The sequence below is a fragment of the Vipera ursinii genome (genome assembly GCF_947247035.1).
Source record: "Vipera ursinii genome assembly, chromosome: 11".
In the NCBI taxonomy this organism is placed as follows: domain Eukaryota; kingdom Metazoa; phylum Chordata; class Lepidosauria; order Squamata; family Viperidae; genus Vipera; species Vipera ursinii.
This window is the reverse complement of record NC_139524.1, coordinates 17,413,465-17,543,072: the sequence shown is the minus strand read 5'-3', so window position 1 is coordinate 17,543,072 and position 129,608 is coordinate 17,413,465. Positions and strand designations below refer to the sequence as shown.

The 129,608-nt window shown below is 46.4% G+C and overlaps 9 protein-coding genes across 12 annotated transcripts in view; 4 read left to right on the top strand and 5 right to left on the bottom strand.

The window, feature by feature from the left end:
- Window positions 1-4,274, top strand: part of CSK (C-terminal Src kinase) — a gene marked incomplete at its 5' end in the record, with an annotated part of 25,999 nt that extends 21,725 nt beyond the window's left edge. Inside the window, 4 exons of the mRNA XM_083371747.1 lie at window positions 819-973; window positions 1,176-1,371; window positions 2,358-2,444; window positions 2,667-4,274. Coding sequence (XP_083227873.1) covers window positions 819-973; window positions 1,176-1,371; window positions 2,358-2,444; window positions 2,667-2,849 — 621 coding nt within the window. The 3' untranslated portion in view covers window positions 2,850-4,274. The remainder of the gene's footprint in view (window positions 1-818; window positions 974-1,175; window positions 1,372-2,357; window positions 2,445-2,666) is intronic.
- Window positions 4,275-18,987: 14,713 nt separating this feature from the next.
- On the top strand, window positions 18,988-29,124 carry CPLX3 (complexin 3; the record flags this gene model as incomplete). Its single annotated transcript, XM_083371266.1, has 3 exons — window positions 18,988-19,148; window positions 24,739-24,826; window positions 28,900-29,124. 3 exons carry the CDS (start codon window positions 18,988-18,990, stop codon window positions 29,122-29,124), a joined length of 474 nt encoding a protein of 157 aa, XP_083227392.1.
- A 10,341-nt stretch (window positions 29,125-39,465) lies between these two features.
- Window positions 39,466-54,352, bottom strand: ULK3 (unc-51 like kinase 3). 3 transcript variants are annotated; one of them, XM_083371108.1, is made up of 16 exons: window positions 54,200-54,352; window positions 52,889-53,029; window positions 52,445-52,565; window positions 52,043-52,150; window positions 51,616-51,759; window positions 49,779-49,861; window positions 49,322-49,477; window positions 48,595-48,700; window positions 47,368-47,408; window positions 46,390-46,492; window positions 45,033-45,097; window positions 43,503-43,581; window positions 42,764-42,804; window positions 41,337-41,384; window positions 40,697-40,763; window positions 39,466-40,092 (listed from the first exon to the last, which is right to left on the bottom strand). In XM_083371108.1, the coding sequence occupies exons 1-16, from the start codon at window positions 54,299-54,301 to the stop codon at window positions 40,076-40,078; spliced, it is 1,422 nt and encodes a 473-aa protein (XP_083227234.1). In that variant the 5' UTR covers window positions 54,302-54,352; the 3' UTR covers window positions 39,466-40,075. The 3 variants fall into 3 exon arrangements, 2 of the variants coding, with proteins under 2 accessions (XP_083227234.1, XP_083227235.1); XM_083371109.1 differs by having other exon boundaries at window positions 39,468-40,092; window positions 52,043-52,147; XR_014493489.1 differs by lacking the exon at window positions 39,466-40,092 and adding an exon at window positions 42,985-43,037 and having other exon boundaries at window positions 43,454-43,581.
- Window positions 54,353-56,175: 1,823 nt separating this feature from the next.
- On the bottom strand, window positions 56,176-75,104 carry SCAMP2 (secretory carrier membrane protein 2). Of its 2 annotated transcripts, XM_083371690.1 has the most exons (10): window positions 74,894-75,104; window positions 67,664-67,744; window positions 66,698-66,787; window positions 64,693-64,806; window positions 63,758-63,875; window positions 63,041-63,169; window positions 61,808-61,970; window positions 61,015-61,116; window positions 59,234-59,348; window positions 56,176-58,072 (listed from the first exon to the last, which is right to left on the bottom strand). In XM_083371690.1, exons 1-10 carry the CDS (start codon window positions 74,948-74,950, stop codon window positions 57,926-57,928), a joined length of 1,116 nt encoding a protein of 371 aa, XP_083227816.1. In that variant the 5' UTR covers window positions 74,951-75,104; the 3' UTR covers window positions 56,176-57,925. The 2 variants fall into 2 exon arrangements, with proteins under 2 accessions (XP_083227816.1, XP_083227815.1); XM_083371689.1 differs by lacking the exon at window positions 64,693-64,806 and having other exon boundaries at window positions 74,894-75,103.
- Window positions 75,105-77,001: 1,897 nt separating this feature from the next.
- MPI (mannose phosphate isomerase) lies at window positions 77,002-88,296 on the top strand. The gene is made up of 8 exons (XM_083371435.1): window positions 77,002-77,302; window positions 80,689-80,816; window positions 81,653-81,853; window positions 83,003-83,144; window positions 84,045-84,227; window positions 84,748-84,921; window positions 85,130-85,338; window positions 87,003-88,296. The coding sequence occupies exons 1-8, from the start codon at window positions 77,284-77,286 to the stop codon at window positions 87,219-87,221; spliced, it is 1,275 nt and encodes a 424-aa protein (XP_083227561.1). The 5' UTR covers window positions 77,002-77,283; the 3' UTR covers window positions 87,222-88,296.
- Window positions 83,078-94,812, bottom strand: FAM219B (family with sequence similarity 219 member B). The gene is made up of 7 exons (XM_083371436.1): window positions 94,699-94,812; window positions 93,669-93,765; window positions 93,260-93,350; window positions 92,652-92,729; window positions 92,348-92,393; window positions 88,306-91,662; window positions 83,078-83,150 (listed from the first exon to the last, which is right to left on the bottom strand). Exons 1-6 carry the CDS (start codon window positions 94,777-94,779, stop codon window positions 91,507-91,509), a joined length of 549 nt encoding a protein of 182 aa, XP_083227562.1. The 5' UTR covers window positions 94,780-94,812; the 3' UTR covers window positions 83,078-83,150; window positions 88,306-91,506.
- A 1,037-nt stretch (window positions 94,813-95,849) lies between these two features.
- Window positions 95,850-103,817, bottom strand: COX5A (cytochrome c oxidase subunit 5A). The gene is made up of 5 exons (XM_083371654.1): window positions 103,535-103,817; window positions 100,112-100,225; window positions 98,961-99,082; window positions 97,608-97,729; window positions 95,850-96,007 (listed from the first exon to the last, which is right to left on the bottom strand). The coding sequence occupies exons 1-4, from the start codon at window positions 103,617-103,619 to the stop codon at window positions 97,616-97,618; spliced, it is 435 nt and encodes a 144-aa protein (XP_083227780.1). The 5' UTR covers window positions 103,620-103,817; the 3' UTR covers window positions 95,850-96,007; window positions 97,608-97,615.
- A 7,062-nt stretch (window positions 103,818-110,879) lies between these two features.
- RPP25 (ribonuclease P/MRP subunit p25) lies at window positions 110,880-111,524 on the bottom strand (the record flags this gene model as incomplete). The annotated part of the gene is made up of 1 exon (XM_083371144.1): window positions 110,880-111,524. The coding sequence occupies one exon, from the start codon at window positions 111,522-111,524 to the stop codon at window positions 110,880-110,882; it is 645 nt and encodes a 214-aa protein (XP_083227270.1).
- A 10,841-nt stretch (window positions 111,525-122,365) lies between these two features.
- SCAMP5 (secretory carrier membrane protein 5) lies at window positions 122,366-127,012 on the top strand. The gene is made up of 6 exons (XM_083371718.1): window positions 122,366-122,437; window positions 123,378-123,506; window positions 124,681-124,837; window positions 125,487-125,588; window positions 126,232-126,349; window positions 126,601-127,012. Exons 1-6 carry the CDS (start codon window positions 122,431-122,433, stop codon window positions 126,793-126,795), a joined length of 708 nt encoding a protein of 235 aa, XP_083227844.1. The 5' UTR covers window positions 122,366-122,430; the 3' UTR covers window positions 126,796-127,012.
- Window positions 127,013-129,608: the final 2,596 nt, after the last annotated feature.

The following is a 129,608-nucleotide window of genomic DNA, read 5'->3' as shown; positions in this document are numbered from 1 at the left end:
TGTGGATGGGTGTGCAATCTCTTTGTGTGTGTGTGTGTGTGTGTGTGTGTGTGTGTGTGTGTGTGTGCACTCTTGCTTCCTATACCGAGAGTGCCATCTACTGGGAAGTGCCACTACTGCACTCCTGTTCAACCACTCCTTTTTACCCATTTTGCCCATATAAATAGGGTTGCACAGTAGTCAGGGGATGAGTTTAATTCCAGATATGATGGGATTTGAAATCAGATGGTTTTCTTGGATTGCCTTAGATAATTTTGGAGGAAATCTTTGAACTGAGTTCAGGGTATGCTTCCATGTATGTATGTATTTCTATCTATCTATCTGTCTGTCTGTCTGTCTGTCTGTCTGTCTCTCTGTCTGTCTGTCTGTCTGTCTATCTATCTATCTATCTATCTATCTATCTATCTATCTATCTATCTATCTATCATCTATCTATATCTATCTATATCTATCTATCTATCTATCTATCTATCTATCTATCTATCTATCTATCTATCTATCTAAAGCTATCTGTCTGTATCTATCGCTGTCTGTCTGTCTATCTACCTACCTACCTACCTATCATCTATTTAGTTTCTACACCGTCCATCCCACCTAACTGACTCTGGGCAGTTTACAACAACATAATAAAACACTCTGAACACATGACTAAAAGCACAGTTTAAAACAGAATTAAGAACATGGTTAACATTTACAGGTTCAAAAGGAAAGTCAAAGTTAAAAAAAATTCAAAAGAGCGAAAAAGCTAACATACTATTAAAAATAGAGTGTGTGTATGTGGGGGGAACCACTTTTCCATATTGCTTTCTAGATTCTAGGAGATTAATTCCTTTGGGTTTCAGACTGGCCGTCTTGTCACTCTTTGCAGTCTTAATCCTTTCTCTCAATCCTTCTGGCAGGGAAGCTTAGTCGATTATCTTCGCTCGCGAGGAAGGTCTGTGCTGGGGGGCGAATGCTTGCTGAAGTTTTCCTTGTAAGTATATCCTTCCCTTGCCTTTCCATGAAGACAATGCTTGGGTGTGTGTGGGGTGTGTGTGTGTGAGCTGTTCCTAGAAAAAAAGGATTGTTGAAGCTCATGATTGAAAGGGGGCGGTTTCTTAGGGGCCTTGTGGTGTGGCAGCGGCGTTCCCCCCCCATTTCTTGACCCTGACTCCTCGCTTGCTCTTTCCCCTTAGAGATGTCTGCGAAGCCATGGCGTACTTGGAAGCCAACAATTTTGTCCACCGGGACTTGGCGGCGAGGAACGTGTTGGTCTCGGAGGACAATATTGCCAAAGTCAGTGACTTTGGACTGACAAAGGAAGCTTCGTCCACCCAAGACACCGGCAAGCTCCCAGTGAAATGGACATCACCAGAAGCACTTAGAGAAAAGGTGAGGGGGGAACCTGGGAATGGGTGGTGACTAACCCATGGCTGAGCCAGGTAGGACTGGATAAGGTCTACAAGGACACGGTGTTGGGTTCTTCCTTTAAAGCTGAAGTCCTTTTCCTCCTGCAACTTGGTCAGGTTTAGTGTCTTAAGGCCGTAGAGCAGGGGTGTCAAACTGCCGGCCCGCGGGCCAGACGCGTCACCCGGAAGCCGTGCCCACCCCATTGCCGGCAATGGCAAAACTGTCCCAATATGTTGTGTGACATCACGTGAGGTCGCAAGTTTGACATGTCTGCCGTAGAGTCCCAGATTGGATGTAACCATCTCATATAGCCCAATATAGGCCACCCTGTAGCGAAGGTAGAGTCCTTTCCCATAGGGCGAGGAATGGGGCTGGAGGCCCAAGTGCTAGTGGCTTTGGTGGCTGTAAGCCCAAGCAAAGATCAAGCTCAAGCTTTAAGCCCAAGCCAAGGGGATCAGGGATCTGGGGTCTAAATCGTATGATGTACTGCTAAGGGAAGTAGGATTAGGGGAGACACGATAGCTGTCTTCCAAGACTTGAGGGGCTGTCACAGGGAAGATGGATGGGCTTATTCTCCGAAGCATTTGAGGGTAGGACAAGAGGCGATGGGTGGAGGCGCCTCCGAAGGAGATCCAGTCTGGAACTAAGGAGGAATTTCCTGGCAGTGAGAATGATTAACCAATTGGAACAGCCTTCCTCCCATCACTGGAGGTCTTCAAGAAGAGATTGGATGACCATTTATCCAGGATGGTATAAGAACTTCTGCCTTAGGCAGGGGGCTGAACTAGAAGACCACCCCCTCAAGGTCCCTTCCAGCCCTAGGATTCTATGATTTGACAATCGGTTCTCTACAGAGGAGGCTAAAAGCTGAACAGTGCCTCTTAACTCTGGTGGTGGAACATCTGACCAGCTCGATCCAGGTCTTTTGACAATGTCTATTTGTGCGTCTCTTCTTCTAACCTTGGCAGAAATTTTCAACCAAATCCGATGTGTGGAGTTTTGGAATTCTTCTCTGGGAAATCTATTCCTTTGGGCGAGTGCCTTATCCGAGAATTGTAAGTGAAAGTCTGGGGTGGGGTGGGGGTGGGGGTGTCCCGCAGTTTTTTTGACCCTGACTACGAGCTTATCTGGTAGTTCCCATGCAAAAGCTGCTAGTCTCGGGAGATTCCTGCATTATAGGCGGAAAACAATGAAGTAGTCAGCTTAAACCTTGCCTGTGTGGGTCGACGCTGTCCTTAAAAGCATTGCTTCCCCCCCTTTCCCCTCCTCCCCTGCAGCCTCTGAAGGACGTGGTCCCTCGTGTGGAAAAGGGGTACAAGATGGACTCTCCAGATGGTTGCCCCCAGATTGTCTACGAGGTGATGAAAAAATGCTGGACTTTGGATCCCGTCCACCGGCCGTCCTTCCACCAATTACGGGAACAGCTAGAGCATATCAAAGCCAACGAGCTTTACCTGTGAAGCCGACTGGAGGGCGGGGCTTCTCTTTGGACACACCCTCCCTGCCTTCTCCCCTGGGCACAGACCTGAGGGGTGAGGCTGGGTGAAGAAACCTCCCCCCACACACACACTCACACACACCCCGAGCGAAGCAGGTTGTTTGTTTTTTCCAGGAATCCAAATTTCTCCACTGTGCTTAGAGAAACGTACGGACGTTGGACCTCTCTCCAGAGGCCCGGTGGGTAGGCGGGGAGCCTGGCTCCCTTCTCCCAAGTCTCTTTCTCAGCTGAATCACCCGAAGATGCCCGTGTGGGAATGATCATGGGAGATGCTCACTTCCCTTTCCTGTCCTTTAGAAAAAAAAAATCCGTTTCACCGCTAAGGGTACAATCATACCATGTTTTAGTTGCATGTTCTTCAACGTTTTCGAGTCCTCCTTTCTTCTCGTGGATTCCCCCCCCATTTCCTTTAATTCATCTCCGCCTCTCTCCTTCCCCTCCTCCCCACCTTTTTCAGCCTCCCTCTGGAACCAAACACACGTGTTCTCGTTTCGTAGGGAAACCTAAGAAGGGCGGACCATGCCAAAAATTGGGGGAAAAAACACACACTAGAAAAACAAACAGTGGTAGGGACAGCTACTAAAGGCGCAAATTTTCTCGGAGGGGGGGAAAAGAGAGTGACTTTTCTTAACTTTCTCAAAAAGACCCCCCCCCCCGAGTGCTGGAATTCACGATCCAGTGTCTTCTTCCTTCTGAAGACCAACTTTTCCCCCCACTTTTTTAAAAATAAAAGATCATTGGTTTTTGTTCCTTTTTTTTTAAAAAAAAATTCTTTTTTTTTAAAAAAGAAAAAAAAAACTATTAACGATTTCAAACTGCACCAGAAATCCGCTGTTTGGCTGAGTTTTAAACTCAAGTTACGAGTCTTTTTATTTTTTCACGTAAGGAATAAAATGGGTTTGGTTTTTGTTTTTTTTTTTAAAGAAGAAACATCTGCGTGCAACGGGGATATATCTGCCTTACCTGAATCAGGTCCTGACCAAACCAAGGCGGAGTTTTGTTCTCCAGGAACAACCCAGGAACGGGGTTTTGGATGAGTTTTGTTTAGTTCTTGCTTACAACAGGGATTGCATGCTGCCTCCAGAATCCCTTCCCAGTCGTGTCTTTATGCTCATATTATGCTGCCAACTGTGAGATTAAGCTGCATTAAAAGAAAAGGAAAAACAAAAAAACCACACGACACTCCATAATGAAGATGTAACTTCGTCGTCTCGGCTCTCGATTTTATTTTTTTGGGGGGTTGGGTTTGTGAAAAGCACGGAGGCTTTTTTACAAGAAAGTCCTCGACTTAACAAGAGTTCCATTTACTGACCAAAGTTACAAGGGCACTGTAAAACTGACTGACGGATCACTTTTCACGCTTAACAACCTTTGCAGCCTCCCTGGGGTCAAAAGTCAGCCGCCTTGGCAACTGACTCATGACGGTCACCATGTCCTGGGGTCACGTGATCTGCTTTTGCGACCTTCTGACAAGCAAAGTCAAATTGGGGGGGGGAATACAGATTCGCTTAATGACTGTGTTACTAACGTAATAACTGCAGTGATTCACTTTTTTTTAATTTTAAAAATTCCATTTATATCCCGCCCTTCTCCGAAGACTCAGGGCGGCTTACAAGCTTAGCAGTAGCCTTCATTCTATGTATATGCCTGCTTGTTAGGGCTTTCACACACACACCCAAGCGGCATTATTACAAAGTCAGCTTAATTGCCCCCAACAATCTGGGTCCTCATTTTACCTACCTCGGAAGGATGGAAGGCTGAGTCACAAGAAAGATCATAGAATGGGGCAAAACTCACACCTGTCTTGCTTAGCAGCAGAACATTTGGACTCAGTCATGGTAGGTTGAGGACCACCTATAGTTTTGATTTTATTTGAGCCACAGCTTAGGAGGTACGTGTGGAAATGGGAGGGATGAAATCCGGTCCTAAGGAAGGCTGTTGTGTATTTCTGCGCATCATCTTCATTTTCTATTCATCAAACTGTGTCCATGACCCTCCTCTTCGTCCCGTTTCAGCAAAGTCTTGGCAGTTAGAACAGGAGCTCCCGTAAAGTTTGGCAATCGGGAATAAAACGAAATGATCTTTGTGACCCAACAAAGCTTTTTAATAAAAATCTGCTAGTTGGGGAAAAAGGCAAATTCACTGCCTGTAATTCATCTTCGTGCCACTAGATGGCTCTCTGCCCCCAGATTGCTACTAGACCTGCTGTTTTCATTCTGGATCCTTTTTTTTAAAAGCAATTTTTATTAATTGGGTTTAATTGGGAGTGGGATTACAATTCACATAAATCCCAACCAATCTGCTGGAAATGGTTCGTGGTTCTATGCCCAACACATCCAGAGAGTGGCTAGTAAGGAAAGGCTTGAGATATGGCTAGACCAGGGGTCCCCAACCTGTGGACCGTGGACCACTACCGGGCTGCGTGAGTGGCAGGCCAGCGCACGTGCATCCCCCCCTTGTATAAGTGGTGCCTCAAAGCTTCTCTGTTGTGTGAGTGGAGTGGAGCATGCAGGTTTCCTGGCCCGCCACTTATGGGGCCCAGTTCCCCTCTACCCACCCACCCCACAGCCGGGCCACCAAGCTGCAAAGGTTGGGGACTGCTGGGTTAGACTGATCAATTGTTAGATTTGGTATAAGAATTTGGGAAAAATTTCATAAAAGTAAACGCTTCTATGTCTTGCAAAAGATTGCAAACCCACATCCAGCCATCTCTAGATACAAAGGGTCAAGCCTCTGATATTGGGGTGGGGGGGAAAGCTTAATATTTCTGTCTGAAGCCCTACAGAGGTTCTGCCCTTCAAGTAGGTAAGGCTGACATTTAAACTTTTCAAAAAACTTGTAACAAAGGTAAAATAAAAAGGAATACACGTTTCTTAAGCACTTTAGATACCTGGGGTATAAATGGGGTGCATTAATTTACATTGGCCAGCCTACGCATCAGCATTTGGAATGCCCTGGGTTCAAAAAAGGCTTTTGAGATGATTGAATGGTCAACCTTAATGTTTTATATTTAGCTTGGTTCAGCTGAGCACCAAAGCTCCACTTTTCCCAAGGATAATGTGGAAGGAAAATTTAGGGTCTTCGTAAATACTTGCATGGAATAGTTAAGATGGCAGTTGCAATTATGCATTGGAGACCCAGTCTTGTCAACACGTCAACGTAGATCAAACTATGTTTATTCTCAAGTAAAACTGAATACGCTCGCCCCCTCTCCTTTTATCTTCAAGGAAAACCAAGGAGGGTTTCTTGAGAGAATTTCTCAAAATTCCATTTCTGGAACCAGATTCAGATTTCTTTTATCTGACTTATCCCAGTTTTGTCTCTTCCTCCTGTGCTTTAAGGTTATCCTTACACAGCCTATGACACACCATGCATTCAAAAATCGTGGGCGCTCCATCGCTGGAGATTTTTAAGAAGAGACTAGACCAGGGGTAGGCAAACTTGGCTCTTAAATGACTGGTGGACTTCAACTCCCAGAATTCCTGAGCCAGCCATGCTGAGGGGAAATGGAGAGGTTTCCAAGCTGAGCCATGCTGGCTCAGGAATTCTGGGAGGTGAAGTCCACGAGTCATGAAGGGGGCCATAGTTCTCCCATGCTGGCTGAGGAATTCTGGGAGTTGAAGTCCACCAGTCATAAAAGAGCCAAGGTTGCCTACCCCTGGACTAGACAGTCACTTGTCTGAGACAATATAGGTTCTCCTGCTTGAGCAGGGGGCTGGACTAGAAGATCTCCAAGGTCCCTTCCAGATTCTATTCTATTCTATTCTATTCTATTCTATTCTATTCTATTCTATTCTATTCTATTCTATTCTATTCTATTCTATTCTATTCTATTCTATTCCATTCCTTCCCTCTACTGTATTGTTCTATTCTATTCTATTCTATTCTATTCTATTCTATTCTATTCTATTCTATTCTATTCTATTCTATTCTATTCTATTCTATTCTATTCTATTCTATTCTATTCTATTCTATTCTATTCTATTCCAATATGGAAGTTTTGCACACATACAAAGGGCTTTAATCAAACAATTGTGATGGTCATCTTGGGGGGCAGGGGTTGGGCTCTCTCTCCCATCTCAAAACAGCTCCTTTTAAAGGATCTCAAGTATCATTTTACAAGACAAATCACCTGCCAGGAGCTTTGCTTATCAAAACAGCTCACAAATCAGCCTCCCATCTCCTGCCCCTCAGGAAAAAAAACCCACAAAATTAATAGTCTGCAATATGGACGTCTTTATTAACTCCCCAGGAACTGAGCTCAGCATGAGGGAGCTGCCCTTATTTATTTATTAGTACTAATATTTTATGCGTTGTCATTAGGTAGCGCAATACTTCACCACTCTTTGTCCCCAACGGCTGAGGTAGATCATCATCAGGCAAAGCCACAGAACTAAATCAACTTTTGTTCCCCATAGTGTGTACTGTATTTATTAAAAAAGAAAGAAAGAAAGAAAGAAAGAAAGAAAGAAAGAAAGAAAGAAAGAAAGAAGAAATAAAAAGGGCGAAAGGGAAGTTCAGACTTTCTCTCGTGATGTTCAGTAAAATGAAAGACAGTTTTGCCACAAATGAACAGCTCCCACAGACTGACAACCTTCCTCGGAGAGTTGGAAAAGAGGCTGGGGGTGAAATCTTTGCTCCTTGCAATTTTATACAGCAACGAGAAAGAGGGACCATCTGACTGCCCAAGAAATACCTGGGATAGGAGGTGTGCTGGGTATCCTCCAGGTGACCAGTATAGGTAGCCCTTGAGTGACGAATCACAATTGCACCTAAAACGCCTGTTGCTAAGTGAGACATTTGTGAAGTGAATTTTGCCTCACTTTACCTCCCTACCTGCCATAGTTGTTCAGCAAAACTTTGCAGTTGTTAAGTTAGTAACGTGGCTTCCCCATTGACTTGGCTTGTCGCAAGTTTGCGGGACGCTTAAAAGACAACTTCAAGATGTGTGGACTACAACTCTCTAGAGTTCCCCAGCCAGCATTGTTGACTGAGGAATTCTGGGAGTTGAAGTCCACCCGCTCCTAAAGCTCGATAGCATGCTGGTTGTGGAATCAGGGGAGCTGAAGTTCCATAGGGGAATCCTGGGAAGGGAAGTCCACAAGTCTTACCATTCAGTGGCGGGCAAGCTGGGGGATTCTGGGAATTGCAGCCCACACATCTTAACATTTGCCGAGGTTGGAAGAGACTCCTCTAGGGCAAGCCATTTCAGGGCTGCAGACTCAAGCAGCTGGTTGGGCTGACAGAAAGAGAAGGGCAGAACTGAGAGGCTGAATGTCAGCCAGCATCGGCTGCGTTTTTTCTCAAGATATACCTCAATTTGCCTCTCGCAAGCCGCCAGAGAAGATGAAAATAGCTCCTTTTCCACTGGAGAGAATTATTCAGCGCAAATCAAATAGTCAGTGACCTAAAGCTCTTCTCTCTCTCTCTCTCTCTCTCTCTCTCTCTCTCTCTCTCTCTCTCTCTCTCTCTCTCTCTCTCTCTCTCTCTCTCTCTCTCTCTCTCTCTCTCTCATCCACACATGAGTTTGTGACAACCCTCCATGGCCAACTCACCGCAGGACAACTCGCCACGGGACAAGGGTTACCCTAATATATCAAAGAAATGGTGGAATAGAATCATTCAAGAAAGGATAGCCAAAGGAGGAACAGAATGAAGTGGCAAGGAGAAAAATTAAAATCACGTTTGAATGATTTTAAATAATGAAAATTGAATGGTTGAATTGTCCCCCAACGAATTGTCCCACAGCGAGCTGGCCGTGGAGGGTTGTCGCACGCCATCCACGCATTTTGGAGGGGCAAAAGGTCAACCATCCCGTGCTTAGCTTCTCCCAAGAGGAGAGCCAGAGGACTAGAGTCAGGTCACGGAGCCGAAGGGGCCACGGCTTCTTGGGAAGGAAGCCTGTTCCAGCGACCCATAAATCTCCACCATTCCCGTCTCTTGGATGAGTTTCTGGCTCAGTGTGTGCGGGCTGATCCCAGAAAACAGGGATAATTGAGCGGACTGTTGCTCCCTTAATGGCGAGCAAGCAAGCAGTCATGTGAACACAGCCCAGGGAAAGAGCGCAGTCTTCCTCTGAAAGTTTCCCTCATTGAAAATAAGCCCGTTTAAATCCAAAGAAATGTACAGCTAGTTCCCAACATACAGCAGTTCATTTAGTGACCATTCGGAGTTACAAGGGCACCGAAAGAAGCGATTTATGACTTGTTTTCCCCCCATACTTACGAGCCTTGCAGCATCCCCACGGTCACGCGATTTACATTTGGGATGCTTGGCAACAGGTTCATATTTATGACGGTTGCAGCATCGCCCCGGGTCACGTGATCCCCTTTTGCGCCCATCTGCCCGGCCGAGTCAATGGGGGGTGGGGGGTGGGGGAAGAAAGCCAGATTCACTTAACGGCCGGGTGACTAACTTAACCCTGGCCGCGATTCGCTTAAACGACTGCGGCAAGAAAAGTCGTAAAACGGGGCAAGACTCCCTCAGCCGACTTCCCACTTAGCCTAAGAGAAAGGATCAGCTATGCTGTAGGATAGCTACTCCAGTTTGGGGCAGTGGCTAAGGCGGGTGGTACGGATGCCCTGGACGGTTTCTGTCCAGCAAAGGGAAAGTGCTTTGAAAGCATCGCGCAGACAGGACCTCAATCTTCCAATAATGGAAGATGGAAGGACGGTTTATGTATATGGAGAAGAGTTGCAGGATTTGGGTTTGGCTGGTCTGGTGAAAAGAGGCACTGGAGGGGGCGCGGACAGGATAGCAGTGTTCCAGTATTTGAGGCGCTGCCACCAAGAAGAAGAGGGGGTCGACTTATTTTACAAAGCCCCGGAAGGCAAGACAAGAAACAATGGGTGGAAACTGATCAAGGAGAGAAACAACCTAGAACTAAGGAGAAACTTCCTAACATTGAGAACAATTAACCAGTGGAACGACCTGCCTCCAGAAGCTGTGGATGCTCCAGCACTGGAGGTTTTTAAGAGATTGGAGAACCATTTGTCTGAAACGGTATAGGGTCTCTTGCTTGAGCAGGGGGTTGGTCTAGAGGACCTCCAAGGCCCCTTCCAGCTCTATTCTGACACCAGGACAACTTGTATGTTTAACGCAAGACTAGAATTCCCCAGCTCCTAGTGATTGTGTCCAGGGCCTTCAGGAATCCCATTTAAACACTTCCCCCCTGTAATTCTTTTTTGTTTTTGCTCAGAAAAGGGTTAGCTGCCTTCTTTTAAGTTTAGCGGCTTAGGAAGATTTTTCAAAATTGCACTCAGTGGCACACAAGCGAAGATTTAAATGTTTAAGATGCAAAATATCTGACTGGCATTTTGTTCGGGAGGGGGAGGATTTAAAAAAAAGACAAGCAGCTTTCTTGGTTTCCCCCACCCCCCACCCCACCACCCCCAGGCTTCTCCACTGCTGTCTTAATTTATTTTCCTGACGTACCTCCAATGCCTTTTGCATCTGCTTTAATTTGTGCTAATTACCTCCTTTACTGGAAGTAACATTTGGAACGTCTTTCAAAAGCTGGAGAAGATCCGTATCTATGCTCAAGGATTAAAGTAGGTCACTTCTTGGTACATTTCCTGGGCTGCCTCGTCAGTATTTGGAATCTATCACAACCTCAAGAAAGTTGGACCTGTTGGACCATGGAAGAAAGCTAAAGAACGGGGAATTCTGGGAAGTCCACACATTGCTAGGGGTTGAGAAGTTGGAACCACCGTTCTGGCCAAGGGTTAAGCCACACCATTCTGCAGCTCCTCATTGGGTTCTCCAACACCAACCGTGCCCCCCAGCCACCATTAGAATTTTTGGAAGCTTCAACTCTTTGGGCTTCAAGATATAACAAAATTAATAATATCAAAAGAAGAGAATATTTGTAGCTCAGGGGTTGAACTCTGGGGTCCTTAGTGCATTCTGAGCTTGGTTGTTCACTTGCAGACATTTCATTACCCAACAAGGTAACATCATCAATAATAGAAGTGGGTGGGGTTCGCTCTCTGTTTATATTCAGTGGCTTGCCCTGTTGGTATGGGTGGGAGCGGTCTCGCTGGTGCCTTGGTTAGGTTGTTGTGTATAATGAGACCTTGGTGCTCTCTGAGCTTGGTTGTTTTCTTGCAGACGTTTCATGACCCAACTAGGTAACATCATCAGGGTTGGAAGGGAGGGCTTTGTGGAGAGGAGGAGGAGGAGGAGGAGGAGGAGGAGGAGGAGGAGGAGGAGGAGGAGGAGGAAGAGGAGGAGATTAAGTGCGGATGATGTTACCTAGGTGGATAAGAAAACAGCCAAACTCAGAGAGCAAGGACCACACAAAATCAATAGTAACACTACAGCTTGGTGTAAGGTAGGCGTCTCTCCTTCTTTCCTCTCTCAAGCTGCTGGAGCCCACAATTCAAGGACTGCCAAAACTGTTTCATGGATTCATAAACATGTGATACCCTGAATGTTCAAGTGACCTTCAGCTTCAGGAACAGCAGAAATGGAAGAAAAAGCAGCTGTGAGACAAATGCATTAAAAACAGACCAGCCTCACTCTTCTTCTGATTGGTCAACCTTTGTTCTTTCATGGTTTCTTGGAAGGGAGGGGAGCGTGGAAGCAGATCAAGGCATAGATCAACACCGACTCAATGTGCCAAACATTCACTCAAGACAACCAAGAAATTTGCATATATCCAGACCAGGCACTTGTATCTTGCCTGGGGCCTACCCTTGAAGACATTTTGGAAGTTGTTGTTCCAAAGATGGATGGATGATGGATGAAGAAGGTCTAGATGGTTAATGGAGCAAGTCAGTTGAGGCATATTGTAGAAGGGTCTGGAGCAGGGGTCTCCAAACTTGGCAACTTTAAGATCTGGGGACTTCAACTCCCAGAATTCTGGCTGAGGAGTTCTAGAAGTTGAAGTCCACAAGTCTTAAAGTCCATCACTTGTCCACAGGTGAGGCCCACAAGTCTTAAACTCCACAACTTTTCTACAAGTGAAGTCCGTATGTCTTAAAGTCCACAACCTATGGACTTCAACTCCCAGAATTCCGTGACAAATACAATTCCCCAAGGTATAGAGTAGTAGGTTCTTCCTGGATCTCAGCCTGGTTCCTTTAGGGCGCATAGCTGGCTGAGGAATTCTGGGAGTCAAAGTCCACAAGTTATGGACTTTAGGGCTTGTGGACTTCAACTCCTAGCATTCTGGGAGTTGAAGTCCACACGTCTTTAAAGTTGCCAAGTTTGGAACGCTGGCCTTGAGGAACACAAGCTAGGCATGTAGTCAAGAGCCCGTTTTGCAGAGGGCTCCGTGATCCTCCCATAAAAATGGCTTCTGAAGGACAGCGGTGACATTTCTTAGGAATGAACATTGCCTCTCCATGCATTTGCTGCATCTCCCCCACCACACCTGCTCCACCTGGATATTTTATAAATAAACTCCTGTAATCCTGACTGAAAACAGCCACCACAAACAGCAGGCTTTTCTCTTTCTCCTGTTTGTAAATGCATCGTTTGTCTGGCAGAAGAGGAGTAGAAAAATGGAGCCGGGGGTGGGCTGGTTTCCCCCCCACCCCCACCCCAGCCTCCTTCAAAATCCTGTATGCCTCTTCAGCCAAAATGCAAGGCTGTATTTAGAGCAATCAGATCCATGTCTTCCCCAACATCCGTTCCCTTTACAGAAATTCTCCCTCCTATTTTTTTTCTTTTCTTTTAAATCTCTCTCTTTTCTCCTTTCTCTTTTGCCTGCCCTTGGGCTGTGTGCGTCGTCCCTGTCTCAGTTTATGACCTCAGAGAGAGGAAGCAATGATCACAGAGGACACCGCAGGGAGAAAAAAAAAAAAAAAGAGAGAGAGAGAGAGAGAGAGAGAGAGAGAGAGAGAGAGAGAGAGAGAGAGAGAGAGAGAGAGAGAGAGAGAGAGAGAGAGAGAGACTGGCTCAAAGTCACCAAGGTGGCTTTCATACCTAAGGTGGAACTAGAGCTCTCCATCTCCTGGTGATTGGCCCAAAGTCACCTAGCTGGCATCCATGTGTAAGGCAGGACTAGAACTCACAATCTCCTGGCGATTGGCCCAAAGTCTCCTAGCTAGCTTTCATACCTAAGGTGGAACTAGAACTCGCTGTCTCCTGGTGATTGGCCCAAAGTAACCTAGCTGGTATCCATGTGTAAGGTGGGACTAGAACTCACTGTTTCCTGGTGATTAGCCCAAAGTCACCCAGCCAGCTTTCATACCTAAGGTGAAACTAGAACTCACCGTCTCCCAGTCTCCTGCCCAGCACTTTCACCATTACGACGAACTTTTTCATTCAAATAGGTGTGGCCCTTTTACAAGAGAAGCCCCAGGGCAGAGGACAGGACAGTGGTGAGGAAAACAACAACTTGGTTTTAAGATCTTTGGTGGAAGGTAAGGATTTAAATGCAAACAGGAAACACCGTTGTCAGCGGGGATGATCTAAAATAAGACACAGGCAGGTTGCACCCAAGCCTTGGGCTAAGATAACAAAAACTCTATAAAAATAACCGGCACTGCGTTCTTGGTCCCTGCCTGGGTGGCAAAAGCTATATTAATTCTCCCGAGACTGGCAAAGTCAGGAGGATTGTGTGTCAAAGAGGAAATGGGAATTTAATCCTCAGTGAAGGGTGAGGGGAAATTGAGTTCCCGGAACAGATTTAGCTGAGCCAGGACATTGACCTCCCTGTTGCTCAGCCTGATTGATCTGCTGCCTCACTGTTTGTGAAGTGATGGGGCTGCCTGCTTAGGAGGAGAAAGACTCTGGGGTCCTTGCTGCTCTCTGAGCTTGGTGGTTTTTCTTGCAGACGTTTCATGACCCAACTAGGTAGCATCATCAGTGCTAGAAGGGAGCTGGGTTTTGTGGAGTGAAGAAAAAGAGAGGAGGAGGAGGAGGAGGAGGAGGAGGAGGAGGAGGAGGAGGAGGAGGAGGAGGAGGAGGAGAATTGTGGGATCCTTAATGTTCTCTGAGCTTGGTGGTTTTCTTGCAGATGTTTCATGACCCAACTAGGTAGCATCATCAGTGCTAGAAGTGAGAGGGGTTTGTGGAGAGGAAGAGGAGGAGGACTGTGAGGTCCTTGTTGCTCTCTGAGCTTGGTTTTCTTGCAGATGTTTCATCATCCAAACTAGGAAACATCATCAGTGCTAGAAGGGAGTGGAGTTTGCTTTCATTCACACTTCTTCTTGTACTGATGATGTTACCTAGTTTGGTCATGAAATGTCTGCAAAAAACCTTTCCACGCTCAGAGAGTACCAAGGACACCACAGCCCTCCTCCTCCTCCTCCTCCTCCTCCTCCTCCTCTCCATAAAACCCATTCCCTCCTAGCACTGATGGTGTTACCTGGCTTGGATAAGGAAATGTCTGCAAGAAAACTAAGCAAGCTCAGAGAGTACCAAGGACCCTTCATTTCAACCTGGAGCTACAAATATTCTCCTTTATTGGCACCGAGACCTCCTCGGCTTGAGAACTGGAGGTGACGGAGTGTGTGTGTGGGGGGGAAGCAATGAAAAGTTTGCTTCTGGTTCCCTGAAAAGCTGCCACTCAAGCCCATCTCAAGTGCCCCCTTGGAGGCCATCCTAGTCAAGTAAACTTCTTTTACTCAATTGGGTGTAATCTGTCCAGATTTGGGCTGCCTGGCTCTAAGGCTACGTCTGAGCATTCCTGCCTCCTTCTGCTGCTTTTTGGTGACCCAGCGATGGGCAGAGCTGTCAACCTCCTCTTTTCACCTGCTTTTCCTAAATTTCTAGGAATGTAAATCCCGAAAAACCCTCTGAAGCGGGAGGAGGAGGAAACGTACACAGAAGGCTTGGTGAGTTTTGTTTACACACAGAGGCCTGCTTCTGAGTTGTTCCCGGCCCAGGGGCAACGGAAAGCACATGCCTTGTCCATGTGCTGATTACCAAGTCTCGTTCTGCAGCGCTGTGGGTCTGTCCATGCGTGTTTGTGTCACGGAAGGGACCTGCATTTCCCCTCTCTGCTCCATGTGTCGGGGGGATGAAGCGTGCGCATTCCTCAGCTTATGACAAGAGGCGGCCGGGATTTTATCCATGCCTGCTTAGAGGGATTTATGTTTGACTCTCTCGCTGCTGATTCAACCCCATGACAGCTTGTCCAGTGCGCTTGGGAAGATCCCCTGGGGCTGAGTGTTCACAGAGAGGCAAGCCAGGCGCATGGCAAGTAGCCACCGGGAGCAGAAGAGTCCTCTCCGAGCATAATTAGCTGCTCCGATTAACAGTTTGCTTCTTCAGGAAGGGCGAAAAGGACCCCTGTATGGGGTTAGCCGGGGATCAGGGCAGCTGAGTGGGAAGGAAACTTCTCTATGCAGAAATGGTGTGTGTGTGTGTGTGTGAAAGGGTGAATCGGGTTAACTAATCGGGTGATTAGAAAAATCAGTGGATTTTGAATCCGTGGATTGAAATAGCTTAATTAATCGGTGGAAAGACTTGCCTCCAGAAGTTATGTGGATGCTCCAACACTGGAGGTCTCGAATGGTATATGGGGCTTCCTGCCTGAGCAGGGGGCTGGACTAGAAGACCTCCAAGGTCCCTTCCAACTCTGTAGGTAGAAGAGGATGTCCCAAAGGGGCTTTTTTTTTTACAAAAGGCAACTGGACTTCCTTGGTTTTTTTCTCTGAAAACGCTTCTCATTCATGAAGTTTCTTCAGCCAAGCTTCTTGGATGAGAAGCAAAAAGATTTCAAAGAAAAACAACACCAAGAAGAAAGTCTGGTTGTTTCCCCCCCAAAAAAAATGCACCTTTGGGACAGCCATAGCCTGGATGATTGAGAAACTGCACAGACATATAGAAGAGGATGCCACACCATGGAAAGGATGAGATACATCAGTCCAGGGACTTAGTTCTGGAATGTTCCTAGTCTAAAACCCCAACCAGTTTTATGTAAGTCGAAGCAGGGATTGCATGAAGACCAAGCTAAAAGGTAGTGCTTATTATCCCCTAGTCAATCAAACCTATCACTCAAAAATAATCATCTCAACAAGACTGCATCCAATCATGGCAAAAGCACACAGACTGGAGAAGTTGAGATATTGGATTAAACCAGGTTTGCTTCAATTTCTGGCTTAGTGCAACCACGAAGCCTATCTTCCTATTTTGGAGAAGGAAGCAAAATTGTAATAAGGTGACAAAAGGTAAACAATGATTGTGGGGTATATTACCAAGGGTTAGGGATGTCCTTAGAAGACACAACCAAGCCAGTTGTCAGCCACAGCCCGTGTATGCAAAGCCCCATCTTTGTTTACTACATATATACACGTGTTGCAATCGAACAATGGGAACCTCCATCTTGAATTTTTTTAAAATTAATCTCTACAGATTAATTTCTCTCTGGCAAAATAAAACCTGCAGTTCTGGCCTTCTGAAGCACACTAAATTTGAGGACCTGGAAGGTACTTGATGGAGTGTGAGAAAAGTGAAGAAATGGTAGTGCTGAATAGTGCTAAAATTCACGAGAAGTCTTTATTTGTAGGAAAATTCAGGCCGCTTCAGCAAAAAGACATCCTGTTTGAAAGGAATCCCCATTTCTGAAGCACACCGATTCGTCCTGTTGATCCGAAAAGCAGTTTCCTGTTGTTACAGGTTCAAACCACAATGGTTTTGTGTGCTAAGCTGTGCTTCGGTTCTATAGATTTTTTTATCTCTTTGAGGTTTTATGATCTTGGGGGGAAAAACAAAACAGGTAGAAACGGATTCCTCCCCATCACTGTTATAAAAAAATATTGACTGGAAGGCAGCCAGAAGGACGAAAGGTATGAAAGACAATGTCCACCAGGCACCAAAGCACCTGAAGGCAGGATGAGAAGCGATGGGTGGAAAATAATCAAGCAGAGAACCAAGCTAGAAATGAAGGAGGAATTTCCTGACAGTGAGAACCATCAACCAGTGGAACGACTTGCCTCCAGAGGTTGTGGGTGCTCCATCACCGGAAGCTGTCAAGAAGAGGCTAGACAGCCATTTGTACAGAGGAGGCAGGATATTGGGTTCCCACAAGATGGCATTGTTTGATGGAAGACACCTGGAGCGTGCCCTCCCAACTTGACCCAAAACGGTGGGAAGACAGGCAGTCCCACAAATAGCCCTATTTTTAGTAAATGTGCTCCAGTTGGCAAGCTAAGCCAAAAAAAAGGATGGCTAGATTCCCCCAATGGGCTCCACCACCAATTACTCAACTTTGTTTCAACTTGACCTAATAAATTTTGTGAACGTAAGCAACGGGTCCCACTAGAATTTAAAGCACTTGCTGTGGTCTCAGTTAGGTGGCCAGCAGAAACAATTTCGGTTAACCTCTGCACAAAAAAAGCAGCATCCGGGTTATTTACGTGCAAAAATAGGAGGAGGGTTTTTTTTTAAATCCATTTGTTCATTTGTAATAGCAATATCTATTATACTACATTTCCTACTTTAGGAGCTTAGCTGCTCCTAATGTGGCATTATCCATTCAAACCAGAAGCTTTGTAGCTGAGCTGTTCCTATGCTCTTTCATTCTCTTTTAAATTTTCCCATTCCCCCCATTGCAATTTCTAGGGAATCCATTTGCCTCCTTCCTCTTTCCCTTTTCTCCTCTTTTCCCTTCCTTCCTTCCTTCCTCCCTCCCTCTATTCCTTCCTTCCTTCCCTCTATTCCTTCCTTCCCTCCCTCCTTCCTTCATTCCTTCCTTTCTTTCCTCTCTCTATTCTTTCCTTCCCTCCCTCCCTCCTTCCTTCCCTCCCTCCTTCCTTCCCTTCCCTTATGCCAGAACTTAAAATCCCTAATGTTCCAGCCATTATTACCAAGGTCTAAAATAGCCTTGCAATCACAAACTTGCTAATGCTATGGTGTTTGATTTTAATTGCTCTACAAGTCACTTTTCGGAGTGAAAAGCGGGAGGGTAAATAAAGAACTAGATCCAGTGAGACTCGATTTTGATGGGTGGGTGTGTTTGCATCAGCTGTGAATTTCAAAACGATCAGCTAGACTTTGCCCAGCCAAGTTGTGCAAACACAACTGTGAGATTAGTTTACGGACTCCTGCTCAGGCAGATCCGGAAATTTGGATTGAGTAAACACGCAGTTCAAAGACAGCTATAAAATGGAAGCTTATAGCTCATTAAACCAGCTTTTAAGAGACTAGAAACCTCTTTATGGGGCGTGTAGAAATTTAATAACTCTAGAAGATAAATATAGATTTTTTTAATAGGCAAAGAACAAAAGGAAAAGCATGCCAGTCTAAAGAGGTAAAAATCCATCTTTTGACCTAGTTTTCCAGAAAAGTCTTCCCACTGTACTGCCCATCACATCTGTATTTGTGTGCAGACAACAGTCTTCTTCACTTGGAAGTCCTCCAGATGTGTTGGACACAATTCCCCTAACTCTGACCCAAGGGAACGATAGGATTTGCCCTCCGGCCCATCCGGTGCCAAAGCTGGAGAACACACCGGGGGGGCCCTTACTCCCAACTCTCCTCCTATCGGATGGATTCAGACGCTGCCATCCAGAATAGCTGCTTGAGTGACAGACGTATCTCTCCCGCACGTCCATTTTCTTTCCTTTTTTTCCTTTCTTTTTTTTTAAAAAAAATGATCAAAGTAAAGAGGAAGGTGGGGCTGGGAAGCCAGAAGGGAGGGCTCAGGGGGCGGAGTAAACTTGTCACGCGTGGAGAGTCGAGGTTAGACCAACTTAAGAGGGCTGGGGCTCCGAAGGACGGCCCTCCGCGGCGGGAGGGGAGTCTTTCTCCCGGATCAGCCCCGTCGGCACGTCGGCTCCGCAAACGCCCATCGACGGCAGTCGCTGTCCGAGCGCCGTGGTGCTGAAACGAGCGCGCCAGCCCGCGATTCTGTGAGAATCGGACCGGGGGCGCGCTGCTTCGGAGCTGTCCGCGGACACCAGGTGCTGAACTTTCGCTTGGACTCGGGTCTACTCTTCCCCTCCTGAGCCTCAATGGGAAACAACAAGGGGACGCTTCCTCCACAAGAGACAAGATGCTGATCTAAACCCGAGTCGGCAGCTGAGCTTTAAGAAGCCAGCCTACTCCACGACCCAGCTGAGCTTCTTCGGGCCATCTCCAGGGACTGCTAACTCCGCTAACTCCACTCCTGTGTCTGCTGCCGCTGCTCTTCATTCTGCCTAACTATGGCTTTCATGGTGAAGTCTATGGTCGGTGGCCAACTGAAGAATCTCACTGGCGGGTTGGGAGGAGAAGACAAAGGAGAAGGGGACAAATCCCCAGCAGAAGCCCAAGGAATGACCAGGGAAGAATATGAAGAGTATCAGAAGCAGCTGGTGGAAGAAAAGTAAGTGTCTGATATTGCATGAGACGGTGTATAAATGTAATTAATAAATAAATACTGGAAGGGAGACCTCTTTCCCTACCTCTTCCTTCGTCTTTGCTTTTCAACATGTCTTATGATAAATACAGTCCTTGTGGTGTGTCATCAGGCTAGACTTTCCCAGCTTGCTGCTGTTCAGGTGTTCTGATTTACAATGGCGTCATAGGCTGGCTGAGAATGATGACATCATAGTTCAGAACACCTGACAGGCCATCCCGATGTAGTTTAGCAATCCAGGTCATCAGGAGACTCTCTGGAGGAATGTAGCCATGTTATATACCTGAGACAGAAATGGGGGCCTGCTTGAAAAAAACCTTGATGAACTTGAGTCAAGTTTCTCCATTAATTTTTGCCCTCACTGCCGATACCTCCAGATACTCACTTGCTGTGTAGTCTTCTTGAAGTTCAATTCATCTTCTTGAAGTTCCAAAAATAATCTGGTAACAGATTTTCGCCTTTTGCAACTAAGAGTACAGCCCGTATTAACAATAGTAATGTCATAAACATCAATTGCTCAGAAATGTATCTTGCACGTTGAGGAACAATAATAGTGCCGCAAAATATCAACTGCTCAAAGCTGTACTTTGCTGATGATGGAGGATAAAAATTGGATTCCAATACATCTCATGAGGAACAGTCTAGAAAAGTTTAGCAGTTGGTTGACAAGTACACGGTAGCCTGAGCATTATTAGATAAGAGTCCACTTCATTAATTGAACTAGACATGTCTTATTACTGTTCGTCTTCTGAATGCCTCCTCCACAGGCCTATGCTTGAGTGCCTCTCTGGAAGATTAATAGGAAGGAGCCAGAGGACCACAACCCTTCACTCCTTTTAAATCAGAATAATCAAATAAGATGTGATGATTTTGATTTACTTAATACGAACGATAGTTCATTGTATAACAGCTCCGATCATTCAGCCCTCCATCAGGTGGTTGAGGTACATGACATTTATCGTCTAAACGAACATGCCAGGAAAGGAAGCAACTGCTCAGTCTGAACATAGATAGGGCTGTTGGCTCAAGTCTAACATGACTTATTGGTTTAGAGTGACTGAATCAATGGGAAGACAAGTACATGCACACAGAGTGAAGATTTCTCCCCTGTGATGTCCTAGGCTGAATAAAATCTTGAACTTGTTCATCCAATCAGAAATACATTCTGAGATCCATACCTTCAAAGCTAAATAAAATAAGTAGGAATTCCGAAAAAAAAAAGCTATTTGGAAGCTCCAGATCAGGATGTTTTTAGATGGATTCTGGCAAAACATTGGAAGGGGCTGAGCTTACACCATAAAAATAGAGCAAATTTGTGAGCTAAATTAAAAATAGCTCTCAGGAATATCTGCGCAGAAATAAATCCTTTGCTCTAAGCAGTTTTTATGCAAAGTTTGACCTCAAACCCTTCGCTCTCTAAATGCAAATGCAGGAATTCAGGGCTGTAGAACGCAGATTGTAGAAGCTGATCTTTCATTTAAGCGGTGACTGAATTAACAGGATCCTGCACCTGTTTCAGTTTTTCCTAATATGCAGAGGAGGAAACTCAGAAAGGGAACCAGGATATTCCATTTGTTACAGAGAGCAGGGAATGTCAGTAATGTATTTTCATGAAACCCTAATCTTTTAATCCTCTTTTGCTTTCAAGAGATGGGATTGTTTTCCCAGGAAGAGAAAAAAAAACCCACTATGTCTCATTACAGATGTATTTATATTCTGAATTATTTCTAATTTGGGGAAGAAGGAATAGACACATTATTTAAAGCTGCTTTTAGTACATAATACATTGTTCTTCTTTGGAATTACTCACTTTCTGCACTCAGCGCTCAGAGTTTTATAATACCTTAGCTACTCACTCTCACACCCCATCCCTCCCAAGCTTGATCATGAGTAAGCACCTCTGCCTGACTTTTATTATCTTTGCAGAAAGCACGGAGGAGCTACAGTCTGTATCAAAAAGATAGTCACTTAAAGCTTAAAGGTAGATTAAGGATTTGGGATAGATTTCCACCTGATTTTTATTATTATTATTATGACACTGTGTTGCAGAGAGGAGCACTGGTTCCTGAAGAGTTTTGCATAGAAATAATTTTGATAACAACTTTTCCAGACAAATAGAAGAACATCAGTGGCATGGGGAGTAAGCTCAGAAACATAAATGATGGAATTGCTTAGAGATGGCCCTTAATCTTAGCTTTTTAGCTGAAGAACTAAGGCAGCCAAAATCCTATTTCTTATCTTTGACCTATAAAAAGAATTTAATTTAATAGACCAGTTCCTGGTTTACCTGACGGTACTTAATTTTCCTCGCCCCCGAAATCTGTCAAGGCTATCCTAACCCTCACGCTCATTTAAACTCCATCACAGAATTGTAGAATTACACCACTGAAAGGTAAATTCATCTTGCCGGACGCAAAAACTGCAAAATTGCCTCAACTTTGAAAGGCGGTGTGAGAGCTAGATCCAACAAGATTAGGAACAATCAGCTTAGACTAAACTAATCCGTTACAGTCACGAGACCCATGTATCAATGGCTCCGTGCACCGAGAACTCTTTCGTAGACCTACACAAACGGGGGAAAAAAAGAGCAGAAGAATTAAGCCTAGTTATATGACATTATAAGTAGAGTTTGGGTTTTGCACATAGTAGTGGCTGGAATTTTTTTCCCCCTTAGTAGTTTTCTCAATTTTTGCAACCTGCATACCAAGTGTCCTCAGCTTACAGCCTCAAATGAGCCCGACGTTTCTGTTTCTAAGCGAGGCATTTGTTCGGTGAATTTTGCCACATCTTACGTCCTTTCTTGCCACGGTTTGCTAAACGAATCACTGCAGCTGTTAAGAGGGTCACACGGCTGCTCGGCTTCCCCACTGATTTGGCTGGTCAGAAGGTTCACAGAAGGGGATTCACGTGATCCCCCCGGCAGGCTGCGACCGTCATAAATACGAGTCAGTTGCCCAGCGTCCGAATTGCTATCGCATGACCCTGAAGATAGTGCGACAGTCGTAATTGGGAAAATTTTAATTTATTGCACAGATGACTTTAATTTTAATTTTATCTTAATTTCTGTACTTACTATATGTTATTGTTGTTAGCCACCCTGAGTCCTTCGGGAGATAGGGCGGGATATAAGTCCCATTAATAAATAAATAAAATAAATAAAAACAGTCATAAGTCACCTTTTTTCAGTGATGTTGTAACTTTGAACGGTCGCTAAACGAAGCCCAGGACTACCTGTACTTATCAGAGGGTGGGTGTCCTTGATTCACCACCTGGGATGCATTTAGTTGTAGTCCTGGCTGGAGGAAGCCTGACAGATGGCTCTCCAGCCTCTGCTTAAATACCCAGCATTTAAGGACTCTGTATTTCTTTCGTCAGTCCTGCAGTCTAACAGCTTGTGTCCCCAGCAGCTTTTGTTTAAATGTTTCCAGGACGGAGAATTAATTGAGCCACAGGACTTGGAATAAGAGTTACTTAGTTGGTTATACCGCTGAAAGGAGATATAATGGAGCCAATTAAGATGACTCTGACGTTGGGGCAAGGAGAGAATATAAGAAATTAAAGTTTTTTCTCCCCTTGTCTTATACACCACTGGAGAACAAGAATAGTATCCTAACTCCCGATCCTGGATGGCTGTGTTCACCTAACAGGATAATTTTGTGTACTAAATGAAGCCATTTTCAGGATAATATTTGCCTAGCAAATTCATCACCTTAACTGTGGGGGTAAAGGCAGACACCCACTCAGTTAATCAAGGTCATGAAGTTGTACGGTATGACTGCAACCATTGGATTTTTTAGCCTTGAGAAAGTTGTGTGAACCAAGCCTTTGTTTTTCCTAACCGCTTGGATCAAAGCCATCTTAGTCCAAGCAGATTAAGGGAAGTTACAAGGATTCATTCAGATATTATAGGATATCAACGACTAACCCTGGGTTATTCTAGGATGGCAAAAAAAAAAACAACAACCCAGGAATTTGGGAAACCTTTTTCACTAAGTTTATTAAAATTTCACTTAAGGTTTCACATCTACTAAAGTCTTGCCTCTTTATTTCTTCATGGTTCCGTTCTACAAATGTGGGATTTTGCTCTCCATTTCTATGAAGGTTTGTTAGGGATGTGATCGTTATACCATGTAAAAGCCCAGAGTGATGAATGAACCTCATGTGAGGTTAGATTTTCTGGATTACATAATACACAAACTGGGATTCCGTCCTGTGCATTGATAATAAGAACTGATCCTTACAATATCAGCCGAGTGGAGATTATGTAAAAATGATAGCAATAAGCTCTTTTTACAAGCAAGGTTGGATCATACCCACATGCACGCACATTTTGACATATGTATGCAATGTGCAACACACCCATTTTCCTCCAACAATTATTGGATATAGGTAGAGAAAGAGCAGAGGCAATTATTTCACAGTAACCAAGCCAGGTTTTGTTGCTTAATTAATGTGACTTGGTCTGTATCTTTTGATTAACTTCGCACTGGCCTGGATAACCGTCTCCTTTGGGAAATCTTCTGTTCCCATGTTGTCATCCTCTGGCAATTTCGGCTTAGCTTGCCAATTGGAGCACATTTACTAATAATAGGGCCAACCTATTTGTGGGACTGCCTGTCGCCCCATCATTTTACCTTGCCCCTCCAGATCAAGCAGGGAGGGCACGCTGCAGGTGTCTTCCATTAAGCAATGCCATCGCATTGGAACCCAATATCCTGCCTCCTCTGGTCCAACTGTCCAGGCAGCAGGATGGCTCTGACCCTATTAGTCTCCCATAAGGCTTTAGAGACCATAGAACAGAGCAGAATAACAGAGTTGGAAGAGACCTCAGAGGTCATCTAGTCCAACCTTCTGCTCAGGCAGGAAAACTTATACCATTTCAGACAAATGGCTGTCTAGTCTCTTCTTCAAAGCCTCCAATGATGGGGCACCCACAACGTCTGAAGGCAAGCCGTTCCACTGATTAATTGTTCTGCCTGTCTCAGTCGTTCTAATTTCTCCTTATTTCTAGGTTGAATCTCTCCTTGATCATTTTCCATCCATTAGTTCTTGTCTGGCCTCATGGTGCTTTGGAGAAGAGCTTGACTGCCTCTTCATTGTGGCAGCCCCTGAGATATTGGAAGACTGCTCTCATGCCATCCCTAGTCTTTCTTTGAATTAAACTAGACATAGCCAATTCCTGCAACCGTCCTTCATATATTTTTGCCTCCAGTCTCCTAATCATCTTTGTTGCTCTTCTCTGCACTCTTTCTAGAATCTCCATATCTTTTTTATATCGTGGTGGCCAAAACCTGATGCAGTATTCCAAGTGTGGCCTTACTGTTTAGACCTGACGGTTCCTCTCGGCTTTGAGGCGATGTGTTTAGGTGAGGTTAATATGCCAGTTAATAGGCTGAGGTTATTCTTCAGCTGAATCCTGTTGATGGCCTTGGCAATTGGGTTCTATGAAGCTTGTCTCGTAGTGTTAACCCTTCTAGGCTGCCTAGAGTCAGTTTGGACAGATGAGCAGACCTATTCATGGTTGAAATCAATTTCTTTCTCCTTATGACTTTGGCAGGATGGAGCGTGATGCCCAGTTTGCCCAGAAGAAGGCTGAACGTGCTACACTGCGGACTCACTTCCGAGACAAATACAAGCTGCCCAAGGTATGGAGTGGGGCCTTCATAGAACTCAGTCTGGTTTCTTTAGGGAATTTCTCTACCTCAGGGGCCTCCAACCTTGGGAATGTTAAGGCTTGTTGCCTTCAACTCCCAGAATTGGGAGAAATTCTAGAAACCGAAGTCCACAAGTCTTAAAGTTCCCAAAGTTGGAGATCCCTGCTCTACACAACTCTATTCTAGTGAAGCTTCACAATCAAAGTGAAGAAAGCTACTTTATGCTACAGGAGAATAGATTTCCAGCAGGTAAACAGAGTTCATCATTCCCTCCCCTCATCCTGCTCCCTCCCTCCCCATCTTTTAGTTAGGGTTGGATATTTGGGATTTCTACAGTATAGCATTTATACTGTCTGCAGATTTTGTATAGTTTTATCTTTTTAATATTGTAAGCCGCCCAGAGTTACCCCATGGTAAGATGGGCAGCCAATAAATAATAATAATAATAATAATAATAATAATAATAATAATAATAATAATAATAATAATAATAATAACAACAACAACAACAACAACAACAACAACTGGAAAAGATAACAACATACAAAGACCTACAAATAGAAATAGAAAGACTGTGGCAAAGGCAAGCAAGGGTAGTACCAATAGTAATAGGCGCCTTGGGTGCAATCCCAAAACAACTAGAGCACCACTTGAACCCCATCATCAGCATTGACAAATTCGCCATCAGTCAATTGCAAAAGGCAGCCATACTAGGAACTGCTTCCATCCTGCGACGATATCTGTAATACCATCAAACATCCACATCTGCCTATCCCAGGTCCTTGTTAAGGACTCGATAGGTAGACAAAAATGCCAAATCTAGTCTAAACATCTGGCTGACTGTGCGATGATCAATAATAACAATAATAATGCCCAAAATTGTTTATGGAGAACACTGACTCCAAGTTAGACCCTGCAGAAACTTCCAATTAATGCCATCCCCATCTTTTTTGTTTAAAGTTTAGACCAGTTTTTCAACCTTGGCAATTTTAAGATGTGTGGACTTCAACTCCCAGAATTTTCCAGCTATCCGGTCACCCTAAACGAATGGCTTTAAGTCAAGTATTGGGACTGATTCAAAGACACTTGATCCTATTCAATAATTTGAACTGAAGGACTAATTCAGCCCAACTGCTATTGAATAGAATCATCAACCTGGCGCATTCATGGATCTCCTTTTAGAAGTTTCCCACCATTACACTTCCCTCTCTGGTTTCTTTTGATTTAATTCTGCTGGGACCCTTCAGTGGCATTTTTGCTGCTTGACTTTGATTTGGATATTAGGTGGTTTTAATTTACACTGCAGAACACCAGAAGAAAGTCATGTTGCATGGTTTTAATTTGTCCCACAGAGCACCAAAAACGTCCTTCTTAAGTACTCTGCAAATATTGGAAATAAGTAAACAGAAATAAACACAACTTCCCAGTTCCCCAAAGCAAGTTGAAGTGGGCGTCCTCTACTGTCAGTTGAAGACAGAAAGAGGACAAGATCTTTATGAATCCCTACGCCTTACGAAGACGTCAACCAGCCAGCCACTTGCAAGAGGAATACCTTTTTTTTTACAAAGACAGTAGCACAAGTCTCTGCAAGGGGACAAGAGGGTGGGTGCACCAACACCCATCAACACCCTGTCCCTTTGAAAACTGTAGGTCTTGGACGTGGTCCGAAGCCTCCAAAGAGATAAGAGCTTTACTGTGTAGAGATAGCCCAATGCCCCTGAACCAATAGCGTCTATTCAATAGGTTGGGTGTTGCTTGGGAATTCTGGGAAAAGCACTAGGGAAATGTTTCTCCAACTTGGCCATTTGAAGACCGGTGGACTTCAACTCCCAGAAGTCCCCAGTCATTTAAGGTCATAGAGTTACCAAGTTTGAGAAACACAGTCTTGAGAACGTCTATGGAGATTCTCAGTCATCCAGGTCATAGCTGTCTCAAAAGTGTTTTTTTTTTTAAATTTAAAATAAAAGGCAAGTGGATTGTTTTTTTGAGGAGGAAGAAGAAGAAGAATGTTGGGACTGGATGTTGGGGAGATGGAAGGATGGATATCCTTCCATCTCCCCACCATTCAGCCCCAACTGATGCAGCTTCTTGGATAAGAAGCGAAACGTATCTTAGGGAATCCTTCCGGCTGAACTGACCTGGTGATTTCTTCCAGTTGAAACCAGTTACGTTTCTGAGGCTGCCCAATGAGTGAGAAACAGAAGTTGAGCATAGTTGGGCCATCCAGAGATTAGCCATGAGCTACGACGTATTCAATTGTCTCCGCTGGAATCCTTTCTAGTTGAATCCGAGACCCAATATTCTGCCCGTTTGCAGACTTTTTAAGGCCAGGCATAATTAGGACAAACCAATTATGTTCAGAATTCTCTTCCTAACTGGTCCTCTTCAAATCAATGAAGCTTATGATGAATGCAGTTTGGTTCCACTCTACTTGTTTCCACTGGGATGTGGCTAACAGTATTTATTGGGTTTTTGCCCCAAGGCCGAAATCTGACAAAATGCCCTATTTTTATACCTGGCATTTAGTCATTCATCTGCAACCCTACATCTGACATTTGCAAGCGTCTCTTATATCATTTTCTAGGATGGCAGCAAGCTTAACCAGATCCTGGAAGTGTCCCACGTCCGAATTTGCCCAGGGGCACTAAGCCACAGAGAAGATGAAGCCTAACCAACTTGGCTGGTTGCGTGAATGCGGTCATTAAAACTTTAGCCCACTTGGTTAGCACGGCTGCGTGAATGCAGCTAATATGATTATCAATAGACCATCCAGATCCCAAAATCTGAATAATCTGAATAAGAAGAGACTGGATCGCCACCTGTCTGAAATGGTAGATAGGCTCTCCTCCTGAAGCAGGAAGTTGGACTAGAACAGAGGTCCCCAAACTTTTGGGCACCGGGGACTGGTTCCGTGGAGAGAGGTTTTTCCATGAACCAGAGGGGGCATGGTTTTATGTGCTGCCTGCATCCCACAGATGGGGCTTTGCTTGTTTGTGTGGACCAGTTGCTGGCATGCCGCGGCCTGGTACTGGTCCACGGACCGGTGGTTGGGAACCCCTGGACTAGAAGACCTCCAAGGTCCCTTCCAATTCCGATATTTGACGTTCTATGTTCTAAATCTCATTCTGAACCTCACGTTCCTCCTTCAAGGCTGCTTTCAAATTCCCACTTATTTGTAAGTGGAGGTAAATCTGCTCTCAGGCTAAGGTTAATTCTTGGGGAATTCATGGACCCAACCATGTATTTTTCTTGGCAATCCTAGAGAAGTAGTTCTTCTCATTATTGAGGTTTTGCGGAGGAAATTTCCTTATCTAAGCTATTGTTCAAACATTCCCTGGTGGCACAACAAAGACCAGCCCTGCCCCCCTTAGCTTTTGAATCCAAATCTACTCATAAAACTACAGGTAGGCCTCAGGTAGACCCTAATCCTAACCATTCGGTTAGTGACCATTCCAAGTTATGATAAGTGACTTAAAACTAGCCCTTGCCCTTATGACCATTGCAACATCTCTGCGGTCACGTGATCAGAATTTGGGTGGCAGGTATGGGTGATGGTTGCAGCATCCCGGGATCAGCTGATTGACACTTGCAAAGTTCCCAGTCAGCTGCTGACAAGCAAAGTCAACGAGGGGATCTGGATTCACTTCATGACCACAGTGATCTGCTTAATGATCCTGGCAGAAAAGGTCATCAGGCGTGACTCACATAGTGACAGATGTTTTTCGTCTTGGTTATGGCCCTAAGTCAAGACCTACCAGTATTGCCTCTTGTTTGCCGCCACTGAAATCAATGGGATATGTCCCAAAGGTTCTTTTTCAGGAGGCAACTGGACTTCCTTTGTTCTTCTTTGGAGACGTTTTGCTTCTCCTCCAAGAAGCTTCTTCAGCTCTGACTGGATGGTGGGGAGAAGAAGCGAAACGTCTTCAAAGAAGAACAAGAAAGCCCAGTTGCCTCCTGAAAAAGCACCTTTGGGACAACCAGGACCTGGATGAGGAAGAATCTCCACAGTCAATGGGATTTGCTTCTCTTAAGTCAGACCAATCGATTAACCTTCTTCTCTTTAGAATGAAACTGATGACAGCCAGATCCAACTAGCCGGGGGTGATGTGGAACTGCCTAAGGAGCTGGCCAAGATGATAGAGCAAGACAATGAGGAGGAAGAGGAAAAGGACTCTGTAATTGGACAGCTGACCAACATCCAGAACATAGACCTAGATTCCTTGAAGGACAAAGCCCAAGCCACCATAGATGATCTGAAGCAGTCTGCTGAGAAATGCACCATCATGTGACTCCATGTGCCTCTTGACCGGCACCAGATCCCAGTGGTCAATTTGGGACCCGTGTGAGTGGAGTGGGGTGGGGTGTCTGTGAGAGTGCAAGCCTGACCCTAGTTGATGAGAAGGACCCAACAGACGCCTGATGAGTTTGTCTTCCTTGTTTGTGTGTGTGTGAGCTGAGTATTTTTTTTTTGAAGCCCAAGTCCCCTCTCTTGTAAGGTATCTTCCTTCTTCTGGCCCTCTTCAGTGGACATGAGATGTGCGTACCTGTCTCAGGTTAGAACCATCAATTGTTTGACACAAACACCCCTTCCCTCACCGTGATCCACCTTGAAGTTCTACCTCTCTTCAACCTTCTCCCTTTCCTTATATATCTAGACAAACTATCTTCCATCCACCGCTTGGTGGAGAAGGATAAGAGCCATTTACTATCCCAGGAGTCATCCTGGCTGTGTAGTGAAATGAACGTACATCACACAAACACACACACACACACGCACACGCACACCTACACACAACCCTCTTTACAGAAACACAATTTGAAGAGGGGACTTCTTGTAGAAAAAATGCAAAGGGTATCGTTGCCAAGAGAAGTTCCGAGCCTTGTCAAATTAGGTGGTTCGGCCACTTGTATGTCTTCCAGTTCAAGGCTTGGGGGCAAGAGGAGACTTCCCCCTCCACCTCTGCCCTAGTTCCCTACTATTAAACAGAACTTCCAGAACCTCAGAAAGCCCAAAGGCATCATCCCCATATTACAGGTCGAGAAAGCACAGCGTGGCCCCTCGTTCTATCCCCGAAGCCATACAAGGATGAAAGTCTCTCTGGTTGGTGCTTAATCAACCATAATCCCGTAGGCGTTTTGTGCTCTGTTTCAATGTGTAACAATACATCCTGGGACCTCTCACTGTCATGTTTTGAACAAGTAGCGGGAAGGGTATAATTACCTGTGTAACAAACGTGGCAATCTTTATGTTGTAATGTGACTATGCAGTATTCTTTCACCCTCGACCTTCAATGCTCCCCTTCTTTTTTTTTCTTTCCATGGTACTGTTCAATTTGGTGGAATAAAGACCAAGCTTCTATGCATTCCTTTGTCCTGTTATTCTCTTTCAGAAAAGATCTGTTGCGTATCTGGTGTCTAAACACAGGCTGTTTCTTCTCTTAGTGACAGGGCACTACACTTGATTCCTCACTATTGACTGATGAAATTACGGTGGAATCCTATAGGCAGAAAATCTTCCCTCTGTCTCCATGTCATCAAGTGTCAGGCAGGCACAACCAGACCGTAGGTCTAGAGTTCAAACTACCTACTTTATTGTTTTCTGCCTATAATACAGGAATCTCCCCAGACTGGCAGCTTTTGTCTGGGAAAGATCAGCTAAGGCTCCAAGACGTTCAAGGTCGGGTCAGACCTTGCCTCTTGTGTTTATGGCATGAGTCCAGACTAATTCCCTACTTGACCCCTTCTCCCAACTGGGATGGCTGCTCTCCAACATCAAGTTATTGGCTATATACACCTTGCAGTAAAGAACACTGTCTTGCCGCTGAAGATCCTAGCAGAGCATAATGGGAGATATTGTGGAAAGTTTTGATATCTAGACGTCGACTCTGCATCATGAGCTTCTTGAATCTTCTCAAGCTACGCAGGGTCCAAAAATCTGGCTTCTTGCTCTTCCTCGGTGCTAACGAGTTGGTTGCCAACAGATGCTCATTTCACTGTCCTCTGAGAATGCCTTTCTTGCTTAGTGCACTAAACATAGAAATCAAATCCAGATGATGTCCTGAAAGCAACTATTAAGTTGATGGAAGGTTTATAAAACAGCTGCAAGCCTTCCCATGCAAGATGATTAATAACCCAAAGGGGAAAAGATGAAAGTCGAGTGGAAAAAAACCAAGGGGATGTGTAAAATCAGGCCTATATTGGCTTATTATAGAGAGCCAGCTTGTGGTAGTGGTGAAGGCGCCAGGCTACAAACTGGGAGACCGTGAGTTCTAGTCCTGCCTTAGGCACTAAGTCAGCTGGGCCAGTCACTCTTTCTCAGCCCCAAAAAGGAGGCAAGGCCAAACCTAAAAAAAAAAAAATCCACAAAGTCAAACTCAATTGAACAGAAGAAAAAAAACACCCCAGGTTATAGTCTTAGATGCATCTCAAAGTTAGCAGATTCCCCAGATGAAAATAATCTAAACATTAGCAGCTGTCTTTGATATTCCCAAAGATTGGGGAAAATCTGTTTTTTTTTCTACTTTTCCTAGCAAGGACTGGAAAAATTCTTGACCCACCCCAGCACCCTTAAACACTCCTGTTTGCAAGGATGTTAAATCTTGTAATGCATTATTTAAGATTAATCTGGCCCCAGTAGGGGTTTTTTTAAGCAACCATATGCCTCCCCCCCCCCGCAACCCTGTTCCTGGATTTACAACAATCTTGCTCAATGAAATATTTCCAAGATTGCAGAGATTCTGTAAACCTGGATTTGACCTAATAAAAGTAGTACCTCGAGACAGATCTGGTGATTTTTTTTCTTTTTAATTTGTGTGTGTGTGTGTGTGTGTGTGTGTCTTTGTCATGATCAAGGCAGCTGCTTTGGCTCTGCGTTTTGTACAAGCCGTGCAAAGGACCTGAGGGATGCTGAGAATTCGTCTGCTCTAAAAATAAAAGTGCTACCACTTCCTGATATGAATCACTCCCAGAGCAAGTGACGGAACAAACTTGATCTGTTTTTCCTTGATCTTCCCCCCCCCACACACACCAGGCCAGATAAGGAACTCTGAGCCTCTTTTAAGATCATTCCTCCCTCCCACGAAATTGCTTTTATACATCAACCTCATGGAAACAATTCTGGTGGAAATGCAAAATCTAAAGCAAAACGATCCAGGATTGGGAACTAGCAGGATCATACTAAAGGGACAATTCATTATTACTGTTATTATTTTTGGAAGAAAGTGATACGAGTCTCCTTTTAGAAATCTTAATTTGACTTATTACTTTTTGCAGAAGGCCGCCCCGTAACTCTGCTTGTCAGTGCTAGCAAAACAAGCTGGCAGAGTTTTTAAATTAATTGGGGTTGGGTTTTTTTCCTTTTTTCGAAACGAGTGAAAAAAAAGTAGCTGAAAATACTCCGGGCACCCTCTTCTAGTGCTGACATATATTTTTGATTGGTCGGTTTTTAAGATCATTCTCAGATGGGGTCTGCGGGGCAAAGGATCTCATGGCAAGAAGGCTTGATGGGTGATAAGAGAACTTTCAAGGGAAAAGCTTAGAATGGCAAATCGGAAGGAATGGAAAGAAGTCTTTTCCAAAGCCATAACCAGAAAAAGAAAAAATGATCTGGTTTGATAGCTGGTGGCTAGGTTTGCGTGACATAAAGGACCCAATCATCTACGGCCCCATTTGTTTTTTTAATCAACCAGAATAGAGTTGGAGGGGAACTTGGAGGTCTTCTAGACCAGCCCCCTGCTCAGGCAGGAAACCCTATACCATTTCAGACAAATGGCTGTCCAGTCTCTTCTTAAAAAACTCCAGTGGTGGAGCAGCCACAATTTCTGGAGGCAAGCTGAATTCCACTGATTAATTGTTCTCACTGTCAGGAAATTTCTCCTTGGTTCTAGGCTGGTTTTTCTCCTTGATTAGTTTTCATCCGTTGTTTCTAATCTTGCCTTCTGGTGCTTTGGAAAATAGGTTGACCCCCCTCCTCTTTGTGTCAGCCCCTCAAATACTGCAATACTGCTATATGCTACTTAATCATATCAATCCTGCCTTTGTCTCTATCTCAGAAGCATGAAGAGCTTATTAAGTTCTAGCAAGCATTCACACAACCTGGGCAACAGGAGAAAGCTCAAGTCCACTTCCCCGGAGTTAACTCTTGCCATTAAATTAACAAGAGTTAGGAAGCTTGCATGATACAACCATCCAATCATTGGCCCATTGAAGTGTCTTCTTATGAATTGTGCACCACCGCTAAGCTAAAGGCATCTTTTACAAACCTTTTACCCGGCTTGATACGCCAGCCAGGTCAGGCCAAACGCAAAGAAAACACACCTGACGGCGAGATATTTTTACAAACCGAACTCCTAACTTGGCATCCCTGCTGAAAAGTGAGGCAGTTATATATAAGGCAGGTGGTTCTCGGCTTACGGCCACAGCTGAGCCCAAAATTTCTGTTGCTAAGCAAGACATGGGTTGAGTGAGTTTTGCCCCATTTTAATGACCTTTCTTGTCAGTTGTTGTTAAGTGAATCGCTGCAGGTTTTAAGTTAGTAACACGGTCGTTAAGTGACTCTGGCTTTCCCCACTGACTTTGCTTGTCAGAAGGACACAAAAGGGGATCAGGTGACACCGCCCCCCAGGGACGCTGCAACGGTCATAAATATGCTTCAGCTGCCAAGTTGCAACTGTCCTAAGGGTGAAAAATGGTCATATTTTTTCAATCACATCATAACTTCGAAAGGTCAATATACTGTTACATATGTTGAAGAGTACTTGTATTATATATGATGGTGATGACCTATAAAGCCCTAAATGGCATGGGTCCGGGTTATTTACGGGAGTACCTTTTGCCGGCGTTAACTTCCCATCGTCCTGTGCGCTCCCACAGAGAGGGCCTCCTCAGGGTGCCGTCGGTCAGGGAATGTCGACTGGCGGCCCCCAGGGGGAGAGCATTCTCTGTGGGCGCACCTGCCCTCTGGAATCAGCTCCCTGTTGAGTTCCGGATGGCTCCCGACCTTTGCTCCTTTCGCCGCGACCTGAAGACTTGGCTATTTTAACTTGCCGGCCTGGACTGAGGGACTGGGATTTTAGATTTTAAATTTTACATTTTACATTTTAGAACGTGTTTTATTGTTTAGGGCTACTTGGTTTAATTTATTTTAATTTTTGTATATTATGTGTTGTATATAGTGTTTTAATTGCCCTGTACACCGCCCCGAGTCCTTCGGGAGAGGGGCAGTATATAAATCCAAATAATAAATAAATAAATATATGATATAGTGGAATTTTCCTACAATGGGATTTCCCCATGTATTTTACCAGGAAAGATAGATAGGGCAGGCTAGAAAAGTCAGTGCCCTCCTAACCAAACCCATGCACTCTGAGTTTGTTGGCGATGTCCATTTTCCTGTATGGGTCCATGGTGACCTAACCCTAACCCTAACTGGAATTTTCCTCCAATGGGATTTTCCCATGTATTTTACCAGGAAAGATAGATAGGGCAGGCTAGAAAAGTCAGTGCCCTCCTATCCATACCCAAGCACTCCGAGTTTGTTGCCGATGTCCATTTTGCTCTCCGAGTTCATGGTGACAGAACACTAACGCAATACATTATATTTTTCCTACTCCAGGCCAGAATCTGCCCAGACGTATGTATGAAGTCATTACTTAAACCACACTGTTGGTTTTAGTGCTATAGATTTTGTAGTGTTTTTAACTGATCCCCACCAAGAGTCATGACTGATTGGGCAGGTGGGGTGGCCATATAAATTGAAACCAAACAAATAATGATAATGTTTTCAGCACAGTCTGAGAATGGCCAACTTCTCACCCTTAAATGATTGGTATATTTAACTGGGCAATCAACAAATTGTGAACTTGTCCAACCGTTCTGCCAAAAGCCTCTATTGTTCGAAAGAATAGCAAAGACAAATACATTAATAACAAAATCTACATAAAAACCGGAAGGACAGGAAAGCATTTTAATGAGCTCTAATAAAGTTTCGACTTTTTTTAAAACTTTTTTTTTTTTACTCCCCCACCCTTTCTTCATTTCCTTTATTTGGCGTCCAAGTGCTCATTTAAAAACCAGATGCTTTATTCATAAAACAGGATTCCTAATAACTTGGACAAAGCTGATCCCGTTCATTAGTGGCCTATTCTTGAGAAGTTGGTGAACCAGCTGTTTGGCACGGGGGACGAGGAGGGTGGCTGGGTACGGCAGCCTCGCCGGTGCCAAAAATGGACTTGGGAATCCAATTATGAAAGGACTCAAGCCCTCGCTTTGAACACGTCGATTGTTTGGCCTTCCTCGTCCGTGATGCTCCTAAATTGGTAGGTTTCTAATTCCCCCTCCTGCTTTCTCCCCCTGATGGTTTGCAACTCCTGTGGAGTCTTTTTTTTTTTTTAGTTATTTAGGCTCTTCTCTTCCCGAGCATCTTTTCCCCCCCCCCCCCGCCGTTTCTGTTCGCTCCCTCCCTTTTGACAACCTTGCTGCAGAGATCATGTGATGTTCCCCTGGTTTATTTTAGGAGCCAACATGACCTCAGGTTGTAAGGAAAGGAAGGCTGCACATGTTCTTCGGTCTGGAAAGATAATCTGCCCCATGGAGGCTCTCTTGCCAGCCGGGTGGCATGATCAGATGAGGCCAGCTGCAAAGGAAGCGCGCGCCTCCCCTGTCACAGCCTGCGTTTTCATGCAAGAGCTGGCAGAGAAAAACGGAGGAGACAGGCCACCAAATAGGCCAGGATCATCCCAGTTCTGCCAGGCCAGAGTGGATGTGTTGCCTCTAACCGTGATTTGAAGACAGCAGGGACCAAGACCCGGGGGGACCCCACTCCAGTCAAGGTGAACTTCACCGAAATGAAAAGAAGCATGGAATTTGGGGATTTCTCCCCTCTCGTTCTGCCTCATTCACGTTGGCGAATGGGTGACGGTTCACAGAGTCAGCAGGTCGACACTTGCAACGTGGGCTCTTAAATCTGAAGTTGGGCATCTCTGATCGAAGCCCCACCAAGCAGACTGAACTACAGCATCTTAAGAACTTGGTTTGCTGGTAGAGGTTAAGATGCTGGCCTGGAAACGAAGAGATGGTGAATTCTAGTCCCGTCTTAGACATGAAAGCCAGCCGGGTGACGGAGCTGATCGCTAGGAGATGGAGAGTTCTAGTCTCGCCTTAGGCATGAAAGCCAGCTGGGTGACTTTGGGCCAATCACCGGGAGACGGAGAATTCTATTCCCGCCTTAAACATGAAAGCTGGGGTGACTTTGGGCCAATCAGGAGGAGATGGTGAGTTCTAGTCCCTAGTTCTGTCAATTTCATCAACCGTTCCTCCGTGTTGGGGAATACCAAATTTTCCCACTTTTGCGCATTTTCCATTTGGATTTTTAATTAATTGCTTTTTTCTTCTCTCCTTATTTTGCTCTCCCATTCCCATTTTAGAACCAGGAGATAAATGTTAACATTCCTGGATACCAGTCCACCCTAATGTTCCTTTTCCAGCTGCTCCATTCATTCTTAGGATTTTACGGGATTAGTAAGTGTTGGTGATCTTCAGAAAATGAATAAGAGCTGTGGTGGCACAGTGGTTAGAGTACAGTACTGCAGGCTACTTCTGCTGGCTGCCAGCAGTTCGGCAGTTCGATCCTGACCGGTTCAAGGTCGACTCAGCCTTCTATCCTTCCAAGGTCGGTAAAATGAGGACCCAGATTGTTGGGGGCAAATATGCTGACTCTGTAAACCGCTTAGAGAGGGCTGTGAAGAACGATGAAGCGGTCTATAAGTCTAAGTGCTCTTGCTGTTGCTATTTCAGCTTTGCCAAAATGAGCCGGACTTTCTGACGACACGGCAAGTGACTTTATTTATTTATTTATTTATTTATTTATTTATTTATTTATTAATTATGGGACTTATATGCCACCCTATCTCCCAGAGGACTCAGGGCGGCTAACAGCAATAAAAAACAACAGTACAAAAGTTAAGAAAAAATTAAATAACAGCCCCAAATATTGATTACACAGTTAAAAATTAAAACTTTTAAAAACCCATCATCAATCCAGGTCAGCCTGATGGAACGTTTTGAGGTTGCGGCGAAAGGACCGGAGGTCCGGGGCCATCCAAAGCTCAAGGGGGAGTTGATTCCAAAGGGCTGGTGCTCCCACAGAGAAGGCCCCCCCCTGGGGGTCGCCAACTGACATTGTCTGGCCGACGGCACCCTGAGGAGGCCTTCTCTGTGTGAGCGCACTGGGCGATGGGAAGTTGTCCCCGGCAGCAGACAGTCCTGCAGATATCCCGGGCCTAAGCCATGTAGGGCTTTAAAGGTAAGTACCAGCACCTTAAATCTTGCTGAGCACGTGCGGGGATGACCTTAATTGATGGTGAACATGGCCCTTTTTGCACACTGCCTAGCCTCGTGTCACACAATCCCTTGTTCAAAGACCTGGGTGAATCCCGGAATAAAGAACGGACATGGGAAAATAAGGTAAGACTGTGACTGGTGTTGTTACCTAGTTTGGGTAATGAAATGTCTACAAGAAAACAACCAAACTCAGAGAGCACCAAGGATCTACCTCAAAGGTAGATTTGGGATGCAGGAGGAAACAACCTGACCCTCTGAGAATCACACCACCGTAGTCTCTCTCACACACACAAAGGGTGACTGCCCTTGGAAGACAATTCTGCAACCTGGCGCTTTTTTCCCGGTGGATGGGGGAAAAAAAAAAATCAAACCTTAATAGTTTCTCAGGTCACGAATCTGAGAAACTGAAGTCCAGTCTCTTCGTTCGTCTGCTGCTTCCTGCGTTTTTTCAGACTACTGATTGCAGGAAGAGGGCAAACATTAGGCCCAGCTGTCCGTTCCAACAACCACCAACGCGGGCGAGCTATTCTTTTCCCTAACATTCAGACAATCAAGGAAGGTGACAGTCAAATGGCCTCTGAAAAGTTCAGCTCCGATTGTAACCGGGGAAGGAACGTGATGCGAAAGATTCCGTTTCAGCCCCTTGTCCCAAAAGAAGGAAGACTTAATTTCACCTTGTCCGTTTTATTATCCTTCATTCAGTTATGTAACTGGAACAAACACACATTATAATTCCAAGAGATTACAGATAGGAGAGAGAGAGAAAGAAAAAGAGAGATGGAGAGAGAGAGAGAGAAAGAGAAAAAGATGGAGAGAGAGAGAGAGAGAGAAAAAGAAAGAGAGATGGAGAGAGAGAGAGAGAGAGAGAGAGAGAGAGAGAGAGAGAGAGAGAGAGAGAGAGAGAGAGAGAGAGAGAGATCGTTTTGTACAATTTAGGGATGGTATAATCCTATTTCCTTTGTTTTTTCCACTGATTGGCAGGTTAGAAGGCAGATCAGAGTAGCTATCTTGCCTTTTTTGACTTCTCTGCCCTCATCCCTTAAAGGGCCACTGGATCACGGAAGGAAACGGAGGAAACCAAAGGCATAGTTGTCTTGAAAGTGCTTTAAGAGAAAGAAGCTTTTAAATGCTCAGTATCTGGCTATAAGATACATACATTCTTTTATATACAAAAAATAAAAACAACTGTGGCCAAATCAGCCTCCTGCCTGGCCCCACCATAAGCTGCCTAAATGAAGATTCTGAGTTTGCAGGCTCTCTGCGTTGGGGAAAAAAAAATGATTTCAAGTCCTTAACTTGCTGCTTGAAGATACGGTGATTGGTTTGCTTTGGTTCATAAGTTGCGCTAAGGCTGTGGCGTGAACCAGGCTAGATTGTAAACCCTGGTTAATGGCCATGGTGCCCTATGGCTCCAGAAAACTATGATTTAAATCATAAACAAAAACCCAATCAGGTCTTGATGCAGTGATTCTCAAACTTGGCAACTGTTAAGATGGCTGGACTTCGACTCCCAGAATTCCCCAACCAGTTTTGCACCTGGCCGGCCTTGGACACCCCCTAGCTGGTGACCCCTGCCTGATTGGGGCCTTTCCCAGTAGTGAAAAGGGGGGGAGGGCTGTGCCAGCCCCCACTTCCAATGCCAATCAGATGCCCACCGTTGTATTGAATGGCACTCCTAACACACTCCCTGAGCTAACGTAGGCTGCTTGAGCCTTTGCTTCAAACCTTGGTTTATGGAGGAACGCCACGGAGAGCATCGCTGATGGCGGAGAAGAGAGGGAGGACCACACATTGTCTCACCGTCACAGCTGAGACCGCAAGAACTTTGCAAAATAAAACTGGGGTGGCTCAGGAATAGGGGACAAACTCTTTGTCTTACTGTGGTTGAACGGGACAGGACAGAGTGGAGCATAATTGGGGGAGGGGGGGAATCCAGGTAGTTTTTGCATTAGTGGAACATAACCCATCTTCGGTTTGTTCCTCTACTTGGTCTAAATCAGTTTAAACATCCGAATTCAAATTTTTCCGACAGTGGGAACCAAGGGAACAGCTTGGCTCCTGGGTGCTCCATTGCTGGAGGTTTTCAAGAAAAAACAATTGGACAGCCATTATTATAGTCCAGGATATGATAAGGTCTCCTGCCTTGGTCAAAGGTTTGGACTAGACCAGGGGTAGGCAACCTTGGCTCTTTTATGACTCGTGGACTTCAACTCCCAGCATTCCTGAGCCAGCATCCACGAGTCATAAAAGAGCCAAGGTTGCCTACCCCTGCCCTAGACCTTTGAGAAGGTCCCTTCAATCCGTAGGATTCTCTGAACTGGTTCAAACCTTCAGGTTGCTTTCCAAATGGATTCAAAATTTCAAACGGAATTGCTTTCCAAAACCAGTGATATGGGTTCGTTTCCGCCCCCCCGCCCCCAATGATAAATAAAAGGAACAGAATAAACACGAACACTCTTGTAGGTGTTAGAAAATAAGTTTATGAAGACATCTCCCTATAAGTTTCTCCATCTTTCCTCAGTCGGGCTAATACCCAGGAGATTCGTCCTGGCATCACCCACTTGTAAACATCTCGGATTGTGTACTACTGTACACAACATACCTTCAGCAAAAGTACCCTGAGCTTATTCCCTGCCCATTAAAATGCCTGGTAGCCTCTAAGGTTACTCACTTAAATTCAAGTTTTGCCAACTGGAAAAATAAATCACGCCAGGCCAAGATTGACAGCCTACAAAACCTCATGTTCCCTAGAGCATCTGCCCGTCTCAATCTGCAGCGGGACACAGCTTTATATCGGCAACAATTAGTCCCAGTTACAAAAACAACGGGGTGTAAATTCGGATTGTCCACGGCTCGCTGGTGGAGGTATGGAAAGGCCCCAGGCTGCCTCCTGGCAACGGGTCACTGTAAAGTACAGGCTGAAAAAGGGGAGAATGGGAAGAAAGCAATTTAGATTAAGCCTGAAATGAATCCATTAAAAAAAAGGAGAGAGAGAGAGAGAGAGAGAGAGAGAGAGAGAGAGAGAGAGAGAGAGAGAGAGAGAGAGAGAGAGAGAGAGAAAGCAATTTGGATTAAGCCTAAAATGAAATCATTAAAAAAAAACCAACAATGCTATTTTCAAATTAGTCTTAGCAAAGTTTAAACCTGACGTTCTAAATAGCTGGCTCAAAATCGATCTCTTGGAATCAATTTTTTCTCTCCTGGCAACAGCCTGGATCAGTTGCTAGGTTTTCTTGGCAAGGTCATTTGGAAGCGGCTTGCCTTCTTCACTGTAAGGCAGCGAGAGGGGCTGGCCCGAGGTCGCCCAGGGGCTTCGTGCTTAAGGAGGGGCTAGAAGCCACGATCTCCCGATTCCTAGCCTGGTGCCTTCACTGCTACACCAACCTGGTTCTCTACGTCAACACTTATCCAATGTAGGGCACGGTATGGAAGGAAGGAAGGAAGGAAGGAAGGAAGGAAGGAAGGAAGGAAGGAAGGAAGGAAGGAAGGAAGGAAGGAAGGAAGGGAAGGGACCAGACTTACAGTTTTTTACAGAATCCGAAAGGCCCTCATTTCCGATGGACTCAGCTTCCCACTGGGATTCCTTGATCTACAAGGAAAAGAGCCGGGCGTTTCCTAAGATTCCTGGCAGCTACAATCTGCCCTCCCGGGGCCTCCCCTAGTCCTCAATGCCCTCACGACAGCTCGGCTAGCCCCACGGAAAGCTCCTCCTGGCAGAGCAGATGAAATTCCGGGCATCCCCAGAAAGAAGCCACAAAGGCAACGGAGCAGCCTCCGACGTCCTGACGTCCCTTTCGGGTACCAACATTCACACGCGCACCCTTAGCCAAGCACGGGAGATAGCTAGGATTTGAATCCAGAAGCCAAAGGGAGGTGCAAGGGCCATTTCCCAGAATGCAAACGGAGGCAAGGGATTTAACCTCAAAGGGGCAAGGGGGGGGGAGAAATTCCTTAGACAGGAGAATTTACTTAGGAGCTGAGTTCAGGCCTTCCCATGTTTAAGCTCCCACACTCTTCCTTAGGCTTAGACTCCCGTGTACCACCGCACCTATTCCCACAATCGCCTCTGCTCAATGTTTGGAGGCATCTCTTACTTCGCAGGTCGACAGAAGCCAGCTCTCTTCCCCCTCCTCGTTCTCCCCCCCCCCCCAACCTCTCCTACCTTGATCTGTCCTTTCAGATACTCTGCTCGGGCCATCAGTGTCTGGATCTGCCAAGACAAACACAATCTCAGGTTTTGCAATTTCCGTTTTCATGGAGTGCAAATCCTTTGGGACAGCAGGAAGGGTCCTTGAATGGTCGTCCATTCATCAGTCCTAATAGGACGCCAGAAGAATCTTGTGGGACCAACCTCTGGGTCCATCAAGACAGCCCTGTCCATCTCTCAATGGCCAAGGAGCACTTGGGAAGCCCATCGGCCTGGCGTGGATGCGATTTGAGACACTTCCATTGCTAAACACATACACAAGACACGATGTCTGCGGTATCGATCATCCAGGTCATGGTTGCCCCAAATGTGCTTTTTCCAAAAGGTTTTTCACTTTGAAAACATGTCGCTGCTCGTCTAAGCTTCTTCAGTTCTAACTAACCGGTGGGGAATGGAAGGATTTATATTCTTTGCAGTCAGCCATCATTAGCACCTTAATGACCAATTATAACGACCTGCTGACTGGAAAGAATATAAATCAGAATAACACAATTGGAAGGGACCTTGGAGGTCTTCTAGTCCAACCCCCTGCTCAAGCAGGAAGCCCTACACCCATGATGGCGAACCTGTGGCACGCGTGCCAGAGGTGGCATGCAGAGCCTTTCCGTGGGCATGCGCACCATCGCCCCAGTCCTAGGCCTTCAGCTGGGTTTTATAAAACCTTTTCGCTTTAGGCCTCCGCCGCCGTGTGCAAAAAAAAAATCAATTAATCAATGTCAAGTTTTCACAGGAAAAAAAATCTCGCAAAGTTGGAATTGATTGATTGAACTTTTTAGTCCCACCCAGTCTGCTGTTACCACTGCAGCCACGCCCACCCAGCACCTGACAGTACATAATGGGTTTTGGGTTGCAGTTTGGGCACTCGGTCTCCAAAAGGTTCGCCATCACTACCCTACACCATTTCAGACAAGTCCAGTCTCTTCTTAAAAACCTCCTGTGTTGGAGCATCCACCACTTCTGGAGGCAAGGAGTTCCACTGGTTAATTGTTCTAACTGTCAGGAAGTTTCTCCTTAGTTCTAGGTTGTTTCTCTCCTTGATTAGTTTTCATCCATCACTCCCAATTCTCCCTTTAGGCCTTCCCATTCCTCACCAGTTAATTGGAACCGAAGAAGCTTCTTGGATGACAAGCAAAATGTTTTCAAAGAAAAAATAAATCCAGCTGCCTTTTGACAAAAGCAACTTCGCTACATGCAAGGTTTCCTTCATTCTATGGTGCGCATTCAGACGTTTGACGCCTCCCTGTTCAACCAACGATAGCAAAAGCCAGGTTTGTGCTCTTGGAAGTGTGGTTCTCCTGACTCAGAAGTTTTCCCTCGGAGGAAACAGCCCTTCCTGTTCTCTGGGACCCAGATTCCACTCCAAGGAGAGAGCCATACTCTACCTCAGTGTGTAGCAATTCCCGTCTTCTTCCGGCAGGTTCCGCTGAATTTAGGGTGTGGGGGGGGGGGAAAGAGAATAAAGAGTATTTGATTGCTTAAGAAATAAAAAAAAAATGAGTCGTAAAAGAGCTGAGGTTGCCTACCCCTGTCCTAGACCATTTCAGACAAACAGCCATTGGTCTGAAATGGTAGTCCTATGCGCTAAGATCAAGTCTGACCTCACCGCTAAGCCGATGTGCAGCAGAAGGGACGGCTGGCCACCTTCAACCCTTTTCTGGGTCCGGGATATCTGAGGGAACACCTGCTGCTGGCATCAAATGCCCTTCGCCCAGTGCGCTCCCACAGGGAGGGTCTGCTCAGGGTCCCGCCGGTAAGAGATTGCCGGCGGGTGACACCCAGGGATAGGGCCTTCTCAGTGGGGGCGCCTGCCCTCTGGAACCAGCTGCCAGTGGAGCTGAGGACTGCCCCCGACCTCCGATCGTTCCTGAAGACCTGGCTCTTTGAGCTTTCGGGCCCAGGCTGAGGAGAAAATTTTTAATTGGGGTTTTTAAGAGTACAGGGTCAATTCAATATTTTTTAATTTGGTTCTTAATTTTTGTATTTTGGATTTTTAATTCCCTGTAAACCGCCCTGAGTCCTCAGGGAATAGGGCGGTATATAAATATAACTAAATAAATAAATAAATAAATTCTCCTGTCCTCCAGCCTCTTCCTGGCGTCCCTCAGCGAACTTTTCACTCACCAGCCAGCATCAGAAGCAGTTCGCCCAAGCTCTGCTGATACAACTCCAGTGTTTCGCTCTCCTCCTTTCCTTCTTCTTCCTGGAGACGAGAGATAACAAGCTGAATCCCTGATGGATGCAAGGACTTCTTCAACCCCGGGTTACAAATATTCCTTCCCAGCTCTATATGAATCGACACACACACACACCGCTTCCACTTTTAATCAAAGTAGAGGCCAGAAAATGACCCACATGGGGAGGTAGGTATGGAGAAAGAAAATTTTTCTTCCCTTCCTCACCTCTTTGCCCCCTGCCCCTCCCCTCCCCTCCCCTCCGGGAAAAATATGGGCTCATCGGATAAAATGAAAGCCAGGCGATTTTAGGAAGCGGAAAAAATAGGATCTCTTCATGCGCTGAATGCTGAGTTTACGGGGAGCGGATTCCTTTCTGAATGCAATTGAACACACTGGCACTCGAGCGGACTGCAAAGGCAAGCAGGCCCTGTGTGTACACGTGTGTGTGTGAGCGTGTGTGTGTGTGTTGCACGGACTTGGCTGGACAGGATTGAGAGTGGGGGAAAAAAAAAAGTCCCGCTGAAACTCTTCTCCCATCCCAAGTGTGGTTTAGCACATCCTTCAGAGCCCTTACAATATTTGGTCCTTATTTGGCTTTGGGGACCGAGGGCCGTTTAAGGGGCTTAATTAAGGGTTAGGGTTATTCTCCAAAACGCCCCAAGGCAGGAAACTAGAAATAAGGAGAAACGTCCTGACGGTGAAAACAGTGAATCAATGGGAAGGCTTGGCTCCAGAGGTTGTGGGGACTCCGTCGCTGGAGGTTTTTGAGAAAAGACTGGACAGCCATTTGTCTGGAATGGTATAGGGTCTTCTGCCTGAGCAGGGGGTTGGACTAGATGACCTCTGAGATCCCTTTCAACTCTGTTATCTTTCTCTCTCTCTCTCTCTCTCTCTCTCTCTCTTTCTTTCTTTCTTTCTCTTTCTTTCTTTCTCTTTCTCTTTCTCTTCCTTCCTTTCATTCCTTTCACTTCTTTCCTTTTTTCTTTCTTTCTTTCTCTCTTGCTTCCCCCTCTTCTCCTTTCTTTCTTTTTCTTTCTCTCTTGCTTTTTCCTCCTTTCTTTTTCTTTCTTTTCCTTCCTTTCCTGTTTCCTTTTTCTTTCTTTCTCTCTCTCGCTCTCTCTTTTCCTTCTTTCTCTTTTTCTTTCCCTCTCTACTTTCTTTCCCTTCCTTCCTTCCTTCCTTCCTGCCTGCCTGCCCCCTTTATCGTTAAGAGGCTTTTATGAAGAGACTGGACAGCCGCTTCTCTGAAATGGGATCAGGTTTCCTGCTTGAGGAGGGTTGGACTAGAAGACCTCCCAGGTCCCTTCCAGCTCTGTCATTCTGCTAACTCTCCCCCAGCCTTCCACAATCTCCCAGAAGTCACCACCCTGCTCGTTTGGGACTGCAGCTCGTTCTCTGCCTTTGAGCGCAGAGTCCCTGCGTGCTCCCCGGTTCAACCATGGCAACCCTCCCTGTCCCCCCGCCCCCAGCAGCTGACCTTCGCCACAGCGGCAGATGCGACCTCCAGAGCAGCATAAAGCCGAGGCTTCTTCTTGGACATCTCTGGAACAACAGAGGAAGAAAAGTTTTGCAGCTGAGTAAACGTTAAGTTAAAGTTCCCTGGATGCCAAGGTTGAATGGCTAGGATGCCTGCTAACTTCTACCGCTAATCAGCTTGCCATAGAAACAGGGGGGAGGGGGAGGGAGGAAAGGGGATCCCAAAGGGGACCCCAAGAAGCCGTTCAGGGAGAGGGAGAGCCCGCAAGAACGCCAAGGTCACTAAAACAGGTGCTTGGCGGAGAAGTGGACCGTTCCCATAATAAAACGAAGTTCGATGATTGGACAATGGGAACACCCGGTGGGAGCGGGTAAAGGGAAGCTATGGCTGAACTCGGGCAATTTTTCACACGGGAAAACCGGAGCCGGTTTTGCTTCTTCAGTTCCGAGATGTTGTATTCAATAAAGCTTATATTTTATGGCATTCCAAAGCCTTGGAAGATTCCTTTTTAGGGTTTCGCTAGTCCCGGGGTTCCCAACCGGGGGTGCGAGACGATATTCTAGGAGGTGGGAAAACTTGGCTATTCAAAATTATGGTGTGCAAGTACAATTCGTCATCATTATTTCGAACTTTTATAAGGGGTGCGAGAATATATCAGAAGCGTTCTAAGGGCGCGGGGTATAGAAAAGGTCGGGAGCCGCTGTGCTAGTCGGACAGTTGACAGAGGGCAAGGTTTTCGTAGGCAGGTAATTCTTGACTTATGACTGTAGCTAGGACCAGAATTTCCATTGCTAAACAAGGCGGTCATTAAGCAAGCCACGCTTGATTGTACCACCTTTTTTTGCCAAAGAAAAGTTTCTTGGGCAACCACAACACACACACACCCTAAAAAAACCCTGACCGCTGTCTTGGAAACCTACAGCAACGTAGGTAAACACAATATGCTCTTCCTTTTGCCAGCTCTGTGCAAAAATAGTATAAATAGTATAAAGCTCAGGGGGAAATATCTGGATTTTGGAGAAAGGGAAGCTGTGGAGCAGCGCCCTCTGGTGGCTGACGACACTCCTGCAGGATTGGCACCCGGCATCATTTTGCAGCAGATCCTTGTTTTATCATAGAGGCATGGCGCTGGAAGGGACCTTGGGAGGTCTTCCTAGTCCAACCTTCACCCGCTTTAAGACAGCTGGACTTCAACTCCCAGAATTCCTCACGGCTGGCTGGGGAATTCTGGGAGTTGAAGTCCCCAAGTCTTAAAGTGGCCAAGGTTGGAGAGCCTGACTTAAGCCTTATCAACAAGACGCTATTTCAGGCATTTCATGGTCTTACCTTCTTTGGCTTCTCTCCCTTAGAAATTTACCTTTTAAAATGTCCCGTGCAGGGCAGCCTTTTTGCAAAAGGGCTTTGTTGTCCGATGCTACCAGCGCCTTGAGCTGCTCGGCACGTGAGATGTAATCGCTCACCTGGGCAAGAGGGGAAACAGGACACAAAGACAAAACATCTGACGCTGACTAGGAAGCAGAAGCAGAATATATATAAAAAATAAAAATAAAAATAAAAAAAGGAGAGCTTTTATGGCTTTGCACCAAAGTAGGCGCCTCGCAAATGAATGGTGCCTGTTTCGCTTCTTGAAATAAAGCAATAAATTGGGGCTCGGCACAGCCAAAGGGCCCTTGAGGTGAAACACTGCTAATAAGATAGGCTGTTTCTGAGATTGACACATTGGTAAACTGCAGTGGGATCCTCGGTTTCTTAACTGTGGAGGCTTTTAAGACAGGCGGACTTCAACTCCCAGCACTCACCAGCCAGCCATGAGGGATTATGGGAGTTGAAGTCCACCTGTCTTAAAGATGCTGAGGCTGAGAAACCTGGATTTTGGCATTGCTAAAAGCTGAGGAGGAATGAGGGGAAACTGTTGCTCCGAGTTATTCCCAGCTGGATTTAATTCCGACTACTTTGCCCAAATAAATGTGTTTGCCATATTTTTTTGAAGACTGGGGCTCCTTTATCAGTAAGACAGCATACGCATTTCCCCAAAAAACCGAATATTGGTGTGCTTATCAGGACAGCAAACTAGCCTATATTTTATTAGGAGTTTGCCTAGCAGTAAAATTTATTTTGCTGACCCTGAGCTCGCTTTCAAGGCTAACTGCTTTTCAGACATGGCTTCCCAAGAAAGGCCTATTGGGAAAAAATGCTGGTTGGTCCCACCTATCTTCCTCACCTAAGGCAGAAATCCTGGCCTAACCCTGTTTGCAAAGTAGCACTTTCACCTACCCCAAAAGTCTGCCTGAAAAATTAGCCATCAGGTCAGTTGGAATCTGGACTTTCGACTAACCTTGGATCGGATCGCTTCCTTCCGCTGGGCGTCTTGTTCATCTGAAGACAATAAGGGAGATGGAAGAAGTGGGCAAGGCAGGCTGCGTTATTACACCGAGAGGCAAAGCGGACGAAGACTTACCATAATTTGAATACTTGCGACCGTAATGGAGCCTGCCAATCGTGACGGTCACAAAACGGGCCGGTCATGCAAAAGATCTGGTTTTACAACCTGTTTTTGCAATGCTCGTTAAGGACAGGCGGCAGTCGTTAAGCGAGCCGAGGGTTCGCTAGGGAGGGGGGGTCTGCTGAAAACCAGACGTCAGTGCCCCTTTTTTGGGGAAAACACCTTATAAGACACAGTCACATGACCCTGGGATGCTAAACAATGGGCATAAATGTGGCCTGGTTGTGAAGCACCTGACGCTTGGTCATGTGACTCCCAGAGGGGTTTGTGTGTGTGTGTGTGTGTGTGTGTGTGTGACTGGCAGGACTTTGAATCTCGGTTGTAAGTAGCTTCTGGTAGCTCATAAGTCAAGGGCTACCTTTTGATGGCTTTGCCAGCCTCTTTTAAGGGTGGTTTTGCCAGCCAGCGTCGAAACAAGCAAAGAAGAGGATTCTGGGAAAATGAAAACCAGGTGGAGACGGAGAAAATCTTGGGAGAATATGTTTGGGCAGCAAGAAATGAACAAAGTCGGGAAGAGGCTGGTCCCAAAGTGAAAATAAATTGATTCCCCCAGACCCAAATTCAGGTCTTCATAGAACAAAGAATCAGAGCTTAAAGGTCTTCTAGTCCAATTCTCTGCCCAAGGCAGGAGATCCTATACCAGGGGTAGGCAACCTCAGCTCTTTTATGACTCGTGGACTTCAACTCCCAGAATTCCTGAGCCAGCATGGCTCAGCTTGGAAACCTCTCCCTTTCCCCTCAGCGTGGCTGGCTCAGGAATTCTGGGAGTTGAAGTCCATGAGTCACAAAAGAGCCGAGGTTGCCTACCCCTGGCCTATACCATCCTGGCAAAACGGTTGTCCAATCTCATCTTTAAACCCTCCAGTGATGGAGCACCCACAACTTCACATTGTCAAGAAATTTCTCCTTAATTCTAGGTTTAGATATTTTTTTTTCATAAGCTTCCACCCATTATTTCTTGTCCTGCCCTCCGGAGCACTTTGTTTTTACTCAGAGTGGGTTGACTTACTCTAGAGGAAAGAAGGAAGGGGAAAGCAAAGAGCAACTGGGGCTACTCACAACGTAAGGCAGGGACAAAGTACTCCAGAGCTTTGGAGTAGAGCGAAAGGGCGCTGGTCATGTCACCTTCTTGGTCCTTCTTGACCGCCTCCGTGACAAGCTTGGTCTGTAAAGAAACAACGTTAAGAGAAGAGATTGTGGGCCAAGGGGGTCCAACCTTGGCAACTTTAAGATCTGTGGACTTCAACTCCCAGAATGCCCCAGCCAGATAACCTCTGGAGGTGGCTCAGAGGGAGGCCTCCAAAATTCACTGAACTGTGAGGAAGAGGAAGAATTGATTTTTTATACTCTACGGGGGGGGCTAGTAAATAGAGACCCATCTAGATTCTGCTGTAATAGTAAGCCATCTGCCAATGCTGAACTACACCTCTCCCTCCTTCCTTCCTTCCCTTTATTTCATTCTTTCCTTCCATCCTTCCCCTTCTTTCCTTCCTTCCCTCCCTCCCCTTTTCCTTCCTTCCTTCTCCTTCCTTCCGTCTTTCCTTTCTTCCTCTTTTCCTTCCTTCCCTCCCTTCCTTCCTTCCTTCCTTCCTCTTCCTTCCTTTTTTCCTTCCTTCCTCTTTTCCTTCCTTCCTTCCCTCCCCCCTTCCTTCCTTCCTTCCTTCCTTCCTTCCTTCCTTCCTTCCTTCCTTCCTTCCCTCTCTCCCTCCCTCCCCTTTCCTTCCCTTCATTCGTACACACACAAACACACCCACCCCCGCATACTTGGCCCTTTGCCACTACTCACTGCTTTCCCCAGACTTTCCGCGCTGGGCATGTGCTCCATGTCCACAAACGGGTGTGCAAAGAAGGCCTGGAAGGAGATCCGCTGCTGGGGGTCCCTTTGCAGAAGACGCTGCAGGAGATCCCGGCACTCCGGGGAGAGCCGGGGTCGGCTGGGAAGCTGGGAAGGAAAGGTGGAAGAATCAGGGGAAGGCTTAAAGGTACCCCACTTCTAACCAGGAAGATTTTCGGTCGCTCAGTGGGTAGCGAAGCTGATGAGATGTTCCGTGAGGTGGTGTGGTGTGGATGGAAAGTTGTGCTTTGGGTCCCTTTGAGAATCCGGGGGAACCCGTGGATCTCTTCTCAGAAAAAAAAAATGCAGGGAGGAAGGGGTGGGAATTGAAAGCAGCTTGCAAACCCCCGCGGTAAACCTCACAGGACAACCGACAAAGTCGTCCCCACCTGCGGCCTTGCAGGGTTACCTCAACAGGCTGGCTGCTCCGGATCTTCTCCTCCAGCTCAGCAAAGGATTTGGAGGCGAAAGGAGGTCGGCCAAAGAGAGCCTCTAGAAGGGGGGGTGGGGGTGGAAAAAAGGTAACCTGGTTAAGGACCTGGTTAAGGTCTTGTGGAGACGTCTGAAGGAATCCTGCAGAAGCTGCAGGGAACGAAGCCACAACCCCTGCTTTCAAATCACTTTTCCTCCACTCTGCAAACCCCACTCCCTTCTTAGCACTGAGGATGTCCCCTAGTTGGGTAATGAAACATCTGCAAGAACATCACCAAGTCCAGAAGAGCATCAAAAAGCTCACAATTCTACGATCTTTAGCCGAGAGAGTTCCAATTTGCCTGGTTTTTGTGGCCTGAGCTTGCAATTCCGTTATGAAATGTAGACCGTGGTGGGAAGACTGGATTAATCACACTCCCCTGTCACTGAAGATGAACTTAACAAATAACAAGAGCTGGAAGGGACCCTGGAGGTCTTCTAGTCCAACCGCCTGCTCAGGCAGGAAACCCTAGACCGTTTCAGACAAATGGTTGTCCCATCTCTTCTTCAAAACTTCCGGTGTTGGAGCACCCACAACTTCTGGAGGCAAAGCTGTTCCACTGGTTAATTGTTCTAACTCTCAGGAAATTTCTCCTTAGTTCTAGGTGACTTGTCTCCTTGACTAGTTTCCATCCGTTGCTGCTTGTCTTGCCTTCAGGTGCTTTTGGAGACTAGGTTGACCCCCCCCCCCTTTATGGCAGCCCCTCAAATATTGGAAGACTGCTATCACGTCATCTCCTAGTCCTTCTTTTCATCAAACTAGACATACCCAATTCCTACATCCACAACATCTGGAGGCAAGTCATTCCACTGATTAATGGACTTATTAATATATATATATATATATATATATATATATATATATATATATATATATATATATATGTATATGTATATGTATATGTATATATATATATATATATATATATATATATATATATATATATATATATATATATATATATATATATATATATATATATATATATATATGTTTCATTTTTAACGTGTGCCAGTGTGTCCACAGAACAAAGTGACAATACAGGTTATCTTATCTAATCATCTTATCCTTATCTTATCTTATCTATCTTACCACATCATTTTATCTATCCTATCCTATCCTCTCATCTTATCATCTATCTTATCTATCTTATCTATATTTTCTTATCATCTATCCTCTCCTCCCATCCCATCCCATCTTATCCCATCCTATCTTACCTTATCTTATTTATCCTCTCCTCTCCTGTTCCCATCCTCTCCTCTCCTCTCCTCTCCTCTCCTCTCCTGTTCCTATCCTATCCTATCCTATCCTATCCTATCCTATCCTATCCTATCCTATCCTATCCTATCCCAATCATTCTATTATCCTATCCCAGTGATGGCAAACCTTCTAGAGACCGAGGGCCCAAACTGCAACCCAAAACCCACCTGTGTATCGTCGGGTGCCGGGTGGGCGTGGCCCAGTGGGTGGGCGTGGCTGCATGGTAATGGCAGACTGGGTGGGACTAAAAAGTTCAATCCACCAATTCCAACTTTGGGAGATCTTTTTTTCCCCGTGAAAAGTTGAAATTGATTGATTGATTGAACCTTTTTTTTTGTACACGGTGATGGAGGCCTAAAGCGAAAAGATTTTATAAAACCCAGCTGAAGGCCTAGGACTGGGGTGATGGCGCACATGCCCACAGAGAGAGCTGTGCGTGCCACCTGTGGCACGGGTGCCATAGATTCGCCACCACAGTCCTATCCTCTCCTCTTATCTTATCATCTTATCTTACCATAGAGGATCACGCCCACTGACCACAGGTCTACCCGAGCATCGTATTGCCGACTGCACACCATTTCTGGCGCCATATAAAGAGGCGAACCTCGCAGCACGTGCTTCTCGTCCCTGGGAGACATGTGCTGTGCAAATCCAAAATCTAGGGAGAAAGAGGGAGCGTTCATTAAAAGTCTCCAAAGCAGGATTCATCCCTGCATCCCGGGGAAATCACGATGTGCGTGTGGACCTCAAGGTATGGTCATTCATTTGCCAATCATTTGGGGACTCTCGAAAAAGTGCTTTATGGCTGCTCCTCGCGTTTACGACCGACATGGTAAAGTCAAACCCTACCGATTTTGTTGCTTGTGAGCAAAATCCACGTTAAGGGATGTTAATAAGAAATTGAGCAGAGCCTTAGGCGGATGTTCCGGCCCTTCCCCCACCTGCCAGCTTGAGGTGAGATTTCTCCAAGGAACTCAATAGGATATTCTGAGGTTTGAGGTCCAGATGGCAGATATTCTTATCGTGAAGGAATTTCAAGGCACAAGCTGCTTTGAACAAAAAAGAAAGAAAATGCACTCCGTCACCGTCCATATCCTTGAGGACTAGATGCCTAAGCCAGTGCTTCTCAACTTCAGGCAACTTTCAGAGGGGTGGACTTCAGCTCCCAGAATTCCCCAGCCAGCAAGTTGAAGTTCAACCCTCTTAAAGAAACACTGCTCTAAACCAGAAGTATCCAACTTTGGCCACCTTAAGACATGTGGACTTCAACTCCCAGAATTCCCCAGCCAGCCACAGGGAATTCTGGGAGTTGGAGTCCACAAGTTTCTCTCCGTATTCCTCACCCAGTTGTTGTAGAAATATACAAGCCACCTTTTCGGGAAGAATCCTCCGGCTACGGATGAAACGGGACAGGTCACCTCCAGCACAATATTCCATGATTAAGTAGATGTATTCCTTGTCCCACTAAAAGAGAGGGAAAAAATCCATCGAGTTTATCAAAAGCACATCTACTTTCCCATTCCCATTGAGTCAACCTCTTTCCCCCCCAAGTTTCTAGTCCTTATGGAGGCAATTTGGGCGATACCTAGCCCCAGTGGGAATTATTGCTGAGAATTGCACCACCAGTCTTAGGAGGTGGTGCTCTAATTAGCTCGGTCAAGGAAATGCCTGCAGAGCCTTAGCTAGTAGTCCTCAACTTATAACGACCGTTCCAAGTTACAACGGCACTGAAAAAAGAGACTTACGACTAGTCCTCACACCAAAAGCCCCCCCCTTCTCATTTGCACCTGGAAGTCCTTTAACTCCACAATGTGAGGGTGCCGAATGTTTTTGAGGATTTCGATTTCGGTCAGCAGGTTTTCGACAGAGGCCTTGTTGAGATTCTTCTTACTCACGCATTTGATGGCCACCACTTCCCGAGAGTTTTTCTAAAGAAAAGAGTTTGGAATTTTCTAGTAAGGTTTTTATTTTATATTTTTTTAGCTTTTTTAAATGCTTTTTTTAACCTTGGGTATTTTATACTTTTTAGCTTTATTTTTTTTTTAACCTTGGTTATTTTATATCTTTTAGCTTTTAATTTTTTTAACCTTGGATATTTTATATTTTTTAGCTTTTAAAATGCTTTTTTTTAACCCTGGGTATTTTATATATTTTAATTTTTTAAAATGTTTTTTTAACCAGGGTACTTTATATTTCTTTAGCTTTTTAAACATTTTTTTTAACCTTGGGTATTATTATATTTTTTAGCTTTGAGAATATTTTTTTAACCTGGGGTACTTTATATATATTTTTTTAGCTTTTTAAACATTTTTTTAACCTTGGGTATTTTATATTTTTAAGCTTTTTAAACATTTTTAATCTTGGGTATTTTATATTTTTAACCCTTTAGTAATGTTTTTTAACCTAGGTTATTTTATATTTGTTAGCTTTCTAAAATATTTTTTTTAACCTTGGATATTTTATATTTTTTAGCTATATTTTTTTTAAAAAAACAAAAAAACTCTGGGTACTTGTAGGGGAGATGGGTTGGAATAAAAATTTCATAAATAAATACATTTAATAAACAGATGCCCCTCTGCTCCTCCTTATCTTTCAGGTGCTAACAAGATAATAGGGGTGGGGGTTTTTTTGCGGGGGGGGGGGCTTTCATGAAAAATGCAGCAGCCTTTCCCTGCTTCCATCGGGCCATCCTGCACCATTCCAGGCACGCGTCCACTCTCATTTCCCACCCGATCCACCCGATCATCCATGCGCTCCAGAACGCTCTCTTTTTTTTTTTTGGGCGGGGAAGGGGGTCCACTCTAATTTTCCCAAAGGGGGAAGAGACACCCCCCCACTCCACCCCAAGACCACAACCTTTAGGAAACCCCAGAAGGAAGGTGGGGTGTGTGTGGGGGGGGTCTCCATCATCTCCCCCACCAACTCCTGTCCGGCTGGCTTCCCTCCCTTTGCGCGCCCCCAGCCCGCACAACCCAGCCAGCGCCAGGAGCGGCGCGCGGCTGAGCTCCTTCCAGGTAGACTTCCCCGCGCTGGGGAGGCTCCACTTCGGAGCCCACCGAGCCCCGGCGAGAGGCAGCTCCGGCCCGGCCCCGCCTTACCTTCCGGTAGGCTTTGAAGACGGTGGCGTAGGTGCCGCTGCCCAGCCGCTCGGTCAGCAGGAAGTCTTCCAGCTGCGGAGGCGCCCAGCCGGTCCCGGCCATCGCCGCGCAACGCCGGGCAGAGGCCAGGCGGCCGGGCCGGGCTCTCCGGCTCTCCCGCAGGAGGAGGAGGAGGAGGAGGAGGAGGAGGAGGCGGACGAGGCTCCTCCCGCTCCGCTTCCTGCTGGGCAGAGCCGAGCCAGCCGGGAGCGCAGCCGCCCCGCGCGCAACAACCGGCTGGCAGCCGCCGCCGCTTCTGCTGGCTTCCCGGACGGGGTGGGTGGGTGGGTGGGAGACTTGCTCCGGGGTAGAGACGGACAGGGAGCCCCCGGCGCCGGTTTGGAGCCAGGAGAGGGAAGGCACCCGGTTAGAGGTCAGGAGAGGCAGGCGGTGAGTTCCAGTTCCACTTTCCGGCTAGGTGACTTTAAGGAGATCACTAAGCAGATGGTGAGTTCTAGTTCCCCTTTAGGCATGAAAGCCGGCTGGGTGACCTTGGGCCAATCACCGGGAGACAGTGAGTTCTAGTTCTGCTTTAGGCATGAAAGGTGGCTGGGTGACTTTGGGCCAATCACCGGGAGACGGAGAGTTCCAGTTCTGCTTTAGGCATAAAAGGTGGCTGGGTGACCTTGGGCCAATCACCAGGAGACAGAGAGTTCCAGTTCTGCTTTAGGCATAAAAGGTGGCTGGGTGACCTTGGGCCAATCACCAGGAGACAGAGAGTTCCAGTTCTGCTTTAGGCATAAAAGGTGGCTGGGTGACCTTGGGCCAATCACCAGGAGACAGAGAGTTCCAGTTCTGCTTTAGGCATAAAAGGTGGCTGGTTGACTTTGGGCCAATCACCGGGAGACGGAGAGTTCTAGTCCTGCTTTAGGCATAAAATTCGGCTGGGTGACTTTAAGCAGATGGTGACTTCTAGTTCCCCTTTAGGCATGAAAGCTGGCTGGTTGACCTTGGGAACAGTTCCTCTCAATTCTGCCCAACACTCCCCACAAATTCAGGGCGTTTGTAGTGGGAAAAATAGGAAGAGGGACTGTTAGGTCTGCTGTCTACCTTGAGTTATTGATAAAGGCTGGGCTGTTAGGCTTTTAAATGGGACATAATCTTATGCAGAATTGACTTGGGAGGCCGGTGTGTGGTGTAGTTGGTTCACATGGTGTGGTGGGATGGAGGGTTTGTTGTCACTGTGTGTTGGGGGGAGCAACGGGGGGGGGGGGGAGGCTCAGCTAATCTCAATGTATACATGTTGTACTTTGACAATAAAGGTTGTTTATTATTATTATTATTATTATTATTATTATTATTATTATTATTATTTATTAATTTATAAATGAACAAACCTGGGCCTGGCCTTGGCCACTCTTGGGGAACAAAGCCTATGGGAGGGCATGGGGTGTCCTCTGGCAGCTCCGTTTGGAGGGATCCCCCATCCCTAAATTTCTCTCACCCACTCACACAGAGCTTGTTGTGCAAACCCAGCCTGTGTTAAGTTTGTGACTTGGTGTTGCCTCACAAAGTCAAACCATTGGAGGGTGTGCAAACAAGCCACTGAGACTCCAAGTCTGTCAAATGGTCTCTTGAAGCTAAACCATCCTTGGCAGCTGCCGTCGGAAATCGGCTTGCACATCGCTGCCCTTCACCTTTTGAAGGGCATCCAACACTGGAAGTTTTTAAGAAGAGACTGGACAGCCATTTGTCTGAAATGGTATAGGGTTTCCTGCCTGAGCAGGGGGTTTGGACTAGATGACCTCCAAGGTCCCTTCCAACATTATTATTATTATTATTATTATTATTATTATTATTATTATTATTATTATTATTATTATTACCCTCAAGATCTTCAGGAAGAGAATATCACAAGGCGATGAGAAATGCAGGTGCTCCGGTGCTTAATGCCATTCAAAGAAACACAATTACAAACAAAAACAAAAAAGCAGATGTTTCTACTAATTCTCGATATTTTTATTCTGCATTTAATAACAAACAAAAGTTTGACATATACATTTTTTTTACAGGGACAAAAAAAAAATAGAGGTGGAAAATACATCCTAGAGGGGAAGATGCTTTTTTCTTTTTTTCTTTTAAAAAAAATCTCATTTCTGCCATCATTACGTATCTTCAAAGAATAATAAAATAAAAAAAGAAGAGACAGAAACCAAGAGATACTTCCCTAGGATGTACTGGGCTACATCCAACCTCACAAGGGTTTGGAAACATCTGTTGGGAGGATGGGACCCCCCAAAACAGCTATGTATTTTGGGGGAGGGGAGAAAGAGACACCAAGTTTACCTAAATGAGTAAAAAAGCCAGGGGAAAAAAAATTGTTTAGCGAGACTGCAGCCTCATTTAAGTTCTCTGAACATTTCCCCCTTCATCAGATCTATTCAGAGTTACTGGCAAGCCTCTGGTGTGCATTTTAGATCGCTTAAACTAGGTCGACGGAAGTAACCAGAGTATTTAGTGTTTTTCTGAGACCTATACCCTCAATTTTTACTTATCGATCAAGCCTGTCAGATGGGGGAAACTGAGCTTTTCCTTTTACGCTGATTCGTTTGCAGAGAACTCAAACAGGCCTTGGAGGAGATACCGAAATGTTTTTAACAGCTGTCAATCATCGCTGGGGTTGAATAAACAGACAGTAAGAATTTGGACGTTAAGAATGGCCTGTGTCACCCATTCTGCCCCAAACAAGCCTTGGCTAAAACCATAGTCTTTCTCTCCAAACTGTATTTTGAAACCACAGGTGCCGGCAACTGAAAAATCTGGTTAAAAAAATCAGGAGATGTTTCCATAGGCCAATTTTATTTATTTTTTTGGAGAAATAGGGGCTTTTGCTAACATGCTCTTTTTGAAGAACTGTTTGGCAGTTGCATTGAAGCTGGGCGAGGAAGGCAGAGAGACTAAACCAGGTACGACAGCGCTGAGTAAAATCAAGACAGGATTACCCAAATTAGAAATATTTGCCCTCTTCGTCTCAACGTTTGCTCCCCTCTTTAACCTGAAAGCCCATCACCCCCTTTCAAAATCAAGGATACTGGCTTCTCAGGGGCCAGTGTGGCTGGTGAAGAACAATCTTTAATGGTTCAATCCCAAATAGGAAACCTGGTTTTGGTGCCTTTAGGGAGGGGCGGAAAGGAGCAAGGCGTGTCCGCCAGACATTGTCTTTCGTCTCTCCCAGACCACACACGCTAGGGAAAAACGGCCATGCACGCCTCATCCTACGCTGGCAGTTAACGAGTCTTCGGCTAATTAAAAACCCACCAGGACAGCAGCCGGGAAGACGAGGAAAAGGGAAGTGATTGTTCATTGACGCTTCCAGTGGGGATGGCAAAGAGTGCAAAACTGCTTTTGCCACCCCCCCAAAACGCCGGCAACGGAAGAAATGGAAAGCGCAAGAAATATAGACGTGTAAGTCAAAAAGATGTATATTGGAAGGGAGAGAGGGAGGAAAAGTGGGGGGCGGAGGGGGAGGAAAAAAATTCACACCAAAAGTTAGACACCTGAATCTTTGCACTTTCCCACAAGACGCGGATGGAGAACAGGGCAAAGTTTCGGAGAAAGCTCCCGGTGAGTCTCTTGGGAGTTAAGACTTCCCCCCCACTCCCCGCTACCCCGTGGGGAGAGAAAACCGCCTGAACGTTGAGGATCAGGTACCATCTGGAAGGGAAGCAGGAGCCTCGCTCGGGAAATTCAGTTTCCCCGGAAAGCATTCTGAGCCGCCGTGGAAGCTGCCCCACTGGCGGCCGTCTGAAAGCTCCTGTTGCTGAGGATGCCTTGCGAGAATTCTTCCTGGGCTCTCTGGAAGCTGGCGCCGGTCCGGCGATAGAGTGAGTGGACCTTGGGGAGGGGACAAAGCAAGGGGAGAAATTCAGTTAAAAGCCCCGCCAGGAGGTCCAGAGCTGGCTCCGTTCATCCCCTGTTCCAGCGGAGAAGACCGCCGCTGCCGCCGCCCAACAGCAACACGATGGGGGTGGCACTCTGGCCAGTTGTGCAAACGCTGCACGTGTCAACTTACGACCCTTTATTTAGCGACCATTTAAAAGTTATGGTGGTGTCGCAGCATTCCTCCCTGGCCAATTTTGTTCAAGAAACCACAGCTTAGTACTACGAAGGAACTACTAATGGGGCAAATGCCCAGCGAGTCATGACAAAAATATTCTAGAACAGAGCCCCCCCCCAACCTTTTGGGCACCGGGGACCGGTTCTGTGGAGAAAGGTTTTTCCGTGGATCGAAGGGTGCGTGGTTTTGTGTGCGGCCTGCATCCCACGGATGGGGCTTTGCTTGTTTGTGCGGACCAGTTGCTGGCATGCCGCGGACCGGTACCGGTCCATGGACCGGGGGTTGGGGACCCCTGTTCTAGAAGCATACGAGTACTCCTCAGCTTACAGCACTTCAGTTAGTGACTGTTCGAAGTTACAACGGCACAGGAAAAAGTGACTTACAGCTGTTTTTCCCATTGACAACCGTTGCAGCATCCCCATATGGAGGGGTCAGGTGATCAAACTGACCCATACTTATGACGGCTGCAGTGTCCCAGGGGTCACGTGATCCCCGTTTGTGACCTTTTGACAAAGCCAACGGGGAAGGCAGTTTCCCGTAACCATTTGGGCTACTCACTTATCAACTGCGGTGATTTCTTTACTGAGGAACCGTGGCAACAAAGGTGGTAAAAACGGGGCAAAACTCACTTAATGTCTCGCTTAGCAACCTCAATTTTGGGCTCAACTGTGGTCGTACGTCGAGGACAGCCCGTTATCAGCGGGGCAGACAACTAGGCTGCTTTCGGATATTCGGGGAGGTGGGATCCATCAGCCTCACTTTTGGCAGAGCAAAAGGGCTGGGAGGCAGGCAGTGACCTCCAATCGCTGCACGGTTAAAATTGGTTAAATCTGCTTTTTCTTTCGTGGGAAGGAGGAGGAGGAGGAGGGGGGAAGGCTACTAATGGCCGCAGGGCTCTCAGCCACTGTCAATCACTTGTCTTTCGGCGGGCAACTCACTCGCTTCAGCAGGAAGAGGGAGAGCGCGGCGCAGGTTGTGAAGAACAGAGCCACCACCATCATGATAATCTTCACGGCCAAGTTTGAGGTTGCGGAGAGGGCCAAAATCCAGCCGCTGGAGGGAGGGAGAGAAAAAAAGAAGAAGAGGAGTTGGGGGGGGGTTATTGAATGAGCAGGAATCCAAATTGCACGGAGAAGGGAGAATTGATACCGCAGAGGAAGAAGGCCGGCTGTATCAAAGGGACGCCCGGTTCCCTTGGAGGTTCCCAAGAAGCTGCTTGGAAGAACGAGCAGATGTCTCTGCTCTAAAGAGAGCGAGCTGTCTGGTCAAAAAGGTCTCATGCTCTCACTGGCGGTAGCCAGGAGACTGTCAGTCATCCAGCTGACGGCTGTCTCAAAAGGTGCTTTTTCAAAAGGCAACTCGGCTTTCTCGGCTTTTCCTGGAAGGCGTTTCGCTTCTTGTCCAAGAAGCTTCATCGGTTCTGGCAGGTTCATCCAGCCCTGGGTTTCCTCCTGGCGTAAGCCAGACTTCTGCAACCAACTGAATCTGCTAAGACCACTTTTGCCCGAAAGCTGGACTGCTCGGGGCTTCTCTGTGGTTCTGCCCCTCCCTGGCTGACTCTGTCCAGTCAAATGACTTCAGGACACACCCAAACTACCTCCTAGCCCAGATTTGGCTGAAAAAAAGAGGGTGGTTACGGAGATGAAGGTTGAGGACCGCTAAGTCCAGAATGCCTTGGATGAGTGAGAAGTGAAAACACAGCCAGGGATGGAAAGGGGCAGAAAGAGGGGGGAGGGGAAAGAGAGGGCGCAGGAGGGAGAGAAAGAGGGGGAGGGGAGAGAGGAAGAACAGGAGGGAGAATGGGAGAGGCAGAGGAAGGGAGAGGGAGAAAGAATGGGAGGGGGGAGAAGGAGAGAGGGAAGGGAGAAGGAGAGAAGGGGATTGGGTGAGAGGGAGAAGGGGAGAGAAAGGGAGAGGCAGGCAGAGAGAGAGGGAGAAAGAGCGGGAGGGGGATAAGGGGAGAGGGAGGGCAGAGAAAGGGAGAGGCAGAGAGGGAGGGAGAGAAGGGGATTGGGTGAGAGGGAGAAGGGGAGAGAGGGAGAGGGAGAAAGAGTGGGGAGGGAAAGGGAAGGGGAGAAGGAGGGCAGAGAAAGGGAGAGGCAGAGAGGGAGAAAGGGAGAGGCAGAGAGAGGGAGAAAGAGTGGGAGGGAAAGAGGGGGAGAAGGAGAGAAGGGGAGAGAAAGGGAGAGGGAGAAAGAGTGGAAGAGAGAGAAAGGGAGAGGCAGAGAGGGAGGGAGAGAAGGGGATTGGGTGAGAGGGAGAAGGGGAGAGAGGGAGAGGCAGAGAGGGAGAAAGAGCGGGAGGGAAAGGGAGGGGGAGAAGGGGAGAGGGAGGGCAGAGAGAGGGAGAAAGAGAGCGGGAGGGAAAGAGAGAGAGAAAGGGAGAGGCAGAGGCAGAGAGAGCGCACACCATCCAGGGATCAGGAAACACGCAAGGCGAAGGGGCGAGCACAGCGCGGGAGCTGGATGTGCGTGAGAAGGTTAGAAGAAATACAGGCCTTCTGGGCGAGGACTGAGAGCAGGAAGCATGGAGTTAGAGGTGCTTCAGCTGGGATCTGTGGAAGCCGCAGACCAGGAGAAAAAAAACAGAAGAGGCTTTAGAAAAGGGTAAGTAGAGACCCCCCCACCCCCCCACCCTGCCGGCAAGGCAGCAGTTCTCTTCTGTCAGCAAAAGGCAGATGCCCTGTCCGTCAGGGCTTTGGGGTAGCCACGAGGCTTACCTGCTCCCCCAGTTAGGGATGCCGACAGCCTGGACGATGTGGGCGATTATTTGGCAAAAAAATATGAAGAAGAAGAAGAAGAAACTGAAGGAGCTGTCAGACCTGTGAAGAGACAGGGAGAAAGTCAAGCCGGGGGCCGTCCCGTGTGGGAATTTCACGGAAGGCCCCTTTCAACTGTGGGAAGGCAGCCCCCCCACACCCAGAGAAGGAAATATTAAAAGGGCAGAATATTATATTTCCTCAAAGGGTCTTAAAGAGGCAGAAAAGCAGGCCCAGTTTTTTTTCTTAATTGCCCCGAGTCTCCCTCCCGCAAGCAGAAACCAGCTCTGAAGAAATGCCGATGTGATAACCCATTCAGGAAGGTTGGAGGCCTCCAGCTAGAAGCTTAGGAAGACAAAGACACTTCAAATCTACATACCCCACACCCAAACTCTAAGACGGGACATAACAGGATTAACCCACAGATGCCAAAGGGGCACACTCAGACTCAGGTCAAAGTGCATGACACAGGAAATACAAAGCAGGAAATTCAAACAGGAACAGGAAATAACCTCAAGAGCCCCAGAGGGTATAAAAACCCACTCCCTACATGTGCTTTCCCCCCCCCCCCCCGCCCCTTCCAGAGCCAACTTTCTGTCTGGCTCTCCTCTTCAATAAACTGCAACCTTCTTTCTAAAGCAGTCGCCGTGTTGTTTATTCCCGACTTGGACTGGACCCCGATGAAGATTTTTTTCCTTCAACACAACATTAGATGCCGCCAGCCCTGCCCTCCAGGAGGGAACGTGCTACTTGCCTGAAAGCCTTGTAAACTGGCCGATACCAACACAGGAAAGCGCAGGGGGTGAACAAGACGAGCCACAAGATGGACAGGCCGAAATCCGATCCCGTGGTAGTGGGTTCCACTGTGAACACCGCCAAGCAGGCGAGGAGGTTTAACAGCAAGGTGACCGAATGAACTGGTTAGAAGAGAAAAATAATAATAATAAAAATTGCAGTCAGTGAAAAAAGCTTCGTTAAAGCGTTAAATATGGATGCTCTTGCACCTCCCCCCAAAGGATTTTATTTTCTGGAGTGGTAACATGTTCTGCGTTGCACGGACATGCTTCAAAGACTTTTTATTTGAAGGGACGGTCTCGCCCAAGTTCCTCCAATCGTACCTCCGCTTGATGAACCAAGCTGTCCAAAAAGTTATATATATTTTTTTGACCTACCTTTCCTCACTTTGGAAAATGCTTTCTAAACTCTTGTACGCTGTCACCGGCTTGGTGAAATCAATTAAAAGTGAAAATCTTTTGCGCTACTCCTAATCCAGAGGAGAGAAACTTTCCTATGTGCCTTGGGCAAAGTGACATTAAGTTCAAGGAAGAACCAAATCCCAACTTTTAAAATCTTAATGGCATAATAATCGTAAGGCCTATGCTTTTAATATGAACTGAGGCTTCTTCCCTTAACCTTCCTCCTCCTCCCCCCCCCAGCCAGAAGGGACCGCTTGTCAGCTGCCACCTTATACTACCATGCAGGGACAATCTGCCATGAACTCTGGGGAGAGTGGATAAAAAGGGAGATGCATGGGGGAAAGTGAAAGTAAATGCTGTATCTTCTCCAGATGCTACCTCAAGGTCACCCGGCTGGGAGAAGGAGGCAGCTGAAAACATCTTGCTTGAACCTTACTTGGTCATCATGTGTGTGCGTGTGTGCGTGTGCGCGCGCACACTCACACACACACGCAATGGGAAACTGTTAAGGGATGGAAAAGTTGAATTTAGGGATTTGGGTGCACAAGTCTCAATACTGGGTATGCTTAACTGCAATACAGTTGACTTCTAATAAGACTATACCTTTCTCAACAAACTGCTAAGGGTCTTTTTTACTCAGAGGTTAAAGACCTGGTGGAAATGGAAATTGGCACCTCCAATTGGATTTTTTTAAATGTTTACATATTTTTTTAAAATTCAAACAAAAAATTCCAATGTTTCATTATCTCGGAGAAGCTTCTCAGCCTCTCTGCTTCCCCGCTTTTACTCACACATCCATAAGTAATACATCATTTTGCAAATGTGCTGATAGTCGGCTGGGATGTCCGCCGAGAAATCCTGATAGAAGCAAGGCTTGACGGGGCAGAACCTTGGAAGCGGGGGCCAGTTGTTCTGTTTTGCTGGAGGGGAGAAAAGAGAATGCATTTCAGGAAGGGCTTCCACCACCATGCCAGAATTTGGAAGCCTGCCCTGGGGGGGCAGGGGTATGCAGAAGATGTCTTCCTCATTTATTATTTGGGAGGGGGGGCTTGAACCTTAAAGATTGTAGCAACAAAGATGATTAAGGGAGGCTCAAATATATATGAAGAGTGGTTGCAGGAATTGGGTATGTCTAGTTGAAGGAAGAGGACAAGGGTTGACATGATATTCCATGATATTACAATCTCTGAGGGGCTGCCCCAAAGAAGAGGGAGTCAAGCTATTCTCCAAAGCACCTGAAGGCAGGACAAGAAGCAACGGATAGAAACTCATCAAGGAGAGAAGCAGCCTAGAACTAAGGAGAAACTTCCTGACTGTTAGAACAATTAACCAGTGGAACTCCTTGCCTCCAGAAGCGGTGAATGCTCCCACACTGGAAGTTTTTAAGAAGAGACTGGACAGCCATTTGTCTGAAATGGTATTTCAGGGTTTCCTGCCTAAGCGGGTGGGGGGGAGGGGGGTTGGACTAGAAGACCTCCAAGGTCCCTTCCAACTCTGTTATTACTCACGGTCAAAGCCTGCTGCGCTGTTCTGAAGTTCACGCTCTTTTCTATCCAATTCCGCAGCTTTCCTTTCTAATTCTTCTTGCTGCTTCAGAAGCCCAGCCTGTGCTGCTGAGGCCATCGACTTGAAGACGGGGAGAAGTAATACAAATTATTAGAAAGGGGAAGAGGAGGGTGAAAGTAAATTCTAGCTAGGGGATGGGCAAGGGTGCTAGTGAGAGAGAACCTCTACCTATCCTTCTTTTAGAGTGGAGGTTGTATCACGTGGCAGTTTTTAAAATATATGGCCTTCAACTGCCAGAATTCCCCTGATTCACTGAACAATGGGGGCAAGGTAGGTGGTAAAAGTGGGGCGAAACTCAAGTGACCAATTGTCTCGCTCAACTCTAGTGGCAAGTCAAGGAACAAACACACACACACACACACACACACATATTTGAAAAGGGTGCTCAACTTTCTGAGGGCAGTGTGCATTTCGCTCCTGAAATGTAACCCACATCTCGGATGGGCACGCACGCAGGACTGGAGATGAGTCCCAAGCATTTTGATTGGGCTCAACATGCCACAGTGCTCCTTAAAAGCTTCGTGACAAGAAAAGTCATCAAATGGGGCAAACTTCATGACAACTGTCCCACTTATTAATGGAAACTTTGGGCTCCCTTGTGGTCATTGAGGACCACCTGTAACTTCTTAGAGCAGGGGTGAGGAACCTGGGCTCTTTTATGACCTGTGGACTTCAACTTCCAGAATTCCTGAGCCAGCATGGCTGGCTCAGGAATTCTGGGAGTTGAAGTCCACAAGGCATAAAAGGGCCCAGCTGGCTCAGGAATTCTGGGAGTTGAAGTCCACAAGGCATAAAAGAAGCCAGGTTCCCCACCCCTGTCCTAGAGGAAGGGGTGCAACAGTCTTCAGGTGTTACTGGCTACCCTTTCGCGTTTTACCTGCCGGCGAGTCTGACCGCTGCTGTCCTCTAGCAACTTCTGCCTCTCTGAACCTTCTGAATTTGCTGAGATGAATTTAGGAGTCAGGTACTTGCTGGCCTGTCTAAGCAGCAGCTGCAACACACAACTAGGCTTGTTCTAAGCTTATGGGACGGGCCTGGTCTGCTAGCTTCTGCAACTGAGTAACTCGCACCCAAAACAGGTTAGACAAGTAAGGCAAAGGCAAGGGGGAAAGAAAACAAATTGCACATGGGAAAACAGACCGCTAGGAATGTATTGAATGCACCTCTTTCCTCCTCAAAAGGAAGAAAAATTAAATATTCTTCTGATCTGAAACTCTTTGGGGGAAGAGGTTTAGGCAAAGTCACTGTCGCCCGTGGACACGCTGATGGCTGTGAGGTTTTTGCAAAACTTGTCTTGCTGTCATTAGTTTGATCTGGGAGCCAGGAGTCTCTGCAGACTGGATGCCAAATCCCATCTGCCCCAACAAACAACTAATGGGGTGCCTGGCAGGCAGAATACTTTGGACAAAACAGCTAAACAGGAAGGAAAAACTGAGGCCATGAAGAAACTAGACCAGGGGTTGGCAACCTCGGCTCTTTTATGACTTGTGGACTTCAACTCCCAGAATTCCTGAGCCAGCCAGCTATGCTGGCTCAGGAATTCTGGGAGTTGAAGTCCACGAGTCATAAAAGAGCCGAGGTTGCCGACCCCTGAACTAGACCATGGAATCCCCAAGGTCAAAGGAACAAGAATGCAGAAATGTGAAGGAGATACCATAAAACAGGCAAAAGAGGGAATATTTGTAGCTCGGATATTCAGGGCTGAACTACAAGGTTCTTGGTGCTCTCCAAGCTTTTCTTACAGGTGTTTCGTAACCCAGCTAGGTAACATCATCAGTGCTAGAAGGGAATGGGGTCTGCAGAGTGGAGGAGAAGGATAACGTTACCCAGTCTGGTAATGAAACCTCTGCAAGAAAACTACCAAGCTCAGGGAGCATCAAAACTTGCTAAGCACATTGGTTTGTGCTTAAATTGTAAGCCGCCCTGAGTCTTCGGAGAAGGGCGGGATATAAATGGGATTAAAATAAAATAAAAATAAAATAAAAACAGAGAAGCAAAGAATGAACAGGGGAAACAAAATTTAGGCAAAGGTCCTTGTCAGACAGGCCTTAAGTGGCCAGTGCACTTCTAAAATTAGAGAGGGATTTGGCAAGAAACATTCCAGGTGACAGCGGCAGGAGGTTAATTTAATCCACCCTGGCCCCATGTCATATTAGCCTTCTTCCTCTCGGCCCCTCCTCCAGATGGGCAGAGACCGCATCTCCCAGAATCCTCTAAGCAAGCTATGAACTCTGGGAGTTAGAATCCCAACCTTACTGGACAAGGGCGGTGGCAAAGAGTGTTCCAGATTAAATACCTGGAAGACAAGGCTTGTTTTTCCCTTTAAGCTTCTCTTCCATATGAGCGGAGGCAAAAAAGTACAAAGTGCACAGAAAAGGACATTGAGACAGCTTTTCCAGGGGACCAGCACCCTGATCAGCACTTCCTGGGCTCTGTCTATTATGGTATAGCATAGGTCACCGTGGTGGCGAATCTATGGCACGCGTGCCACAGGTGGCACGCAGAGCCCTCTCTGTGGGCACGTGCACCGTCGCCCCAGTCCTTGGCCTTTCAGCTGGGTTTTATAAAACCTTTTCGCTTTAGGCCTCCACCGCCGTGTGCAAAAAAAAAAAAAGAGTTCAATCAATCAATTTCAACTTCTTGCAAAGTTCGAATTGATTGATTGAACTTTTTAGTCCCATCCAGTCTGCCGTTATCACCGCAGCCACGCCTACCCAATGGGCCATGCCCACCTGGCACCTGACGATATATAAGTGGGTTTTGGGTTGCAGTTTGGGCACGTGGTCTCTAAAAGGTTTGCCATCACTGGTGTAGGATATAGGATGAAGTCCTACAGAGACAGACTCTAATAACGCAAGGGGTGAAGGGGGGAGGGGGTGCACCTGTGGGGTGGGCTCCACAGAGGTCTGCAGCACGGCTGGTTGAGAAGTGCCAGCAGGCTGTGTTGCTGGGATGGTCTGACCTGTGTTTGTCTAAAGGGAGAGAGGAAAACATCATCATCATCATCATCAAATTCTAATTTTAGCTTTAATCTTAATTTTAACTAGGGTTTTACTTATGCAGGGACGAATATAATTTTTTTAAATCTGTTTTTAACTTTTGTATCTTTGTTTTTTAATTCACCCTGTAAACCGCCCTGAGTCCTTCGGGAAAGGGCGGTATATAAATGTGATAAAATAAATAAATAAATCATCATTGAAATTTGTCTGCCACCCCACAAGGTGACTCTAGGTGGCTTACAACATCGAAATAGAATTGTAGGTAGGTAGGTAGGTAAAACTGCAATAAAAATACAGGTTATAAGTAGAACTAAAAGATGTGGAGGAAGGGAGCAGATATCAGAAAGTGGGAGATAAAGAGTTATCTCCAACCAGCTCCTAATTATTTATTTTTTTAAAAAAACATTTACGTAACTACCCGGGACCCAGATTGTTGGGGGCCATATGCTGACTCTGTAAACCCAAGAGCTGTAAAGCACTGTGAAGCGGTATATAAGTCTAAGGCAGCGGTCTTCCAACTTGGCCCTTTGATGACTTGTGGACTTCAACTCCCAGAATTCCTCAGTCAGGCACGCGTTCCCGGTTGAGGAATTCTGGAAGTTGAAGTCCACAAGTCATCAAAGGGCCAAGTTGGAAGACCCCTGGTCTAAGGGCTATTGCTCTTTCAACCAACTTTGGGCAGCCCCCAATCAAAAATTTAAAAGAATAAAATCTCTGAAAACTGCACACAGCGTAGTTGTAGAGCATCCAGAATATTGCTCCAAAGGTTTCCTCCCCCCTCCAACACCCTACCCCCCGGGGATCCAACCATGGTAGATCAATCAAGGCTGACTCTAACCCTGAACTTACCTGCCGAGAATTCTCCGAGAACGGATTGAACTCATCCATGTTACCTTGGTTCGCGTTGGTCAGCTGAGTGACTGAAGGATCCTTGGAAAAGAAGGAGAGAGAGAAAGAGACGAGAAGAAAGAATATTAATAGGTTTCCTGGAACATAACAGGGGTGTAGGTTTAATTTTAGATGAGGTTCTTGGACCGTTCTGTTTACAGTCTTGACTAATGTTTCTCAACCTTGTGAACGTTAAGCTGTGCGGACTTCAACTCCCAGAATCCCCCAGCCGGCCATGCCGGCTGGGGAATTCTGGGAGTTGAAGTCCGCACATCTTAAAATTGTCAAGAAACACCCCCACTCCTAATCATGATGGCTGAGAACCAATGGTAGTTTCCTGTGCTGCCAGGAAAACAGGCACATCAGTCCCAAAATGAAGACAATTCTTGCAGCCCCCCCCCGATCCGAGTTCCACCCAATATAGCCACACCTACTTGGCCGCCCTCAGCCCTCCCACTGTAAAAGGGGGCGCTTGGCCACCCAATGGTTGCTTATTCCTGCGCAGAGCAAAACAAAACCACCTCCATCCTAGCTTAGCTGGCTAGGTCAACTCTGCAAGCTCCATTTAATGAATAACTCCAGGCAAAGAGCCGTAGTCCTGACACTCCCATGCCAAGCAATGTTGTTATGCAGCTTTGTGAATCACTCCGGGGAGGGAGGGAGGGAAGGATACAGGGGCAAACTGCAGGCAAGGAAGCCTGAAAACCAGCACCGTTTTTACCGTGGAGATGGCCTGCCAAATCCAAGGTGGCTTGCCTTGAAATAATCCTGACTGCATGCAGTCCTGGACTTGCAACTGTTCAACGTCAACGGGGAAGCCAGACTCATTTTACAACCGGGTTGTTCACCTAACAACGGCTGTGGTTCAGTTAACAAATGTGGCAAGGTAGGTCGTAAAATGGGGCCAAACCGACTTAACCAATGTCTCGCTTAGCGACAGAAAATCTGGGGAACTGTGAGTCGTACGCCGAGGATTACCACCTAGATTCTGCTTTTAAGTACCCGCAAAGCTTGACCCCCCGCAGGAGGAGCAGCGTTCTGAAAAGATGCATCGCGGAACAGGCTGAACAACCGCCTGAAAGTCTGCCTGCCGAGTGACTGGCAGCTCCATTGAAATGACAGAAAGCCGGCTTTGCAAAAAGGAAGAAAAGCGGATTGCGAATTGCATCACTTGCTTTGTCACGCCGAGCTTGCCTAAGTGTGAAAGTCAGACTTCCTGAACAGGCTGGAACACAGGGGAAGCAGCTCAGTGCGAGGACATCAAAAGGCTCCAGACCATTTTCTTAGTGACCATAGGAAGTTTTGAAATATATTTTTTCCCAAATTAAAAAAACCAAACAAAAAAAAACTTTATAAAAGGAAGCTAGGCTGCAAATCAGAGCAAGATCTCCCAGTGTTGTTATAACTGTGTCCTCGAGGCTTCATAAAGGTGTCTTAGAGAGAAAGATCCTGAGGCTCCAGTTCCCCTCCTGGTTTTAATCGAGGTTTCGTCACTGCCTGGGCACATCCTGGTATCTTTTTCTCTCTCTCATTCTCCCTCTCAATCTCCCTCTCCCTCTCTCTCTCTCTCTCTCTCTCTCTCTCTCTCTGTGTGTGTAGGTAAATCTTCCACAAGAACTATGTTTGTCTCTACCACACTCTCTCTAACCTCTAGATCAGGGGTGTCCAACCTTGGCAACTTTTAAGACTTGTGGACTTCAATTCCCAGAATTCCCCAGCCAGCATATATGGCTGGGGAATTCTGGGAGTTGAAATCTTTCAAGTTGCCAAGGTTGGACACCCCCGATCTAGACAGTTATCCAGCTGCGTTGTGTGCCACGGAGACTTTCCCTACAATGCTTGGGAATTATTCCGTTATGTATTACAAAACCTATGCACAACGGCACAGTGAATTAGCTTCTGCTCCAGAGTCCCACACCCAGTTCAAGCAAGCAAAACTTACAAGATTCCAGCTGCCCACTCCTTTGGCAAACAAAGACACCTTTCCAAAATGACCCAAACCACGCCCAGCCCATTGCCGGCAATGGGGAAAAAGTCCTGAGACGTCACGCCATGTCACGAGTTTGAGAGAGAGAGAGATGGATAGACAGATTCAAGTTGCCTTCTAGAAATGGAGAAGCTCCTTTTGGGGAATTCCTCATCACCAAGCAGCTCTGAGGCAACAAGGACTTAACAAAAGCATTTCAAAAGTGAGGGAGAAAAAGGACTCGTGGCGGCACAAGAAGGCAGCAAGCTGTCAATCAACACACCGTGTGAAGCCAGCTAATTCGGGACATTTTGTTTTGAGGCTATACAGATGGGCTCTGCCAGGTACGGCTGCAAGAGGTGGGTCAGCCCCATGGCTTGCTTCCTGAGGATAGGGGCATCGCCTGCCAATCAGCTGATTGGCATTGCCAAAAAAAAAAGAAAGAAAGAAAGAAGAGGATCTGTTCAGAGGCCGGGAGAAAAGGCTAGATCGGTCACTGGCAATTGTGCAAATGGAGGGCATGCCTTTGGCCCCGAGTCAAGATGCCTTTAGGAGCACGGGAAAGTCTCGAAGACAATCCCACGGAGGCTGGGATTAGGGTTGGGCCGTTTGGGGTTAGATAGAAACCGTAGAATCCTGAGGCTGGAAGGGACCTTGGAGGTGTTCCTAGTCCCACAGCTGCATGCAAAATGCCCTTGAAGATGGGTAGCCAATTGCTGCTCTTCTTGGTACATAGAATCACAGGGCTGGAAGGGACCCCACGAGATCTTCTAGTCCACCCCCCTGCCCAAGGCAGGAGTCCTGATGGCATCCCGGGGAAATGACTGTCCAATCTTTTCTTCCAAGACCTCCAGTGATGGGGCGCCCGTAACCCCAGGAGGCAAGCTATTCCACTGGTGAATTGTTCTCCCTGTCAGGAAATTTCTCATTTTCAAATTCGATCTCCCTCTGACCAGCTTCCTGACGTTGCTTCTTCTCCTGCCCTCCGGCTCTGCGGAGAACGAATCAACCTCTCTTCCCTGTGGTGTTCCTTCAGGTATTGGAAGATGCTATTCTGTCACTCCCAAACTTTCTCTTTGTTAGGTAACAAACCTAGTTCCCTTAGCCATCCATCATAGGTGAAAATTGGAACAGCACAATCCTTATTTAGGAGTATTAAGAAGACAGTGCTCATTGTATACAGTGGGACTCACTTCCTTGTGCACTGAAGAATTTTGCCCAAGTCATTATCATGGCATACGAAGTACTGCTTTCCTTCTGCTAATTTTTTGTAATAATGGGTGTCATGAGTTATGAACTGGCAGTGTTGACGGTGCCGGAGTAACTGGACCAAGCAACAGTTAAAACCCTACAGGCTAATTCCAGAAGTAAAAGAACGTGAAAAGATCAGTCTATTGAAAGCTATTCAAGCAGATCTGTGCTTCTCAAAAGAATCGCTAAACTTTCCAATGGTAAAATCAGTGCTGAAGTCGACATCTCGTTAGATACAAGGTTTCCCAATGCCACAAAGTCGTTTACTTTATTATTATTTTTTTTAACAAAAACTACTCCTAAAAGATCCTAAGCATTGTATTAAAAGTTACAGAAGTATCTTCCTTAGGAGCCAGCAAACTAGAATAAAAGGCACAGTATTTCAGAAGTGGAAACGCTACATTACACAAACATGAAAATATCTGCAGAGATAACGCGGCAGGCTAGTAAAAATTTCTTCTACAACCTATTTACTGCCAGAGCCCTCGTAAAGAAAATACAAGTCAGCTCGGGTGCCTTTGTTAACAATTCTCCCGTCATGTTGCGAGCAGGAGAAGTTAATGGATTAAGAAGAGTGTTACAAAGAAATTCCACAGGACCAAAGCAGACTCTTTGAAAGTGAGGTTCAAACAAAAGAATCTTTTCTCCCCCAAAACAATAAAAACTAAAGTTCTTCCTTCCAAGGTTGGAGTAACTAAGCGGAAGTAGGAAGACGTGGAAACCACCCTAAGCTATCTATGTGTGTATAAAGGAATTTAGAGCTGAACTTAAGAGAAGATAAGAAAAAATAATTAAGGAGGGGCACAGAGAAGAGGTGACACAGTCCAGAAAAGAAAGCAACTGTGAGAAAGACGACAAAATGACTCTGTCTTAATTTAGTCTAAGATGAGATCAGTGTATATTGCAATCCTGGCAACTTGAAGACTTCTGGATTCCGCCGAGACTTCTGGGAAACGAAGTCCACACATTTTTCAAGGCTGATAAACGCTGGATGTGGCAGAGAGAAACTAGGACAAGCTTTCAAGATTCTGAAATGCAGGAAGTCCTCAACTTACAACAGCTTGTTTAGTGACCAAAGTTACGAAGGCACTGCAAAAAAGCGACTTAGGGCTGTTTTTCACACTTAGGACCGTTGCAGCAACCCCGTGGTCAAAATTCAGCCGCTTGGCAACTGGCTATTTATGATGGTTACCGGGTCTCAGGGACATGTGACCATTTGCGACCTTCTGACAAGCAAAAATCAATGGGGAAGCCGAATTCACTTAAGAATTGGTGTTACTCACTACAGTGATTCACTTAACAATTGTGGCAAGAATGGTTGTAAAATGGGGCCAAACTCACTTAGCAAATGTCTCAGCAACAGAAAAGTTGAACTCAATTGTGGTAATAAGTCAAGGGCTACCTGTGTACACTAAAGTGGCATTCCTGGAATCCCTGCTGTGTCCACTTCTTGAGCTGGCCTACCTCAAAGGGCTGCCCAGATACACAGAGACAATCCAATCATCATAAGTTTTCTGTTGTGTCCCACTTCTTTCAGGGGGCCAAAATGGGAGTCATTTTACTTCACCCTCCTATCCAATCCATAAATTAAGCTAATCTAGGGGAAAGATAGGAGAAACTGGTCTTGAACAGGAAATTCCTACCCCTCTTAGGTCTAAATAAATTTAAAGTCAAGAGTTAAAACTTTATCTGGCATGGCTTCTGTTCCATTGTTAGGGACTTGGAGCAGCACACTTCAAAGCCTTTGCGGCAGAATCCATGCTTTTCAGCAGAATTGTGAGGAAAGCAACAGGAAATGTGTCTTAAAAGCTGTGAAATCAAATAAGAGAGCAGATGGAACCTATGCCAGATTATGAATAACAACACTCCTTACAGCAGAGTTTCAGTGACTAGTCATATTTAGCTAACAGTATATATATTGCATTTAAAAGGTCACAAGCAGGGTATCAAAAAAGATGAAGGAAACGCTTTGAAAAATAGGCCAGGAAATAAGCTTAGCAAAGTGGAACAAAGAACAGCAAAAGCTTGCAGAGGTTCAGCAGCACAATCCCAAAACCTAGTTAATATTTCAAGAAAAACTTGTGAAAATCACATAGCAATGGCTCTGCTCACATGTAGCTTGCTGAACAGTTATTACTCTGACCAGGAACCTCGAACTGCAGATCAGAGGGCTCCCCTACAATCCTTGTTTATTATTTACCACCCCAAAAAAGGCATCATTTTTGTGTTACGTTATATTAACTGTACATCCAACAGAGGAAAAAGCATTTCCATACTGGAGAAATGAGAGACTTAAAATGAATCTAATGTATTTAGCACAATCATTTTTATATTTTATCTCTTTTTTCCCTCCTCTCAATCTTTCTTCAAGAAGTTCAAGACAGGAAGTGCAATTAAACCCGTCTTTTTAAGGCTTCGACTTCAACAACCCCATTGGCTTAACTCAACACAGTATACTACTGCATGCTAAAATAAGAGATGGATAGTTTGTGGCTTACAGTAATACAGGAACCAAGCTATCACGTTAAAGCATAAAATGGCTTATTTGCTCCAGCGTATTATGTGAACAGAAGCGAGTATGTTTTTATTCCTAGGGCCAGTGTTGCATTCACCCAGCTAAAAGATAGTGATCAGGAAACTGTCTAAATTAACTGAAACCACAGCCAATGTTGGGGACAAACACATTTCTCACATGATTGTAAGTTATTTATATATTTGTATCTCACAGAGAGTGTATGGGGAGCGTACATAGTAAAACAAAATACACAAAAATGAGTACATAAAAAACCATTAAAACCACCATTACAAATAAAAAGAAAAAAGACAAATAGCGGCAAACATACAGCGTGCAAAAGTCATACAGTCATCTAACTGGCTCCTCCCTATCACGGGATGCCCAAGTTTGTTGATAAACCCACGTTTTCAGGACCTTCTGGAAAGTTAACAGGGTTGGGACCAGCCTCACCTTGTGGGAAAATGGTGTTTCACAGGGTGGGGACTATGAAAGAAAAGGTTTTTCTCCTAAGCTCTTAAATACCACAATACCCTTAGATGCTGTTTTGGCTGTAAGAGACTGACATGGCTACTTCTTTGGAGAAACCAGTTAACACGGGGATCTCCCAACTTGATAACTTTAAGACCTGTGGCCTTCAATTTCCACAATTCCTCAGTCAGTTAACTGCCATCCATGGCTCAAAAGTTGCCAAGTTTGGAGACCCCTCCCTGGATTAAAGAAACAGATCGTCACACTTGGCCTAGAAATTAGATTCACTAAAAATAAGCACGTTTTATCTTTTCTTGGGGGCGGGGAGGGGAAGAGTTTCATTTATTTCCGTGTGTATTTATTTACGTAATGTATAAGCCGCCTATCTCACTCTTGAGCAACTCTTGAGTGGCTTACACCCTCATAAATCATGTTTTGCTTCCAGTTTGGCCCCTGTGAATGCCAGCTTGGGGAGAGAGAGGCGAGTTCCTGAGCAGGAGGCTCAGATCCTGACTTCACAGCCGACCTTTGCTCGGCCGCCCTTCCTACGGCTATTTTTTCCTCTGCAAAGAAAGAAGCGAAATCTAAAAGTAAAGTAGCAGCTCAGAAGCTGAAAAGGGCTACAAGATTTGGGGTGACAGGGCTGCCAGCTGGGGGAACACACACACACACACACACACACACACACACAGACCCGACCCACACCCACGAATCCCTCTGGAGCCCCTTCCCCCCACACTCCCCGACCCAGAATTCCCAGCCTGGGGGGTTTGGGAAGGATGGGAGTTGTAGTCCTAGCCTATTTGTGGGGCAGGGAGTACCAGGTCGGGAATGGGGTGCCTTGCAGGCCCATTGGAGTCAGGTCACTTCACTGTCCCCCCCTCCACATTCAGTATACTGGGGGGGAAGGCCAAGGTCCCCTCCCACCCACCCACCCACCCCCCCTTAGAGTGAGGCCTACTCCCACCCCACCCACCCCCGCCAGGCTTACCTGGAAGGGATTGACGTCCACGGGATCCGCGAAGGGGTTCGCGTCGAAGGCCGACATGGCGGCTTTTTCCTTCCTCCCCGCTCCCCGGGACGAAGACCCCCGCCGCACCTGTTCTCACCCGGGTCCGCTTCCTGCACCCTAGAAACCACACGCTTCCGGGAAGAAGGCTGGTTTCCGCCCCTTCGGGCTCCGGCCGCGTCTGCGCAGTGACGCCCGGAGGGCGAGGCCCACCCGTGGTTTGGCACGTGACAAGGATAAGCTCCTCCCCCGCCTTGTGATCTCATCGGCCGGGCGGAGGAGGAAGAGCGAGGCGAGAAGGCGCATGCGTACAACGTCTTTTTTTTTTAAAAAAAAAAAATCTAGGTATGTTTTGGTCTCCGCCTGCCTTCCGGGGCGCACAGGAAAATGGAGTTGCTGAGGAAGGGTGGGGGGAAGAAGAGACATTGTGAGCATGCGCGATCTTTGTGAGCATGCGCACGGCAGAAAGGACTACTTCGGTACCGTATTATCTGGTGTAATAGCGCGGTGCTTATTTTTGTTTAAACGAGGAGCTCTGATTGAGTTACAATCCCAACCACATTGTTCAAATGACTTGAAAAGCAATTCTGTGCTACAAGAAGGGGCAGAAAAATAATTTACGCTTGCCCTGCAAGAGTTTTCAAATTTCAAATTGTTTATTACTGTCATGGGGCCAGATTATATTTCCAGTGATAATTCATTTTAATCTCAACCTAGTCTGTCATTGCTTTATTCCTTCAAAGCACATACGTTTAAACTCCATAGGTTTTGGAGGACAAGAAGAAATAGTCTTTTTTTCTTAATAAAGTTCTGAATAAACTTTCAATACCTAAATAATGGTTCCAGATGTCCAACGTAAGGATTTGTATGTAAGGGTGTAGGTATATAGATATGTAGTATATAGCACGTCTATATGTGTGTTGTATATGTGTACACTTTTGAAAGCAGGCAACAGAATTTCATTTTTAATGTGTGCCAGTCTGCCCACAGTAAAAAAAATGACAATAAAGTTTACCTTATCTATCTTATCTAAGATTCTTGTCAAATGCTTGATGGAAACTGTTCCAGAATTAGGGAGTTCTGAAGCACAATAATATTGTGATTTGGCTAATATTTTAAGATTCCTTGAGTTCATTTATCTTCCTTTGGTAAAGAAACACTCCTACATGTTCTTTCTATATTTGTTTTAAAAAAACATCTGGTTGTTCACTGGGGATCTTGAGATATTTTCTGAGGACAAGTTTTTTTTTTAAAAAAAAATCGTATTCACGGCTTTACTAAACAGAGTTACAAAGCGTCATATACACCAAGGTTTCTCAACTTTGACCATTTTCAGATGGGTGGACTTCAACTCCCAGAATTCCCCAACCAGCCATGGGGAATTCTGGGAATTGAAGTCCACTCTTCATAATGTGGTCAAGGTTAACAAATATACACTATCTCTCTCTCTCTCTCTCCATCTCTCTAATCCATGGGTGTCAAAACTCACCACATGATGTGTCACGACATATTGCGACTCTTTTTGCATTGCCGGCAATGGGGTGGGTGCGGCTTTGGTATGATGAAACTGGCCCGTGGGCCGGCAGTTTGACACCCATGCCCTAATCTATTATCTCTCTCTCTCTCCCCCTCCCTCCCTATCTATCTATCTATCTATCTATCTCTAATCTAATCTTATTTATCTATATCTAATCTATCTATCTAATCTATGTATCTTTATATCAATCTATGTATCTCTCTCTCCCTCCCTATCTGTCTATCTATCTATCTATCTATCTCTATCTAATCTAATCTATCTATCTCTAATCTATCCAATCTATGTATCTTTATATCAATCTAATCTATGTATCTCTATCTTCTATCTAAACTATGTATCTGTGTATCTCTATATTTAATCTATGTATCTCTCTCTCTCCATCTATCTTATTCTACTATTTAGCATGCAGACATAATTACAACCTAGCCTTGGGAGGAAGCGGTTTATAGGAATTGCGGTCCAAATCCACGAAAGGGCAGCTGCACCGGTGGAACATCTGCCTGTCTTCTCTGCTTTGGGTTAAAATAACCTTTACTTGTCATTAACCTTTATTATGTTTCAAAGGACACCTCGGAAGATTTCCTAAAAAAAAAATAAAAAAAAGGATTCCGGCTCCGAAGTCACTCCGGTTCCGCCCTCCTTCCTCTCCTCTCTCCTTCCTCCCGATCTGCAGATTTGATTCTACCGGGCGCCGCTCCGGAGCGAAGAAACTACCTTTCCCAGCTCGCCCAGCCGGGGCCGGGAAGAGGCGTGGCGGCGGCGGCGACGGCGGGTCTCTTTTTTTTTTCCGCCTCGGCTTAGGAAAAGGATCGGGACGCCGTGGAAAAAGCCCAGGATGGCGGGCGAGTTGAGAGGTGAGCTTGCCGGGGCCGGAGGAGAGAGCGCAAAGCCAAGCGCAGCCCGCTCCGGGCAAAGGCAAGCCGGCGCAGCTTGCAAAGGCGAAAGCGCAGCGCCCGAATCGCTTTGCAAATGAATGAATCTCGGCGGGAAGGAAATGCCCAAAAGGGCTGCCCGGCTGGGCGGGGGTCTTTTGTGTGTGTGTGTGTGTGTGTGTTGTGTGTGTGTATGTGGAGGGGGTGTCTTGTGAAGGCGCTCCTGCCGAGAAGAAGCACCGGCCGGAAAAGTCCTGATGCTCGAGCAGAGCTGCGCTCGTGGACTCTTCGCCTGCCTAAGCGCTATATACCCTTATAACCACCAGCACCACAACGAAGTTGATAGGGAACTTGGAGGTCCACTAGTCCAACCCCCTGCTCAGGCAAGAAACCCTATCCCATTTCAGACAGGATTGTCCAGTCTCTTCCTAAAAACTTCCAGTGTTGGAGCATTCACCGCTTCTGGAGGCAGGTTGTTCCACTGGTTAATTGTCCTCATTGTCAGGAAATCTCTCCTTAGTTCTAGGTTGCTTCTCTCCTTGATGAGTTTCCATCCGTTGCTTCCATCCATTGCATCCATTGCTACTCTGGTGGGGTGGTGGGTGGTGGGCTGGTGGTAGTGGGGATTTGGGGCTGGTGGGTGAGTGGAAAAGCACTGATGCCCGAGCAGACGTTGCATTCACGGTCCTTAGCCTGCCTGTACAGGTAGCCCTCCGTTTAGAGTCACAATTGAGACCCAAATTTCTGTCGCTAAGCAAAACATGGTCGCTAACTGGCCATTTCTTAAGTGACCGTTTGAAGTTAAACCGGCACTGAAAAAAGTGTCTTAGGACTGTATTTTACACTTACGACCAATAGAATAGAATAGAATAGAATAGAATAGAATAGAATAGAATAGAATAGAATAGGAATGGAATGGAATGGAATGGAATGGAATGGAATGGAATGGAATGGAATGGAATGGAATAGAATAGAATAGAATAGAATAGAATAGAATAGAATAGAATAGAATAGAATAGAATAGAATAGAATAGAATAGAATGGAATGGAATGGAATGGAATGGAATGGAATGGAATGGAATGGAATGGAATGGAATGGAATAGAATAGAATAGAATAGAATAGAATAGAATAGAATAGAATAGAATAGAATAGAATAGAATAGAATGGAATGGAATGGAATGGAATGGAATGGAATGGAATAGAATAGAATAGAATAGAATAGAGAATAACTTTATTGTCATTGTGTAGCTCACAACGAAATTAAGTGCTGTTCACAGTGCATACTACACACAAGTAAAAGCCACAAAAACATACATTATATGCGCACATCCTTCACATTCTATTCAAAAACAACCTTGCAAAAAAACACGGCAGCATCCCGCACGGTTATGTGATCAAAATTCAGACACTTGGCAACCAACTTGTATTTATGACGGTTGCTGTGTCCCGGGGTGTGTGTGTGTCACGCAATCCCCTTTTGACAAGCAAAGTCCATGAAGGAAGCCAGATTCATTTAATAACCGCGATGCTGATTTAACAACTGCAGCGATTCCCTTGACCACTGTGGCAAGAAAGGTCGTTAAGTGGGGCAAAACTCACTTAACCAATGTTTCGCTTAGCAACAGAAATTTTGGGATCAATTCTGGTTGTAAATCAAGGACTACCTGTACTTCGGTGAGGTGATGGGGGTGGTGATGGGGGTCTTAGCATGCTGTCTGAACCCGACCCTTGAGTTCTGTGGGGTTTCCCCCTCTCCTCTCCGTGGTCAGTTTTCAGGCTGGGCATTATAGTACCAAATGCTCGGGAGGGGGGGCAAGTATTTTTCCAGCCCCCTCCTGTGTCTGATCAAAGGGAATCCCTAATCTTACTTAGAGAGGCTTCATGGGGATCATGTGGTTTCCTTGCCCCCTTTCTGGTGTGTGTGTGTGTGTGTGTGTGTGCGTGTGTGTGTGTGTGTTTGTGGGGGGTTACGGGCCAGGGCCTGAGATTCAAAAAGGGTGGGAGGTTGAACCCGGATATTGGGTGGAAGGTGACTGAAGACCCCCCTCTTTGCAGTAATTCACAGTTCTTGCCAAGTCCTGAGTCCGCCCTGAGTCCTTCGGGAGAAGGGCGGTATATAAATAAAATTAATAATAATAATAGCTTACCTGGGCTTGGAAACTAAGCTGTGTTAAGCCTGCGGGGGGGGGGCAGTTTGTATTCCAAATTATCCTGGGAAATAGGGGTGGTTTTTTTAAAAAAAATCCATCACAAATCTTGAGAAAACTCAACGTGACCATTTTCAGTCACAGCACCTTGGCTAGAAGGAGATTTCACGTGTGAAATCTCCCTGCAAAGATGGATAAACAATCCACCTTACGATTGACTATGATGCGTGAGCCTGTCTTTGGGGCAATCGGTGGGGAGATTTTTCCGGCTCTACTTGCTGATGCTGGATCTGAAATGGAGACCTTTTGGCAAGGAGAGGTGAGCTACGGCTGCTTCTAAGCCAAAGGCGATCCCAACCCTTTGCCAGGCTGGCTGATGCATAATATTTCTGCCTGGGGAGGCAAGTTCCTTCCAATCTCTCTGGATTTTGCATGGATGAATGCAGAGAAATCTGCAGAAACCCATCGTGGTTTTTCACTCTCCGTCTGCTTTGAGATGTTCCCAAAATAGCCATTTATCTCCGGTCAAGTCAGACACGCGATGCTACCCTTTAAACCTGCTGCAGCTGTTTATAGCAAATCAAGTGTCCCTGCGATCTTAATCCTTGTCATTCTTTATCCCTTTGCTTTTCTCTCTGCGGGAACAAATGGATAAAAATGGCCCAATTTATTATTTAAAAAAGAAGGGGGGAGATTATAATTTGCACCTTGTTGCCCTACTTATTATCTTGCAGTGAAATCAACTCCTACTTACAGGCTGAGGGATTCCTGGAACCCAGCAAAATAATTAAAACTTTAATCCTCATTTTTGGAATAAACCAAAATTGGCTGGGCTCCTAAGCCAAGGCATACAGTTAAGTCTGGTTGTACAAATCATAATGCTGAGGTTTGCACGGCACACTTTACAGTTTGATTTAACTTGGAGGCTGAAGTGAGCAGAAAGAGCGCTGATAATTCTTTGCTAGGTCGTGTCCTGGATTCACTTCTCTCTGTCCTTAAAATTCTAAGGGAAGCACTAGAGAGGGGTTATTTTCTTGTATGAAATTATCAGCTTGGAAAAATGAGCTTTCCAGAGTTGTCTTTCAATCCAGACTGAGAAACCTGTAATCTTGGTTATGAGAGCCATCAGATGGTCAACAAGATGGCGACGCTTGTAAGATGGTGTCCTTTGGAATGACTTCTTCTCCACCTTCTTTACTCTTTCTTTTGGCTGGCGCAGTGTTTTCCCTGGCCTGTGCTGTGCAGAACTACGCATGGGGCAAGCCAGGCCGGGACAGCCAAGTGGCCAGGCTCTTAGAAAGCAACGACCCAATGACACAGATTGACGCCGACAAGCCATACGCCGAGGTGAGTCTTCCTTCTTGCCCATCCACCAAATGGCGGGCATCCCTTTTTCAGAATTTCAGTCTGGTCTTCCTTCACATGAAACCGAAGAACACAGCTGTCCCCAGAGACAAGTTTAGAGAGTCGTGGCGATCTCCATGATGAGGGTGATGAGTCACGTCCAATGATGTAGTGCCCTGGAGTTGACTGCCAACCCATGATTGTGTGTGTGTGTGTGTGTGTGTGTGTGTGTGTGTGTGTGTTCACGTCAGTACTCAGTTAGTACTAGTGACTGGATGGAAAAGTCTTTGCGGTCCTCTTGACTAGTTTTTGGAAGTGGTTTGCCCTTGCTTCCTTCCTAGGCCTGAGAGAAAGGGATTGGCCCAAGGTCGCCCAGCTGGCTTCCTGCCTAAGGCAGGACTAGAACTCCCCATGTCCTAGCTATTGGGCCAAAGTCATTCTGATGGCTTTCATGCCTAAGGGGGGACTAGAAGTCACCATCTCCTGGTGATTGGCCCAATGTCATCCAGACAGCTTTAATGCCTAATGCGGGACTATAACTCACCGTCTCCTAGTGACTGGCCCAAAGTCACCCAGCTGGCTTTCATGCCTAATGCATGACTAGAACTCACCGTCTCCCAGTTTCTGACCCCTAGATTACGAGGGAAACAAGTATGTATGGCCCATCCCTTTACTAAGACCGGCCATGCTTCACCAACCAGGTGCACTCATTATGTGAAGCCATGATGGATCTAACCAGGATTACAACATCCATCACAATGGGCTGGGCTCACTTTTCATGTTACCCCAAACTCTGGGCTCTCTGGGATCCCCAACGCCACCTTTGTCTTCCTTTCCAGCTCTGGATGGGTGCCCACCCCAAGGGAGATGCTGTCATTCTGGATAACCGCATTCCCCAAAAGACATTAAGCCAATGGATTGCAGATAACCCTTCCTGCTTGGGGTCAAAGGTGAAGGACAGCTTTCAAGGCCAGCTGCCTTTCCTCTTCAAAGTGCTGTCGGTCAACACAGCGTTGTCCATTCAGGCCCATCCCACCAAGGTAAGGAGTTTTCCTTGGATACGCGTGGGAATATTCTGCCATTTTCCCATTGCGGTTTCTCTTGGCTGATGGCTCCCAATGGGTTGATTGCCATGTCTTGGGGTTGGTGTTATTACCTGTCAGATTTTTGGGGAAGGGTGTGTGTGTGGTGTGCTTTTATTTCAGGACCTTACACATTATTTTGGTGGGTGGAGATTGAGTTTCAAAACGGCCAAAAACTACACTGCATTTAGAAGGAGCTTTGGGTTTCAAGAACAGGGTGGGTGTAGAGAACATGGCTTGCCGTTAGTATTGTATAAATGCAAAGTCTTCTTTGACTCAGCTGGTAGAACCCAAAACAGGTCTACGTGCTTTTCTTGTTCCCTTTATAGAAGTGATTTGTTATTGTCTTCTTCTAGGAAGACTTTTTTGACTTCACAGTTTAACCCATCATCCTAGTACAGTGTGTTCTGTTTCCCATTCCAGTGATAACCAGGTCTAAACCTGCTTAGATGCTGCTCCTTAAATTGGGCTCTTCTGTTACGTATGACAAGGTCTATGGTGGCATTGGAGGGTCAAAGATTGACCCGCAAGTTCATCTTGGGTTCTACAACAAGAGAGGATGGAAGCAGGAGAGAAGAGCAGAGTTAATTTCAAGGTCATCTTAGACCAGGGGTAGGCAATCTTGGCTCTTTTATGACTGGTGGACTTCAACTCCCAGAATTCCTGAGCCAGCCATGCTGAAGGGAAAGGGAGAGGTTGCCAAGCTGAGCCATGGTGGCTCAGGAATTCTGGGAGTTGAAGTCCACGAGTCATAAAAGAGCCAAGGTTGCCTACCCCTGTCTTAGACCAATTGGGCTGGATCTGGAAGCATTAACAGCTGAATCCGACAATCAGAATGTTACGCAAGGGACCGATCGTCAGTTGACTTCCATTTCGGTTGAGCTCCAACTCAGCTGCTTATAAAAGAAGGAACCTTTTGGATCCATCTCCAACTTTTATTGCTTCTGGGTCATTTCTGATCCTTTGGGATTGGGTTGCTACCCTTCAGTAGTCCACCTGTCTGTACATCTCAGGTTTCTCCCTGATTCTGCGATCCATCGATCAGAAAATGATCAGGTATTAGTTCAGTGATCAAAGCTGACTTGGACCTCATTTCTCCTCTCCTAGGAACTGGCAGAGAAACTGCATGCTCAATATCCAGAACACTATCCAGACACCAATCACAAGCCTGAGATGGCCATCGCCCTAACTCCCTTTGAAGGCCTTTGCGGTTTCCGGCCCGTGGAAGAGATTGTAGCTTTCCTCCAGCGTAAGTCTGTAATAGGAAAGAGAGAAAGGGATCACTGGATGCAAATCCTATTAAGATAAATGATCCTGGGAGTTTTGGAGTTTCTGACTTCGAGCGAGGCAGGGAAAACGTTGCATTGGAATTGTAGCTACCTCTCTGATTAGTTAATGACAAATGTTTTGAGTTAAAAGTAATAGTAGAGCAATATAATCTAGTAGAGCAATATAAAGGGACGCAGTGGCTCAGTGGGTTAGGATGCTGAGCTTGTTGATCAGAAGGTCGGCAGTTTGGCGGGTCGAATCCCGAGTGCCGCGTAACAGAGTGAGCGCCTGTTACTCGTCCCAGCTTCTGCCAACCTAGCAGTTCGAAAGCACGTAAAAATGCAAGTAGAAAAATAGGGACCGCTCCGGTGGGAAGGTAACAGCGTTCCGTGCGCCTTTGGCGTCTAGTCATGCCGGCCACATGACCACGGAGACGTCCTCGGACAAGCACTGGCTCTTCGGCTTTGAAACGGAGATGAGCACCGGCCCCTAGAGTTGGAAAACGACTAGCACGCATGTGCAGGGGAACCTTTACCTTTATAATCTCATGCCTATGTTGAAACTTCAGATATTCAAGAATGGGGTTTAACGTAGAAAAGGTGTGAGTTCTAGGCACGAATAGGTGGGGCACTTTTAGTACTGGTGCAGCCACCCTCTCTCCAAATAGTTTTGTTTTCTCCAATTGGTGTCAACCTCACTAAGTAGACTATATCATGAGACCCATCCACTGCAAGGCTAAAGCTACTTTGATGGAAATTGGCTATCTCCACCAAGGTCCTCTCTTGTGTTCTGTACCATCCAAGAGACTAAGTGGAAGATCAGCCATCCATTGGGCACCCATGTGGTGGACTCCAACCATCTCTCTTTGGCCTTTGTACAGATGTTCCTGAATTTCGAGCTTTGATCGGCAATGTAGCAGCGGAACAACTGGAGCGAAGTGGGAGAGACGACCCCCGTGGCGTGTCAGCTGCTCTGAGAGTCTGCTTCACCAGGATGATGAAGACCGAGAAGAAAGTCTTTGTTGATCACCTCAACCAGTTGGTCAAGCGGATTTCCCAGGAAGGTTAGTCATGTAGGAGATCAGGAGAGGTTAATACAGAGGCGCAATCTGGACCCACGTTTCCTGAAGTTCCAATTCTTGATAGTTCCAATGTGGCCTGAATCCTACACTAAAGAAGGATGGGTATTGTAATTCCAGCCACGTCTCTGTGTTTCAGTGGTTCCAAAACTGGCTTTATGAAGGATTGTAAAATTGGGCCTGGGGGATTAAGGAAAGGAGGAGTACACCATTAAGAGTGCTCATCCAAGCTATGGGTTGCTTTAAGGAGCCTTGATGGTTGATGTCCTTCAAGGTCCTTCCTCCCCCACCTGGTCTTGAGCTTTGGTGGACCTCAACAAGGTCCCCATCATCCTGCTTCCAAAGGCTGGAGACTCTCTTCACTATTCTGGGGACTTTGGGGGACTCCTTTGTAAGGTTAATCTGAACACTTACCATGGATCGGGCCGAAGGTGTTGATGGAATCAGAAAAAGCCTACCCTGGACCAGCCCTTGCTCAATTAATTCCCTGTGTCTTGTTCTCCAGCTGCTGCAGGAAAAGATATTTCAGCCAGTTGTGGTGAGCTCCTTCTCAGGTTACACTCTCAGTACCCGGGCGATATCGGTTGCTTTGTTATCTACTTCCTGAACCAGATGAAGCTGCAGCCTGGTGAATGCATGTTCCTGGGAGCAAATGAACCTCACGCCTACCTCTACGGAGGTGAGTTTCTTCAGAGGAAGCAAGTACCTGCATGGAATGGGGTGGGGGAGAGTTGGCATTTTGGATCTCTCATAACCAAGGGGCCAGGGCTGATTTCCCACATTATCTGAGTCAGCGTTCCTCAACCTTGGTCACTTTTAAGATGTGTGGACTTCAATTCCCAGAATTCCCCTGTCACCCTGATGAGTCTCTCTCCTCGTTCTGCCAGACTGCATCGAATGTATGGCTTGTTCCGACAACACGGTGCGTGCTGGTCTGACGCCCAAATACATCGACGTTCTGACCCTGTGTGAAATGCTGAACTACACACCAGCTCCTGCCAGCTCAAAGTTGTTGGCCCCTACTCAAAGCCGCCTGGATCCTTTCATCTCCCTGTATGACCCACCCATTCCAGATTTTGCTGTCATGAGGGTAGAGGTAAGGCATCCCACGCTTATAAAATCGGTTTGGTCACATAGTGACCCACTTTACAGTTTACAATTGTAACGGGGAGGCTCCGTTAGCCTCATAAGTCGAGGATTATCTTTATGCAGTTCTCCCTCTTTGGCTGAATTCCTACTTCCTGCTAAGTAACATACTGAGTTTGTTTAGCTTTGGCATCATCTGTTGGGTGACTCCTAATCATCATGGTACTATATCGTAATCCCAGTTTTAGGACGTAAAGCAATATGAGAACTCAGCCAGTTGTGTTTTATTCATTAAATCATGATTAAGCAAACCATGGCTTAATGCGACTCAAGAAATCACTAGCTAAGAGGTTAACATAACAGGTAGACCAGCTTCTCTGAGTAGAAAAGGATGATCACTTATTCTGGTAAGGTAAAGGTAAAGGTTCCCCCGCACATGCGTGCTAGTCGTTTCCGACTCTAGGGGCCGGTGCTCATCTCCGTTTCAAAGCCGAAGAGCCAGCGCTTGTCAGAGGACGTCTCCGTGGTCATGTGGCCGGCATGACTAGATGCCAAAGGCGCACGGAACGCTGTTACCTTCTGTTGTGATTCAGGGTCAGCCTGTGGGTTCGGCAGTTGGGTCGGACGACTCAGAGGAGGAGGGGGGTGTTGAAGAGCTTGCTGAGGGGGTTGAAGATCTTGCTGATGAGAGCTTTCAGCCAGGCCCCTCCCACCTGGTCATGACGGAGACCCAGCTGTGTGAGCCTGACAGCGTGGATGAAGATGACCCACAGCTGGCCCTGTTCAAGGACGCCCGACGAAGGAGGCAGTCAATCAGGAGTAAACAGAGGAAGGCAATGGGGCACCTCGAAAGGAGGCAGAGAGAAGCCACGCCCTGAACTGTATAAAAGGGGAATGCGTGGGAGGGCTGGTTTGCTGAAGGCAACCGCTTGATTAGTTCCTGTTTCATAGCTCCTGTTTCATGGTTGGTGTCTTGTTTTGCTGTTTTATGTTAATAAATTTGGCAGGCTTAATTCCAGCCTCTTGCCGTTTGTAAAGGGGTTGTCCCTGCCTTTTCTGCAGGGCCGGTAGCAGGCTGGTACAGAACACCTTCCCACCGTAGCGGTCCCTATTTTTTTACTTGCATTTTTACGTGCTTTCGAACTGCTAGGTTGGCAGAAGCTGGGACGAGTAACAGGCGCTCGCTCTGCTACGCGGCACTCGGGATTCGACCCGCCAAACTGCCGATCAAGAAATTCTGAATTTGGTCTGTTCCAGCTTCAGCTGCTTCCTGTTCCAGTTCCGGTTGCTTCCTGTTCCAGCTTCAGCTGCTTCCTGTTCCACTTTCAACTGCTTCCTGTTCTAGCTTCAGCTGCTTCCTGTTTGTTTCTCTTGCTTGTTTGTTGCTTCCTGTTCCAGCTTCAGCTGCTTCCTGTTCAGTAACTTCCTGTTCCAGCTTCAGCTGCTTCCTGTTCCTTTCTCGTTTATTTCAGTTGCTTCCTGTTTGTTTCATTTGCTTCCTGCTCCCACTTCAATTGCTTCCTGTTCCACTTGCAGTTGCTTCCTGTTCCTTTCTCTTGCTTCTGTTTGTTGCTTCCTGTTCCCATTTCAATTGCTTCCTGTTCCACCAATGCAGGAAGACTGTGCCTTTTTCTTGCTCCCTGAGTCGAGCAACGCCTCTGCTTTTTCTTACAGATCCCTTCCTCCATCAAGCTGTACCTCATTTCGGCCATCGACTCGGCAAGCATCCTGCTGGTGGTCCAGGGTTCGGCCGTTGGCACGTCCACGGCTGCTCTGTCTGAAATGGCTCTTCGCCCCGGCACTGTGCTGTTCATCTCTGCCAACGAGAGCCTCTCTTTGCATTTTAATTCGGCCGACGGGATGGTTCTCTTCCGGGCTTGCTGCCTCTTATAATAAGGGACACCGAGCAAGTTTCCTCCTTAGGAGTAATTTAAGATCAGTAGAAGCTACACCTCTCCCGTTTGTTTCACCCTTCAGAGACCGAGGGTCAGGCTATCTTTGAATATCAACGGCCTTCTCTCCTGGGTTGGCTTTTGGCCTACGCTACATTTGTCCATTGCTCCAAAAATGTAAGGTTGGAAATGCTTTAGTAGCCCTGCCGCCCCAAGGCTGTGGGCAATGCTTTGTTTTCTGAGTTGGCAAAGAACGCAACGTCTCAGATAGATGCTTCTCTGGTGTCAGGCTTCTTTGAATAGTAGGGTTGTGGCCTCTGTATCTTAAGACTAAAACAGTGTTGTTGTTGTTTTTCAATCTTGGCAACTTGGAAGGCGGGGTGGACCACAACACCCAGAAACCTCCCAAACCTGAGGCTTGCAAATTAATGGGGTGGTCGAAGAGGGCCACACAGCAATCAACGATAGTGTAATGTGGTTAACGACTCTGGCAGAAATTGGTCCAGTCGCGTGATGATTTGCCTAATGACCGCACTAATTCGGCTCCCAATTGTGATCAATCGAAGTCTACTTGAAATGTTTTCACTGGACAAGCTGTGGACCCTGTACTAGCCTCTTTCACACACACACGCACAAACAGACCCTTAGACTGGACCCTGATAAGCATCCTAACTGTAGATGTTTTGATCAATGCATTATACATCTCACTGAGGCTAGCCTTGAATACAGTGCCAATCCAGCCGTCACTTTAAGCCATGATGTTTGGCCCAGTGGCTAAGGCACCAGGCTAGAAACCAGGAGATTGTGAGTTCTAATCCTGCCTTAGGCGTAAAAGCTGGCTGGGTGACTTTGGGCCGCTTTCAGCCCAACCCACCTCGGAGGGTTGTTATAGGAAAAAACGGAGGAGGAAGGAATAAAAAAAATAAAGGGGGAATAAAAATCAAATAAATAAAAGTAAACAATGCTTTTGTTTACCCAGGCGTGACAAGCTTATTTCCTGGTGTGTTGTTTTTTTTTACTAGCATGCTATACAAACCCGGTTTACGGATGAATAAACTAATCTAAAGTCTAGCTGGCATTCTTACCGTGATTAGAACATCGGTTTCAGAAAACAAAGGTACAAGTATGTAGAATAGAAGGTACTTTATTTGATAAGATGCTTTCCTTGGTTAGACTGTACAAAAAACAAACAAGACACACAATTAACCGAGTATACAATATTAAATATTCCATAAGATTGTCCTCTGTGCTGTTCAGTTTTTTTTTTAAAAAAAAAAAACTTCATGTAATGCATTTTAGTGCTTTAAGGCAGCTTTAAAAATGAACTCTACTGGGCAGATTTAATGGGGTCGATTCTAAAAATTCCCTCAGCTTTATAATATATAGATTGGCTTTGGATTTCCTCAGGGATCTCCGGACTTGGCAACTTTTAAGACTGGTGGACTTTTTGACTCCCAGAATTCCGTGCTAGCTGAGGGATTCTGGGAGTCGAAGTCCACAAGTCTTCCAGTGGCCAGGTTTGGAGAACTCTGGACTAGATGATCTTTAAGGTCCCATCTAAGCCTTAAATTCTGAGTGTCTATGAAGATACGCCTCATTAAAGCTTATCGAACGAGCTGTGCACGAGTTAACACAGGCTCCGCTGTGAAGATCATAGTTTGATGTCCTGGACAAACCACATGTGGTGATCTGGCTAACAAAGAAGCCTTTTTTCCTAATAAATAAATGAATGGAACAGCAGCTTTTTTTTTAAGTGAAACCAGAGATATTGGCTTAGCTTAGTATGACTTTCACCACTCTACTATAATATTCGCCACTATTAATACAACTTTTTCCGACCTAACATTTCCTTCCCCCTCGCTGGTTAAGACTTCAAGTCTGAATTTCTACCGACTGCAATCCGGCACAGATGGAGGGAACCGATTGGGAAATGCCGAGTTTATAGCTCTAGCAAGCCAATTCTGTAAAGATTTGTACATACAAGGTCACTTGTTTAAAAATTAACTTGCTGGTGATGTGTCCCCAGCAGGGCCAAAAAAAAACCCCAAACCAACAAACCCCACCCCAAACCAGTGTACCTGCTAGTAACTGATGGTGGGTAGTTTGATTAAAAATAGCTGGAGAAATCAAATTTGGGATTGACAAATCAAAGCAGCCACACTGTGTGTTTTGGCTGCCATCTAACGCAAGCCACGTTGGGAAGCTCTTAAAAAGGACTGCATAATTTGCAGTGGCATCTCTGTGTTTCACCCCGGACCGTGTCAACCGAAGCCAGAGAAGTTGTTGACTTGGAGAGGGGTGTACGACAACTCGCCACGGCCAACTTGCCCTGGACAACTTGCTGCAGGACGAGAGTTGCTAATATCAAGGAAATGGTGGGATGGAATCATTTAAGAAAGGATGCAAAAGGAGGGGCAGAATGAAATGTGAACGGCAAAAAAAAAAATTAGAATTATTTTTTAAAAACTTAAAACAATTAAACTGAGTTGTTCCCACAGAGACAATTGTCCTGCAACAAGTTGTCCTGGTCCGCTTTGAGAGTCACAAGACACAAGCCTCAAGAGCAAGTTGTGTGTATGAGGAAGAAATTGGCTTAATTGGGGGGGGGGGCTGCGACCAGGAGCGAGATATGTTTAGGATGTCCACACTGGGACATCCTCAAATTGCAGGGATGCAGTTGAAGAACTCCTGATCTTCTGTGATCAAACTGGGAGATGACATTGAGTTCCCCCCCCCAAACCAATGAAGCAAAGATGGGCACGTTCATGCTGATGGAACTCCACTATCCCCACGTAAAGTACAACAGCTCCCACCCAACACCCAGAAATCCCACCACACATTGTCACTAGAGATGGACATGCCAGCTGCCCCATCAACATCTTTGAGACATCAGTTGAGGCATCTGATGGAAAATGGTCAAAGACCATTTCTGTTCTGTGTCAGTCAGTGCTGGAGATCTAGGAAGACTAGATCTTAACTCTTGTTCCTCACTACTGCTTACCACACATTACACCCTTACAACAGTCCGCAAGTGCCTAAAACCCGTCCTTTCCTAGAAGAAGGTCCAGACGCGTCCTCTTCCATGGGTTAATTTAACTCGGACTACAGTCCCTTAGTGGTCTTCCCAAGATGTTCCTAAGCATGGGGATGATAGGACCTTCATCCATTTGAAGCACATCAGGTTTGGAGAACGTTAAAAGTCAACAGATATTTTGATAACAGGAGTGTTTTAAGTGACCTACAAAGCTGATGAGGCCAGGTATCTTAAAAAGCTTCAAGCTTCTCCTCCTCCTCGCTTAGCTTCCCCTCTTATACCTCCCCAAACAAGGAAGTGGGTCCCAAGCGACACCAAACCCCATCTAGCAAGTAAATCAACTCTTCAAAAATGGTCAACCATCGTTCCCACATTAAGGCCTATAGTTTCCCAGAACAATTGCCCAACTGCCCACCGATCTGAGAGAATCAACCTTCAAACAGAAGGGTAAGCTATTGCTATGGTTACGTGGCCTTGAGTTCCTTCAGGTCAATTAAAGGCTGAATACTAACTCAGGCATCTTCAACCTCCATTCTTTTTTTTTACTTCCCAAAGAGAAGGGAATGAGCAATGCAACGGTTCTAGAAATTAAAACCGTTAACCGGGTGGCCGGAGACCAAGAAAAGGCCCGTGTCAAGAAACTTGGCACGGGCTGCTCTGCCCTCTTGTGCAAGACAAAATCTCCATTCTAAGGAGGTCCCCGCAGAAACATCTCAAGAACTTCTCTCTCGTCAGAAAAAGCAACCTAGGAATAAAATCTCCTTCCTCTGTCTCTATGCAGCATTGAGGGTTTTCTTCCCCTTCGTTGTATTGACATCGGCAGCCCCAATATATGGTAAACCTAGTATCGAAATTGCTATCGTTCGCTTTTGACACGCACACAAACACGCAGTTTTCCATTCACCTTTTATGGGGAGAAACCCTTGCCTTCTGGTTATTCCTCATGAGTGCCGAGCCTGTCCAGAGAAGCAGCTCTCTTTGCAAAGGGCATCCACCAGCCTCCTGAATACTTACACTTCGGTACATTTCTACATTGCACCAGAAGACGCCTGGAGCTCTAAGCAAGGTGCCAACAGCGCACTCCTTTGCCCTTCCAGGGGCTGAATCTCTAAGGTTGCCACCCCCGGTCCCACCAGTTTGACCTAAGGTTCAGTGCTGGGCTCAGCAGAGATCCAAAAAAAAAAAAAAAGAGGAATTGGGAAGAAAGTGCTGAATTCTTGACCCGTGTAGTGCAGTCCTCCGACGTTTCTCCCTATTGGATGGAGCAGGAGGCAGAGTCGCCAAAGCAACAGGAGCACGGTGAGGATGAAATGGGCTTCGGGGGAATCAGATCGAGATCCTCGTCGTCAGGGATCTCATCCAGGCGGTAGCCGTCCCGCAGCAGTTGGCGACTGAGATCGTGGTTGACCTGAGGGGAGGAAAAATGGAATAAATACACATCTAACTGGTAGAGTGAGGTGCTGACCAAGAAACCCGGGAGACTCTTAATCCCACTTTAGGAATGAAAACTGGCTGGGTGACTTTGAGCCAATCACCAAGAGACTGTGAGTTCTAGTCCTGCCTCGGGCATGAAAGCGGCTGGGTGCCTTTGGGCCAATCACCAGGAGATGGAGAGTTGTAGTCCCATGTTAGGCGTGATAGCCAGCTGGGTGGCTCACAGGAAAACCAACCCAGGGAATAATTATTAAATTAATACATTATATTATTAAATTAAGGGACACGGTGGCTCAGTGGGTTAGGACGCTGAGTTTGTCGATCAGAAGGTCGGCAGTTTGGCGGGTCGAATCCTGAGTGCCGCATAACAGAGTGAGTGCCTGTTACTTGTCCCAGCTTCTGCCAACCTAGCAGTTCAAAAGCACATAAAAATGCAAGTAATAAAATAGAAACCACTACGGTGGGAAGGTAACAGCGTTCCGTGCGCCTTTGGTGTCTAGTCATGCCGGCCACATGACCACGGAGATGTCCTCGGACAAGCGCTGGCTCTTTGGCTTTGAAACGGAGATGAGCACCGGCCCCTAGAGTCGGAAACTACTAGCACGCATGTGTGGGGGAACCTTTACCTTTATTATTAAATTATAAAAGACCAGACTTGCCTCGGCTGAGGAGTAACCAGAAGAGCATCTAGATTCCAGGTCATCGCTAGGAGAAGAAAATTAAGGATCAGTTGAAAGGATATTACAAGCCCCACTTTCAGTTGCCCATTCGCCCATTCAAAAAATAAATAAAATCAAAGGGCCTCCCACAACACTGTGAGAAGCTGTCCTGTGTTTGACCTGCATTTTTCAGTAAAGATTTGGGAGGGGCTGCTTAGGGCAAGCTATTGATTCTTGGAGCAGAGAGCTAATCCATTTTTTTTTCCAGACCCCAAAAGTCAAGCAATGCTTACATGCCTCTCACCTGTCGGAATCCAGGGCCACCAGGGTTTCATCTGAGGTCTGGCTGAGCGCAGTGTAGCCCTTGTTGAATTTCACCGTCCTGGTAAAAGGAGGAGGAATTGCCATCAAACACTGCTGTGCAGCAGCAATGGAAGAAGACAGCATGACCTAAAATATTTCTGGTTGGAAAGACAGGATTCCCTGTGGACTTTGCGTTCCTCACTTCTGCACCTGGTCGTCCAAAGGGGCTTTTTCACGAGGCAACTGGACTTGTCTTTTTTTTTCCCTCTTCGAAAAAGGCGTTTCGCTTCTCATCTAAGAAGCTTCTTCAGCTCCGAGTATAAATCTTTCCATTCTCCACCATCTAGCCAGAGCCGAAGAAGCTTCTTGGATGAGAAGCGAAACATTTTCAAAGAGAAACACGAAAGACCACTTGCCTCGTGAAAAAGCACCTTTGGGACAACCGCGACCTGGTTGATCGAGAATCTCCACAGACGTTATGCACCAGGTGCTGAATAGAAAGGGGCCAGATTCACAGGCCCCACTTTTCAAGTCTCCCCCTGCATCCTGGCCAATCCTGAAGAAATAACCATCAGCGCCATTCGAGAAGAAAAGGACATGAACTCTGACCTCACGGCTCCTGGTTTGGGCTGTTGACGGACAGCTCCGGAAAGGACCCCCTTTTTCCGCAGCATTGCCTTGGCCATCTCGCGATGTTTTTCTGCGACAGACACCACAACAACATGGGAGAGAAATTCAGCATCTGGCTGTAGACTTTGGGCTTCTGTTAAATAAACCACGGTTTGTAGCATCTCACGTTTTGGTCAAAAATCAGCATCTGCTTCCAGTTTGGGGCAAAGCAGGTCAATTGTGAACAATTGGTTCACTTAATCCTCACATAAAGCGTGATCCACTGCAAGTCCATCATAACTTTATGACTTTAACGGGCAGGCTCCATGACAGTCCTGAGTTGAGGACGATTTATAAAGAGGACACTTCCGGGGAGGTGGGGAGAAAAGCCGCACGCGCTTTTACTTACGTAGCTTATCCTGAATAGAAGATGGTTTGTTCATAATGTAGGGACCTCTTTTCTCTACTGGGGGGTCTCGGCACATCCTTCGTTTGTCCATTTGCCCCTGAAAAAGGAATTTGGGGTGGGGGGGGAGAGTGAGAAGTTGGAATAGCAGTTGCATTGGACACTGGCGACAACAGAAATAAAACACAAAAAGGGCAACATTAGCAAGAAGCTTGTCGTCGTTGCTTACATACATTGTTGTTGTTTATATATAATCTGCCCAAAAGCTGTGATTGGATTTAGTACTTTTGGATGCTGGATCCTTCCCAAGGATCTAGGGCAGGAGTCTTCAAACTTGGCCCTTTTATGACTCGTGGACTTCAACTCCCAGAATTCCTCAGCCTGGCTGAGGAATTCTGTGAGTTGAAGTCCACGAGTCATAAAAGGGCCAAGTTTGAAGACCCCTATCTAGGAATAGTATTGATGTCTCGTAAATCATTATTAATAGCTGAATGGAGTGAGGACCCCAGCTAGCCGTATACTAGATCTACTGTTAGGGCACGAAGACCGCCCACCTCTGGGAAGACATACCGCTAGTCCTCGACTTATGACAGTCTGTTTAGTGACTTTTTCCAAGTTACAACGGCGCTGGGGGGGGGTGGAAAAAAAAAGCGACTTAGGACCATTTTTTTTTCCCCAAGACGTTTTTTATACCCTCCCGCACTGCGCCAGGCTGGGAAAGCCTGGATTCTCCATCCTTGCTCTTGACCGTTTCTGAATGGAGCCTCCACAGCCAGGAGCAGTCTACCCCCTCTACAGCCGTCTCGGCGAATAGGAAGGCGAGAAGAACAAGAGGCTGGGGGAGGCCCGGTGTGTGTGTGGCGGGGTGTTAAGAGGAATTAAAGGACCGAACCCAGAGCGCCGCCCCCCACCCCCCACCCCGGGCCTGATCCAGCCGAGCTCCTCGGGCCTACCCAAAGCCGCCAGGCCGGCCATTAAGAGGCTTTTTCCACCGGCCGCGACTTTCCCAGCCCCGCGGTTGCCGGTGCCTCACCGGGTCGCCGCCAGGCACGAGGCGCGGCCCGGCCTCCCTTCCCCGCGGCGGCTCCTCCTCGCCTCCATCTCCCGTCGCCATCGCCGCTTCTGGCCCGGAGAGTATCCCCCCGCCCCTCCAAGCCACGCCTCCTCTGACCGTCATCGCGCGCCTCAGCCAATAAGAAACGCGACGGCCAGGGTTTTGTTTTTTTTCCCCCTTCCGAAATTAGCATCCGACGCTCTGCCTGATTGGTCGGTCTGTAGGGCCCCGCCCTTGCTCTCTCTCTCTCTCTCTCTCTCTCGCGCGCGAGCAACGCCTATGGGCGGGGTTAGCGGAGCGAGAGCCGACCAATGGGAGGTGGCCCCTGGGTTTTGTTTTTTTTTGGAAGAGCAGAGCGAAGGGGCCCTCTAGGATGCTGGAGGTCTCGCGCTCCGTGGCATCTGTCACCAGAGCCCTCCAGTTGCTGAAGTGTTGCTGCCTCCGGGAATTTTGTTAAACCGACAAACAGGAAAAAAAAAAGTGGCAATTTTATCTCATTGGTGTGAAAAGGATTTTTCTCCAGCCTGTTCCAAAGGTCTTGCACTACAACTCCCATCATGCTGCTATTTTCCTTACTTACGTTTTGCAAAACGTTCGCATTTTGTCCTTTTAATGTTTTATGTTGTGGTTTTTATCTCGTTGTTAAGTTACCTAACGTTGCTTGATGATGGTGAGATGGGTGGCATATAAATTTAATAAATAAAAACAGGCAAGGGATTCAATTAACCCGTTTCTATGAAGTGACGCAGTGGCTCAGTGGGTTAGGATGCTGAGCTTGTCGATCAGAAGGTCAGCAGTTTGGCGGGTCGAATCCCGAGTGCCGCATAACAGAGTGAGCGCCTGTTACTCGTCCCAGCTTCTGCCAACCTAGCAGTTCGAAAGCACGTAAAAAATATGATTCTATGCTGTTCTTAACATAAATACTTATGAAATTGTAATTTCATAATTGGGTTTAGCATGTTAATATGCTGGATTCTTTCATTTTTTTGAAATGTGAAGAACTGCTTTTTGTGCAGAAAAATATAGAATTCAGTGTCTGAATAGCATCCCATGTTTGCTCAATCTTGCCTTGGAAAATACAATTTTTTTGTGTGTGTGTAATCTATAACCATAGGCTAAGATCTAAAGTCAATTCAAACCATTTCCTCTTTATTAGGTCAACTTCACAATACATATCCAGGACTCAATAAAAGGAAGAAGTGATTTCAAATAAGTAATTATAATGTCTATATCCAGATAATTGTTGTACAGTCACAGAACCTTAACAGTATATTCACGGGAAGTCCGTCTGGAAAAAAACAAGATAGCTGGAATTAGTTTGGATGTATTCTTTTCAAGTTCACAAGCCTCTTGAGGAGGGAATGGATAGAAAGGTTAAGAAAAGATATTCCAACTTCAATACTAGCTTGCAGACGAATACATGCCTGCATAGAGCAATTTAAGGAATTGCTTGTAGCATTTAATTGCGAATAGAATAATCTGTCATTGTGTATCTCACAAAGAAATTAAGTGCTGTCCACAGTGCACAAGTAAAAACCACAAGTAAAAATATACATTATATACATACATCTTTCTCAAGTCTATTCACCGTTGCGCTGCCCCTAATATTGCACTTCAATGTGGCACTATACAGTAGTATTTAATATGGTTATAGCTCTGGGATAAAAACCATTTTTCAGCCTATTTTTCTTCGTTTTGACTTTTGTCTGCCCTTCGGATGCTTGGCATAGCACCCGGGCTGCTACTTCTATACCAAAACACCTCTCCTAATTTCCATCAGGCTCCAGGTTCTTTTTACATTAAAAAAAAACAACAGATCTGAGGAAAAACTCAGACAAGTAGAGATCAGCGCAGCATTCAAATTCCCTGGGGCTTTGCAAATAAGTGACTACCTTGACATCACAGCCATTTTAGGAAGGGGGAAGCCCCAATCCATTCTGTGAGAGTGCCTGCAATGTATCCTCAAAAGACCAAATGTGCAATCGCAACCAGTAAGTTGAGAGAGCCACGGTCTACTCTTGTGCTGTAACATGGGACTTTTTCCTCTGCATCTCCACTACACGCACTTCCAATATGCATGCAAGTTCCATAAAACTGCTTTATTTTAGCATAAATTTGCTTGTGCTAATTTCTCTAATTTTGCCTTGTTGGCAAAACGCTTTCATTATCATGCTGACTCTGTGGGTGTGTCTCTGTGTATCAGAGGAAATAAATGGTGAATAAGAGCAAATAGCTATTTAAATAGCAGGATCACATCCAAATTTTAAAAATACAGAGCTTAATTTTTTTGAATTTGAGGGACGTCTGCTGCATTTTAAAGTAGTGCCCCCCCCCAAAAAAATAAAGTGAAAAAGTACAAGACAACTGAGGTATATTTTCATTTTTAATATTCTTTAAACCTCAGAGGTATTAGAGCCCAAGTGAGCGCCTATTACTCGTCCCAGCTTCTGCCAACCTAGCAGTTCGAAAGGACGTAAAAAATGCAAGTAGAAAAATAGGGACCGCTACGGTGGGAAGGTAACAGCGTTCCGTGCGCCTTTGGCGTCTAGTCATGCCGGCTACATGACCACGGAGACGTCCTCGGACAAGCGCTGGCTCTTTGGCTTTGAAACGGAGATGAGCACCGGCCCCTAGATTTGGAAACGACTAGCACGCATGTGCGGGGGAACCTTTACCTTTATTCTACAGAAAATTGGATTCCAGTTATTGAGAACATACCACGTGCCCCACATTTTCTGCATAGGGACAGCTATATTTTTCTCTACCTTATCAAAGTGGTAGACAAATGTATTTTCTACATGTTTAGAAGCCTTTGCTTACTTTATATGCCGAACAGACTATTAAAGAACACACGCACAAGGCAAAAAATTAAAGATGTATTTTCTTACATTTAAGTTTATGCTTTGTCCATGTCAAGTTCTTCTGGAGTTGAAATTCCCAATTCATTCAAAGTTGGTCTAAGTTCCTGGATAACGTAAGGATATATCTCCTTGTATTTCCCTGCTTTGTACTAATTCAAAGAGAACACAAAAGAAATTCAGAATTTAAAAAGTAGATTTGGCAAGACAAGGTGGGTCTACTTAAGGCCCAAGAGCTTGACCTTTCTAAGGACCGAATTTTATCCAAGAAATAGGCATAACTCACAGGCAACAGATCTTTTGACTGCCAGAACGCTGCAGTTATATTCACTCGTATGTGGTTTCACTGAACTTATTTGATTGGTTATTTCTGACCGCTGACCTTATTTCTGAAAAGTTCATGTCCAGAGAAGCTATATTACATAGGTGAAGCACATGCTTATTAAGTTCAGCGTCTTGAATTCCCTTTTAAATTGATATTTTTAATTTATTTTTATAGATAACTCGAGGCAACGATGTTGTGAGATGAGGTGGTCTGAAAGTGACTGGCCCAAGGTCACCTCGCTAGGTGGGACTAGAACTCACCATCTCCTGGCTTTTAGCCTGGTGCCTTAACCACTAGCCCAAACTGGCTCCCTTGGTACTGGACGAGTGTCAAATGAATGAGGAAGAGCCAGACTGCAACATGTAGAAGTAGACACTTTATCCCCGCATCCTAATCCAGCATGCTACCTATGCTGTCTCTGAGTTAAGGTAAGTGAATTCAAACAGTCTGGCCTACTAGGCCACTGGTTCCTGTCTGACCCCTCTCCCTCTCCCACTCATGGTCCTTCCTGCTCGTGCATCCGTAAAGCCAGAAACATTGTGGCTGATTACACACACCCCTCATACACACTCTTCACTCTTTTGCCATCTGGAAAGAGGTACAGGAGCATTCGGGTTCGGACATCCAGATTGTGTTACAGTTTCTTCCTACAAGCCATTAGAATTCTCAACACGAAGAAACTGGAACTATAAATACTTGTATTTGTAGTAGTTTTTTAAGTTTTTAGTTTAGAGTTATGTGTAGTTTGTGTTCTGTTCTTTTTTTTGATTCGTGTCATCTGATGTAGCACCTTGGTCCTGGGGAAACGTTGTTTCGTTTCACTGTGTACTGTACTGTATATTGTTGAAATGACAATGAAGTCTACTACTACTACTACTACTACTACTACTACTACTACTAAATGCTTCACTTTAAGCCTTTCCCATATAAGGATGGAGGGGAAGGGGAGGGGGGGAAGAATCCCAGAGGTTTGGTAGTGAATGCAACCGACGTGTGTAAGGGAACATTTTACTACTGTGCTCTACATTGTAGAGAAGCAGAAGGATGCCTTAACTCACCTTTACCATTTCCAAGATGCGGATTGTGGTAGCCAAGTCATTTAGCCGCCTGCACGCCCTCAAAGCCGCATCAATAATTTTTGGTTCGGGAACCATGTCTGCGTCGACTAAGGTGTTAATACCTATCAAAAGAAACATGCATTGAAGGAGAGGGCTGCATTTATTCGAGTCCTCCCCTTCTCATGTTCGTGATGTATTTCACCACTTTGTGACGTAAAACTGAATTCTTTTCTCCCTTTGGGTCTCTATTCAAACCTCTCAGATTTTGCCATAGAGTATGTAACGTATAGTAACTCTGTTTATGTCTAGATACTGCAGCCGATTTTGGTCACCATATCACAAAAAAGATGTTGAGAGTTTGGAAAAGAAATCAGAGAAGAGCAACTAAGATGATCAAAGGCCTGGAGACCAAAACATATGAAGAACGACTGCAGGAGTTGGGTTTGGCTAGTCTAAAGAAAAGAAGAAATAGGGGAGACATGACAGCAGCGTTCCAGTATTTGAGGGGCTGCCATAAAGAAGAGGGGGTCATGTTATTCTCCAAAGCACCAGAGGGAAGGACGATAAATAATGGTTGGAGACTGATCAAGGAAAGAAGCAACCTGGAATTAAGGAGAAACTTCCTGACAGTGAGGACAATCAACCAGTGGAACAGTTTGCCTCCCGAAATCGTGGGCGCTCCATGACTGGAAATTTTTAAGAGGACACTGGACATTCATGTCTGAGATGGTGTAGGTTCTCCTGCTTGAGCAGGGGGCTGGACTAGAAGACCCCCCAGGGTCCCTTCCAGCTCTGCTCTGCTCTATTCCAATTCTAACTAATTCTATTCAGATACAAAATCTAAGGCATAATTTCAGGTTAAAATCTTATTTCCCTAACATTTACTTCAATCTCAAAGTTTAACATTGTTAATCATAATATTATTATAGTTAGTTTTTGCTGTACCAATGTAGCTATTCAAACTGGGGGGGGGGAACTTGAGGTCTTTGTGATTTTGGCTCTAGAATTATTCTGTCAGCTCCAGGAAAGAGACCTATATAATTCCTATTGGGTTGCACAAATCAATCCAATTTTTAGAAAATATAATTTCTCTAATGCAGGAACACGGAAGCCCACCCACCCCCACCCTGATATTTCCTGTGGGTGTTTACCTTTTCTGAGTTCCCAGTCATCAATATCTGGTTTGTTGAAAAACATCACCCAGCGAGCATCAAGTTCTTCATCTGTAATCTCTGCTTTGTGAGCATAGCAACGCAGAGGTAGTACTGGTTTGGAACAAAAATGAGAAGGAGCAAAAGGCAAAGAGGTTAAACATTCAAGGGTGAGGCTACAAAACTACAAGTACAGGTAATCCTTGACTTATGACCACGACTCTGCCCTGGATGGTTGTAACACGGTTATAACCGTGATAGACATAAAACGAGTATATTATTTGACATGTATTCTTTGACTTTGGAATTTATTTGTTTCATTCTTCTTAAATAATTCAGCTCAACTCAGCAAGACAATTAAATACCATATAAGCAGGGCTTTCTTTGTCATAGAATGCCCAGATCAGAGTTCCGGCACCTTTTTTGGATGGAACCTTGTAGGGTAGGCAAGATGGGTTGTATGATGTGTGTGAGTTCCGGCACCTTTTTTTTTTTTACAAAAAAAAAGCACTGCATATAGGCATAAAAGATACTGGGGACATTTAACACTGCATTACTTCAGAAGCTTGATTATTCCAGGCACAGGGGGAAAAAATAATACTAACATGAGAAGAGACTAAGACAGGGGTCTTCCAACTTGGCCCTTTTATGACTTGTGGACTTCAACTCCCAGAATTACTCAGTCAGGCACGTGTGCCCGGCTGAGGAATTCTGGGAGTTGAAGTCCACAAGTCATAAAAGGGCCAAGCTTGAAGACCCCTGGCCTAAGAGTCTGTATGATACCAATAAGATAGGAGAAAAGTCTTTTCAAGTCTGGGGTCCTGATCCTGTGGAACACTCTACCGTTGGAGGTGAGTCCTTCTCTCAGCCTGCTGGCCTTCTGGAAGCGTATTAAGGTTTGGTTTTGCCTTCTGGCTTGGGGTCCCAAGTGGGATAGTCACCGCTGGAGGTGCCCTATGGGATAAGAACTCATCTCTCTACTATCCACCTCTTGGCTCCTGGCTTCTGCGTAGTTTTAATTTTTCAACTGGCCTTTTTATCTTTTTATGATATGTAAGCCACCCAGAGTAGCCTTATAGGGGAGGTATGTGGCATGTAAATGTAATAATAATAAAACTGGGAAATTATTTGACATTTTTGGAATTTCGCTTCACTAAACGTAGTCTTGAAAGAGTAAATGAGGACACCTTGTAATGTTAATTGACCAACGCTAATTCTTACTTCTGCAGAAATAAAAGTCTCCGGTAACATCTTTTGCAATTAACAAATTCTTATTAAAAGGTGCATGCCTTCGTGAGCATATATAAACTGTGCTAACCGAAGGTAAAACCTTAAGTATTTAACGTGCACTTTCATTTCCCTCATCTGCCCAATTCCACCAACATTGAGTAATTAAACTTTCAACATCTGTTAAGTAAATGGGCCTTTAGAGATATTAACACATCACCAATGCAATATAGCAACTGTGAAAATACTATCCTATGTGCCCTGTTTATTTATCTAGCATATGCCAATGTGCCCTGACACTAGCTAGGGATGTAAAGAACTTTTAAGGCACAGCTGCATGAAATAAAATCTTGAATGCAGCAAATAGGAGTAACAGATATTCTTGAGGCAGACTCCAAGACCAATTCCTACTCTGAAATAGGAAAACGCCAAAAGGGAAGATCACTGTAAAATCTAAAGTAAAATTCAGTCACACAAGAGTGTGGACCGAAAGGTACAAAGTCCATGCGGAGAGAGGAAGGCAGGGAGGTTATAAGCAACAGGCTCCTCAACTAAAGCTTGTTCTTGGTCAAAGAAAAAATAAATAAAAGGGAAAGTAAAATCACAAAGGAGTGTTCGTTCAACTTCCTTAAAATTATTAAGCTTTTGTTGCCCTGTATATAATTGCTGGGTGTGGCTTATTAATAGAAGCTATACTTTGAATTTGTCATTAACAGGTAGAAATCAGAACATATGTCACTGTTTGCATCTCATTTCAGAAGTCAAAGCCACTGCATATAATTTTCTTCAAACATAAAACCAGAAAAAGGGAGAACACGCTTTAGTCTACTCAAGGAGAGCAGAACAAGAGCATAATATACATTTGCATAGTGAGCGAATACATTGCCTCCCCGCAAAAATCCCCAACTCCAGATATGATCACATAAGATTAGAAATAATGGACTTTAGTTAAATAACCTCATACATGTCACTGTAATATTTGTTCATATAGTACATCATTATACAATATACACAGAGGTATAGGAGCCCAGGCCACGGCTGGGTGGGAATGAGGGAGGGACGAAGGAAGATGAGAAAGAGGAAGGAAGAGAAGGAAGGAAGGAAGGAAGGGAAAGAGAAAGGAAGATGAGGAAGGAAGCAAGGGAAAGAGGAAGGAAGATGAGGAAGGAAGCAAGGGAAAGAGGAAGGAAGATGAGGAAGCAAGGGAAAGAGGAAGGAAGATGAGAAAAAGGAAGGAAGGGAAAGAGGAAGGAAGATGAGGAAGGAAGGAAGGGAAAGAGGAAGGAAGATGAGGAAGGAAGCAAGGGAAAGAGGAAGGAAGATGAGGAAGGAAGCAAGGGAAAGAGGAAGGAAGGGAAAGAGGAAGGAAGATGAGAAAAAGGAAGGAAGGGAAAGAGGAAGGAAGATGAGGAAGGAAGCAAGGGAAAGAGGAAGGAAGATGAGGAAGGAAGGAAGGGAAAGAGGAAGATGAGAAAGAGGAAGGAAGGAAGATGAGGAAGGAAGGGAAAGAGGAAGGAAGATGAGAAAAAGGAAGGAAGGAAGGAAGGAAGGAAGGAAGGAAGGAAGGAAGGAAGGAAAAGTTCCCAAGTCCATTCAGCCCCAATCCTGCTGCCCTTTTCCCAAAGCCTTAGAAGCAGCTGCTCTCCTCACACCCTTCAGCGCCTTGACCTCTCCACAAAGCTTCAGACCGTTTCTCACACCCCCCCCCCGCAACATTTATTCTATCTAGAAAAACGGTTTCATCGAGATGCCTTGAACCGCCTTTGAGTGGACATAAAGCGTGGGGGGGGCAGTCCTCTTCTCCCCCTCCCCCCAACCCCCCTTCCTTTTCCTCCTAACCCCGGGGGGGAGGGAGGGGGCGCGCCCAGAGGTCCCCCTTCGGCAGCCGGGCCTGGCCTTCTCCTCTCAGCCAGGGCCCCGCTCAATGTCACCTTCCCGCCCGGGCGGGGCCACCAGCGGGGAAGCCACACTCGTGGTTGGGGGAGGGGGCTGCAGGAGGCCCCACGCGGGCGGTGTGTGTGGGGGGGGGAGGGGGATAAATCGGGCATGGCCGCCTGACAGGATCTGACAGGAGAGGTGGGGGAGGGGACGACCGGCTTCGGGCAGCAGGGGAGGATGGGAGTTGTAGTCTCTCCCCCCAGCCCACCCCAGCCCCCCGGGGAGAGCGAGAGGGCCGCGTTTCCTCTCAGGGCTCACCTGCCGCAGCGGGCGTCCTCAGGGCCAGGCCGCGCCGGGCGGCGGTGGCGGCGCAGCTGCGGAGGAGCCGGGCGGCGGCCAGCATGGCTGAGGGACGGGGAAAACGGACGGAAAGGGAGGCGAAGGAGAAGCCAGGCCCCGGCGGCGGTTACAGCGCGCGACTTTGCGCCTGCTCGCCTGCTCGCTCGCTCGCTCGCCACACGCGGCCCCCTCTCCGGTCACCCGGAGGACAAAAATGGGACGAGCCGGGCGACGACGACGGCGGCGCGCGAGGGACAAAAGCCGCGCCGCGCACGCCACGCAGGCGGGAGGGGCGGCCAGGAGAGGCGGGAAGGGAGGGGATGCGCGCGCAGGAGGGCCGGCGCTCCGTTGCCAAAGGAGGAGGAGGAGGAGGAGGAGGAGGAGAGAAAAAAAAAGGAGGGGCTTCCGCGCGGAGGTGGGCGGGGCCGCCTGGCTGGGCAGCCAATCAGAGAGGGCGAGAAGAATGAACCAGGCACCGGCGGCTTAATCGGGGCGGGAGTGGGGAGGGGAGGGGGGGGAAGTGCAAGGTTGCCGGAATGTTCAATTCTGCGCTTTTAATTCTAATAAAATGATGAATAATGAAGTTATGGGTATTTTGGAGGGGGGGGGGTTGCACGGCTCGGCTGCCTAGCCCAGGGGTAGGCAACCTCGGCTCTTTTATGACTCGTGGACTTCAACTCCCAGAATTCCTGAGCCAGCTTGGCTGGCTCAGGAATTCTGGGAGTTGAAGTCCACGAGTCATAAAAGAGCCGAGGTTGCCTACCCCTGGCCTAGCCTGTCTTTTTTCTTTTTTTTAACGACGTCCACTGCTTTGCCGTGCCACCTGGTGGCTTGGGAAGACGTTTCTGGAGACTTTCCCCAAAGTTGTCAAAGCTTTTCAAAGGGGAGGGTGGCCGGTTCCCAAACTGGCCTTCTTCTGCCCTGCACTTGGCACCGCCCTTCCTCGCCCTTCCTCGCCTTCCAGGGCTAGGCTGGGGTCTTCTTGAAGTCGTCCTCGTTGCACGCTTTCTTCGAGGCTCCCTCCGCACATCTCGGCCTTGAGTCACAAATCATGTTTTACAAAGCGCCACGGCGCGGTGCGGCGCGGCGTGTTAAGGACGCTCCATTGCAGGTTCGCACCGCGGCAGTTCTGTGAGCCTCGTGGAACAAACCAGATAGGAATCGCAGCCAGATGTACTAATTAATCAATTAATTAAATAACTCATGAATTAAGAAATGTCCTGACAGTTAGAACAATTAACCAGTGGAACGACTTGCCTCCAGAAGTGGTGGATGCTCCAACACTGGAGGTTTTTAAGAAGAGACTGGGCAAGCATTTGTCTGAAATGGTAGAGGGTTTCCTGCCTGAGCAGGAAACTAGAAGACCTCCGATGTCCCTCCCAACCTATTCTATTCTATTCTATTCTATTCTATTCTATTCTATTCTATTCTATTCTATTCTATTCTATTCTATTCTATTCTATTCTATTCTATTCCATTCTTTATTTTATTTCTATCCTATCCTATCATTATTCTATTCTATTCTATTCTATTCTATTCTATTCTATTCTATTCTATTCTATTCTATTCTATTCTATTCTATTCTATTCTATTCTATTCTATTCCTATTCTACTGTAAAGCCACAATGACGGAATCTTGCAAGACGGAAAATACAATTCTTCCCCGCTCTTCTTTACACTGGAGACACGAGGGACGTTTTCTTCTGAACTCTTGTTCCACTCACTATCTAGCTGGGGACTGTGCTGTCTCTTATTTGAACATTCCTTTGGTGGTCTTGCCACTCTGCTCATTAAAAGCTCCATCACCGAGTAAAACTCACCAGATGGTTCAGCCATAGGCCACCTTGGCATGACACATAGATCTTCTGGTGCTGGGGGCAAAGCTTTTAAAGCTCTTAGTGCCTGCAGCAATCTGACAAATGAGACGCTGGGATCCTGTGGAGCATGGAGCCCTTGGGGGGGTGTATAACATTTAAAAGATGGCTGGTAGAATTAATGTAAGCAGTTCCTCCTTTCCTCTACACTAAAAAATGACTGTTCTGCAGCCATTAGGCATCATGGGCCTAGTGCAGGGGTGGGGAACCTTGGCTCTTTTATGACTCGTGGACTTCAACTCCCAGAATTCCTGAGCCAGCCATGCTGAGGGGAAAGGGAGAGGTTTTCAAGCTGAGCCATGCTGGCTCAGGAATTCTGGGAGTTGAAGTCCAGGAGTCATGAAAGGGCCAAGGTTGCCTACCCCTGGCCTAGGCCCTAGTGCAATCAATCAATCAATCATTCAATCCCCTTCCCAAGATTGCAGTTCACCTTTTTTTGGTGGTTTGAGTTCCTCCACACCTTCCACAGTTGATCCCAGCCTTGTCGGGAAGGAAGAGGGAGAAGAAAGTCAACAAAGGGGCGAAGCAGAACAGCAGCTGAACATTAGTATTCAATCGTGCAGCAGGAAGATGAGCAAAATGAATTGATCTGTGTGACAAAGAGATAAGGCTCCACCACTAGCCCCAAGGAAGCAGCTGTTTGCTGGGAGATAAGAAGGCAATCTAACAACAGATTGTATTAGGAGCTTCCCTGCCCCTCTCTCTCTCTCTCTCTCTCTCTCTCTCTCTCCTGTAGATTTCACTGTACATACTGCCTTTCCCCCCCTTATTTTTGTTCCTGTCTTGGTTAGAACAGGGCTCTTGACAATAGGAGACAGAAAGATGGTAGGATTCCAAAATGGAAAGATCTTCTTTTCTCCTCTCCAAGCTTCTCTAAGGTGACTGCATTTTTTTCATTCTGGATTTCTCATTTTCAGCAGTCAGCTGGCTGCCCTGTCACCAGATTCGAAGCCAAAGTTGGGTGATGAACAGAGAGATACACAGAATCGGAGGTTTGGAGAAACCATTACCGTATTTTGACAGCTTGCAAATGACTGATGTGAGCTGGTGGGAATGCAAATGTGTACAAATGCTGTCGATCAAAAGCCAGGGTTGACGCCCCCTTTGCCAACCTTTTGTGGAGGGTCTTGGTAAACCGCATGACCCCCCCCTTCCGAAGAGCAAGAGACGAGGAAGAAGAACGTGGCGGCAGATGAACAGAAAACGGATTCTTCACCTGAAGAGCAGGCCCTCTGCATGTCTCAGAAATCCTGTAAGCTTCCTGTCGGCTAACAGTGCCTTTGTCCCTGTGGTTTGGGTCAAGTGGAGAACGATACCCATAACGTCAGGGTTTCCCAACCTCAGCAACTTTAAGATGATTGAACTTCAACTCCCAGAATTCCCCAGTCTGCTGGCTTTGGTGGCTAAGGTGAGACTAGAATGCTTAGTCTCCTGGAAATCGGTCCAAAGTCACTCAGTCCTCTTTCGTGTTTAAACCAGGACTAGAATTCTCCATCTCCTGTTTTCTGGTCCAGTGCCATAACCATTAAAGCATACTGGCTCTTGTGTTGTGTCTTATTCCAAAAAGCCTGACCAAAAAGCCAGCTGCTTAAATATCTGGGTTAACCCAGCTGTGGTCCTCATCCCCAAAGATCACATCCAGCTTTGGAGTGAGCTACCTCATTTGGCGCTCTCCATGGTGTTAAAAACCCACTCGTCTTAACGACGGTATTCTTTTTTGTTGCTTAATCATGAATGCATTGATTTTAAACATAGGCATGTTTCCAGCCAACTTTCCAGCCAATCCCCCTTCCCTCAAAGTAGCCCTCAGCAATCAGGTGCATGCAATTAAAGCACATTATAATCAAACACGATCGCAGCCCATTGATAAGCAACATTAAAATTCCAGCCACAATACTTCCATCAGAGGCAATTACAGCTGAGCTACATTTTATGGAACTGGAACAAATAAATTGGGCATTAAGGCTTCCTTCAGAGTTGATAGGGATCAGGCCTGGTAATTCACACATTCCCGAAAAGCCTCCATCCTCTCATTCTAGCCCAGAATAGCATTCAAAAGAGACTCTGTGAGGATTTGGGATTGTAAGATTATGTTTACTCAGAAAGTGAGTTTGGACTAGTGCCGAAGGCACCAGGCTTGAATCCAGTAGGCTGGGAGTTCTAGTCCTGCTTTAGGCATGAAAGCCAGCTGGGTGACTTTGGACCAATCACCAGGAGACTGAGAGTTCTAGTCCTGCCTTAAGCATGAAAGCCAGTTGTGTGACTTTGGACCAATCACCAGGAGACGGTGAGTTCTAGTCCTGCCTTGGGCCTGAAAGCCAACTGGGCAACCTTGGGACAGTCACTCCCCCTTAGCCCAACCCACCTCATCTTGTCATTATGGGGAAAATAGGATTAGAAAGGACCATTAGGTATGCTCACTGCTTTGAGTTATTTATAAAAATAAAGGTGGGGTATAAATAATAGGTAAGTAATACAAAATATCTGGGTTCACACAACTGTCTAAACCCAACTGTCAGGATTGCACCAAACCCTTCAGGGCTTAGCTAATTTCTTCTATGATTTAAGTTTACCTAAGACTCTAATTGATGGTTTTATTCAACCAAGATCTGCAAAATAATCTATGGTTGACTGGGTTTGGACATGAGGATAAGCCAAAAGCCAGCAAGTCCCATTATTTGCAGAGACCCAGCCGGTGTATAGAATCATTCAAAGGCCAGTGAAGAGAGACTATTTCTTCTCATTTCTGTAGTGGCGAACCCAGCATATTTTTTATATCCCAACTGACACATTATTAGTCTCCAAGAAAGATTGCTTTTAATGGATATTTTTTTTTCATCTGCTTCTGAAAGGCTCACGTAACCTTATAAAGTCTCTGGTCGTGCTATTCTGTCCCTTTTATCATATTCGCTCGAGGCCTGGCAAGCTTTAAAAGCTTTTCAAACAGAAGCACCACAGACACATCGGGAAGGAGTAAAGAAGACCTCGGAATAAGAAGGGGGAAAAAAAGACTAAGGAGTTAAGCATCACCAATTCTTTTATCTTTAGGTCCAGGGCACCAGGAGATAACCCTGGCCCGCTCCCCAATCCCCTAGGATCATTTTGCTAAAATTAAATAGCAAAAATGCTAATCACGCTGGCATTATTCCCTTCCTGGTGATGAGTCAAAATGGCTCAGTCCATTGACCAAGATGCATTCTGTACATATTTAATGTTTTGTTGAAAAGAAAAAAAAAGGGGGGGAGATTGTTCAACCCATCAACCCCCAAATCATGCCCCATTAACGATTTCACCATATCTTTGTACCCCTACAGCTCCTAAGGAGAACATCCCCTGTTTGCAAAAATAGTCTAGCGATTGGGGGCAACCCATTAATCATTTTGACCACCTAGTTACTAGTAGCAGGTGCTTTTTCGCCCCATGCAAAGGAAAGCTGCAGTCCCACCACAAACAGAACCCCGTAGGCGCAGAGATGAATCCTAGGAAGAGCGCAAAAGCTTCAAATATTTAATGGCTTCCTGTCCCTGACTTGCATCTTTCTAATCTGAGGCCTGACATGGAAGAGAAAAGCAAAATAGGTCCATCTGTCTCTCTCTCTCTGGGCTTCACTCAAAAGAAATCACTGGGCTGTAGCCTTAGAGCTGGCCATTAATAACCCTGACAGCTGGGGATGAAGGTGTGACTTCAGCAGAGCCTGTGTTCTTCCTGACAAGCCAAACATCTCAATGTAGGCTTCTCAGCTTCCTATCCCTGCAAGCTGAGAACTGGCCCTTGACTGGGGGGACTTGGGGAGGTTCCCTGCCTCCAACTGGGGTCAGGTATCCCTTGACATCCAAGAACACAGTGACTGGACACCCTCAAAGCTGACGCCATCCAGAGCACAGAGCAATTTGAAGAAGTAGTGCAACTTCAGAAGATGCGAAGAGACCTGGCCCACAAGATTCAAGGATCGGACACAGCTGAAGGGTTCACATCATCAGCCTTTAAGTGACCTGGAGATCTGTCCTTTGCTGAGCTCTTGACTGAGCATCCAACATCTCTAGAAGAGTGACGTCAGGGAAAGCTCTGCCAGGACAAACTCACCGTGACCATCAGTGGGAGGGTCCAATGGCTCTGGAGCCCAGCAGCTAAAGAAGATGGAACGTCATGATGAAAAAAAGCATGGATGGGGGAAACCTCCCTGGCTGTTTTCCCCATAGCTGGCATAACCATCAGTCCCTTCTCAGCCATCCCCCCCACAAAGGAATGGGGCCAAAAAAGTAGAACTTTGGTAAGGTACATTCAATCATGGCTTGTTCAATCAAACTTTACTGAACCAACCGCAACTGGCGGGGTGTGCAGAAGAGTCCAACTCTGAACCCCTGTTTTACAAACCACGGTTTACAGAACACCCTGAGCCCCAAACCAAAGAAAACCCTGCCATTACCCACAATGTGTGAATCTCCTCTTGTCTCAACCAGGGTTGTTTTTTCCCCCCTACTGAGAAACAAATAAGTCCTTTAGACAAGCACAGTATACTGTATTGTGTCATGGACAATGTGTTCATGCAACTTTCCATAGGAACAAAAAGTAACAAATTTCCAGGCATTCTGCAAAATGTTTTCTTCTCTGACTTCTGTGCGGTTAAAATAAGCTCCTTTGCATAAGCTTGTCTCATATGTGCTACCTATGGCTCTTCAGCACTGGGTACCTTCAATGTTTCCTTCTTTAGCTGCTCTGTCATTCTGCTGGGGGCATCTGCAAAATAAAGAGTCTCTTTCCCCCCCACCCCACCCCCCTGCTCTCCATCTCAGCTCTATCTCACATCTACGGTCCACCTAAATTTGGCTTTGTTCACCATCCAGATCAAAGTAGTATACCTTCCATGGGCTTTAAATCACTCAGACAACCAAGTCAGCACTGGGGACAACGTAACAGTTGGATCAAGCTACGTTTTCCTTCTGCCTATGCTTGAGCAGGGGGTTGGGCTGGAAGACCTCCAAGGTCCCTTCCATCTCCGTTATTCTGTAATTCTATAATCCCCAATCAATTGACCCGTGGAACAGCTTTCCCCTCAGAAGTTGTGGGTGCTTCATCACTGGAGGCTTTCAAGAAGAGACTGGGCAGCCCCTTGTCTGAAATGGTCTAAAGTTTCCTGCCTGAGCAGCGGGGTTGGACTAGAAGACCTGCACGGTCCCTTCCAGCTCTGCTATTCTATACGCCAGTTCAATGCAAGATGAGGCGTTAAGTCAGAAGTGACACCAACTCTGTTTGCAACCCACCTTCTCTTTGCAAAGCATCTCTAAATGTAAATTGCAAATTCAACCAGTTGTCCTTGTAAGGCTGGCAGATGGCTTGGACTATTCTTTTCACATTTGCCGAAGGCTGAAGGAACACACACATGTGCAAGTGAGTCAAAATCCCCAAGTCACGTCCTCCCAGAGTTCTTGTTGTTGGGCTGCATGGCTGGGTTAGTCCTCTTCGTGGGGCACAATCAATCGTCTCTTGGTTGCCTTGGGGGAGATCCTGCTGTCAGCCCAGAGGCTGGCAGGAGGGCTGGGAGCTTGGTAGCCCATCTGATTGGGGTCCACCAAGTCCTTGGACAAGAGGATGTAGATGGAGGGCACATTCTTCTGGACAGTGAGGTGTTCAGGAGGTCCTTCGGCCCTCGGTCCTTGGTTCTCCCACACTTCCACCAAGGTCCGGTACTGGAGCTTGGTGACCTGGTGGAGACCTCCCAACTTCCTCTTCATGATCTCCACGCAAGTGATGGTTTTGGTGACCGCCCGTCCACAGCCGCTGAAGACAATCTGACGGATCTCCTCCTTCTCCATCCTGGCCATGGCGAAGCCCATCAAGTTCCGGATTTTGCTGCCCTCCTTCACCTTCATCTCCACCACGTGGGGCTGCAAGTCAGGGAAGGGCAAGGGGCTGCCTTGCTCTGAGGTCTTCACCTTCCTGAAGTTCTCCATCCTGGACTGGACGGCCGGGGGTCCAGCGGGGAGGAGGGCGGCAGTGGCCTCCTCCGCTGCTCCAGAACTCATCCTTTGGGTCATCACCAGAGGACCCTCGGTCAGGGACGAGGTTCCCCCCGGCTCGGCATCTCCCAGCTGCATCTCAGACCCTAGGAAGAAGAGTCTCGCTGAGGACCCCAACCGCGCCAAGGCTTCTCAAGGGAAAGAATCACCGAGAAGCGGCCCGAAGCTCTGGCGATCTCCGGCGCTTTGCTCTGCCTGGAAGGCGGTGGGGAACCCGACTTTCCGCCCGCTGCGTCTCGCCGGCCGCTCGCACCTTCCGTAGCCTTCTCGGCTTCATCCTGGACCGACGTCGGTTCCTCCAGCCGTCCAGCAACGAGGGGAGGCAGGTGTCACGGAGGGAGCCGGGGAGAGCGCGCTATCCAACTCCCACGTCTTTTCCAGCGTCCCGTTCAGCGTTCCCTGGCCGGGGAGCAGAGCCGGTCCGCCCGTCCGTCCGACTTCTCTGCCTCCGTCGAGGCGCGGCTGAGCGCCAGGACGGGGGTCCCGGTCAGACTTTCCTTCCTTCCTTCCTTCCTTCCTTCCTTCCTTCCTTCCTTCCTTCCTTCCTTCCTTCCTTCCTTCCTTCCTTCCTTCCTTCCTTCCTTCCTTCCTTCCTTCCTTCCTTCCTTCCTTCCTCGGCGCCCGGCTCCCGGCCAACGTCCCGGCGCGCTCTCGCCGCTTCGCTCGGCGGCGCCCGAGTCTGCTCCGGCTCAAGGACGAGCGGGCGGTGCGCAACTGGGAATCGTCGGTGTCAGCAAAGTGCAGGCGGCAGCGGCGGCGGTCCCTGCCGCGGAGGCGTCGTCGTCGCCCTCTCCCCGCCTCCCGGGAGGGAGCCCTCTGCCTGGGGAGGGGGTGGCAGGGCTCCAGGAAAGGTACCCTTCCAACCAGCGGGCGACCCGGCAGGGTAGGACGAGGGCTGGTGCTGGGGGTTGGTCTGCCTAGCCAGAAGGCTGGAAGCGTCTGGCTATGTGGGGATAGGGGCTATGGGCTTGGCCAAGTGTGTGTGTGTGATGGTTTAGCCTTGTCCACTCTCTCTTTGGAGCCCTTGGCTACGAGTCGCCAGTCTGGAAAGTCGGATCCTCTGCCCTTAGGAGAAGTCCTTTGTTTCGGGCTTGGAGGTGGGACTTGTCTCCTGGCTTGGTGGCACTCTTCAAGACCTGCGCTCCCTGGAGGAGGAAGAGCTTCTCACCTTCTGAGGTCAACTGAGAGTAAACCCTCCTCCTCCTCCTCCTCCTCCTCCTCCTCCTCCTCCTCCTCCTCCTCCTCCTCCTCCTCCTCCCCACAAACCTTTCTAGCACTGATGGTGTTACCTAATTGGGTCATGAAACATCTGCAAGAAAACAACCAAGCTCAGACAGTACCAAGGACCCCACAGTCATCGTCGTCATCGTTCTCCTCCTCCTCCTCCTCCTCCTCCTCCTCCTCCTCCTCCTCCTCCTCCTCCCTACCCCCCCACAAACCTCACTCCCTTCTAGCCCTGATGATGATGGGTAATGAAACACCTGCAAGAAAACAACCAAGCTCAGAAGGAGCCAAGAACCTCATTCTCCTCTGCAGACCCCTCTCCCTTCTAGCACTGATGATGTTAGCTAGTTGGGTCCTGAAACGTCTGCAAGAAAAACACCCAACGCAGAAAGCCCCCAGGATGCCACAGTTCCATCCTGAGCTACAAATATTTTCTCTTCTATCGGAAACCACTCAAGGCCAAATTGTAATGGTGAGGTTTCAGACAAACTGTGATATACATTTTGTGAAAGATATCTTCTCCTCGGGCAACAAAGAGATTGATTGATCCAAGGTTATCATTGTTGTTCCTATCCCAGAAGAAAAAAAAAGGGGGTGGGGGTGGGAAATCATTCCTGTGACTAAATTTATATAAGGCTTCTTGATGGACTTGCAGCACTCCGGGCTAAGGAGAAACAGTTGAAAGATGGATAAACGGTGCAGGATATTGATTTTTCAATTGAGTATATCAGCTTCATGGAGCTCTGAGGACTGTTTTTATGCCTCCCAGAGATTGTAAATCTCTCCCCTTTGACTGCTGAGTACTAGGACGGAATTGGGGCATTTTCAGATAAATGTCAAAACAACCCAGTGCTCTCCTTCATCTCCACAACATGGTTTGGCTTGACTGTTGGGTTAGCATTTTTCTGAGTTTTCAGCCAGCGTGACTTGCAAGTGATTGGCTTCAGTTTGTGTGAACCGAATCAGTCCTGATTTATTCAGCAAATCATTTTTAACCACCACTAATCAAGGAGAGAACCAGCCTAGAACTAAGGACAAATCTCCAGACAGCTAGAACAATCAGGGGGAACAACTTGCCTCCGGAAGTTATGGGTGTTCCAACACTGGCGGTTTTGAAGAACAGAGTGGGCAACCATTTGTCTGAAATGGCATAGGGTCTCCTGCTTGATCAGGGGGCTGGGCTAGGTGACCTCCAAGGTCCCCTTCCAACTCTCTTATGCATGGCCTTCTCTAATCCGATGCTTGGGCGATATGCCGGATGACAACTCCCACTGCACATAGCAAGCACAACTGTGGGCTGAGGAAGGCTGCTTTAAATGCAAAGCATTTACAATCCAAATAAATAAAAATGATATAGTCTTTGTTTTGACAAAGCACGGTGCTTGCATAGCGTGCTTGACCTACATTTCAGTCAGCAACTGAGTCTCGGAGTTCATTGGAACCATCGGAATGGCTGTGTACAAAACATCTCCAATTGGTCTCTCTATATGCGTATGCTAAGCTATTTGGGATATTACTAAATTTTACTACTGCTACTGATATTACCGCTAATCCCCATTTTTAAGACAAGCCAATACCACCGTCTTGTACACTTGCCAGTAAATTGGCTCAGCTCCTCCACTTCTAAGCTGAGCTGAGTTTATGCACTGCCGATGCATTTTTTCTTAAAAAATGCTCCTTTTGTCTGTGTTAGATGTAATGAGGAGAGACCAGCTGTAACATGTATAAATATATTGCACATTTTTGTTTGATGCCTCTTGATTGCGCCCTGCTTTTAATTGCTACTCTGCTTGCCAGCCACCCAGTGTCCCTTTTTGTAAAAAGGCAGCGCTATAAATTTGCTAAATAAATAATTATGCAGGGTGCACACGGAAGGGAGATGGTGAACATGAGATTATACCAGAAGCGAATTCAATGGTTTATTGATATACCACAATCAAGGAAAGGAAGGGAGGAAGGGAGGGAGGGAGCGTGAAGCTGTCAGCTTAAACAAGAAATGTAAAGTGGTTTCCATCCGTGCCGCCGATGGAGACAAATTGCTAGGTGGATGATAGCAAAAAGGGAATTTATAAAGCAATTGCTTTTGAAAGAAGAAGTAATATCCAAGTTATCCCTCTTAAAAACAGGCGCATAAATGGCTGAGGCTGACTTTGCATCTCCTACCTCCTCCAGCCGAAAAGGATCCTTTGTGGTTGTTTGAGAGGGGCACATTTTGAGAAATGCCATTTAAAATGCTGAAGGGCAAAGGGCAAAGCTCTTTGGGGAAGACCCCACCCCACCCCCCACCCCGCTGTGTGTCTCAAGGACAAACTGAGCAAGCTCTTACAAAACACTTGGAATATTGCATCCAGTTTTGACTGCCGCAGTAATGATGATGATGAGACATTGAAAAGAGTGCAGAGAAGAGCAAGAAGGACGATTAGGGCAGTGGCGTAGCGTGGGTTGTCAGCACCCGGGGCAAGGCAAGTAATTTGCGCCCCCTAACCGCACCGTACACCTGGCACCCCCCCCTCCACAGTGGGCGGCGACCCAGCGGCTCGGATCGGATTCGCACAGCCAGCACTGCAGTGAGAGAGAGTGTGTGAGCCAGGCAGGGGCAGAGAGCTGCGAGTGCGAGCGCCCCCCCAGATGTTGCGCCCGGTGCGGCTGGCCCCCCCTGCGCCCCCCACGCTACGCCACTGGATTAGGGGACTGGAGGCTAAAACATACGAAGAACGGTTGCTGGAATTGGGGATGTCTAGTTTAATGAAGAGAAGGATTAAGGGGGACATGATAGCAGCGTTCCAATACCTCAGGGGCTGCCCCAAAGTAGAGGGAGTCAAGCTATTCTCCAAAGCACCTGAAGGCAGGACAAGAAGCAACGGCTGGAAACTAATCAAGGAGAGATCTAGCCTAGAACTAAGGAGAAATGTCCTAACAGTTAGAACAATTAACCAGTGGAACTCCTTGCCTCCAGAAGTTGTGTGTGCTCCAGCACTGGAAGTTTTTAAGAAGAGACTGGACAGCCATTTGTCTGAAATGGTATTTCAGGGTTTCCTGCCTTAGCAGAGGGTTGGACTAGATGACCTCCAAGGTCCCTTCCAACTCTGTTATTCTGTTAAAAACTAATTTCCAGGGAAATCTTTCTCCATCTCACGCTGCCTACGGTTCTTTCCCCTCACCAACTGAGCAATCCTTGATGATGTGTAGGGATGACCACAGTTCTTTAATATTTCAAGGAAAAATAACCACTTTGTGCAACGGCCGTCTGATTTTTGATTTTTCTTTTTTTTCTTTTTTTAAAAAAAAGATTGATTGAAGAATCCATTTTTAGTTTTATTGTTGCAACACAATAGACACAGAACAGATTTCAGCTGCAAAATCGCAGGCAGAGAATAGGTGGAGCTGGCAGGAAACTTTTCCAGATGGCATGTCTCAAGAGGGCTATGGAATCTGTCTGGAGTGGGTGGGGCTAAAAAGAATGAGGGTGGGACCAGAGCCAAGTGGGTGGAGCCAAACTCTCCCTTCTTTTCTGCTGATCCCATCTACCCTCTTATCACACGCGCACACAAACACACACACACCTGTACATATAGTTAAAGATTTTTAAAATGGAAGGTCAAAAGGGATGAGGACGTTATCTAGTTGCGTGACGCAATATTTGCAAAATCAGAGAAGCAACAAGGACTCAAAAAAAAAAAGAAAAAAAAAGAAAAAAGAGAATCATCTTTATTTCCCGATTATATCATTGGTGAGCAAATTGTTGGCCCGGCGTCTAACTTACACCCACCCCCAGATGGAAACCCATTCAGTGCGTATCCCCATTTTGTCCCTCCTCCATTAGGCTAGCAATTTCCACCCACTCTCCACCCCACAAGGAGGCTCATTAAGCATCACCTGGCTTATTCCCCCCCCTTTTTTTGCAGCCTGCTAAAGAAGGACAACGGGCCACACTCATGTTAAACAGTTTCCACCTCACTGAATCCGACTGGTTGGGCGCTTTCCCTCCATAAGGCGAGCAATTTAGGAAGGAGGAGGAGGAGGAGGAGTGGGGGTGTGTGTGTGCTAATGATACCCAGCCTGGCTTTCCAGTCTGCTTCCCCTTCTATCTTTTTCCGCAGTGCTTAAAATGTAAATGAATTTCATTATTAGCAGCTTCATCCTCTAATTGCCATCCAGAGTCATTCATTATTCTGTCAGCTTATTGGATAGAGGACAACAGCCTAGGTCTCCCTTATCTGAGAAGGAAGAAAAGCTGAAATTAGCTCTAGCAAACCCCCCACCCCCTCTCCCCTCCCCACAAAAAAAACCCTAGACAAGATTGGGGGGTTGGATGGATTTGGGGGGATGCAACTGGCAGAGGGGGAGGATAAAGAGACTGGGAGAATTACTCGATTGGTTTCAATGAGGAGAGGCTAGAGAAAATGAGAGGGAGGGAATAAAATGGAGGATGGAGAGGAAATGGCTTGGTTAGCTGGCGAACCAACAGCCTCCTTCCTTCCTGACCTGGCCTAGCTTTGCCTCACCTTTGCCTTAAAAGAAAATTTAAAAAGCTGACGGTATTTTTTTAAAAAATATCAAATCTCCTTGTTTGTGGCATGTTTTATCCTTCTGTTGGGGTTGGGACATAAATACTTGCATGCAAAATTTAGTATTTAGTGGCATTGCTGGTCCCCAAACTATGCCAAAAGCTGAATCTTCGTGATTTCAGGCAAGATTTGGCCTTGAAGCTGCCCTAGATTATAGGAATAGCAAGAGCCCTTAGACTTATAGACCGCTTCATGGTGCTTTGCAGCCCTCTCTAAGCGGTTTACAGAGTCAGCCTATTTGCCTCTCAACAATCTGGGTCCTATGTGGATGAAATTGTACAAAAGGGTAGCATCTCTCCTGTACACATTCTACACACACACACACACACACAGAGAGAGAGAGAGAGAGAGAGAGAGAGAGAGAGAGAGAGAGAGAGAGAGAGAGAGAGAGAGAGAGACTGGGTTTTCTTTTTTCTTTTTAAGATGGAAACAGGAGGAATTTTGAGACAAACTGTTACTGTTCCCACCCTTGAAACAGACCAAAGTCACGCACGGAGAGTCAGATGTTTCAAACTAGCTTTAACCAATAATTTTCATCACATCACTTAATATATTTCACAGAACAACAGTGTTTTCTTTTTATCTTCCTTATAGTTAGGGTTTTTAAAAAAAAATTCTTTGACCCTTCCTTCCTTCCTTCCTTCCTTCCTTCCTTCTTTCCTTCCTTCCTTCTCTCCCTCTTATCTGCCTTCCTTTTACCCTTTCCTCTCTTCCTTCCTCTTTCCCCCCTTCCTTCCTTTCTTTCATTCCTCCTTCTCTCCCTCTCCTCCACCTTTTTTTACCCTTTCCTCCCTCCCTCCCTCCCTTCCTTCCTTCCTTCCTTCCTTCCTTCCTTCCTTCCTTCCTTCCTTCCTTCACCTTCCTTTTACCCCTTTCTTGTTGCAGCATCCCCCTGGTCACAAGATGAAAATTCAGATGCTGGGCCACTTGGCATGTATTTATGATGGTTGCAGCGTCCCGGGGTCACGTGTGACTAACTTAACAACTGCATTGATTCACTTAACAATTGTGGCAATGAAGGTTGCCAAAGGTGGCAAAACCCATTTAACTGTCTAGTTTAGCCATGGAAATTCTGGTCCCAGTTTACTGAATAAATAATTGAGACAGTAATGCAGAGTAAGAAACGAATGCAGAAAGTAAAGTGTGCCACCTAGTGGTCGCGACTCAGCGACTCAGGGGTGCTTACACACACACACACACACACACACACACACACACACACACACAGAGAGAGAGAGAGAGAGAGAGAGAGAGAGAGAGAGAGAGATGTACATATACATATACATATACATATACATATACATATACATACACATACACATACACATACACAAATACATATACATATATGTAATCCACGACTTACAACAATTCATTTAATAACCAAAGTTACAACAGCACTGAAAAAAGTGACTCTTGGCCATTTTTCATGCTTACAATCATTGCAGCATCCCAGCGGTCACATGCTCAAGATTTGGACGCCTGGCAACTGATTTATAGTTATGACGGTGGCAGCATCCCAGGGGTCATGCGATCCCCGTGTGCAACCTTCTGACACGCAAAGCCCATGGGGGAAGCCAGATTCACTTTACAACTGTGCTCCAAAAACTTAACAAGCGCAGGGATTCGTTGAACCACCCTGGCAAGAGAGGTCCTAAAATGGGGCAAAACTCACCCTAGCCAATGTCTTGCTTAGCAACAGAAACTTGGGGCTCTGTTGTGGCCGTAAGTCGAGGACTTATATACAACCACCTTAAAATTGCAGTAAAATACAAGGTATCACTAAAGATGGGAAGGAAGGGAGCAGAATATTTGGGGGTTGGGTAGCAGGCCGACCATCTCCAGTGTGACATTCTCCCATTAGGCACCCATGGCAGTTGGCAGCGCCAGGTCTTCACCCTCTTGCAGAAAGTCAAGGAGGGTGGGGGATAATAATAATAATAATAATAATAATAATAATAATAATAATAATAATAATAATAATAATAATAATAATAATAATAATAATATAAAGCTGGAAGGGACCTTGGAGGTCATCTAGTCCAACCCCCTGCTCAGGCAGGAAACCCTATACCATTTCAGACAAATGGTTGTCCAATCTCTTCTTAAACACTTCCAGTATTGGTGCATTCCCCACTTCTGGAGGCACTGGTTAATTGTTCTCACTGTCAGGAAATTCCTCCTTAGTTCTAGGTTGCTTCTCTCCTTGACTAGTTTCCATCCGTTGCTTCTTGTTCTGCCTTCGGGCGCTTTGGAGAAGAGCTTGACTCCCTCTTCTTTGGGGCAGCCCCTGACAGGCTGCTATCCTGTCCCCCCTCCTCCTTCTCTTCATTAAACTGGACATACCCAATTCCAGCCACCGTTCCTTATATGTTTCAGCCTCCAGTCCCCGGATCCTCTTTGTTGCTCTTCTCTGCGCTCTTTCTAAGAGTCTCGACATCTTTTTTTACATCATTGGTGACCCCCTCCCAGTTTTCTACTTGAAGACCACCACCACCACCCCCGCCCCCCAATCCCCCAGCCTGCTACATACAGTCCTTCTTATTGAAAATCGGGTAAACAAACCCACAAGCCCCGCCCTTTCCCCGGCAAGCCCCGCCCCTCCCGAGCGCGTCAGCACCTCGGACAGCGCCGGCAGCTCCGCTCCGCTCCGCCTCGCTCGCCCCGCCGCCCGAGAGAGAGAGAGAGAGAGAGAGAAGGAGAGAGAGAGAGAGAGAGAGAGAGAGAGAAGGAGAGAGAGAGAGAGAGAGAGAGAGAGAGAGAGAGAGAGAGAGAGAGAAGGAGAGAGAGAGAGAGAGAGAGAGAGAGAGAGAGAGAGAGAGAAGGAGAGAGGGAGGAGAGAGAGCGAGAGAGCGCAGCGGCGGCGGGAGGCGACGGGCGGGCGGGCGGGCGGGCGAGGGCTGCCGACCGGGATCCCGGTGCGAGAGCGGCGTCCGGAGGTGAGTCTTTGAAGGCCTGGGCTGGGCGAGGGGAGGGGGGAGGGAGAGAGAAGGAGGGAAGAGCCGGCCCTCCTCCGCAGAGTGCGCCCTTCCTGGAGAGCGGGAGGCGGCTGGGGAGGATGGGGCGCGAGGAGGAGGGCGGAGGCTTGGCTGGCCAGGCCTGCCGGCCTTTGGGCCTTTGGGAAGGGGCCTTTGCAAAGGGGTCTTTCCCCCCCTCTTCCCGCCCCCACTACCACCATCGCAGCCTCCTCCCTCTCCCTCTTCCTCTTCCTCTCCCCCCCCCAAACCCAACGGAAGTGATCCAGTGGCTCAGAGGATCGGCAGATCAGCTCATCTTTTCTAGGAAGCCTGGGATGGATACCCCCCCCCCCAATCTCCTTCCTGACAGTCGCAAATAATTGATGGAGGCTGCTCCCTTCCTCCTCCTCCTCCTCCTCCTCCTCCCCCCCCCACACTGCAATTCTTAGCCCTGATAGGATCTGAGATCATTCATACATTCATTCATTCAGAAGCGGCAGAGGCTCGCAAGCGGAAGCTTTGGCTAGAGGGGAATAAGGGAAGATCTCCTTTTTCTTCTCCCTTCCTCTTCTTCCCCTGCCATTTTCCTCTCTGGAGGGTGCAAAGGTGCTGAAAGCGAAACGCTAGCTAGAGTCTCCTGTCTTGCGAAAGACCCGTGGGACCAATTTCCTCCTAGAAGCGCTGGTTTCACCTAGGCCAGGGGTGGGGAACCTTGGCTTTTTTATGACTCGTGGACTTTGACTCCCAGAATTCCTGAGCCAGCAGGCCTCAGCTTGGAAACCTCTCAGCATGGCTGGCTCAGGAATCCTGGGAGTCGAAGTCCACGAGTCATAAAAGAGCCAAGGTTGCCTACCCCTGCTCTAGGCCAGTGCTTCTCAATCTTGGGCCACTTCAAGATGTGTGGACTTCAACTCCCAGAATTCTACAGATCCCAGTGTTACTAGTAACCAGGCTGATCGTGAGACTGGAGGCTGGTTCATAGGCTCCAACTGGAGTGATACTTTTCCTTTGGAGACACTTGGTCGGGACTCCCTTGGGTCAGTTCATTCAAGTCACTTTGACCATCTCTGGAGACTTCAGGCCTATGTTACTGAACCAGCTGGCTTCAGGAGAAATTTTTTAAAAAAGGAAAGATTTTGCAATTTAGGAGAGAAGGACGTAGCATGTGACCCTCTTGAAATAGCTTATTTCTGATCTGCGCTGACCATCTTACTACCTAATCCACAGCAGGATAAGCAGTCTTGCCAAAGGCCTGGAATAGCTTTACTAAGAGACATATCTCATTTCTATCGAATTACAAGCCGTGATTCCAGTTGTGTTACCTTATGCCGCCAAACCTACATTTAAAACCAGGACAGAGAATCTACCCGTTTCTAAGAGTTGCATGTGGACAATAGAATATGCAAGATAAAATATTAAATTAAGGTAAAACCATAATAAAATCACCATAATATGGTACTGGAGAACTACCATAGGATTGTTGTTATAATTCAGTAGGTTGCAATAATATAGCTGATTGCCATTGGCCAAATGGCTTTGTCTACCCAAGATCAGTCAGAGTAGAGCTGAAAGGGACCTTGGAGGTCATCCAGTCCAACGCTCTTGCTCAGGCAGGAAACCCTATAGTATACCATTTCAGACAAGTGACTGTCCAGTCACTTCTTAAAAACCTTCAGTGATGAAGCACCCACAACTTCTGGAGGCAAGCTGTCCCACTGGTTAATTGTCCTCACTGTTAGGAAGTTTCTCCTTAGTTCCAGGTTGCTCCTCTCCTTGGTTAGTTTCCATCTGTTGTTTCTTGTCCTGCCCTCTGGTGCTTTGGAGAATAATTTGTCCTCCTCTTCTTTGTGGCAGCCCCTCAAATACTGGAACACTGCTATCGTGTTACCCCAATCTTTCCTTATTTCAGATTAGCCATACCCTGTTCCTGCAATGGTTCTTCACATGTTTTAATTTCCAGGTCTTTAATCATCTTAGTTGTTCTTCTCTGCACTTTCCCCAAAGTCTCAACATCTTTTTTGTTAATGTGTTGACCAAAACTGGATGTGGTCTTATCCAGCCTTGTTTCTCTAAGAGGCCCTAAAAATATTCAGGGTTGCAAACAAAACTAATTCCCTCTAGTAGCTCAATGTTATAACGACACTGTCCACCCATTTTTTTTTTCTACTTCAGCTTTGGTGGTGACCTGAGAATCCTTCTACGCAACACACAATACATTAAAGACAAGGAAACAGCATGGGAGGTAAGTTAATGAAGAGTTCCTTGTACTCTAATCTCGTAGGGTTATGGGGAAATTAGGAAGAGGAAGGAGTATGAGATAGATTGACTGCCTTGGGTTATTTATAAAAATAATAAAGGGAGGATTTTAAAAGAAATCTAAAAGAATTAAGGTAAACGTTGTGCAAAGGATCGAGGCTTTAAACGAAGTGTGGAAATGTGAAAGCTTTAATCTGAGCAGTGACTTTGCATGTGAAGGGCTGGCAGAACCTGGAAGTGGAGTTAAAAGAGGGTTCAGCCTAGAATCCCTACATAGCCACAAGCAGACTACACCCGACTCTTCTTGAATCCCACATAGACCCTTAGCTAACTCTAAGCGGTTGTTCATTGTGAATTGAGAAGATTCCTGCACATAAGGCTTTCAGCAATCAATCAGTTTGTCTTTCCACCTGGCAGCATACAGGTAGTCCTCGACTTACGACAGTTCGTTTAGTCAGCGTTCAAAGTCACAACAGCACTGAAAAGAGGGGCTTATGACCGTTTTTCAGGCTTAAGACCGTCGCAGACTCCCTGCGGTCAGGTGATCAAAATTCAGACGCTTGGCAACCGACTCGTGTTTATGACGGTCGCAGTGTCCCGGGGCGGGGTGTCACGTGATCCCCTTCTGTGACTTTCTGACAAGCAAAGTCAATATGGGAAGCCCGATTCATTTAACAACCATGTCACTAACTTAATAAACTGCAGCGACTCACTTAACAATTGTAGCAGGGAAGGTCGTAAAACAGGACAAAGTTCGATCTCTCGCTTAGCAATGGAAATTTTGAGCTCAGTTGCGGTCAATCAAATGGGTGTGGTTTTTTTCCCCCTTATCTTAGATAACTGCTCGGGATTCACTTTTGGTTTTCAGTTTGGGAAGAGAGAACTGCAGCCGCCCCCTCCAAATAATGTATTGCTTTTTCTTGCAGAAAGAATGAACAATTTCCCCCCTCTTCCCCGATTCATCCCCCTGAAGCCATGTTTTTACCAGGATTTCGAGGAGGAAATCCCGCCCCTTCACAGAACCACGGTCAAACGTCTTTACTACCTCTGGATGTGTGAGTTTAGGGTCTCTGGGGCAACAAATTCACCAGACAAAAGCTGTAGGGGAAAAAAAAGATGGAATATATTGCTCTAACTCAGGGGTAGGCAACCTTGTCTCTTTTGTGACTCCTGGACTTCAACTCCCAGAATTCCTGAGCCAGCCATGCTGAGGGGAAAGGGAGAGGTTTCCAAGCTGAGCCATGGCTGGCTCAGGAATTCTGGGAGTTGAAGTCCAGGAGTCATGAGGGGGCCAAAGTTGCCTACCCCTGCTGTCTAACTAAAACTTATATACATTATTTTTCTGGGATGAAATTTCCAGCAAAAGACGCCCCGGAGTGAACAATGGATTCGCTTAACCACCACCGTGTTCACTTTACGACCACTGTGTCTCTATATGGGCCACCACAAAAAAGTTTGTAAAATCAGGGACGGTCAGGTGTGTACAGGTAGTCCTCAACTGAGAAGAGTTTGTTTAGTGACTGTTCGAAGCTACGCTGGCCGTGAAAAAAAATAACACGACCATTTTTCACACTTAACGGCCACTGCAGCATTCCTGGGCTGATGTCATCAAAATTCGGACGCTTGGCCACTGGCTCGTATTTATGACGGTGGCAGCGTCCAAGGGGGTCAGGGGATCCCCTTTTGCGACCTTCTGACCAGCCAAGTCAACGGGGGAATCCGGATTTGCTTAACGACCGTGTCATTGACTTAACAGCTGCGGTGGTTCACTTAACAACTGTGGTAAGAAAGGTTATAAAATGGGGCAGAATTCACTTAACAAATGTCTCAGTTAGCAACATAAATTCTGGGCTCCGTTGGGGTTGTAAGTTGAGGACCACCTGTACCATCAAGGGTGACTCGCTTCACAGCCTCTTTGCTTAGCGATGGAAATTCTGGCCCCCATCATTGTCATAAGTCGAGGACTCTGTATACAGCTTAGAAATGGGGAAGGATCCTTCATCTAGTTTCTGAACTGCAGTGCATCTAGGATCTTTAGCGAGCTCTGCTTGTCTCCCGCTGTATGATTTGCCTCTTTGCACTCTCTCTCTCTCTCTCTGTGTTTTCTCTCTCTTTCTCTCCCTTTCTCTTTCTTTCTGTTTCTCTCTGTTTCTCTTTTTCTCTCTCTTTCTCTTTCTGTTTTTGTCTGTTTCTCTCTCTCTCTCTCTCTTTCTATAACTGTGTCTGCAGTGAATAGCATCACCTTGGCGGTCAATCTGATCGGTTGCCTCGCGTGGCTGATTGGAGGCGGTGGAGCTGTTAACTTTGGACTGGCAATCCTTTGGCTTATTCTCTTTACACCCTGCTCCTACGTCTGCTGGTTTAGACCTATTTACAAAGCTTTCAAGTAAGTGATAGGGCGGGATCTAGTCTTCCATTCCTCCCTTCTTTTTCTGCAATGATACATCGGCTCACTGGAAACTCCTCCTTACAGCCACCAACTCGTTTAGTGACTACCTGGGTTAGCCACCAACTCACAAACACAGCAGTGATAAACAGTCATATTAAAAGAATTCATTTCCCAGCCAATAGGTCTGTGCTTTTACATCCAAACTGACTGCGGCCTGACAACAAAAGCTTTTGGTGAGAAACTGATTAAGGCCCAGTCAGTTTCAGGCAGGGGATGGGAGATGACTGGAGAGATCTGATCAACTAATTAAGGTCACAGAGCTGAGCTTGTTAAATCGCCCTTGGCATTTTTTAAGAGACCTGTTACCTGGGGAGAATATCAGCTCAGGAAAAGATGGCTTGTTTAAGCTATCACTCTGCTTTGCAAGGAAATAATAATAATAATAATAATAATAATAATAATAATAATAATAATAATAATAATAATAATACGAAGCTCAGCCACAGGGCACTGTACGAGACTCTGAACTGGAGGGCAGCAACCAGAGATCGTTGCAGTGTCTCTGCCTCTCTGGGGAATGCTGAGTGTTGAAGTCCGCTCCTTTTGAAGCAGCTGAAATTGAGCAGACGGCCCCTTCATTTTGCAGGACGGACAGCTCCTTCAGCTTTATGGCGTTCTTTTTCACCTTCATGGCGCAGCTCGTGATCAGCATCATACAAGCCGTCGGCATCCCCGGTTGGGGAGTCTGGTAAGTGGGACGATTGTTGCTGGTTCGTGGTTTCGCTCACCTCAGCCTTCCCAGGCTGGTATTTTTCAGCATTCATTGGGAGCTTAGGATCCAGCACTTGCTGCTGTTTGCTAGTTAGAAAGCACGAGCAGAAAACTTTTTGATAAACTCAGCAAAAGGATGCCAGTATATATATTTTTTTGCAAGGCTGGTGTCCTAGTGGTGAAAACACCAGGCTAGATACCAGTAGGCTATGAGTTCTAGTCCTGCTTTAGCCTTGAAAGTCAACGGATGACTTTGGGCCAATCACCAGGAGACAGTGAGTTCTAGTCTGGCCTTAGGCATGAAAGCCAGTTAGTTGACTTTGGGCCAATCACCAGGAGATGCTGAGTTCTATTCCCGCCTTAGGCATTAAAGCCGGCTGGGTGACTTTGGGCTAGTCATACTCTCTCACCTAAACTCACTTTAGGTGGTTATTATGGGGGAAACAGGAGGAGGAATGAATATTAGGTAGGTTCACCACCTTTATAGTTATTTATAAAAATTATAAAGACAAGTTGTTGTTTTTTTAAAAAAAATCTTTTTAAGGAACATCTTTCAATAGGTAGCCTTGAGTGATGGTGACAATGCCCCCAAATTATCTCAAAAGTCTCTTTTGCTACAGTGGCTGGATCGCAACAATCTCTTTCTTTGGGACCAATGTGGGCTCGGCGGTCGTGATGCTGATTCCCACCGTTCTCTTCACAGCCATGTCTGTGTTTTCCTTCATCGCTCTCAGTATGGTAAGAAAAGGGACTTATTCGTGAAAGCCTTTGTAGTTTTTGAAGACGCGTGCTGATCCCTAAAAAAAACCCTGTCACATTTGCCTTGGGTTTACCAGCTGAAGAGGCCCAGCGTGAAAGGAAAGGAGGCTTGGAGGGAAGAGGAAAACTAATTCTCCTTCCTCCTTCTCCAGAGAGGCCTCAACTCACAACCGTTTGTTTAGAGACCGTTCCAAGTTACAACTGTCCCTCCTTCTCTTCTTCCTCTGCAGGTGCACAAATTTTACCGAGGGAGCGGCGGCAGTTTCAGCAAAGCGCAGGAGGAGTGGACCACCGGCGCCTGGAAAAACCCCCAGGTCCAGCAGGCAGCACAAAACGTGGCCGTGGGTGCCGCTCAAAACACCATGATGCAGCATGAAACACAGTATTCAGCCACCCCTAACTATAACTACCCCAACGACATGTGAGAAGTCAGGACCCCCGTCCGATGTGAACCCTAGAAGATGTTGGCTTTAGGTGGGCAGGAAGGAACGAAGAAGGCGTGCGTTGTGGGTGCGGGTATGTTGCGTAGGTTTCCAAGGGATGAATTCCACCATCTTGTTGCAGGGGGAGGTGACAAGATGGCGGGAGAGCCGTTTCCATGAGAAAACTTCTGAATTTAATTCTTCTTCCTTTTCCTGGGTCCCCTCCCTTGGACCCCTGTGGCATCTTCTCCCTCCTCCTCCTCCTCTGAAGCTTGTTGCCCTGCAGGACAGTTGTGTTGTGCTGTGGTGCCTGTACTTGTGTGTGTGCTCATTTCTCTCTCTCTCTTTTTGATGAAACTGTGTACGGTAGTGTTTTGCGGCATTTCTCGTGCTGATTATGATTTTTCGAGCCACATCAGAGCCCTGGAGGGAAGTGAGAGCGAAACCTTGAGCATTTCATCCATCCTTGGTTGTCGCTTCTAGGAAAAATATTTTGCATACCCTGACGCCGATTCTCCCTGCAGTATAGTGGATCGCTGGCTTCTTGTCCTTCCCCTCTCCTCTTTCTCTCTCTTGAAGCTGCAGCAATAACCCAGCAGCTAAGGGGCAGGGAAGAAACCTGGTTAAATATGGGCTCATTTCACATTTTTGGGAAGGCCATATTTGTCAAGGTGGAAACCGAGACAGCTTACTCTGTCTTGGATGTTTCCATCATCTCTCTCCTGTGTCTTTCCTAGGTCGCTCCCTTTCAAGCCTGAGAAAATAAACATTTTACGAAACTTCTTGATCGTCAAGAGTGAACAATATTTAAAAAGCAGGCCTTCCTTTAAAGGACGTCTGCTGAAGACTAAACCACCTTGCATTGTGGTTTTTAGGATAGGTTTTCCAACCCAGCTCGTCCTTCCGTGAGGAATTGGCTGTATTTTTTGCTCTCCAAAATGATCCGGCTCCACATTTCTAGGTTTTTGAGATTTTAAAAAGCAGGTTTATCTTTCTTTGGAAGCAGCCAAGCGGCTAATGTTTTGCTCTGACTTCCTTGCAAAATATTAGCTCCCCTCCTTTCAAGAGCATCTGCAGGGAGGTGGTAAAAAATAAATAAATAAAAATCAAGGTAACTTTGCAAAGAAAGTTCCACCCCTTTTTAATCTGTGCTGAGTCTTGACTTTTGTTTCTCCTCATTTGCAGACTTTTCTGCTTTGCTCCCTTGTGTGGTTCCACTCTTTTCAAGGATCTGTCGAGTCTGCGAAATGGGGTTGAGCATCTGTTGAGAAAGGGAGCATTCAGGAGCAGATAAGATCTGTTTGTTTTAAGTGGCTGGGTTGATCTCAGGCACCTCTCCAATGCATGTCAATTAAACTATCATTGTGGGGTCCTTATTGCTCTCACAGGTTGGTGGTTTTCTTGCAGACGTTTCCTGACCCAATTAGGTAACGTCATCACTGCTCTGCTGGTGTTATATGGTGCTCTGACAGGAATGGTGATCCTCAGGTATGATGATGTTACCTGAGTAACGAGAAATGTCTGCAAGAAAACAACTTACTTGGAATTCTGTAAGTTGAAATCCACCTATCGTAATGTTGACAAAGTTAAGAGACATTCCTGTTATTTCTTCCATGTGTAGAGTGCTTTTATTTGTTGGACTATGCTGATTGCAAAAGTCTGATAGCAAAGGCTGAGAATATTGTCATTATTCTGAAAAAAGAGATGGACATCTGTATATTTGCATTGATTCCAGGTGGGCTTCTTTTATTCTAGCACTATAGAGATCTAATCTCCTTCAAATCCTCCTTTGGTGGAGAAGAATCGTGTCCTCAAATAGCCGTGGTCATCACAATCCTGATGCTGTATCTAATTCACCATGCAAATCTTTTTTTTTTTTAAAAAAAAAATAGATATCTCAATGGGAAAAGGAGGTGGAATTTTAAAACATCCGACCACACATGTTTATACAATTGTTCCATGTCTGTCCCTGATGAAACAGTGTCAACCTGGAAATTAATGAATAAAATAAACTGTATCAATAAAATGACTTTTTCTTTCTTTCCGTAGCAGGTGATTAGACCTGAAGCAGGGATGTCAAAATGCAGGATTGTATGTGGTAGTGACGGCGGAAAGCTCTGATGAAAATTGTGAGGGAATCGGGTGAGGAGGGCTAGAAAGGGTTGTTTAGAACGTGGCTCAAGATCCAAAACAAATGAACTCACTTGGAATTCCAGCAATTCGTTTTTATTTCAGAAGCGTTTGCAAAGGCTTGGTGGACTGAAACACACACGGGAGTTCAGCCACACCTTACAGAGCTGTTTGACACATTTTTATATCCTATCCCCGACTGAGATTCCACCTCCCCTATCGCACTCAACACCCTTTCCCTAATCATCCGATAAACTTTCCAGATCGCCTAAAAACACTGTCCCTCCCATGTTCCAGGAAGCCCCTTTGTTCATAGCCTATCTTTCACCATCTGATTTTCTGTTACCACAGGCCGTCTCCTATGTTTCAAGAAGCCTCTTACAATTTGTAACTTCTGCTTTTCGTATTTGTACTTGTCAATACTTAAGGCAAAATATTATTTCTGATCTTCAGTTGGCTTCTGCTTCAAACTTTAGACACATTAGAAATTTCTGAATAATACTTTTTATTCCTTTCAGGGTGTCGAGGTATCTGAGTGAGAAGGGGGACTTGGTTTATATAAGCCACAGTTAAACCACACGTGACCCAATTCACACACTGTAAAAACCCATTTTATGCAGATAACAGTATTTTCTTTGGTAGCTCTCATTGCTTAGGTGCTTTTCTTGCCTTGACCTAGTGGCAGT

Bases quoted from the DNA above. Each gene is read 5' to 3' on its own strand.
- ULK3 (XM_083371108.1), bottom strand. From the start codon at position 54,301: ATGGCCGGGACCGGCTGGGCGCCTCCGCAGCTGGAAGACTTCCTGCTG. The intron at 47,409-48,594 runs GTGAGTAGCCCC...TATTGTCTTCAG, and splicing joins CTTTGTCCCTGCCTTACGTT to ATGAACAAGACGCCCAGCGG. The intron at 45,098-46,389 runs GTAAATTTCTAA...CTGTTGTTCCAG, and splicing joins TGCACGGGACATTTTAAAAG to AGATGTCCAAGAAGAAGCCT.
- SCAMP2 (XM_083371690.1), bottom strand. From the start codon at position 74,950: ATGTCGGCCTTCGACGCGAACCCCTTCGCGGATCCCGTGGACGTCAAT. The intron at 66,788-67,663 runs GTAAGTTCAGGG...CTCTCCCTTTAG, and splicing joins TCTCGGAGAATTCTCGGCAG to ACAAACACAGGTCAGACCAT. The intron at 63,876-64,692 runs GTAAAACGCGAA...CCCGTCTTCAAG, and splicing joins GCGGTCAGACTCGCCGGCAG to TCGATGGCCTCAGCAGCACA.
- MPI (XM_083371435.1), top strand. The intron at 80,817-81,652 runs GTGAGTCTTCCT...CTTCCTTTCCAG, and splicing joins CCGACAAGCCATACGCCGAG to CTCTGGATGGGTGCCCACCC. The intron at 81,854-83,002 runs GTAAGGAGTTTT...CTCCTCTCCTAG, and splicing joins TTCAGGCCCATCCCACCAAG to GAACTGGCAGAGAAACTGCA.
- FAM219B (XM_083371436.1), bottom strand. From the start codon at position 94,779: ATGGCGACGGGAGATGGAGGCGAGGAGGAGCCGCCGCGGGGAAGGGAG. The intron at 93,351-93,668 runs GTAAGTAAAAGC...TGTCTGTCGCAG, and splicing joins TTCTATTCAGGATAAGCTAC to AAAAACATCGCGAGATGGCC. The intron at 92,394-92,651 runs GTGAGAGGCATG...TTCTTCTCCTAG, and splicing joins GTGGCCCTGGATTCCGACAG to CGATGACCTGGAATCTAGAT.
- COX5A (XM_083371654.1), bottom strand. From the start codon at position 103,619: ATGCTGGCCGCCGCCCGGCTCCTCCGCAGCTGCGCCGCCACCGCCGCC. The intron at 99,083-100,111 runs GTAAACACCCAC...TTCTTTTGATAG, and splicing joins TGACTGGGAACTCAGAAAAG to GTATTAACACCTTAGTCGAC. The intron at 97,730-98,960 runs GTGAGTTAAGGC...TCTTTGAATTAG, and splicing joins GCATCTTGGAAATGGTAAAG to TACAAAGCAGGGAAATACAA.
- SCAMP5 (XM_083371718.1), top strand. The intron at 124,838-125,486 runs GTAAGTGATAGG...TTCATTTTGCAG, and splicing joins CCTATTTACAAAGCTTTCAA to GACGGACAGCTCCTTCAGCT. The intron at 125,589-126,231 runs GTAAGTGGGACG...CTTTTGCTACAG, and splicing joins ATCCCCGGTTGGGGAGTCTG to TGGCTGGATCGCAACAATCT.